At 39.4% G+C, this 111353-nt stretch overlaps 13 protein-coding genes and 1 non-coding gene across 18 annotated transcripts; 5 read left to right on the top strand and 9 right to left on the bottom strand.

The window, feature by feature from the left end:
- Window positions 1–7890: 7890 nt before the first annotated feature.
- On the top strand, window positions 7891–11779 carry LOC108174436 (ATP-dependent zinc metalloprotease FTSH 12, chloroplastic-like). The gene is made up of 3 exons (XM_017335342.3): window positions 7891–11176; window positions 11316–11396; window positions 11602–11779. The coding sequence occupies exons 1-3, from the start codon at window positions 11096–11098 to the stop codon at window positions 11677–11679; spliced, it is 240 nt and encodes a 79-aa protein (XP_017190831.1). The 5' UTR covers window positions 7891–11095; the 3' UTR covers window positions 11680–11779.
- On the bottom strand, window positions 11749–15174 carry LOC103445870 (peroxisomal 2,4-dienoyl-CoA reductase [(3E)-enoyl-CoA-producing]-like). Of its 2 annotated transcripts, XR_011571908.1 has the most exons (6): window positions 14875–15174; window positions 13796–13955; window positions 13064–13233; window positions 12766–12988; window positions 12088–12324; window positions 11749–11901 (listed from the first exon to the last, which is right to left on the bottom strand). XR_011571908.1 is itself a non-coding variant. In XM_008384923.4 (5 exons), exons 1-5 carry the CDS (start codon window positions 15058–15060, stop codon window positions 12170–12172), a joined length of 894 nt encoding a protein of 297 aa, XP_008383145.1. In that variant the 5' UTR covers window positions 15061–15174; the 3' UTR covers window positions 11855–12169. The 2 variants fall into 2 exon arrangements, 1 of the variants encoding a protein (XP_008383145.1); XM_008384923.4 differs by having other exon boundaries at window positions 11855–12324.
- Window positions 15175–19631: 4457 nt separating this feature from the next.
- On the top strand, window positions 19632–22307 carry LOC103445869 (DEAD-box ATP-dependent RNA helicase 36). Its single transcript, XM_008384921.4, has 6 exons — window positions 19632–20344; window positions 20674–20996; window positions 21123–21326; window positions 21407–21488; window positions 21748–21846; window positions 21990–22307. The coding sequence occupies exons 1-6, from the start codon at window positions 19739–19741 to the stop codon at window positions 22146–22148; spliced, it is 1473 nt and encodes a 490-aa protein (XP_008383143.1). The 5' UTR covers window positions 19632–19738; the 3' UTR covers window positions 22149–22307.
- Window positions 22308–23417: 1110 nt separating this feature from the next.
- Window positions 23418–24041, top strand: LOC103445868 (SKP1-like protein 11). Its single transcript, NM_001294364.1, has one exon. The coding sequence runs from the start codon at window positions 23418–23420 to the stop codon at window positions 24039–24041; it is 624 nt and encodes a 207-aa protein (NP_001281293.1).
- Window positions 24042–27661: 3620 nt separating this feature from the next.
- On the bottom strand, window positions 27662–30259 carry LOC103445867 (nuclear transcription factor Y subunit C-2). Its single transcript, XM_008384919.4, has 2 exons — window positions 30006–30259; window positions 27662–28804 (listed from the first exon to the last, which is right to left on the bottom strand). The coding sequence occupies exon 2, from the start codon at window positions 28749–28751 to the stop codon at window positions 27918–27920; it is 834 nt and encodes a 277-aa protein (XP_008383141.1). The 5' UTR covers window positions 28752–28804; window positions 30006–30259; the 3' UTR covers window positions 27662–27917.
- A 3931-nt stretch (window positions 30260–34190) lies between these two features.
- LOC103445865 (uncharacterized) lies at window positions 34191–41272 on the bottom strand. 3 transcript variants are annotated; one of them, XR_011572412.1, is made up of 9 exons: window positions 40926–41263; window positions 36729–39599; window positions 36545–36625; window positions 35848–36000; window positions 35532–35688; window positions 35253–35400; window positions 35031–35153; window positions 34752–34839; window positions 34191–34631 (listed from the first exon to the last, which is right to left on the bottom strand). XR_011572412.1 is itself a non-coding variant. In XM_008384918.4 (9 exons), exons 2-9 carry the CDS (start codon window positions 39459–39461, stop codon window positions 34441–34443), a joined length of 3681 nt encoding a protein of 1226 aa, XP_008383140.3. In that variant the 5' UTR covers window positions 39462–39599; window positions 40926–41272; the 3' UTR covers window positions 34191–34440. The 3 variants fall into 3 exon arrangements, 2 of the variants coding, with proteins under 2 accessions (XP_008383140.3, XP_070663239.1); XM_008384918.4 differs by having other exon boundaries at window positions 35532–35695; window positions 40926–41272; XM_070807138.1 differs by having other exon boundaries at window positions 35532–35695; window positions 40919–41157.
- Window positions 41273–44601: 3329 nt separating this feature from the next.
- On the bottom strand, window positions 44602–44674 carry TRNAR-CCG (transfer RNA arginine (anticodon CCG)). The gene has a single exon. It is a non-coding gene; the product is annotated as a tRNA-Arg (tRNA).
- Window positions 44675–45217: 543 nt separating this feature from the next.
- Window positions 45218–50674, bottom strand: LOC103445864 (thiosulfate/3-mercaptopyruvate sulfurtransferase 1, mitochondrial-like). 2 transcript variants are annotated; one of them, XM_008384917.4, is made up of 12 exons: window positions 50333–50674; window positions 49142–49330; window positions 48795–48854; window positions 48508–48570; window positions 48050–48174; window positions 47763–47925; window positions 47360–47419; window positions 47152–47210; window positions 46685–46766; window positions 46397–46460; window positions 45930–45997; window positions 45218–45563 (listed from the first exon to the last, which is right to left on the bottom strand). In XM_008384917.4, the coding sequence occupies exons 1-12, from the start codon at window positions 50435–50437 to the stop codon at window positions 45456–45458; spliced, it is 1146 nt and encodes a 381-aa protein (XP_008383139.1). In that variant the 5' UTR covers window positions 50438–50674; the 3' UTR covers window positions 45218–45455. The 2 variants fall into 2 exon arrangements, with proteins under 2 accessions (XP_008383139.1, XP_070663238.1); XM_070807137.1 differs by lacking the exon at window positions 45218–45563 and adding an exon at window positions 45645–45837 and having other exon boundaries at window positions 45908–45997; window positions 50333–50585.
- Window positions 50675–52803: 2129 nt separating this feature from the next.
- Window positions 52804–54674, bottom strand: LOC103445863 (transcription termination factor MTEF1, chloroplastic-like). Its single transcript, XM_008384916.4, has 2 exons — window positions 54571–54674; window positions 52804–54490 (listed from the first exon to the last, which is right to left on the bottom strand). Exon 2 carries the CDS (start codon window positions 54126–54128, stop codon window positions 52971–52973), a length of 1158 nt encoding a protein of 385 aa, XP_008383138.1. The 5' UTR covers window positions 54129–54490; window positions 54571–54674; the 3' UTR covers window positions 52804–52970.
- A 604-nt stretch (window positions 54675–55278) lies between these two features.
- LOC103445862 (transcription termination factor MTERF6, chloroplastic/mitochondrial-like) lies at window positions 55279–57438 on the bottom strand. Its single transcript, XM_008384915.4, has 2 exons — window positions 56022–57438; window positions 55279–55787 (listed from the first exon to the last, which is right to left on the bottom strand). Exon 1 carries the CDS (start codon window positions 57177–57179, stop codon window positions 56037–56039), a length of 1143 nt encoding a protein of 380 aa, XP_008383137.1. The 5' UTR covers window positions 57180–57438; the 3' UTR covers window positions 55279–55787; window positions 56022–56036.
- An 800-nt stretch (window positions 57439–58238) lies between these two features.
- On the bottom strand, window positions 58239–59330 carry LOC103445908 (pentatricopeptide repeat-containing protein At3g20730-like). The gene has a single exon (XM_008384963.1). The coding sequence runs from the start codon at window positions 59328–59330 to the stop codon at window positions 58239–58241; it is 1092 nt and encodes a 363-aa protein (XP_008383185.1).
- Window positions 59331–63166: 3836 nt separating this feature from the next.
- On the top strand, window positions 63167–64042 carry LOC108174284 (uncharacterized mitochondrial protein AtMg00810-like). The gene has a single exon (XM_017334977.1). The coding sequence runs from the start codon at window positions 63167–63169 to the stop codon at window positions 64040–64042; it is 876 nt and encodes a 291-aa protein (XP_017190466.1).
- Window positions 64043–75990: 11948 nt separating this feature from the next.
- Window positions 75991–76551, top strand: LOC103445906 (uncharacterized). The gene has a single exon (XM_008384961.1). The coding sequence runs from the start codon at window positions 75991–75993 to the stop codon at window positions 76549–76551; it is 561 nt and encodes a 186-aa protein (XP_008383183.1).
- Window positions 76552–80247: 3696 nt separating this feature from the next.
- LOC103445860 (G-type lectin S-receptor-like serine/threonine-protein kinase CES101) lies at window positions 80248–83577 on the bottom strand. Its single transcript, XM_008384913.4, has 7 exons — window positions 82280–83577; window positions 81999–82062; window positions 81719–81921; window positions 81418–81628; window positions 81064–81301; window positions 80799–80949; window positions 80248–80703 (listed from the first exon to the last, which is right to left on the bottom strand). Exons 1-7 carry the CDS (start codon window positions 83471–83473, stop codon window positions 80395–80397), a joined length of 2370 nt encoding a protein of 789 aa, XP_008383135.3. The 5' UTR covers window positions 83474–83577; the 3' UTR covers window positions 80248–80394.
- Window positions 83578–111353: the final 27776 nt, after the last annotated feature.

Here is a 111353-nt window from a genome sequence, read left to right as displayed (position 1 = left end):
TCAAATGCCTTCAACTCAGTAGGAATATAGCGCCCAGCTTGACCAATGACACCTGACGGATCTGAGTCTCCCTTAGGCCTAGTTGTCTTGTTACAACCACTTTTCTTCAAACGCCTTTGGTACTTCATGACATCTCAATACCAAAACCGAATCCATGAAGAAATCTTTACGCCTGGCTTACCCAGGGCCTCTTGGGATGGTACGCCCAAAACAAATAGCGGCAACTCACAAGCAATCCTCGACTGTTGCAATAAGAAAATTGCTCCGCACTAGGAACAACCTCGTCATAAAATTTTCCCTAGATCGGCAAGCCTCCTATCTTGTGAAGATCCCTAAGTGAAATCGACATCTCCTCTTGAGCCGTGTGAAGTGTTGGTTGTTGAACACCAATGCTTAAAGAATGCACGAAGGACGGAAGGATAGCAATCATAACTTAACAAAGATGCATATACAGCATGATAAAGGCCCATGTTGGTAAGCACATTTTTGGAACGACTCAAGACATCTTCAAGCCATTCCCAGTAAAACTCAACGAAGGCGGCTCCTCCAGTAGTTGACAGAATGCTACTCCAAGCTACAACTCTGCTGCGAATACGATCACCAAGAAGCTCAGACGAGGCCAGATGATTGTCACGAACATGGTGCGAAGAGTTCAAGAAAAGAATCCTTGAGGTGCACGCCTTCTTCTTCGTATCTGGTTGAAAAGAATCTACCACCTCCCAAGATACTTCAGAAGACCACGACTTAATATGCATGGAGTTGTCTTTTGCGAGAAGAGCAAGCGCCTTAGGACCAGTCAGTGGTGCGTAAAGCTTCAACGTCGTTCCCCTGTTTTGCGAATCGCCTTCCTTCGCAAGAATGGTGATAGTGCTGCTTTTAAAGCACTTGAAAAATACCATGACCTCAACGAAAAAAAAAATCAGCCACAAAACTTGAGCAGCACGGCAAAGAGGGTAGCTACAAGACGGTCATTCCGAGCGGCGGCAAGAGGCACGACGAAGTCACCATCGAGGAAAGTCGTGACCAAAAGGCACTACACAGCATAAACTTGTTGCAGTCTTTTGCACAACCCCACACGGTAAAAGTGCCGCACTGCAACAAGCTCCAAGTAGCGGCAAGAGGCATGACGAAGTCACCATCGAGGAAAGTCGTGACCAAAAGGCACTACACAGCATAAACTCGGTGCAGTCATTTGCACAACCCCACACGGTAAAGGTGATGCACTGCAACAAGCTCTAAGCGCGGGGAAAAGAACCTCCGTTGAAACAAGCAAGGAAATTCACCACCCTAAAAAAAAAAAAAAGTCACATGAAAGTCAAAACTCACCAGCCGTGTGTGCGTGTGTGTGTGTGTATACATACATGCTAGTCAAAATCAAAAGCACAATGAACCATGTGTGTGTGTTTTTATATATATATATATATATACATGATATCCTTTCGGTGCACAGCGGGAACAAAAAAAAAATAAAAAATCACAGCAAGGCAACAGAATGGGGATCAGATGTCTGTCTAAAGCCTTACAAGAGAACCTATTTATACACAACTGGAATTGAGGAACTTGATATCTGGCACGGCAACAGGCATCTGCTTTTCCCAAATGCTAAGACATCTGCTTTGCTCCCCAAAACAAGGAACATGGTCCCTTTATTTTTGTCTTGTTTATCAACCAAATGGAGCGGGAAGCCAAAAGTGGATTTGGAAATGTCAATTAAAAAATTGACGTCCTAAAATGAGCAAACAAAACGGGGCCTTACTTCCATACACTTGGAATAAGTGATGATGACATGTGGAAGGCAAATGACAAAAAAATAAAAAAGGAAGTGCCATATAGGGGAGATAAAGCTCATTTATTGATTTCTCTACAAAATTTACATAAACGTACATTTTACATGAGTCAAAAAATAATAATAATAATAAAAGGGGTAAGAAACATGAGGGAGCCTTCACAAAGGTTCATCAGGTGGCACCTCAGTACTTGGTAGAGCTCTGGAGGACGAAGGCAATAGGTGCCTTTGGAGTAAAGCCACACATCTGATGGTCATTCTGAATTCGACCTTCGGATTCCTGCAGTTGGTCGAGCTTTCTTTTCATGCTCGTTGAGTAACTATTTGCGAGCATGTGCAACTCTCTGTTTTCATGCTTAAGCCCTCTAATCTCTTGCTTAAGGCTTGCCACCTCAGCCATCAAGGATTTGACCTGGCGAGTATGAGCAAGAAGGCGTTGGCCCATATTCGATACAGAGCCCGCACACTGAACATTGAAAGCTAGAGAGTCCTGAACAGCCAGCTCATCAGACCGCTTGGAAAGGATCTTGTTGTCCTTGGGGGTGAGAAGATTTCTAGTTACCACCGTAGCGGTTATGTCATTCATCATCACAGAGTCCCCAGCTGTAAGAAAACCGGTGGGGGATAAGAAGGATGGGTGCCATATATTGTCCGGAGAAGATATATCGACATCTTCCCCAACATTCAAATCAAGACGATGATCAGATTGCCAGGCCATTTGCAAAAATGATGAAAGAAGAAGAGGTCATGTAAATCGAATTCTTAGAAATACAAAAGGAGGGAAATTCCTAACAAGTAGCAACTCTCTAAGTGTTTTTGAACACGATTAATGCCTCCATAAAAAGAAGAGGCAACGTGGCCGTTCAGAAACCAAAGAGGCACCTCTCTTCGAATTTCAAAAAGCCGAGCTGTTTGTTCAGAAATTGAAGAGGCAACAAAGCCACCGGTTCAAAGATCGAAGAGGCACTGCTCTCTGAATTTAAAAAGCTGGATTTGCCGGATCAAAGTTTGTCGCCACCCTTCACACGCAACCTCAACTTTGCAGAAAGCAAGGGCAAATTTGTCAAAGATTTCTGACAAAGTCGAAAACGCGTGAATCTTACTGTTTCAATTACCCAACGATTGCCAACAAGAGTAAAGGAATAGTGCCACTACTGGTTGTTGGGAAATTCCTATATATGTCGACCTTCGTCCTCCATAGTAAGGCAGACCTACAAAAATGCCCAACCCTTCGTCACCTCCGAGAGTACACTCCCAACAGAGCCTCTTGAAATACTCAGTTTTCTTCCTCTCCGGGAATACCCTTGTAAACAAATGACATCAAAGCAAAAGTATCTCATATCACCAGGGTCGAAAGCAAGAGTACCATATATCATGCTTTTTCCCTGTCTTTTCCTTTACACTTGCCCTTACCTGCAAGACAAGGAGAAAGAAAGCAATCAGTCAGAACCTGAAATCAAACTTTCGATCTGGAACTGATTGCCCGGAATCTTTGCCTAGTTGCTTACCTGGCAAAGCCTCGATGTGCAACGTTGTCAAATCGCCACCGCTTCTTCGAAAGCAAGAGTATCTCATATCATGCTTTCTCCTTGTCCTTTTCCTTGTCCTTGTTCTTACCTGCAAGACAAGAAAGAGAGCAATCAGTCGGAACTTGAAGTCAAACTCCCAGTCAGGAACCGACTGCCTGAAACCCGTCCTTAATTGCTTACCTAGCATTGCTATGCCAGGGAAATAGACAAGGCAGCAGAAGATACCACATCTGCCTGAAGAACATATAAGGCAAGTGAAAATGATACATTGAAGCATGTGGAAACAAGCACAACAAAACATGTGTCGATTCATCTGCTATTTCTTCAAAAGCAAAAGTATCTCATATCATCAGGGTTGCAATTACTCTAGATTTGGCGGACTTGTTTTGACCTTTAAATTCTTAAGTCGACTCGCTAGGCGTGAGCTGCACGTGCCGATTCACCACCCTTGAATCAAATCCTTAAAGATCAAGTCGCCAACTTGAAGAAATCACATCCGATTCAAGATCAAGTGTCCACCATCCTTGAACCAAATTCAGCTTCAGATAAAAGGAGTAAATCCAGACATTTTGGTGCAAGTCTAGCAGAAGAAACCCCTCAGCCTAGTTCAAAAATAAGCCTGTGGAAAGTCAACAATTGGAGGAAACCAGAAAATCTTCCAACCCAGTTCAAGATCAAAGCTGTGGAAAGTCAACAAACACAACAAAATACGTGCCGATTCATCCACTACCAAAGCCAAAGATCATCTACCACGTGAAGCTCCTTGTGGTCCAATTTAATTCAAGATCAAGCCTCGATGGCCTTTAAAGAAATTTCAAACAAAGTTCAAGAACAAGCCTCAACGGCCCTTGAAGAAACTTCCAACCCAATTCAAGATCAAGCCTCAACGGCCCTTAAAGAAATCTCCAGCCTAATTCAAGATCAAGCCTTGATGGCCCTTAGATCGACATTTACATTAAGGGACTTCAAAACGCATCTCCTACATGTGACAAACACATGTATACGACGCGCCTTGAAGTGGAGGCATTTGTAAACATCAAAATTTTGGTGAAATAAATGTTGACCAATAATTACAATTTCAACGCTCACGTCACATAAATTTTACACGTAGCATGTGACTAAACGAAAAATAAAAATAAATTGGAGAAGTCATCAAATAAGGACACGTGTCAATAACTGGCAGAAATAATTTATTTCATCTGAATATTATATTCAAAATTAGGCCTTGAAATTCTTTAAATACAAGGCCATTTCATTCATTTTAGGACTCCAATTCATCACCAATTCACATCACACCAAAACCTTGAAACTTTGAAACTCTAAAGCTCCCAAGCAAATCCCAAAGGATCAAGAAAGCTCCCTCCGTTCTTTGTCAAATCTTCCTTCAAGATTAAGCCCCAACGGCCCTTGAAGAACGTCCACCAATTCAAGATCAAGCCCCAACGGCCCTTTGGATCAACAACATCAACAAATCCACACATCCGTTCTTCAAGATCAAGCCCAAAAGCCCTTGAAGATCCGTTCATCCGTTCGTCAAGATCAAGCCCAACGGCCCTTAAAGAAACCATCCGTACATCACTGTTCATCCTAAAGATCAAGCACCGACGGCCCTTTGGATCAGCAGCCCATCCATAAATCTACACAACTATACATCCTAAAGATCAAGCCCCGACGGCCCTTTCGATCAACAACCCATCCACAAATCAACAACTTATGAAGATTGAATCAGAGGCTAAATTTGTAGAAGAGATTCTAACACAAAATCATTGATACAAATATTATTTTGTACACGTGTTTTTGTCTCATTCGTCACATGAATTTCCATGTTTACACTCTTGGCTTGGTTCTTTTTATTTTAGTAATTGGTGCTTACCTTTCTATAGTATGGATGACAATCTAATTTGTTTTGGCAACTATTTGCTTCATCTTCCACTTCAGCTTGTCTTCCGCACTGTTGGTTTTTCTGGGGCAGATATTCCGAATCTTGTCAATGAAGCAGCAATCATGTCAGTAAGTGAAACATACAAACACCCAAAGTGTAGCATAAGCGAACTTTTTGTTTGTATTACTGTTTCCTTGAAATAAGAATTGTGTGAGATATTGATGGTCAGAAAATTGAACTGGTAACTTTAGTGGCATAGGTTGCTCCAAGGTGTGAACCAGGTTTATTAATTGGTGTATATGTTGTATTTATAAGGTACCAGTGAGGTTTCTCTTTAGGTAGATGCATCTCCAGCTAGTAAATACGGTAATGCAACAAATCTAGGAAAAGTAAGATGCATGCTTATTCAAGTTTCAGTAGTAACTATGGTTTCATGACTGTTCTTTGTGAATAGTAATATTTGGTGAAGTGGTGTGAGTGTTTACTGGGATCTCAATAAAAATTGTTTAACTGATGTTTGACATGATATTTAACTTTTGAATAAAATGTGAATCTGTTATTTTGAAAAGAAAGCTTCTCATGCATATTTTTCTCTAGTTTATATTTGCATGTTGTTTTGTACCCTTCATTTTTCAAGTGAGGAAAGGTCGTTCCAAGATCTACCAGAAAGACATTGTTGATGTATTAGATAAACAATTGGTTGAGGGTATGGGTGTACTACTCACTGAAGAAGAGCAACGGAAATGCGAACAGAGTGTATGTCTGTGTTGATTATTCTTTAGTGGTTTCCTCAGCAGTAACAAGTGTTGTATGATTTTTATTTGATCACTGAGTTTTATGTAATTATATCATAGGTGTCGTCGGAAAAGAAGAAACTGCTAGCTGTTCATGGGGCTGTGAGGTGGGCAGTTGGCCAATGAGATACATGGGTCTCCCCCTCGGAGGCAAGCCAAAATCTATTAAGTTCTGGGACCCGGTGGTAGAGAAGGTGGAATTGAGACTTCTGGGTTGGAAGAAAGCTTTTTTATCTAGAGGCGGAAGATTAACATTGATCCAAGCTGTCCTGGGATCCTTGCCCATATACATGTCCCTGTTCAAAGCCCCACGCGGGGTCATTGGGAGATTGGAAAAGCTAATGAAAGGGTTTCTTAGGGAAGGGGTTGAGGAAGGAAAGAAGTTTCACTTGGTCAAGTGGGAGAAAGTGTGTAAAAGCAAGGAGGAAGGTGGCCTTGGTCTGGGAAATTTGAGAAATCGGAATGCCGCCTTATTAGCCAAGTGGCTGTGGAGATTCCGGCGCGAATCAAACTCTCTTTGGCATAGGGTGATAAAGAGCAAGTACGGTCTGGTGCCAAATGGTTGGGACGCTAATTGTCCGAGTCGAGGCTCGAGCAGGTGTCCCTGGTCAGACATCTCGGCTGGTTACCCTTCCTTTCTTCACTCATGCAACTTCGAGGTTGGTAACGGAGAGAGGCTGAGATTCTGGGAGGACGGTTGGTTGGAGGGCGGACCGTTGAAGGAGCAATTCCCTAGATTATTTTCTTTATCAAGGACAAAAAACCAAAGTATTTCCAATTTGGTAGTTTCTTCTTTACAGCCGGTCAGTTGGAATTTAGAGTTTAGGAGAAACCTAAGAAAGTCGGAGATTGAAGAGGTGGCTGGTTTACTGCAGAAGGTGGAGTCCGTACGGTTGTGCCATTCTAGAGAAGACAGGAGAAGACGGAATTTAGAAGGTTCTGGCCAGTTCACTTGCAAATCCTATAACTCTTTCCTTTGCAACAATGAAGATGTGCAACAATTTCCCCCTTTCTCTCAGATATGGAAAGCAAAAGTGCCTCCAAAAGTCAAAATCCTTGTGTGGCTAGTGGCGCTTGGGAAGGTTAATACTTGTGATCAAGTCCAAAGACGAATGCCTTTTGCATGCTTCTCCCCCCATTGGTGCGCTTTGTGCAAATCCGGGGAGGAAAGCGCCAACCATGTTTTCCTCCATTGTCCGTATAGCATTCAACTTTGGTGGAAATTGCTCAAGGAAGTTGGAGCAAGATGGGTCACCCCAAAGGGCTGTTTTGAGCTCCTAAGCACTAAGTTCGAAGGCCTAGGGAAAGGGAGCAAAGCCAAAACTTTGTGGGGATCTCTGTTGATGACCCTCTTCTGGAACATTTGGTTGGAGCGTAATAAAAGAGTCTTTGAGGATTACAAGGGAGTGGGGGTTGAGGAGCTTTGGGATAGAGTAAAACACTGGGCAGCCCTTTGGGCTTCGGTTTCAGTGGAGTTTAGAGATTACAATTTCTCTTCTATTTTTAGGGATTTGTTAGCAGCCGTTAATTAACTCCGCCTGTGTAAGTTTATCTTACATTGCCGGTCCCAAGCCCGGATAAAGGAGGAGGGGGAGGGCGTCAGGTAGTCGACAGCCGGCACTCCATGATTACGTCGAATCCTTATGAAAATGAATCCAGAACGAAATCGCGCTAAAGCTAGGGCGTCACCCGTAAGTGGCGCGCTGTGTGGCCCGAGCACAGTGATAAGTGAGCAAGGGTCGCTGTATCTCCATCGGCACCCGGATGCAGTGTTAAATGAGCAAGGGGGCCATAGAAACTTCTTTTCGAACGACTCCACTCAAAGTTTTTTGGGAGCATATGCTCCTATCAATTTTACACGGGACACACAAAAGTACTTTGATCCTATTAGACGGGGGAGGGTGAAGAAGCTAGGACAGAAGGGTAGAGTTCAAGAGAGCAAAATGCGTTTAGGAACGTGGAATATAGGAACCTTAACGGGAAAATCTATGGAAGTAGTGGAAGTTATGGTGAGGAGAAGGATAAATATTATGTGCCTACAAGAAACTAAGTGGGTTGGTCGTAAGGCAAAGGATCTAGAAAACTCAGGGTTTAAACTTTGGTATTCGGGCACAAATAGAACGAGAAACGGTGTTGGCATCATCGTGGACAAGACCTTGACACAAGATGTTCTAGATGTCAAGAGGGTAGGAGATAGAATCATGGCAATCAAGATTGTAATAGGACAAGAACTTATCAATGTGATTAGTGCGTACGCACCTCAAGTAGGGTTGGATACGAGTTCGAAGGAGAAATTTTGGGAAGACCTGGAGACTAGGTGCAAGGAATTGCTCAGACGGAGAAGTTATTTATAGGAGATTTAAATGGATACGTGGGCAGGGAGACAGGCAACTATGGAGGTTTTCATGGTGGCCATGGTTTTGGGGAGAGAAACGAGGATGGGGAAGCTATCTTGGATTTTGCAATGGCATATGATCTCTTCTTAGCCAACACCTTCTTTAAGAAGAGAGAAGAACATGTGATCACCTACAAGAGTGGGTCGTCAAAAACACAAATAGATTTTCTTCTAATGAGGAAAGAGGATCGTATAACTTGTAAGGATTGCAAAGTTATACCAGGAGAGAGCGTGGCTAATCAACATCGCTTGTTGGTGATGGATGTACATATCAAAAGAGAGAAAAAAGAACAAGACTTGGAAGTGCCTAAGGATTAGATGGTGGAATCTAAAAGAAGAAAAACAAGCCATTTTCAAAGAGAAAGTAATCACCCAGTGTGTGTGGGATAGAGAGGCTAGCCAAATGTGGGATTCCATGGCTAGTTGTATCCGAAAAGTAGCAAAAGAGGTATTAGGAGAGTCCAAGGGCTTTGCCCCACACCAAAAGGAATCTTGGTGGTGGAATGAGGAGGTACAAACAAAGGTGAAGGCTAAGAAGGAATGTTGTAAAGCCTTATACAAGGATAGGACCGATGAAAATGGTGAAAGGTATAGAAAAGCGAAGCAAGAGGCGAAGAAAGCTGTGAGAGAAGCTAAGTTAGCGGCTTATGACGATATGTATAAGTGACTAGATACCAAAGAAGGAGAGTTGGATATCTATAAACTAGCTAGAGCAAGGGAAATTAGACAAGGGACCTAAACCAAGTGAGGTGCATCAAGGATGAGGATGGAAAGGTTCTTGCTACAGAGAACGCGGTTAAAGATAGATGGAGAGGTTATTTTCATAATCTTTTCAATGAAGGACATGAAAGGAGTGCTTCTTTAGGGGAGTTGAGTAACTCAGAAGAGTGTAGAAACTACTCTTTTTATCGTCGAATCCGGAAGGAAGAAGTGGTTGTAGCTTTGAAGAAGATGAAGCATAGAAAAGCAGTAGGCCCAGACGATATACCAATCGAAGTGTGGAAAGTTTTGGGAGAGACAGGTATAACATGGCTCACTGACCTTTTCAATAGGATTTTGAAAACGAAGAAGATGCCAAATGAGTGGCGAACGAGCACTTTGGTGCCTATCTATAAGAATAAGGGCGACGTACAAAATTGCATGAACTATAGGAGTATTAAGCTAATGAGTCATACAATGAAGCTCTGGGAGAGAGTCATTGAGCATAGATTGAGGCAAGAGACACGGGTTTCGGACAACCAATTCGGGTTCATGCCAGGGCGCTCAACCATGGAGGCAATCTATCTCTTACGAAGATTGATGGAAAGATATAGAGATGGGAAAAAGGATTTACACATGGTCTTTATAGATTTGGAAAAAGCGTATGATAGGGTCCCAAGAGACATTCTTTGGAGGATTTTAGAGAAGAAAGGAGTACGAGTAGCATATATCCAAGCTATAAAGGATATGTATGAAGGAGCGAAGACTGCCGTAAGAACTCATGAAGGACAAACCGAAAGCTTTCCCATAACTGTAGGATTACATCAAGGCTCATCCTTAAGTCCTTACCTTTTTGCGTTGGTAATGGATGAGTTAACAGGACATATTCAAGATGATATTCCTTGGTGTATGCTTTTTGCAGACGATATAGTGTTGATAGATGAAACTCAGGAAGGGGTAAATGCAAAGCTTAACGTTTGGAGAGAAGTGTTGGAATCTAAAGGTCTTCGCCTAAGCCGATCAAAGACAGAATATATGGAGTGCAAGTTCAATGCAAATGGAGGCCAAAACGAGTTAGGGGTGAGGATCGGAGATCAAGAAATACCAAAGAGCGACCGTTTTCGTTACCTATGATCTATCTTGCAAAAGAACGGAGAATTAGACGTAGCCAATCTGGGTGAACCACGTACATCTTGTGTTTGCTTTCCTATCTCTATCCATTTATATACTTATCCATAGTAATGACCGGAGCAATCTAGCGAAGATCACAAAAAGCGACCGTTTTCGCTACCTAGGATCTATCTTGCAAGAGAATGGAGATCTCAACCATAGAATACAAGCTGGATGGATGAAGTGTAAGAGTGCATCCGGCGTGTTGTGTGACCGTCGTAGGCCACTGAAGCTCAAGGGAAAATTTTATATGACGGCAATAAGGCCAGCGATGTTGTATGGCACATAATGTTGGGTGGTGAAGCATCAACACGTACACAAAATGGGTGTAGCGGAGATGAGGATGCTTCGTGGGATGTGTGGGCACACGAGAAAGGAAAAGATTGGGAATGAGGATATCCGAGGTAAAGTAGGAGTAGCCGAAATTGAAGGAAAGATGAGAGAAAATCGGTTACGGTGGTTTGGACATGTGCAAAGAAGGCCTACTGACGCTCCGGTTCGAAGATGTGACTACGGGACAGAGGTTCAGGGCCGAAGGGGTAGAGGAAGACCTAGGAAAATTTGGAAGAGACCCTAAGAAAAGACTTAGAGTACTTGGATCTAACGGAGGACATGACACAAAACCGAGCGTAATGACGTTCTAGGATTCATATAGCCGACCCCACTTAGTGGGAAAAGGCTTTGTTGTTGTTGTATCATTTCTAATGCTATCCAAAAAGGATACTACTGAATGTTAGTGGTCCTGTCGAATGATAGTGGCCTCATATATTTCATCGAAAACTACATTTTGTGTGTATTTGGTATTGGTTGCAGTACATTGAAGAAACAGAAGAACTCGCAATGAATGGTTTGACAAACAATAGGCACATATTGGACATGATTACGAAGGAACTATTAGAGAAGTCAAGGATTACTGGTTTGGTACGTTATAGAACACACTTCTCTTAATTGTGAACACTGTAATGTTGATTAGATAACATTTAACTTTGCATGTTTTGAAATTCTTGCACCAAACTTGTTAGATGTGTGTATTCTCACAATCTCGTGTTCCAATTAATAGGAGGTTGAAGAGAAAATTAAGGACCTTTCTCCAGTGATGTTTGAGGATTTTGTAAAGCCATTTCAGATAGACTTGGAGCAGGTATTTATTTCGGTAGTTGCTAATGTCTTACTGTTTTATATCCGTTTCAACTTTTAAATTAATAGTTTCCTAATGGTTTTAGATAATTTCTTTTGTTATAATATCTGTTTCTTGGTATAGCTCTTCTTCCTCCCTTCAAAGTGCCTTTTGGAAGACTGGTTTCTTGAGATGATTCCAACTTACGTTTATTTGGTTAAATTTTTAGGATGGACCGTTGCCGCATAATGATAAGTTGCGGTATAAACCGCTGGACATATATCCTGCACCACTGCATAGATGTTAAACTATTACTGGAAATCATCTATCGATTCATTGCATAGATGTTACTTGGTTTCTTGGCGCACAATTATAGTTTACAATGCAATAATCTACACCTTTGATATTGTAATTTTCTCACACGTCAATGAATTTAACAAGAATTCAGGTTTGCGATCTGGTGGCGCCAAATTCCTCAGTAATCCAAGTACATGAAAATTATTAACAATTAATGGAAATGGATTCCTCTAGAGGTCGCACTTGGTGCGATGGCAAGTGCCTTAGTCCATGAGCGGTAGGTCTCAGGTTCGAGACTTGGGAGCAGCCTCTCCATAAATGGGGGTAAGGCTAGCCGACATTCACCTCTCCCAGACCCTGCGTAAAGCGGGAGCCTTGTGCACTGGGTACGACCTTTTTAATGGAAATGGATTCCTCTGTTGGAATTCTTATGAGCAGCGAACTAAGTTTTATAAGCGTTGGAGGTAACCGTACAAATGGTCATGTACTTATCCTATGCCTTACAACTTGCTGCTTGGAACCCCTACTGGTGCATTTCTAGATCTCTTCTCTACTGTTCGAGAAAGCTGTTTCACTGCTTCTTTTGGCAGATGGCGAGGCCGGCTCAGCCAAAGTCCCCCGTCTACTACAATGACAGTTCCATTGATGAATTTACCTGAAAATTTTACAATGACAAATAAGTTTCCAACGATACAAATGGAAAAGCGATGTTGATAAAAGAGAAGAGTAACAGAACCTGTAGACACGAGCATCAAGAACAACTCAATGTTTTGTTACTTGGTTTCATTTTCTATTATTTCCGACTGACTAAATCTAAGCACAGATATTTTATTCAACTGAACGCATGATGGGACTGGATGACGCTAAAACGCTGAAGCATCAAGAGATAATGTGAACAAAAAGTCCTGAAATCAGATACATATCAAACCAGGATGGACTCCTGCAGTTCGATAATTGCAGCATTTCATACTCTTTTTCTAAGGGGGTTGCAGCACAAAACTTTACGATTATGCAAGAGATACTGATATTGCTAATCACATGTTGCTACAAAGATGACGATGATGATATTAAAATGCATGAGCAAAGGCTACCCAACCTGCATCCGAAGTAAGGTAGAGAGCCGCCATAGCAATATCCCATTTGTCCCCTAGTTTATACAAAGGCATGTAATCTCTAGCTTTGCTATTTATCTCCTTAGGTGCAAGTTTACTCATGCCAGGTGTATCACCAATGGGACCCGGTGCTATTCCATTGACCCTAATGTCGTAGTCAGTTCCCCACTCGAGTGCCAAGTTTCTCATAGTGGCATCGACAGCTGCCTGTTGGAAAGGGATCATTTTGAATATACTTATCACAAAAACAAGATATAACAACTGAAAATATATCGAACAAACCTTGGCTGCTGATACATGGACTTGATACCAAGCTGCTGTATAATGTAAAGTAACACTGATGTTCAATATTGTTCCACCACCAGATGAGCCCCTTCCGGGCCCTCCTTTTTTAAGATACTTGAGTGCTTCGTGGCACATTGTGAATGTACCAACAGCATCAATATCCATAACTACAGGGAAGAAACGAAATATATGATTCATTGGGTAAAAAAAGCACCTATAAATGAAGACGTTTTAATAGGCCAATGATAATCTAGTGAAAACTCTCAATATGTACTACAACTTTGAGTTTACCTTAGTAAATCAACTATAGATCTAATAACGGATCTGATTTGTTTGCTTAATCTCTGTTCGCCCATTTCAATTGAGTTAAAAGGCTAAGATAGCTGGACCATATCCTTAAAAAGTAAACTGACAAACAAGTTTAAGGATGCATCCACGTATTCCTGCTTTCTTTTGATTTCAGCAAGCTTTAATAATTTTTTTTTTTTTTTGTGTTAACCTAATATCTTTGAAATTTCAAAAGATTCTTTTTACAATTGATATATTAAGATCCCAAACAAGAGAAAACCTTGCACTTATGCAGTTTTTCACCAAAAACAGTGCTCAACCATTGGCTGAAAAAGTTTTAGCCCATACATACACAAGGAGAATTTCATTTGATACCGAAATGAAGAAAATAAACAAATTCATATGTCCAAACATATGATAAAGATTGTTACAACATCCAACCTGTTCGAAATCCATTAGGTGATAGATCCTCTGCTGATACAAGAAAATTGCCAGCTGCAGCATTCACAAGTATGTCAAGCCTACCAAAATGCTGGAAAGTTGATTCCACCACTCTTTTTGCATCTTCCTGTTTACGAACATCTCCCTCAAAACCAACAGCCTGATACAAAAGGAAAAAATAAAAATAAAAAATCTTGAACTATACAACCAACTAATTCCGATATGAATTGAACTTATGGACTAATACTAAATCACTACTCCCACAATTGGACTTTGAGCCATTTCATGCCGGTGAATGAGACCATAGTGAAGATCTCAAGCCGCCAGGTAAAATCTAGAACCTACTCCTTGTGTTGCTGATGGCTTTCGACTTTTAAATTCATATCTAAGATCATAGTGCAACCCTAAACTGCTCGACCAACAGAATCACCATTCCTTTTTGTTGCCCAAAGTGCACACAAGTTCTGCTTTGGTTAATTTGCAGTTGTTCGATGGGTGACTAGGAGTTATTGGTTTTGATCAACAGACAAAACATTACCTGTAAACACATTTCGACCAAAAAACAACTGACACACGCCCTTTCAAATCCAAAGTTTACACCAATGCAATGATCATGAGAGCAAAGAATCCGCTAATGCATATTAACTTAAGTATTTAACACTTGTAATTCCTTGGCACCCAAAAATCAATTTTAGTTGAGATAGTGTACGGTAAACCCAGATGGGCATATAAAGTATAAATTAAACTCCGAAATAAAATTCCGAAATTCACCGGCTTTTTCAATCAACCAAGCAGAACAACAGAAAACATTTATTATCTTTTTCTGAAAAAGGAACTACATTTCATTTCCCTCATTTTCTCAGCAACCAAACAACCCCACGATTCAGCAAACCAGAAACACAAACAAAAACAAAAAAGACCCAGCTGGGAAATCAGAGCATACTGATAATGCATACAATTACCAAAATAGTTCACTGATCACAAAGAACAAACAGAATCGTATCTATTCCATTTTTCTCAATTTTCTGAGCAACCAAACAGACCCCTGAAAATAAAAAGCTTGACAAAAGAGAAGGTACCTGAATTCCAAGAGATCGAAGCTCGGAGACGGCTGAGTCAAGCACTTGCTTCCGGCGGCCCATGATGGCAATGGAGGCTCCATGTTTGCCGAATTGGGTCGACATTTCCAACCCGATTCCTGACCCACCTCCGGTTATCAGAGCCACCTTCCCTTTCACCGCATCAGCCTTGAACGGCGAGTCCATCTCGCTCTCTTCTATCTGTTCTTCTCTCTTGCTTGCTTCTACGAAGCTCTCGTTTGCCTGTACATTTGCCTGATGTGTTTCGTATGGCGACACTTGTCAATGCATACAGTTTGTGGTCCAAAATAAAATTGTTATATTTTATTGAGCTAATTACGAAATTTTGTCACTTTCAAAACCGCACTCCATTTATTAAAAAAATAAAAATATTCACATCACTACCTAAACTTATAAAATATTAACAATTTAAGCAACTATTATTTCTGAGTTTCTAACTATACGCACAAGAAAATATTCACTTACAACCAATTCATAGGATCAGTGGCATATTTCAACTAATTTAATGTTCATGCGTATTAAAAAATGATTACTTTGTCTGCTAGAAATTTGCGACGTGGTGAATTGATGACAAGAGAGTATCTCTTTTGAAGAATATTAGTTAGACCATAAGGTAGCCTAATTTTGATCTAACATGAGACTTATCCATTCTAAATCTTTAGCGTAATGTTACTTTGGATTGCAAAATTTTTGCTAGACAAAAAGTTAGGGAGGAAAGCAAAAATAAGCTGAATGATTAGTTTGATAGCCTCATAGAAGTGGTTGTCGCTCAAATCACATAAGTTGTTAATGAAGATTCGTATGCTCTAATGCAAAAGTGGTTTAAATTGGTTAAAATTTAATACTTTGTTGAGTAATGGATAATTTGCACCTTTTTTTTCCTTCCAACTTATTAATTTTTTATTTTTTAAACTTATTTTAAGGGCTAATTGCATTTGCATCACAAGATTTGGAGTCTTTTGCAATATATGCCGTGAGGTTTCAATTTTCATATTTCACCATGTAATTTTTGAATTTCACTAATTTTACCCTCTCATTGATTTTATCGTCTAATTAGATATTAAATGCTGATTTGACGGTTCAAATATGGACCTAGACTATGCCACATCACTAGACTCACTACTCAACGTTTAATTAAACGGTAAAATCAACGTAGGGGTAAAATTTATACAATTCAAAATTACGTGGTGTAATATTCAAAAATGAAAACTCATGACTGCAAATGAACACCTAATCTTAGAGCACCTCCAGCGAGGGAGGTTGCTCGGGGGCCAAGCCTCCAAACAGTAACAAATTGTTGGGGGGATGACCTCCAGCGTTGGGAAGCCCAAGCGACAGGCGAGGCCCGAGGAGTAGGCCCGTCAAGGATTGCCAGCCCGAGAGCTCGAGGGCGTCAGGCGCGTAAGTGTCACGCGCGCGTGGGCGCATGTCTTCAAACAAAAAAACAGGCCTGGGGCCCACAGCGCTCAGTTTAATTATTACCGTTGGGGAAGCCACATGGCTTCCCCATGTCCGTTCGATTGAAACAGTCCTATTTTATGGACCGTTGGATTTCCAACGGTAAAAAACATTTAAAAGTCTCATTTAATTTCATCCATTTGATCTAAGATCAACGGTCCACGTTATTAGGCTTTGTAAATTAAAAAAAACAGTTTAAAAATCTAAAATGTTACTGTTGTGACACGTGGCACAATCTGGAGTGTTGGAATTTAAATTTTTTAAATCCAAAGGTAGAGATTAATTAGGTGAATAAAAATTAAAAAAAATGTAAAAAATCCGAAAAAAATCCGAAAAAAAATTATGAAAAATTATAAAAAAAAATTGATTTTACTTTTCTATAAATACTTTCTCATTATCTTCTACCCTACACCACAATTTCATATTTTCTCAACTATTTTTAACCACATTCCTATCTTTCTCTCAAAGTTTCAATCCAATTTTTTTTTCCAACAAAATGACTACTCAAGCAGGTACGAATTGGACGCTTCTTGAAGATGTTGCGTTGTGTACTAGTTGGGTTCAAGTTACTCATGATTCGATTACGGGTAATGAGATGCAGTTGCGAGAAATGTGGAGTTTTATTCATACCAATTATCTTGAGAAAATGGGTGGGCAAAGAACTAAAGAATCGATGTCCAGTCGTTGGAAATTACTTAGTCAATCGTTTAGTACGTGGAGTGACGCCTTGGCACAAGCTAGTGGATCTTCGAAGTGGGAAAAATTTAGCAGATCAGGTAACATTATATTATTTATTTGTTTGTATTATTTGTTAGCTACTTTCATTATATTTATTTGTTTGTATTATTTATTTGTTACCTACTTTCATTATAATTATTTGTTAGCTACTTTCATTATATTTATTTGTTTGTATTATTTGTTACCTACTTTCATTATAATTATTTGTTTGTATTATTTATTTGTTACCTACTTTCATTATAATTATTTATTCTCCTGCATTGTGCAGGAACTTCAAGCACAAGCTTGGTATGGTGCCAAAACCAAAAGCAAAAAACAAAACATTCACCTCGTTTGAATGTTGGAATATTGTCAAAGATTGTCCTAAATTTAGAGTTGTGCATGTCGGTCCAAAAGTTTTCATGAACAGCATCCCTCTACACTTTACACCCGAGCATGCCTCGCATGATCATGATGAAGATGATTATGACCTCAATGTCCTTGCTCAATCCCCAGTGTTCATCGTGTCTAGCTCATATTCATCAACGGCTTCATAATCGTACTCATCTTCCATAATCATGTTGTGAAGAATGATGCACGTCATCATGATGGATCGAAGTGACTCTACATCAAACAATCTGGCAGCACCCCTAATGATTGCCCAGCGAGCTTGGAGGATACCGAAACAATGCTCCACATCCTTCATGCACCCCTCTTGACATCTTGCAAAGTGTTTTTCCTTTGCACTTCGCGGACGTGGCACTGTTTTGACAAATGTTGACCACCTTGGGTAATGCCATTAGCTAGGTAGTATGGCCCGTCGTACATACGTTCGTTGACCTCATACGTGACTTTTGGTGCCTTTCCTTGCAGGACATCGTTGAACACTGGGGATTGGGTAAGGACGTTGAGGTCATTTTGAGCTCCCGGAACTCCGAAAAAAGCGTGTCAAATCCATGTATCAAAAGATGTCATCGCCTCTAAAATGATTTTTTTTTATCCTTTTCTGTCCCTATAAGCGCCTTGACATGCACTTGGACAATTTTTCCAAGTCCAGTGCATACAATCAATGCTTCCAATCATCCCTGGAAAACCTCGCATCTTGCCTTTCTTCAGAAGCCTTTGCAAGTCCATATGAGTAGGTCTCCGGAGGTACTCTGCGGTGTAGATAGATTCGATTGCCGAACAAAACCTCATCAGGGACTCGAGAATGGTTGATTTTCCCATCCTCGTTATCTCGTCCACTTAGTCTGCAGCTACTCTATATGCAAGTATCCGCAAGGCAGCAGTAATTTTTTGCTCAGGCAGGAGACCCATAGCACCAAAAGTATCCGACTTTTGCACAAAGTAAGAATCATGGTTGCAAACAGCGCCCATGATTTTGTTGAACAAATGTCATTCCATTCTAAAACGACGTCGGAAGTATGTATCATGGAATGCATTGTTACGGACAAAATAATCGTCCAAGAGCTTCTGACCTCGTCGTTGCCTATTTCTATCAATGTTTACAGCACGGTTGGGCCTACAGATATGAGCCACAGCTTGGACGACTCGGCAGGATTGTGAGGCTCCTACAATTCTTGATTCATCATTTCTCCGTCTACGTTCGTCATCCTCTTCCATCTCATTTTGGGCCCAATCCCCAACATTGAACATTCATTCTAATTGGTTAAACAATTCTTCCTCTTCTTGATTGATTTCCCATATCATCTTTGAAGAAGAAGAAGAAGACATTGTAAGAAGGAAGCAGAAACTATGAATAATGATAGGGATTTTGGTGAAGAAGGAAACAAAAACTATGAATAATGAATGATAGGGATTTTGGCGAAGAAGGAAGCAGAAACTATGAATAATGATAGAGATCTTGAGAAAATTGGTATGAGATTTATGAGAATGGATGGTGGATTATATGGAGGATTCAGAAAGGATTAGGTTGTAGATAATGCCACGTGGTATGCCGTCATTCGTTAAAAATCTGGTGGAAATCCATCCTCAAAGATTGTAATCGGATTGTGACACGTGACACGATGTGATTGGTTAAAAATCTTATCAGAAATTCATTACCAATAATTGTCTTTTCAGATAATGACATGTGCCTTGACACAACGATTAAAAATCTTATCGGAAATCCATCACCAATAATTGTCTGTGCGGATGATGGCACGTGACGCAACTAGAACAATTAAAAATCTTATCTGAAATAACAAATAAAATTCTTTTGAATTATTTTATAAATACAAAAATACAAAAAATTTATTGCTATTGGCTTTTCGAATAATGACACGTGGTGCAATGAGAACGATTAAAAATCTTATCCGAAATTACAAATAAAATTATTATGTATTATTTTATAAATAAAAAAAATACTAATATTTTATTGCCAATTGCCAGGGCTATTCAGTGCAGGGGTGGAGATGCAAAAGGCAATTGCGAGGGGAATGCAATATTCATTAAGGGCATGTACTGTTCACTAGGTGGATTAAATAGTGAATAGCGTGGGGAGAGGGCTCCTACACTGGAGTTGCTCTTATATCTTATAGTGTAAAATGCAGTTAGCCCTTATTTTAATTTTGGCGCTAATAATTAGCAGCCAAGCGGTGTCGTTTCTGTCACACCCTACTCAAAGGTTAAAACTTTCAGCCGCCACCTTCCGCGAAACCAAAACACGATGGCCGAAGAAGAAAACACAGTCTCCGTCGGCTTCCCTCTCTTCAAACCCTCAGCAACCAAATCCCCAAAACTCTCCAAAAACCCTAACCCCGCCGCAACCGCTGCCCCCTCCGCCCCTGACCTCCAAATAGAAAAATCCACAAACCCTAACCCCGACTCCGCCGCCACATTCGCCGACCTCGGCCTCGCCGACTGGGTCCTCCGAACATGCGACGAGCTCGGTATGAAAAAGCCCACGGCGGTCCAATCCCACTGCATCCCCGAAATCTTAGCGGGCCGGGACGTGCTGGGCATCGCCCAGACCGGTAGCGGCAAGACGGCGGCGTTCGCTCTGCCGATTCTGCAGCGGCTCTCCGAGAACCCTTTCGGGGTTTTCGCACTGGTGGTCACGCCGACGAGGGAGCTGGCGTATCAGTTGGCCGAGCAGTTTAGGGCTCTGGGGGCGTCTTTACACTTGCGGTGCTCTGTGGTTGTCGGAGGCATGGATAGCTTGACTCAAACTCAGAGCTTGACGGCTAGACCGCATGTGGTGATCGCCACGCCGGGGAGGATTAAGGTTATGCTTGGCCAGAAGGATATTCGTCCTGTGTTCTCTAACACCAAGGTAACTGGTATCTGCCATTTTGTTTTCGTCAGTAATTTGGTCAATTATTTTGTATTGTTTGAGATTGCAATGTGGTTACATGGTGTAATGCGCGATTTAACTGAGTTTTCGGCTTCTTTTTGAAAACGGATATGGATGGGAAGCTAAGAATTTTTTTAAAGTAATGATGATCTGAATAGGACAATTGTAACAAATTCGAAAATTTGTTTATCTATGGCAACATTAGGATCTTTAATTAATTGGTGATTTGACGAAGATAACAACGACGGATTCAGCATGTCATCTTCACTATGAATTCTGTACTTATAGAATATTTAATTTCGTTTCAGTTTCTAGTTCTGGATGAAGCAGATAGATTATTGGATGTTGGCTTTGAAGAGGAGCTGAGAGCTGTGTTTGAGTGCTTGCCAAAGAGTCGGCAAACTCTGTTATTTTCTGCAACTATGACAAGTGAACTCCGAGCACTGAATAGACCTTCTGCAAATAAGGCATACAAGTACGAGGCATATGAAGGTTTCAGAACAGTTGACACTCTAAAGCAGCAATATGTTTACAAACCAAAAAGTGTGAAGGATGTTTATCTGGTACACATTTTGTCTAAACTTGAAGATATGGGTGTTCGCTCGGCCATCATATTTGTTGCAAAATGCAGGTATCTCTCTTTTCCGATATTTGTCATATGTTATAGTGCCATGATTGGCTCGTTTGTTGAACGGCTAACCAATTGACATACACTATTAAATAATTATCAAATTATGATTTTATGATGTGTGAGCAGGACTTGTCACCTTTTGAGTTTGTTACTAGAGGAGCTTGATCAAAGATTTTCAGCGTTGTATTCATTCAAGTCCCAGTCTCTAAGACTTGCTGCATTACATCGATTCAAATCTGGACAGGTTCCTGTGTTGCTTGCAACTGATGTTGCCAATCGTGGTTTGGACATTCCGACAGTCGACCTAGTAATCAATTACGACATTCCAAGGTTTTATTCCAGTTGACCTATTATTGCTACCTTCTGAGAAAATGTAGTTCAAGTAGAATCTAATTGCCATGTACTTAAAGGGATCCAACGGATTATGTTCACCGCGTGGGGCGTACTGCAAGAGCAGGCAGAGGAGGTTTAGCCATCAGCTTCATTACCCAAGTAAGTAGCAGTAGCAGAATTGGTCATAGCGAAATGGGTTATTGTTAGCAACTTGTAGCTCAGTAATCTCTCTCCTAGTTTCCTCCCTCCAATTAAAGAAATCTTGAGGTGGTCGTTCACTTGTAGTTCATAATTCCAACAATTGAGAATTGGGGGGATGATGTTTTTCTTTCTACTTTTGTTTGAAGAAGAAAAATATTATTTGTTTGAAAAAAAGTGATTATGTGTTTTGTTAACAAGGGAGATTGCTTTTTTGCAGAAAGAGGTAAACCTTGTTAAGAAAATAGAAGAAGTTGTAGGGAAACAAATGGAGGAATTTGAATGCAAGGAAAACGACGCTCTTGCTGATATTACCAAGGTATTGCATTTTTTCATTTGAAAGAAATGATTGAAATACATGGACGACCTATTGGTTAAGTAAAGCTTGTTGAAAAGCTAGTCATCAACACCCACTTTTAGTTTCGGAAATATTTGCTTATGTATTATAACTTGAACGCGCAGGTTTTCAAGGCCAGGCGTGTTGCAAAGATGAAGATGCTGGATGATGGGTTTGAAGAGAAAGAACAAGAACGGAAGAAACAAAAGCTAAAGATGCTAGAAGAGAAAGGTTTACTGAAGAAAAGGAGCAAGAAGAGGAAAAGGGAAAAATCTGACAAGTAATTGGCGCCTATCTCGAACCGAAAAACTTCAATCGTGTCATTTTTGTAGAGTAGGCCTTTAATACAAAGGATACAATGTCCATTTTTAAGCTTGCTTTGTTTCTTTGTTAATTAAATTTCAAACTTTGTATGTTGTGAAAAGTAACTACTAATTCGCTCATCTCTTCTTTCGTTATGTTGGTCTTTCAATATATATTCGCATACAGATTCAATTCATTCCTTTCCGGCTTTGTTTTGGTTTCGTACGAGCCTACGATGGGAAGTGTTGAGAAGGAGATCCGAGGTGAAAGTTTGGATGTTAGGGTTTTGGTTTTGGTTTTGGTTTCTTGATTGGGGTAAGAATTACTCAACTTGAGAGGTTTGTAAACCTTGTTCACTGAATTAATTATCATATCACTCTTATACAAGATACAATATATGATTACATTAGAAGTTTGATATATGTAACATATATTTAGGATAACACATTCATCCGCCCAACCGCGACGAATGTATTTGTGCAAACATCGTAATTAGAATCGCTCATTCTGTTTATCATTCAAATTGTATCGAACAAATAGATGATTTGGTAATATATAACATCCCCGTGAAGATTTGTCCATCTATTTGACACACATACTTTTTCATATATTATTGAAAATGTTCACTCTTTTAGTAAAGGTAAGTTCACAAAAAAGTTACACCTCTTATTTACCTTGGTTTATTTTTAGCTATGAGCCCTACACCCTACATCAAATTTCAATTTACCCGTACACTCTATATTATCTTGCTTAGTACGCTCCCCCACCGTATTATCATTTGTCAAAAAAAAAAAAAAGTATTAACCTTTTACTCTCATTTCACATAAAGTATAATTTGGTTGAGGTGGCAGCAAAAGATGGAAGTAAATTTTGTGGTTTATTCTTTTTGAAGGACTTATTAGGATATTTTAGCCACCGCCCGGCCTTTCTCCTACACTTACCCGGTCTTCCTCCTCACGCGGGCACTAAGTCTTCTCTATTTCCTTGCCCATATTTCATGCTTTCCCGTCCCAATGTGTGATTAGCAAACAATAATTACGATTAACGATTAAAAACCAATGTCAAAAACTCCCTAATTTTTCGCCGAATTTTCAACAAATGTCATGTTTTTAGGGTTCATTCACTAATCCTACTCCCAAATTCCTTTCGAAAATCATTAATGCGCCCCTATATAATCCCCTTCTTTGTCTTCCCAATTTCACCACTATTCATTTTCCAACCCCACCTTCGTGAATCCATCCGAAAACGACATGTCGACCGAGGAGAAGAAGATTGAAGACCCCGCCTCCTCCGCCTCTGCCACCGAGGAAAACAAGAGTGAAGCCTCCGCCTCCGCCTCCGCCTCCGCCTCCGAGGCGCCGTCTACGACGGAAAACGACGGCGCGGAAAAGAAGAAGATCTCCCTCAAGACCTCCGACGGCGAGGTCTTCGAGATCGACGGGGATATCGCGATGCAGTTCCAGACCGTCAAGTCGTTCTTCCAGGACGAGGGCGTCGGCGACATGGTGATGCCGTTGCCGAACGTGCACAGCGCGGAGCTCGTGAACATCATCGATTTCTGCACCAAAACCCAACATCTGCATCGGAAAGTGGAGCACGATGAGGCGTGGAGGAAGGAGCTGAGGAAAATCAGCACCGATTTCGTCAGGGAGTTAACAACCGACCGCGTGATGGAGCTGATCCTGGCCGCCGACTTCTTGCACGTCGATCTATTGCTGGAAGTGCTGAACCAGACCGTGGCGGATCGGATCAAGAACAAGAGCGTCGAGCACGTGAGGAAGTTGTTCGGCGTCGAGAGCGATTACACGCCCGAGGAAGAACAGAAGCTTCGCGAGGAGTATGCTTGGGCTTTTGAAGGAGTCGATGAAGACTGAATATATAATTTGAAGGAAAGTTACCGTTTTTAATTTTGGTTCTTGAATTTCGGGTTAGGGTTAATTTCGTGAAAATAAAAAGAGGTGTCTAGATATCACCGTCCAGAATAAAGACGAGAAGACTAGCAGTGGATGAATAGAAGAGTTTTAATTTTATTATTGATGATGGTGTGGATTAGTGCTAATTATTAATTGAGATCTTGTTGATTGGCTAATTGGTTTTGGAAATCTACCAGGGCAATTGCAATTTCCTCCTCCTCATCAATCTATTTTTCGGGTTTTCAATGTATTTTTTCGAATTGTAGAGTCGGAGTTACATCCTAAGTACATACCATGTCAGAAAGTGCAAATCTTGCTCTCCAGATAATGATTTTCCTTTTCGGAGAAGCGATATCGAGGATGTTGATTAGTTATTCCTGAATCAAACAAATTTTGATTTTAATGAATTGTAGCGTTAGAGTCACATTTCAAGTACATGTCGAAATGTAAATTTTGCTCTACAAGTAACAATTTTTTCTGTACTGAATTTTCTATTGTTCTTAGGCATGTTTCCTTATATAGTATGGTGATATGAACAAATGAAGGACTAGAAAGATGAGGACGTGAAGGATTAGGTATGTAGCATTAGACAACCCTCCATATGTTAATGGGATATCTTCTTTTTTCAGGTATCCCATACTTGAAATTGATGGAAATACATAACTTATGCATTCCCTAAAGTGCTAGTAAACGCATGATTTGAAATCATAGTCATTTTTTCTCATAAGTAAACCCAGGTCGACTGAGGACCTCCAATTTTTGTGTGCAGGAGATCACTAGGTGATACCATGGGCGAGCCATGAAGAGACCAGAATGGTCCCGGGCCTACCTTAACATATTTTTTTCACACAAAAAACTGGAGTTATTCTTGTGAGGTCCAAAGACATTTCAGGGGATTATGACCTAAATCAGAATCTTTTCCTTATTTCTTTCACTAGGTTCGATTTGAGGCTGGTGGCTCATATGCAATTAACTGGCGTCATTGTGAGTTTACAGGAACTTAGTTGATCAAAAGAGAGAGAGACAGAAAGTAGGCGGGAGTTTGGTTTTTATTTTTATTTTTGCTTTATTCACATCCTCCTTCCTTCTTCCCCTCACCACTTACAATGACTTTTATTTTGTATCTAAGTCATGATACTTGACATGGGTTAGAGTTGAGGAAAATGATGACAAGAACAACGTGACACCAAATTCAAATAATGGTTGTCGATACTTAGGGCATGACAGATCCTTATTCTTCTTATATCGTAAGAGCACTTTAAGATAAAAAATTTAGACCTCTTCTAAGCTGAAATTCTGACGCCGCCATTGGATGAAACCTCGATTTATCTCCATCAAATTTTGGTTTTTATCCATATGTGGGAGTGCTATTTCAAGTCTAGTTAATTCATTTACCTCGTTTACAATTAACCGCATTCTATTGTTACTTGCCATTGTACCTCGATTTATCTCAATCAAACTCGATTTCCTCTAATCATGCCTTAATTTCCTTTATTAGCCTCTTGTAAACGAGGCACAAGAAGATCATAAATAGAGCTGTAGCTCTTGGAACCCTCCAGCTCAGCTGACTGCACCCTCACGCCTTGCGTCGCTATGTCCCCCAACACTGCCTGAATCCTCCCTGCAATGCCTCGAAGGCGATCATATCTTTGTTTCTGAGCATCCACTGACGGAGCTAGCATGGGTCATTAGTTGTTCTTGACCTCTAACAACTTCAAAAATCTTATGTATATTTGCTTGTATATTGTTTAGACCCGTATAAGCAAACTAAATTACAACCTCGTCCTCCTACTTTTTTAATTTTGTTCTATCATAGCCTTGACAAAATTCAACATTACCCAAAGTATCTTGCATCCACTCTCGACAAGTCTCTACAAATTATAGCAGTTGTCGACATATGTTGGCATAAACTTTTGAGATATGTTGACAGGAATTGGCAGGTGCCTATTAGGTGTTCGACGAAATGACCCAATGAGATTTTTTTGGTTGATATTATGACGCATTATTTGAAAATCCTAGCTACGCCACTGAGAGCATCATTGGTCTTTTTGAACACTTCTTGAACACTTGCAGGCTTAAGTGTCTCAATGAAGCCAGAATTTATTATTTTCCCGATAAATAATTACAGAAAAAAACTATCGTGTGCTGTGTAACTAGTCCAGACGCGTGGTAAAATAAAAGTGAATTTGTACACAGATGGCGGTGCTGAAAAAATTGTCAAGAAAACCATGAACTACCCGTGGACATAAACAAAGCCCTTGAGAATATCAAAAATGAAAATACCACAATTACTAGTCATTGAGAAAAATGCATACAAAAATACCAAGTACAAAACCTTGATGAAATAAATTGCAAAACATAGTAGAAATGGGAAAATTACCGCAGAGGAGACGGTGGTTGTTGAAAGCTGAAAAACAGAGGAAAAGGTCATTTTGATGTTTGTGCAATGAAGTTTGGTGAATTAAACCCTAAATTTTCAAAGATAAAATGATTATGATTTAACGGTTGAAATTTCAAAATTGTAAAATTTTTACGTCAAATATACATTATCATGTTAGTTCATGTATTTTGCCTCTTTTTTTTTTCTTCCCATAATTTTGAAAGGTTGTTTTTATTTAAACTCCACAATTTGTTGAAAACACCCCACATTCAAAATTTCTTCTTACAATTCCAGCTTTACCCTTCGTTTTGTTGAATCCACCTCACCTCCCACCCACAAACAATAAAATCCCACAGCTACCCACCCCACAACCACAACTTTGCCGATGACCCCATTCAATCTTAATTTTCTTTCTTTCATAGTTATGCTTTTGTTTGGCATTTGACATAGGATTGAGGGGAATGATCACACATGCATTGGGCTACTGCGATTATGGATGAAAATACAGCCTATAAAACTGTTAAAAACCCCTTTCCATCATTTCCATGATAGACTGTTTGGATGTTGCGATAAATTTGTTATCTTTCCCTGATAAGCTAGTTTAGATTTATAAAGTGTATAGCTAACTGCATGAAATTTCAATTTTGTGTTTTGGCTAGGTTGAATGGAATCACGGGAGAAGGGTGGTGGTGGTGGGTGGGTGGCTGTGATAGATTTTTTGTATTTGGGAGGTGGGGTGGATTCAACAAAAGGAAGGGTAAAGTTGAAATTGTAGAGAAAAAAATTTAATTATGGGATGTTTTCGACAAATTATGGGGTGTGAATAAAAAAAACCCTTTTGAAAAGGTAAACCAGTGAAAATATGGATTTAGGTAGTCATCATGCATGCTTGATAAGTACGTGGTCAAAGAAGACATACTTGTGTCATCATAGAAATACTCTCGTATTTTAACGGCACTCATCATGTGATAAGTGCGTGATAAGTGCTCTAAAAATATGTCCTAATTCTATGCAAGAATCTCTCCAATCAAAGGGGAAGCTTTAACGAGTAGAAGGAAGAGGAGAGAGTTGGCCTTCCCAAGGAAAATCATGACAAAGGACAACACCAGGACAAGAAGTGGAATCCAGGCATATTTGGTTTCTGGTCAATTCACATACGTTGGCAAATAATGGACAGGAAACTTACAGCAGCCAAAGCAGGTAACAATCAAAAGCACTTAAAAAATTAAGTCAATTTTCAAACTTCTAAATCCGAGAAAATAACACGCGAAAAGCTAAAACTTCAAATCAGTAGCGATACAGAGCACATACACAATAAACCTAACTTTAGCTGCACTGCACAATCCACTAGGGTGTAGTGTCACACTCGCCAACTAATCCAACGGTACTAAAACTCATCACTAACGATAAGACACTATGCCCAGGAACAGCTTTGACAACAGCTTTGGCCAGAATCATTAAGTGTCCGTCTGCTGCTGTTGGGCCTGTTGTTGCTGTTGCTGCGGCTGTTGAGGTTGAGACTGAGCCCACGGCATGAAAGACACAGGTGGTCGAGGCTGTTGAGAAGCATACATTGCTGCTTGATCAACTGGCTTCCCCATGATCATCCCAGGAGCTCCCACAGGATGCTGCTGTGGAACATAATAGTATGGAACATCTGCCGGGGAACCCACCACTGGGAGGGTAGCCTTGGTCACGCCAAGTGCCTCTTCTTTCAACTCATCTCTTGGGATAATATCAACCAAAAAATCAAAGACGTCAGTCCTTGAAATAGCTGCTGCGATATCATTCTTTTGTAATGTCCTCCTTTTGTTCTCCTCTGTGTGAATCCACGAGCGCAAAGTCAGCTCCAATATGAATATTTCGCATGCCTTCGCAAATATAACTGGAGCCTCAGCAGATATCATTCGAACATCCTCATCAGCTTTCATTATTTTCTTAATTCTAGCAAGTGGAAGGCTGTGATTCTTGAAGTCGGATGCTTTCTCAATGTCTTGCATTTGGTCCGACCAGAACTCTTGAAGCTGCATCTGTTGTTGCACCTGTTGTTGGTGGTGAAAGTGCTGTATTTTCTGGTAGGCAAGCTGATGTGACGGATCAGGGAAAGTGGTGGGAGGGTGCGTTGGGGAAGGGACAGACACGGCAGGAGTTCCAGAAGCCACCATGGGAGCAGTTTGATAGGAAGGAGGAGGATAGGATGTCATTTGACCAGAACCTGCTACGACACCAACTGCAGGCTGCTGTTGATGGTGCTGTTGCTGTTGTTGTAGTGTTTGTTCTGAGTGATCCATGATTAATTACGGGGAAGTATCTTTCTTGTCCTTGCTTCTCCCTAATCACAATGCTGGATAAAGAATAACAAAATGAATAAAAGAACTTAAAAATATAGCGGTCCTTTATATGAGACAAGAACAAAAAAGTGACAGAAAAAAGAAAATCTCAAAAGAACTCTTCTTTCAGCCTCCTTTGAAGAACCGAAAACCTCATTCTACTCTACATTGGCATCTCGTGAGCTTTAGCATCCATTCTACGGTCCTAACAATACACATGTTTCCTCTCTTTGATGGAGGATATACAGCTTTCATAGAGCATAAAACAAAATTTGACTCAATGACTCAATGACACATATAAACCTTAAAGCTCAAGCATCGCCTTTACACCAAAACCGAATTGTTTCAACCACCTCCAACTCCCGTTTCTAAGGGATAGTCGGTGTTGCATATTTTGAAAAACTGATATGGAGGACCTATACCAAAAATCTGGGGGGACTTTGGATTTGATGAAGGAACACTGGGATATTCAATAAGCTTTGTTTAATTCAGCTACAGGTTTACGCCTCCCCAATAACCAACCACAAGTTCTGTTTCGATGCATCTATCCACTATATGCATGCTTAGTACCATGCCCCGGCGAAATATAGCTAATTTGAGAGTCTAAATTTTTCTAATTTCTCCCATCTTAACCAATCTGCTCCGTTGATTGAGGAAAAATGACCCCCACGGTTCCTTCACTAAACAACGCGTCCCGCTTCTGAAGAACGTCATGCCAAAATTGTTTTACGAAATTTTATGGCACATCATGCATTCTTTGTAATCACAAATGAACACAAAACCCTTAAAACAATAAGAACAAAAGAAAATCAACCGCATAAAAATCTAAAAAATCAGCTTTCATGGATCAAGATGCAAAATAATCACACTTGCCAACTGCATGCCTTCAAGTTTCTAACAAGTAAAGCTTGAATAATACATGATAATTAACTACAACCAGTTAACAGAGGATTAGGTGAGTTTTAATTTTTTGGTTGCTGAAAAACCAAAATTCTAGTCTTTTTTCCCATTGAGTGCTTAACTTAAGTGAACCCACTAATTACAACACAGTCCAGAACAACACTTACAGATAAAGATGGAAAATTTTCCATTTTTTCTTGCCCAAACTTTCCCAGCAACCAAACAGAGGATACAAACAAAATAACAAGCCAACAAACCATCTAACAACAAAATTTCCTCAGAAAACCCAAAGAAAAAAGTAAAATTAAGAATTACCCATTAGAGCTTAGCTGAATCTTTTCCTTGGCAGAAACCCTAAGAGAGAGAAAGAGAGAGGAATCTAGAGAGAGAGAGAGAGTGAGAGGGTCAAAAGGGAGGGACAGAGAAAGTTTGAAATGTTTGGGCTTTTCAGAGAGAGAAAAGGAGAGAGTTCGGGAGCATCGCTAGGTTGACACGTTTCGAACACTGAGAGTTCTGACTATTCGAGGAGTTATGTTCAGAGTTGCCACGCGGCGATACCTCACTGGGGCTACAGTGGACAGGGATGCCCGCTTATACGATTGTGACGTATGAGAAAAAGGACTGCACATATGTTGGTAAAGGGTATTTTCGGAAATATAATTTGGTCCAGGTAAGCATGCGGTTTGGAGTCGATGGATCGTGGAGCAATTTCAAGAGGTCACGTGACACAAGGGGTCCCATGACTTTATTTATTTTTTATTTTTTTAGTACATCGATATTCTTACACGAGTAAGAGATGGAGTTTAGCAAAACCACATAATGAGCAGCCTAATTTGATATCTAATTCGCCATCTACGAGATTCAAATATAAAACTCTCACTTCTAAATGAAGAGGAATACCACAAGACTTTAGTACTAAGTATTAAGGATTGAGATCCTCTTCGAATCTCTATGTCCGGAACCTAATGATCAGAAGATTCGAGCAGTTGAAGAGAGAGAGCTCGAGACCCTTGATTTGTGTGAAGTGAACCAGTAGAATGAACTAAGGAGAATTGCTGGATTTAAAATGAGTAATTTGGATATCTTGATCATTGGAGTACGAACATAAGGATCCAGAAAAGATCTCAATTGACAAAACTTCGATGCACAGGTGTCGGATCACGTGTCTGCATGTGCGGTCACACTTGTGTGGTCCCATCTTATAAGAAGGTTGGATGCTTTCGCAGTGGAGAAGAAAAAGGACATGTATTGGTTTTTTATTCAAATGTTTTGTGTTATTGGTGTCGCTTGTGTCATACAATTTATTCTTCTCATACTGACAAAGCTAAGTTTTATATCATGAGGAGCCACAAAGTAAAATCATAGGATTTTGCCCTAGGGACCAAGACATCCTCCCACACAAAACCTTGTTCATATGTTAGACTTGTGCACTACCAGGTGGCATTCAAGTCCTTATTTGAGCTCAAGTGGTGTTATTTTGCGCTTATATTTGAATTTTAGGTCAACTATACAAAACCTCTCAAACCTAGGGTCGTTGGGGTGGATGTGAAAGGTGACTCGACCGTAAATTGAAAAAGTATAAAAGATAAAAAAGAGTGTACAGATAACATCACTCTTGCTCTAAAACCAAATCGGTTGCAAGCAAAGCAGCAGAGGAGCCGAGGCCACATCCTCCGTCTCATTGCTTGTCGGCCGACCAAGGCGAGGAGGACTTGTGACAAACAACAAATGACACCCAAATAAAGCTGCGGGCCCCACACTAATTGTTGCGGTTACCGACTCAAAAATCAAAACTCCCAAACTGTTTGTTTTTAATGCTGTGGCTGCTCATAATAAACCCTTCTACATCTAATAACAATAAAACTTGCTGTTCCCCCCTTATCATGTTCCCTTTCAGGGAGGGTGGGACATCCCAATATGATGCATAACCATTAATGGCATGTTTACGTAAGGGTAATCGGAATAAAGAAAGGGAATTGAATTTCGATTACGGAGTATTCCGGTGTTTACTAAATATTAAGGAATCAAAAAAGTGGTGGAGCCCACACGAAACAAGGAATCCAATTCCTGAAATTGGAGGAACCGGATTCCCTAGTTTTGTGAGGTATTTGAATTCCCTAAGGGCAAGGGAATCAGGAATGCATATTTTATTCCAATTATGCCCTCACTTGTTTCTTATTATCCCAACATTGCCCTTCATTTGACACTCATTATGTCATTTTTAATAAATAAATAAAACCTATTTATATTTTTTTATATAGATAATTTTATTATATAAATTTAATTAAGAATTTAATTTAATTAATTAGTATGAAAATAATTTATTTATGTAAGGGCAATTTAGTCATCAACTTAGTTTTCATTCCGATTGAAGTGAATTAGTAAACAACTTATATAGACTCAATATCATTTTTGTCATCTTTTAATAAATAAATAAAACCTATTTATACATGCTTATATAGATGAATTTTATTATATAAATTTAATTAAGAATTTAATTAAATTATTAGTATGAAAATAATTTATTTATGTAAGGGCAATATAGTAATCAACCTAGTTTTCATTCCGATTGAAATGAATTAGTAAACAACTTATATGGACTCAACATCATTCCTACTCCGATTCCTGACAGTTTTAGTAAACAACTTCAACAGGAATCTGATTCTGATTCCACCTCATTTCAATTCCTCCTCAATCCAATTCCCCCTCAATCCAATTCCTCTCAATTTGATTACGGATTAGTAAACGCGCCATAAGTATGATGCCTATTTGTTTCATGTGAGATGTGAAACTTATTAGAGTTATGCTACGGTCAATCGTCGAAGCGTGCGTGACAATTTTGGATCACTGATTAAATGTGAATTTTATAGTAATTTACCATTAAAAAACACTTACGCGCACGATTGGTGCTTGATTTTTATCAGTTTCTAAATGTCCAAAGCTTATCCTACCTTCAAGAATTAGTTGTAACAACATATGAGTAGGGAATATTCTAAACATTTTACAGTATGTGAGTAGGGGAACCACTGAGTTCCTAAACCTCTAGGCGTGTATTCTCCTCTTGATGTTCTCTCCCTAGAAACTCCTCCAAAACCTAGCACTGGAAGGCTTCAATGCTTGGCTCTCCTTCCCCTTGCATGAGAGCCTAACCATGATCTCGCCATTCGGAGGGTTTGTCCGGCGCGACTTGAGCAAGAACAAGGAGGAGGTGGAGGTGGAGGTGCGGAGTGGGAGGAAATACTAAATGAGATTGAATTTTTCATCACCCTCTCACATCTCTAGCACTCCATGCTTGCCTCCTTCCGAGGTCGACGAATTTGTCGACAGCTTCATCAACATGGATCATTGCATTTGCATTGGTGATAATGACATTCAATCCATGGAGAAACAACAAAGTAGTGGTAGTAGTAGTAGCAGCATTGAGTATTGAGTACTTTGATCAAGATGGGATTGAGATATTTTCAATGGTGGATGATCTGTATGGAGATGTTTTGATTATGATGGAAGAAGAAGAAGATCATGTGGATATGAGTGGCCCAGTGGGTGATCTTCCGGTTTCAAAAACCAAGATGCTGCCCAGGGTTGAGGAGGTGAGTCATGGTGTGGACCAAGGGACTCGTTGAAGATCACAATCCGTTTGAGCTTGAAGATGGCATGAGAGCCTTGATGGAGGAGGCTACCTCACTAGGGATGCTAACAGAATTCAATTTGATATCGGAGCCGGTGACACCATCACTTCTAACTAGAGAGAACCTGGACTTGAGAGAAGGGGAAGCATTATTTATCAATAGCATCATGCACTTGCGTACGTAGGTCAAAGAGAGTAGAGGCTCTCTGAAGGCAAACTTCAAGCTTTGAGGAAATTAGGTCCATCTGTGCTTACATTGGTGGAACAAGATGCAAACCACAACGGGTCACTTTTCCTCGGGAGATTCCTCGAGTCTCTTCACTTTTACTCAGCAATTTTCGACTAACCCGACGCTAGCCTCGCGCGAAACAGCCCTCAGAGGATGAAGATCAAGAGGCAGCATTTTCGCGGACGAAGTCAGAAACATTGTCACTTTCGAGGGCTCAAACAGGATTGAGAGGCCTGAGAGGGCAGACCAGTGGAGAAGGCAATTAGGGCGAGCCGGGTTTCAAGAGACGGTGTTGAAGTGTACAAGTCAAGCAAGGATGATGCTATCTGTTTATGGCTGTGATGGCTACACTTTGGCTAGTGAGAAGGGTTGTTTCCTAAGGTGGAAAGGCAGGCCGAAAATACTTGCATCAGCATGGCAAGCGCGCAGCCTTTCTTCCTCCTAGACTCCTAGTAACCCGCCCCGTCATATAATCTGTCGTCGCAGGCTCGCAGCTCGTCGATTCGGTTAAGCCATTGGCATATAGTCTGTTGGGAAGTAATAACTTGTGATCAAGGAACACAATGATGCTAAAATTTGATTCCTAAACATATTCTTACTGATATGTTGGCAAACTGGCATAAAATAAATGCATGTATATAGGTGCACAGCAAAAACCAAACTCTGCATTCTCTTTCCAAAAGCTCAGACAACTCGCTACAATTTCGTGAGTTTCTTGGGAATAAAGTAAAACAAAAGGAACTGCTTGATCGGAGCCAATTCCATTCCGGAAATAGTGGAAACCATGGATCTGTGCTCCGATCAGATATCATACACACTATCTTATGAGTTAACGATTGAACGAATAAACATCGCGTCTAAATAGTGCAAAACCGACACAAGTGTTCATATTATTATTTAGGAGCTTTGTGACCGTGTGCTTTAGGTTGGCTAGCCGTAGTCATTGCTCGTAAGCATCTGGCGATTTCTGTGAACGATGGCCTGGCTGCAGGATTAGGGGCCCAACACTGCTCCATAAGCGTTTTCCATTCGGGATCACAATAACTTGGAATGGTGGGTCTCAATGTGTTATTTACAATGCCTCCTGCAGGTATTCAAAATTCGAAAAAATTAAATCCAGAGGCAAACATCAGTCTTTAAGCGGTGCAACAATATTGACATGCAAGCACAACCCCAACGAAAGGAAGAGAGTAAAAACAATTACCTATAATTGCTCCATAGTGCATGTTGGCGTACGGCTCCTCGCCAGTGAGAATCTCCCATAAGACAATGCCAAAGGAGAAAATATCAACCTGCAACATTTAATCAAGAGTCAGACGAGGGAAGCAATGAAGTGCGTCTACCAGGTCATTCGACATTAATCAGACCCTATAAAAGATATATACTTCTATCTACTTCTTATCTATCTACTTCTATCTCCATTGTAAAAGATACATAATAAACTAAATAATTTTAAACTCAAAAACTCAAAAATAAATCTTACCTTTTCGGAGACCTTCGTGCTGCTGCCATTCAGCAACTCTGGGGCCATCCATGGTAACGTTCCCCGTACACCACCAGAAACCAGGGTATTTCGCTTAATTTTTGAAAGCCCAAAATCACCGACCTGGGAAGCCATACGTATTATTAGAATGTTCAATGTAAGTTGCAAAGAGAGAAAAATAATCATTTTCCTAGTTCAATACAGTAATTTCATAATAATTACCTTGCAAATTGGACGCGCAGGATCTTTTAGGTTCACAAGTAAGTTGTCACACTTCAAGTCAAAATGCACAATATTCTTTGAGTGTAAATATTCCATTCCAAATGCTGCATCCATGGCAATTATTAGTCGCTTGCGGCGATCGAGATACCTGCGTTCAAAGATTCAAAGAAGGTGAAAAAGAAAGAAAAAAATTGCTTCCATTCAGAAACAGTGAACTTGATTATCTGAGAGCACAAAACAAACTAGTAACATATAGAACGGTATACAACCACCTGTTACCTGTCTTTTCGAAGTAAGACATGCCTAAGAGAACCATCAACCATGTACTCCGTAACAGTAGCAAGTGTTCCCCCTGGTCCATCTTGCACCACACCATAAAACGCCACAACATTTGGATGGTGAAGCTTTGAAAGAATGTCAGCTTCCCGCCAGAACTCTATAGTCTGACAATGGAGTTAGAATTACCAATAAGGCTTTGAAAAGTAAAATATTAACGTGTCATAGAAGCAACAAAAATATGAGATCATATTTCGTCCACTTGCATCAATGAATGCGAGTTTCATTACAAAATTCAGAGGTGGGGAGGAATGGCTACCAATCTCTCTTGCTCTGATGATCTCCCGGTGAAGCAGCCCTTATTTAGTCTCTTAATGGCAACATCACTGCCCCTCCATTTTCCATGGTACACAGTCCCAAAGGTACCAGAACCCAGTTCCTTCAGCTGTTCGAGATCTTCGTTCTTTATTAACTATCATGTCAATGAAGAAGAAAGAATCAAACAGATGTAAAATGGAAAGTCTTTACCATTGGACAAAGTAGTTTAACTAATGCCATAAATAACAGGTCCTGTGCATTTAGTAGCAAGCCTGTTTAGATGTATAAAAGAAAGAATAACCAAGTAACTGGGGAACTAACTTCTCTAACAACAATAAAACAACCAAAGACCATCCAGAATGTTCAAAATTTCCGTAATACAATTAATGAATGGAAAAACATTACACATTAAAAGTTAGGAATGATTCTCTGTGTGTGTGTGACCATGCACCAATACATGCATGGACTCACACACAAATATGATCCAGATTCAAATCCTAAGCCAAGCTCTAACAAGACTAAAAAACGCTTTTTCTACTATGAGCTACACTCGAATGAAGTCAAATTTTTTATTTTTTATTTTTATTTATTTCTGTATCTCTTTTGCTATAATCAATCATTAATAGGTATCAGTTTACCTAACCAAGTTATTAAGAGAAAACTTTCGTATCAAGTTATTGAACATGTAAGCATCACACCTGCAAGGTACTGATATCAAAATCTCCCAGAGAAGGATCTAAAGGAGGTAAACCAGCTCTTCTGCTTGCAGACTTCCCATCCTATATCAAAGTAAATGAAACATTTTTTGATAAAAGAGTAAATGAAACATTGTTAGCAAAGGAGCACTTTGTTAAGAAAAATGAGAACTGATCAAAAGACTACCTCATACTCCGACTCTTGCGCTCTTATGTTTTCCATCATTCCCTCAAATTGCATACTTTCAGTGTCCTTCACTTGGGAATGACCATAATTAGAGTGCAGAGCTGTTGCGTTAGCTTTAGCCATTCCAGGCAACTCTGTGTGCATGTCTTCTGCAAATTTAGGCTGAGAACCAGCTCCTTCTGCTGTTAACGGTGTAACATGATAAGATCTACTGTCCTCATTTCCAATCACAGGCGGAAAACCAAGATCCTGGTCCATAAGAGAAACATCTTTTTTATCAAACCCTTCTTGTGCCAACTTCTGGAAATATGACCAGTGTCTTGGTTCATGATTTTTCATATTTAAGCTCAAACCAGTTCCATCCTTTTGCAGCAAACCAATATCAGGGGAGTCTTCGGAAAGTATTGCCTTGGAGAATATATCTGACAGGAAATCACGGGGAAATCGTTCTTCAATATCAATAATGATGTCTCCCTGCACTGGGGTAGAAACACCAACTGAAGCTGCTGCTTGAGAAACATCTTTAGAAAACTTCCCTGTCAAAGAATTGGGCTCTGCATGTCCCATAGTGTCAACAGTCCTTGGATCCTTGCTGGTGTCCTCTTTCTGATTAACCTCCGAATGATTAGATGCAGATACCTCATGTTGCTTTCCAGAAGGTAGCTGACTTATATCTGGAAACTCAGATCCAGCTTCTGCAATGTTATCAACCATATGGTTTGGCAATGCCCGCTTTACTTCACCATCTACATCTTGCAAAAGCTTTGCATTCATCTGAGAAACTGAATCAGCAAATTCTTTGTACTTTTGAGGTTGGATGAATCCATCATCAACGGTTTGAGCATCGGTACCTGTTGTTGGGGTAGATTGTTCAGTCGGGGGAGCAAGGTTGCCATGTTCCTGTAATTTGTTAACTCCTTCCATGACTGAATCCTGCTGGGTGATATCAGAACGTGAATGAGTAACGAGAAACGGAGAACCATGAGAATCATCTGACTTTGTTGATCGATTCAGCAACTCTGCCTGCTCCCTGGGAATTCTTTCTGAGTAGTAGACTCTCTTAGGAAGCACAGGTAGCTCATGGTAACCCGAATCAACTCCATTGGACAAATGGTCAGTACAAGCAGGAGCAAATGCATTGCTAGCTGTGAAGCTATCCTCAACTTCACTAGATTTTTGCACCAGCATTGGGTTCCCTGAATCAATTGATGAAGCAACCTTTTCAGGTTCCTGGCACTTTCTTTCATCTTTTGATGCTTCTTCAACAGGAAGATAGTTCATCAAATTTCCATCATGTGGCTGTAAAGGAACAGAGTTCTCTACCCCTGAGGGGCGGAGTTTTTCAGGGTCACTCTCTGGCTGCAGTAAACCATCACGTTTGGGTTTCACCTCCTTTACTGGCATCTCGAAATTCTGTTCTCTTGAGCCACTGGATGGCTGCCCTTCAATTGAACCTCCTTGTGGATTCAGAATCCCATGATGAGACACTGAAACAGTTCCTCCAAATGGGGAGTGACTTGGAAGGGCATGGCCATTGTGCAATGGGTGCTGCATATTTTGTCCAATATGCATCACCTGGGTATGCTGAAAAGGAGGATAGGTTTCATAGGCATTTGAAGAGTTAGGCAGGATTGGCTCGGAAGATTGAACAGTTCTCGATGTAACAAAATTAGCAGTTGAATTCAAAGAGCCTACCCCTATCGAGTCTTTTGCAACCCTACTTGTCTCCTTCTCAATATGTTGTCCATTGAACTCATCTAAATTATTTGCTAGAGTGCTCGTCAAACCATGTAATGCCAAATTTTTTCTTGACCCCAGGTCCATTCCATTGATAGCAACTACATACTGAACCTCAGAATCACCATCCACACTGTGCAGACCAAACTGAGCATCCTCCAAATCACTCATGGAGAACAAAAACATCCTAAGCTTTTGTGGTCCTTCTTTATCTTCTACTTCATTCCATTCTTCCATCATATTCTGCAGATCCTCGTCACAAGATACAGAAACTAAAGCATCAAGTTCCTCTCCAGGAAGCTGGTATTTAATTACATGCACTTGGTTATAAATTGACAAAGCTTTATGTATAAGCTCCTGCCAGGAAATGTCCTTTCTTACACGGATAATGCGTGTTTCGCCTCCAACATACCTTAGCTTCCCATCGCTTGGTCGGGGTAAGATTTTACCACCAAAGCTACAGAGAACCTTCATTTTCATTGATGAGCTATCAGAGGCTGCATAAGAGGCATATCCATGCACATGACTATTTCCATAGCCAGATAAAGCTCGTGGTACTGATTGAACTGACGCATACTTATTTCTGTTGTCATATAAAGCTGAGCTCTTTCTTTCAAACTGTTTTGGACCCCTGTCAGCAATATGAAGCATCGAAGTATCTGACCCACTCTCAGATCCTGTATGACTGATGCCTAAAATTCCTTTCAGTTCAACATAATTTGTTGCATAATTTGGATCGCCAACAGCATTTGGATGCAAAGGAATCCTGTGGTTCACCCGATCAAGCATAAATTGAAGAGAAAACTCCTCTCCGGTCTGTATGGAGAAATTATGTGCAGGTTTAACTTCTGGTATAAAGTCATTAGATCTCATATCACTATGCATGCTGCTCAGAGAGTCTGGCATGTATGACTGGGATGCAGGTTCGTAATCATCCCTCCCAGGTTCCATGGAATTGTCTTGGAACTGCTTATGCGTTCTTAATTGTTCAGGCATACCATTGTTTGAATTTCTTCCTCACCTCAACACCAAAATACTGTCAAAAACTCAGGCAATGAAGCAATATTTTGAGTGCTCACAGTCACAGGCAGCTCCTATGAGATGCCAATACGCTGATCTTTGCAGGGAGAAAAACTGAAACAGAAAACAAGCTTCAATAAGTGTCCGGTCTCTATTGTCCATAAAAAATCCAAAAGCTTCGGTAGTATCGTAAAAGAAATGCTTCATTTGGTAAAACATGTATACCAGTAAATCTTCTTTCGCTTACTTTCAACAAGTAGTGAAAATATGAGAAAGTGCGTCTCCGCATTTTAAGCTAGCAGGAAAATAAAACTAAATAAAACAAAAACCCAGGAAACCTTTAATGTTCCACTACCATTTCCCCATAAAATATCAAAATAATATACAAATTAGTTTTCTAGCATGTGTGTATTGCAAAATATACTCACTGTCATGCAATGTATACATGTTGCATTACCATATGATCACGATCATGGAGTTCTGCACTACATGTAAATGATGTAATTATTTGAGTAATTAACACTATGCAGCCCACCCTTGGGTTATGTCAAGTGGCGAGGGAGGGTGGGAAAGTATTTCTGGGCTTCAACTGTAAGTACCTAAATCTTATTCACTGTAATCACTCCATAAAGATTGCAGGCCCCATTACAATCGATATGATTATGTAAACAACTTCAATTAGGTGACTAAATTGCTTGTATAACATTCTTTCTAATTCTGTTCAAACAAAGACAAATCATACCATAAGAAGTCCTTCCCACCCTATTGAAAAGGATTGTTAAATCCTTAAGGTCGAGCCTTAACACTTCCACACCTAAATTTCTAACTACCTTAGCCAACTAACTTCTTCAAACCCGATTGGCCACCCACCTTGTATGTGTGTAGGATTCAGCTACAACCAACTCTGATCAAACGGATAAAGTATTTTCTCTTTTTTTTTACTTGTTTCTTCAGTCAATGTGAGAAACCAAAACTACAGAATTACTGCGAGCTACAATTAACGAAAAACGTAGACGAAGAACAGAATTTGATCCTTGAGTTTTAAGCTTGATTATATATAGCCGCAGACGAATATACCTATCAATAATCATAAACCATCACAAACAAAACAAATCATTTATAAATAAAACAACTTCATGAAAATTTCCTTCTTTTTTTATGGATTAATAAAAAAAATTCCTTCACCAATTAACAATCACAAGCCAAACGAATCATGACCTTAATAGCTCACTTCACAATTCCATCAAGTATAATCCACAAATACATACATACATACATATATGTATGTATCTATCCATAAAAACAACTTGAACCACTCACAGATCAAAATCCGGAAAACCCCAGAAAACCAAACTACGATCAGAAAAAATCCAAAAACAAAAATCAAACAAGAACTAGGTCAAATTAACACAAAGAAATGAAATTAAACCCACCAAGTACCTGATTGATTGAAAGAACAACGCTTTTGCACCCAGAAAGCTCCAAAGTTTAAATCTTTTGGGTTCAGGAAGGCTGCAGTGAACCAGCCACCGGCCCACCGTTACTGAATCAGAGAAAAAGGAGGAGTCTTTGTGACCGCAGATCAAAAAGCCCGATTTCAAAAATATGAGAAATAAGAAACAAGAAATAAAAACCCTCACTTTGCTTCACTTTCTCGCTCTTCCTGTTCAAAATTTTAGATTTTATTAATTTTTGGCTACCTCCCAATAATTTAATAACTGCTCGTAACTCAGAAGGGGTTTGGAGGATTTGATATCTCTGTCTTTTGTAAAAATCATGTTTTTGTTACTAATTTATTGTTTTTATTCGCTTTGATGCTAAGTCAATTGGATGAAGACAATGTTCATGTTCCAGGATTGCCCTTATTGGGTTGAGATATTACTAGAATGTTACGAGTTGATCGAGAGATATTTTATCAGTATACTGGAACATCAAATATTATGATATAAGTGGTTGAAAGTTTTTTTGTTTTGTTTTTTTTTTTAAATATTCAATCACTTATATTATAATTTTAGTACATTAGACAAGGTTAGTTAAGAACAGAGTTAGGCTAGCCTAGGAGAATCCCCATGGATGTTGTGAACCCTCCTTTTTGTTTGTTTGCTTTAACTTTAAGTTTAGAGGGAGGGGAGGCTATATTTGAGGGCTTATAAAGGGGTCTTAGAACCATTTTTGGTTTTTACAGATCGCACACAAAAAACGATTGGTGGCAGCAATGTACACGAACTTAGGCCTTGGTCTAACGAAGAGAACAATATTACTAACTTAACTAACCCTTGTTGGCAAAGCTCTCCTTTTTGTGTGAAGGAATTAGGAAGTAGATTTTTTTTCTAAATTTGAGAACACTTTTATTTTTCTCTATTGTGGGAAGGATATTTCAAACTTTAGTGCAAAAGAAGTGGGTGTTTTTGTCTTGACAAAGTGACCTATTGCACATTGACATCAACTCACTTTTTTTTCCTTCTATATAGTGATATAGTGGGGAATGAGAAATTGAACTTAGGACATCAAAATTAAGAGCTTATGCTTTTAACCAATTGATTTACAAGCTTCTTGAACATGAATCCACCTTTATTTTAAATATTTGGTTAAATACAAGCGTTATAGTCTAGTAGTATTTCTCCTCACTTAATGTTTTATATTCATCTTCCATGAATGAAGAATTCGAAACCAATCACTTTGAACTTTTGTTCAAAAAAATGTGAATTTGTTTGCCTGTTTTTCATATAAATTTTTGCTAATTCACAAATAAATCACATAACACTACACGTGAATTATCTTGCAATTTATCATCAAGAAATTTGGTGAAGAATGGACGAGCAGATGGTTTCTGGATGTAATGATCCTCATCCCTTCAGAAGATAATAGGCGCCTCACACACTATCACTGCCGAAAGATAATCTCGTCTAATCTTTTTCCATTTAAAAAGAAAAAATTATTACAATTTTAGATCACACGCTCCTCTGCCAATTTATCATAATCTATAGTGTTGGAATACTATTTTGACTTTCATTAGATGTGGTCGGTCTACTTTTACGACTTTTTTTTAGTTTCGCATGCTTTTATAATTATCTTATTTTTGTATAATGAATTATATGATAAAAGAAGCTTGGAATTTGGCTATGGACAGTTGCCTCCTTTGCAATTTGATATTTTGAACTTCGAAGAACATGGTCGGTTTGGTCGTTTCCTTAGAATTATTTGTCATTTTCATGATCTAAAATTATGTCACAAATCCAAAAAAAAAAAGAGAATCCCATAAAAAAAATTGGAAGAAAACAACAGGCAGCTTCGCAATCATCTTTGTGAATGGTTATGGCGGTTTGATGGTGACAATTCGAATTATCTAGTAGTCCTCTTTTTCTATATTTATAATTTTGGTTGAGAATGAATCTCACATTAATAGGAGAAGGAACTTTGTATTGGCTTATAAGTAAGTTTGACTACTCTTTATATTATTAATTACTTTTATGATAGAACATTCACTTTCTTCATAGTATCAGAGTAGGTTATCCCGCTTGTAAAGTCTAATGGCCACACTTGCTCCACATCACCATGTTGTGTTGTCCACATTGATGTGAGGAATGACTTTGCATGAGCTTATAAGTAAGTTGAGCTACTCTCTATATTGTCAATTAATTTTATAATGGAACCTCAACTTTCTTCAATTTGATACTCTCATTCATAGAGAGAAAAAAAATAAAACAAATGCTAAGCCTTTGAATTAGCACTAGCAATGAAAAAGATTTTAAAATATTAGAATGTAAGCGTTCAACTTAAAACCATTTAAGCACTTCTGCAAGACTTCAATTTTCACAAAGAAAATGTTTGGTTCCCTCCAACGCACACGAGAAGATGAAAACGCGTTTGGGTTGACAAATCAGAGGTAACAAACTTTTGGTTAGGAACTTGCGGATGTTGTAGCCCCTACAATGGGTGGCTCCCATGAACGCAGATCTCACACGATAGTAGTCGTACTCAAGAATTTTCTCCACGAGCATAGGGCTAGGAATAATTTGTGCTCATTTTAGCCTTGATATATGAGGTCCTTGAGTCCCCTCCTATGGCTGTTGGACTTCTTTATATTAAGAACCTGGTGTTTCTCAACTGAGCTTGTAACGCAGTTTTTGTGCCTACTACTCCAGTTTGTATCCTTTTTCAGTGTTTCTTCTTTCTCCAAATATCTTTTTTTCTACATTGAGATTGGCTACCTGATCCGACAGTACACATAGCCATGTTTATAAAAATGCAATGAGGGATAGAAGTTTTGGTTTTGGTGGTGTAATCTGGCTTAGGAAATCTTAAAAGTTGGTGGTTTACTACTAATTGCACCAAGATCTTTTAAAATAAAATTTCATGTCTGAAATGCTCAGGGAGCCCTAAGACACGCATATTATTAGGTTTAGGCGATTAAGTTTAAGATAATATTGGTTTATGATTTACGCTTATTGATGAACAGTTGGAATGCGTGAGAAACAAACTTTGCATATATATATATAAAGAAGAAAATCTCTGTTAACTTTGTGTTGTTTGGTGCATAGACTGCATACATAATTAGTTTGTAAATTCAATGCTTCGATGATTGGTATTTTAGATCATGCATTATATTTCAATTATAAAATTTGGAAATATGACTTTAATCCCTAAAATTTAGTTTTTTTTTTCAATATAAATTCCGACATAATTTTTTTTTACTCGAATAAAACTCATTGACTAGACTTTACCTAAGCAAATTTATTAATTATGATTGACTTTAGACACTTTAATAATATAACATGCCTAATATACGTAGTGGGCGTGATTTTACCATGGTAGTCATAGTTGAATGTTGTAGCTTAAGTGGCAAATAGCATCTCTATCCCTCGTTCGTAAGTCTGTGTTCTAAACCTCTCTTCTCTACTATCGTTGTATGTATAATAAAAAAGGGTCTAATTGTGAAACTGAAAAATCATGAATCCATTATACTTGAAATTTATAATTACTACAATTTCTTAATATATTTTCCATGGTGGGGGAGAGGGACTCTAGTTTTCTCAAATCTGCCCCCATTAGGTCCATCATGAAGAACAAGAAATTGAACTCAGCCAAAAAAAAAAAAATGATTAAAATGAAAAAACGATCGCGATGGGACTCGAACCCACAATCTCCCGCTCCGGAGGCGAGCGCCTTATCCATTAGGCCACGCGATCAGGTGTTGACAATTTTACCATAATATTTTATTTAAATTGTTTTCTTTTTCTTCAGATTTGGTTTCATTTAGGAATGCAAATTGGATAGAAATATCCGATTCCGAGCTGAAAAGTTCGAAAATATTTCGTCCGATTCAAATCCGATCCCGACCACCTGCTTTGTTGCAAGCCGAAGCTCCTTAGAAGGGGACACCCACCAGGGTAACTAGGACGACACTCAAACGATTGGCATTGCTGGTTTGAATCCTTGTTATGCATATGTAGCATCGTTAATGTTTGAGCTACATGTTATGCGATAGATACTGATAATTTCGAGAACGAAATTTTTACATGGAGGAAGGACGACCCCATTTCAGTATTCAAATTCTCGTATTTCGTATTTACACGAATTTATTTTAGTTTTTCTTTTCCGTTAATTTTATAATTAAAGTTGACTAGTTACAAAGTTCGATTTTCCGTAATTAGTCATTAAAAATCCGTAGAACTTTCAAGGTCACTTTTAGTATTTTCAACACGGAAAGGAAGTGTGACAAGTTCAAGAAATATGGAAATAGAACTTTATTTACTTTGTCAAGCCAGGGATGATTACAAGGTTTTCGACTTGAAATAAACCCCTTCAATCTGCTGCTTTGATTCACGTGTCACACAAGAAACTCGTTACAGTTCAAAGGAGGACATAAGAGGTTGAGATTTTAAACGAAAAACACAGGTTTCAATTCAACAGCATGACTTGTAACCGGATGTTTTAATTGTGATACAAGTTTCCGGCAATACCGCTTCGTTACACACTTTCTGTAGAACTGTCGATGGGTGTGTCGGGCTGCGCACCCCATTCAGTCCAAGATCCGTCATAGACTGGTACCTCAGGCTTACCAAGTCGATGAAGACCCTAACGAGAGCACATGAATACGAGAAGTGTGAATAAAAGCGGCATGGTTCCTTACTAAAACATATATTGAAATAATGCATCTGGAAAACTAAAACCATTGTTTACGTTCATGAGCAATTATTGAAAAGAATATTCATCTCTGTAATGTGTTTCTATCTCTAAAAGGAAAGAGAAAGGAGATAAAAGATGGACTACTATCTCCTTTTCATCCTACTAAGATATAAACAAGTGTGCGCGCACACAAACACCTACGTTTGTCTCTGTGTGTGTGTTTGTAGAGAGAGAGAGAGAGAGAGAGAGAGAGAGAGAGAGAGAGAGAGAGAGAGAGAGAGAGAGAGAGAGAGAGAGAGAGAGAGAGAGTCTTACCAATGCGAGAATACAAGCTGTTACACCAGTACCACATGAAGTTACGGCAGGGCTTTCCAAGGAGATGCCTGCAGCATGAGGTTAGGATCGTTAATTAATTATCACATATACCTTCTGACCAATTAAAACATTCTACCAAGGAAATATAATCCACATGGCGTGGACAAATAGCATATATATACTTTCCATAAACTGGGGTGGGGAAATTGGGTCTTCGGTAAAATTATGCACTGCTAAATGAGGGGGTGACTATCTCAAAATAGTAAGACATTCAACATCTATGTACTAGTCTGAGCAAATGTACTAGGCAAAACATGCATTCTTCGTTTGCGGTTGAGCTTGTATGTTTAAAAAAGAGACAATGCTTGAAAACTGAATTCTTGTGTACGGAAACCTAGGGTACAACAAACAGAAGTGTCCAAGATCTAAGACAGCAAAAGGTAACCATAAAACAAAAAGGTTATTACCTTCTTTGTCAAATCGGGCTTTCAGCTTATCTGCTGGTAAGAGTGTCCCTGAAGAATCCAACAACTGTAAGGAAACAACACATTTGTTAATCAACAGCTTATGCAGCATACGGTTCTTTACACAATCCAACACATTTGTGTTGCAATTTCAAAAGGAATAAGAAATAGACTATTAGGAAAAGGGGAGTTGAAATTGCTAACAGTTCAGACACTGATAGAATCATCACAAACCCTAGGGATGCGTCATCAGGAAACCACTATAATAACACAAGCATTTGATCTTTTTACCTGAGGAAAAGGAATGCACTTGCTTCCAGGTACATGACCACTTCTTATCCCTTTCCGAGGCTCTAATGTAGTTCCATCGAACCTGCAACAGCAAATTTCTGTCAAATGATTCAAATCCAATATTTTTAATGCAATTACAAAATTCAGTTAAATCCAAGATTAATGCAAGAACAGCCATAAGAAATATGCCTTCAAAACCATGTCACAAATAGGAAAAATAAACTCTAATAAACCATCTCCATATAATCTGAAATAAATTCCTTTATGTGAGGCAGATAAAAAAACACAGAAAATTTAGGGTGCTCAACATAGTGTTATCTTATCTCAATCAAAATTACTAATTTCAAACCAATTCTTTGACGATGAATGAATGAACCGGTTCCAGCTGGTGATTCACAAAATTACGGGAAAAAATAACAGACCAAGAATTACTCAAGCTTCACATCACTTGGTAGCAAAAAGAGTACCTGGCCTTTGATCTGGCATCTATAAGCTGGTGAGTTCCTTGCTCAACATTTTTTCTAACCTGAAAAATACAGTAGGAAATATAAAACAAGGGTAAAAAGAAGTGGAATGGGTTTAATTTGTCAGTTGAAAACCATACTTGCCACCAATTTCAGGGGATGAATTCAAGACATACACCCTTACTAGTTAATTAAGATAGAGAGACCAAACCTGATCAAGAGTCCAGACAAGGTGTGGCTGAAACTTAGTCTGAAATGTGGTGGGCCCAACCTGCAGAACAAAATTTCATTCACTGAATCCATCACAACAAGCCTTGAAAACTATCACAGGTTCATATAAAAACTTAGGACAACAATAAAAGTTGTGTAAGAACAGCAATTTTCTAGATGTCAAGAAAAATCTACAATGTACAGACTAACATCATAAAAGAAAACAAAAAAGCATTATGATATCCGGTAGCGGTGGCAGTTCTGCTTTTATCCATGTTCCACAAAACATACTGTAATAACCATAACCATATGCTAATGGCTTTTGGATTCAGAGAATTCCAAAATCCTTGTCAGTGTCAAAACATAACAGATTTCAGAGACAAGTATATAAACTGTGAACTTACTGCTTGTCCCTTGTATATTTTCTCTATTGCCTCACTGGCAGCACTAGCTTTCAAAATTGCATCACCAGAGGCACTAGATTCAACATCATATCCAGATGCACGCCATCTTGGCAGGCCTCCATCTAAAACCCAGACTCTGTCATGGCCAAATACTCGGAACATCCTTTCATTTTATAAGGAAATGAAGCATTAGATTGTAACACAATGAAAAGCGCAGAGCACAATTATTTATTACATTTCAGATGAGTTAAAACCTTAAATCTTTCAGAATCAGCCCCACAACTTACCACCATACACGAGCTGCACTAAAGATCCCTTTTCCATCATACACAACTAGATCATCTTTGTTCTCAATGCCAAGAGCAGAAACAGCAGCAGCAAATGCTTCCTCTGATGGTAACATATGCGGTAACTGTTACAAGTCATCATTTCTAAATCTTCAATAAATAGAGAACAGGAGAGAGAAAGATAGTTAGAAAAGTGGTGTGTATGCCTAGTGATGATGGCGCACACACCCATAATGGCTAAATTATTCATCAGAATTTGTTGACTTGAACAATCATTCATCAGATTAATACTAACATCTTAATCATATACTTTGAATTATTTTCCAAAATGGCTAAATAAGGATGTATTTCTAAGTTAACTCAAACTAAGAGAATGAAATAAATCATTTACAGCAAGCGAGACTAGTGCGATCTGATATCATATTTTGACGAGAAACATAGAATAGAAAATATCTTACTTTTGTATTGCGATCTGAAATTCCATCTACGTCAAAGAAAAGTGCACCAGGAATGTGAGCAACCTGTCATGACGGAGATATTGAATTGACCAAAATGAGCCAGAGTGGTAAGTGAAACAATATGAAGCAATATGAAGTAATATGACGATATTAGAACAAGACTGGAGTTGATACATATATTATTAAGAATTATTACATGGCGGCAGCAGTCCAGAATTAAATTTTTGAGAAAAAAAAAAAGACAGTTTAAAGTTATGACTATCACAAATAGAAAGTTTGGTGAGCACCTGATACTCTTGAATTGGATTCCTTTGCTCATCGGGCATGTACCAAGACGCATCTAGCACCTGAAGTAGATAACTTAAAAAATTCACCAACATGCATAGGAACAAAGGAAGCATATAGGAAAGCAGAAAAAAAGTGTAGTCTCCAATTAGAAGAAGATGATTTGATATAATACATCATGATCCGACTGAAAAACAAATTACATACAATAGAAGGTGAAAGAGCACTGAGCATGAAGCATTTCTTGGTAAATGGTATTATATTCAACTTTTTCCAAACTTAAACTCCAGTGGAAGAAAAGGGAGGATGAATAAATTATGTTTAATACAAACAAGCCAAGACATGGTACCTTCAGATCAGGCTCTTTGAGGTTAGCATGGAGCCAATCAACAGAAACAACAGGCTCATTTGTAGACACAGATTGTGTTGAAAAATCAGCTCTTGTGCCAGCTACTGATGAAGCCATAACATGAGGAACCCAGGCAGATGTTCTATATTTCGTATAGGCAGGTTTAGCTCGTAAGAATTCTGTTCCCTTCTGCATGTACAGAAAAATCATCACATTGCATCTTGGCATAAGAAATAAGATTCGATTTAATAAATAGCTCAAACTTACTAGGCCACTAGCACACTTTTAAAATGAATACCGAACTCAAATACCAAGTAAACAAACTTCCAAATAGACACGCAAAACCAAAACAATATTATCACTGAGAAATGTGAGGATCATGGCGATTCAGAAATAGCCACTTAAACTTTGCACCAGAAGAAGACCATAAAACCTAACGTTTGAGTTAAGAAGAGTTTGCAGTAAACTTTGTACCCACCCTAGGAAGAATGCATGTTTTCAATGATTTCACTGCAAACACTTACACCAAACCAACATCTTTATATAACCCTTGTGCCTAAGAGAACATAGGATTTTCAACGATTTGATGAAAACTATCTTGTAAGTAAGAGACAGCTAAACAATCGGTATTCAAGCACTCTACAGTCTAAACGATATTTAATTAAACACGTAGCCAATAACCCACTGCGGGAACTATGCATTTATACAGTAAAGCTAAGGTACAACACCAAATACTTCATATTATAGCGACTATGAAAGACAGATTTTAGAAAACAAACAAGCAGACTCCAACAAATTCCCCATCTTTTTCAGTTCATGGCTATTGGAGTCAAGCAAGAGCTGCTAGGCTCAACGAATGCAATCAGGAACCGAGACCATGTTCATAAAAACTACACTCAAAGCCTACACAATGGTAAACTAAAATATCACCACATGCCACTTCGGATTAAACAAAGAAAACCCCATGTCAGCAAAAACCTGAAAAGCATTCCAGACAACTCAATTCACCGATAAAACTAAAACCCATGAACAAAATACAAAAAAACAGAAACATGGAAGCAAAAAAAGTGACAGGATAAAACCAAAAGATCGAAAATTTACACAAAGGGAATTAACATATCATCCAAAAGAACAAAACCCACAAATCAAAACCGAAAATTAAACACGAAAGAATGGAAGATTGATACTTACGTGGACGAGGGAAGTGAAAAACTGGGGCTTTTGGCAGAGAGAGTGAGAGGAAGAGTGGAAAAGGCGATGACCCAGGAGAGTCCTTGCGAAAAGAGATGAAGCCATTCACTCAAAAGACCATAGAATTTAAACAATGAAAGAAGAAGCCAAAGAGTCTCCCTCTGTCGATCTACAGCAGCAGCTGAGCTCAGTGGGACGGTGACAGGATTTTTACTTTATACCTTCATTTCCTCGGACCTTTTTAGGGGCCTGTTTGGAAGATTAAAATTCATATGCGAGCATATGAACTTGGAAAATTGCATTTACGTCACCTGAAATTTCCTCTTTTGTGTATTTGCCACTTAGAATAGAAGTTTTTATAATTCACCCGTAAACTTAGAATCGTTTGCCAATGTGGCACCTCTGTGCATTTTTCATTCACAATTTCATCACGAGAAAATACTATAAATAATGCAACTCAATTAATGGTGGTTGAATTATTAATAAAAAGAAAATACTATAAATAATGTAATATGCACGTTTATTCATTAGATTTAACCAGATGTGTTTTTGACCGAAATTATGAGTAATAATTATGAGAATTTTAATAAAAAACTTCCAGTACTGTTCATTTTAACAAAAAAATCACTTTTTTACACTAAAAAATCAATCCTAATACTATTTATTTTATCATTTATTTTGTCTTTATCGTTAAAACTCAAAATTTTCAAGTTATTTTCATTAGTTTTCCTGATAATTATATATTTCTTAGCCAAAATCTATTAGATGAAGTGACATTGTAGCAAAATCTTTTACAAAAGTTGAATATAGATCGTTACCCACGTCTCTGAAACTACTTGGACTTAGAAGTTGTTCCATGAAAGTGGTTTCACATTGCTTACACCATCAACTTTTATCTTGTGACAATATCTCTGTCACTGGCTTCAAATCATGTGTTTCATGTTCGAGAGATTGAATACCATTACATCAGAGAATTTGAGCTTGTTTGGAAGCACTTTTAAAATAACTGAAAATATTGTTGGTGAAAGTACTTTTTCTGCAAGTGGAGATCAAATTGCATACGTTCAAAAAATACGTTTTTCTTTCATAGGGACGATTTCAATTACTTGAATCCAAGTTTTATCTCAAGTTCCCTCCTCTCATCTCAACTTGAAGGAAAATCAGACAATTAGTGATAGAATAATATGACAACGACTAAGTACTTAACTTAAATGAGTAAGTGATAGAATCACAGAACTTTATGCTTATAATCAAAATAGTTCATATTATAAATCACTCTATAAAGATCGTCTCTGCAAAAAATGAATTAAACTACGACCTTTTAGTTAATCTATTGTAGCAAATATAGACAATTCGTGACTAACTCTGTTCATTTGTTTTTATAGTTTGATGACTAGACGACCTTAGTTTTAATTGATTTTTTGCAAAAGAGATCTTTATAGAATGATTTATAATATGAACAGTTATGATCATAAACATGAAGTTCTATGAATCGACAACGAACAGCTTTGAGTAGGAACTCCTACTCTTCCTTTGAGGAGCTAAGTATTTATTTGATCAATCCAGTGAGAATTCTTCTGGCCTAAACAAAAAAGGATAGTTGGAATTCTTAATTTTGTGTTATCAGTTGGAAAACGATCCCAACAAAACAAATGATAGTCGGAACTGCTGCTTCAAAACATGACACAAGAAACAAGCACCAGATTTTGTTTAGGTAAGAAATAAGAGAAGAAACCTTGCTAATAGTTATGCAGTTCATCTTAACCAGCACTGAGACTACAAGTACCCAACGAACTATGAATCCGACTTTTCTGTTATTTCGTGCAAATGTCAACGACACAATACGAATACCAACAACAACAACACAACCACAATATCGAAATAGATGCTGGGGATGAAATTCACGCGCACCGTTACAACATATGTAAACACAACCATATATAGTAAAAGAGAATTTGGTTTTAATCAAAACCCGCTTCTAATTAAGAAACGCGGGAATCTGAGACTCGTCTGATGAACTACTGAAATAAAAGGTCTATGAATGCCTGGAATCAATCTACAAGGATGCATTACAGATAAGGGTTCCAAAAACCCATGTACCTGCTGAACTTTAAAGCACAGCATAAGAGCTCTACATCAGACCAACAGGAAGCCAGGAGAGAAAAAACTAGAAAATTGCAAAGAGAACAAAACATATACAATAGAATTAGCAGCCAAACCAATCGATATTTCTGAAAACGTGATTGCTGCCCAAACTATATTGTGTAAGACACAGCTCGTCCATCTATCAGCAAAACTTATAAGGGTAATACTTCAAATTTACTTGATTGATTATGTGACTAGTACTTCCCAAGCCAAAAGAATAAAACCCGTACTTCTCAGCGTTTTGTTTTTACTATGAACATTTTCTACTATGCTCCCTATTGCCCAAAAAAGGGTGTTCTGTAACTATGTAGTGCCAACAAGAGAGATAGATAGAGAGAGACCATGAATCATAAAGAATAAATCGAGTCCCAAATATTATACAGAATGAAAGAAAGACAATGCTGCTATATGCAAAATGCTCCATAATGTAACATGGCAAGTATAACGAGATATCTTTCAGGACCAAAGATTAAAACCTGATAGCAAAAGAAATTTAGAAAGGAAATCCTTGATGGAAGTTCTTCTTGGAGTAGTTTTCTGCCAATCGCTTCACACTCTTTGCATTTGTATAGAATTCCATCAATTCATCAGCAACATCCTTTGGGTGACAATTAATAAACGCCTTCAGAAACCTCTTCTCTGTCATCCTCAATGCTGTCAGCATCCTAGGGCCTTTAATCTGCAAGTCAAGACCCAGTTCGTGAATCTTCCCTGCAAGAAATACCCGTGGCTTCAACACAGCTTCCAGATTTGAGTACAGCAAAAATGGATTCTCAAGAATCACTTTAGCGGGGAACTTCATTTTTCCTATAATGAAAGTCATGTTCCTCTGAACCTTGTCAACTGACAGTGTAAACACAAGGGGAGAGCTTCCCAAAAGACCAAAGATTTCATCTTCCGAGAAACCAAACTTCTCAAAGTTAGATATCTTCCGACGGAGAGTTTCAAGGCGTGAAACGCCAATAATCGTGACAACGTACTTATACATCCTGGAATCAGTTGAGAGCCTGGTTTTTCGAATATATTCCATCTTTTCATCATTAAATGAAGTTCTTGGAATCAATGTAGCGCGTTGTAGAAGCATTTGAATCAAGTCCTCCATGCTAAGACCAATTCCTTCATACAGCTTAATGACAGGCTTGATTTTATTGTGAAGGTCATAAATCAAGAGAGACGGGTTCCTTACAATGGCTTTGACAAGCACTTCCCTTGACTCAAACAATCTCATAAAGAACTCAAGCCGCTCATCAATACAATGATTAAATCGACAACTAAGAAACCGGGGACGACAATTTATGATCTTCACAAGCTGAGGTGCAGTAATGCCCAAGCCACTTAGAACGTTTAGTTTGGACCGAAGCTGGTTAAGGTCAGTACTCCGCAAAGCAGGCCGCCGCATGAACATCTTGGATATGTCTATATCACTACAACCCCAGCTCCTCAGAACTTCTGCAGAATTCTTGGGTTGGTCTCTGATATCTACTTCAACACTTTCTTCCTTGGCTTGGCAAACCGTCGAATAGGTGGTGGGTGGGAAAAGTAAACCACTTGTTGGGTACAGAACTTTCGGAAAAGTGACGAAATTTTGAGAGGGTGGCAATAAAAGTCGGGGCTTAAGTTGCTTAACCAAAGAACCAAATCTAGATTGCATGTCAGTAGTGCTACAATATTGGAATTTATGAACTCCAGGCAAAAACTAACAAATTGTATTTGCAGAAGGACCAATATGGAGAAATGGGCATTGATTAAATTCAAGTTATTAGCTGAGGAATGTTTGGAAATCGCAATGCAGTAAAAGAATCAGAAGGAAGAATGGTAAGCTTTATCCGAAAATTCGAAACTCAAATCTTCTTACATACCCACAACAGCAATAAACTTGATTCCTGATACTCTCTGAACTGATGTAATCGAAACGAAACGGCGAAAAGCGTTTTCTGCAGGATTTACCACCGCCACTGTTTCTGTATACTCATCATCTCTTCAGAGTGGCGCGCCAAGTTTTGAGCTTTCCATCTAATCCACAGAAAGAAGATATTTATTAGCAAATTAATAGATATTCAGAGGTGAATGTTCAGAGAGGGAAAGAGGAAGACCTGGGCAGCCATGGATAGCCTTCGAGAGGGTTTAAGGAACAAGGCACGAGGGCATTGAGGCCGGGTGGTAATGCACCCAAGATTTTGCTAATCCCACCAAAAATTATTTATTTCCTATTTTATATGGGAAACAATTTTGAGAAAGAAATCTTTTTCGGATCTCTTTCACAAAGTTCATTAATCAAAACCCTTGAAATTTGATCTAACAGCTACAAATAAAGAACTTTTTAAAAATTATAATAACTTTAACAGTTAGATTAAATTTCAAAAGTCCGGATTGGCGAGCTTGGTGGATTTGATGGAAATTTTTCCCCAACACTGTCCGACCACATAGGGGCCAGTGTAGACAATCGGCCCTACTAGACTTACTATTGTTACACACGATACTGTTTAATGCTTTTTTAACTACTATTGTTGTACAAGATGCTTGACAAAATATCTCATGACAATAATAATATATAATTTAATACCATATGACGCAACTAGCTGAAGTGGTGTGCGGGTTTCATTTTACCATATGATGCAAAATTCAATACCGTCCCTCCCTCCACGGACGGCGAAGGAATTTCCACGATCAAGAGATTGAGATAATTTATCTTCACATTCTATTAAGATTAGATGAAAGGAAACCTTTCTTGATGTTGTCCACAGTACTCAAATACCCTGAAATTGCCTCAAACTATATGTAGTGAATACGACCTTCGGTAATTCGTGGGAAGAAGTATGATATAACTACACCATCAAAAGCAATGCTAAGGATGAATTTCATGCATCCTAGCACAAAGTTGTACAACAGGTTCATCAATATTTACAGTACGATTCAAAATCTAAATGATCAAAGTCTCCTTCCCGTCTCGTCTTCTCGCCACGGAAAAGAAATGAAGATCGAAAAAGCAACGATGCTACAAGACTAGTCACGCTTATATGCAACAACGAAGAAAGCTGCATTATCTCCTTACCTGCCACGCTTTGGTGAGTAACATGGATAGCAAAACGCCTTGTGCTTTTTGCTTAGACCATCCCCTCTTGGAGCCTCTACTGTGTTTGTTAGTTTGAGCAACTAATGCTTCCTAAACACATTGGGTGCGTTGAACCAACCTTCTCGACCGTATAACCAAGAACTACCCTTCTTTGTTATCGAGTTCATTACTGTTACTCTTCACTGCGGCAGTCAAGTTCACTACCAGTCCCAAGAATGTAAACGGCAACAAATGACCCTATACAATCGGAACAAATCAGCAGCCTTCACAGCAGATGAAATGTCGAACATTATTGAGTAGCGCATTGTAGTGAAAGAAGACACATTGAACCCCAAATAATGGATTACTTGAACGGTTGAACCCCAAATAAAGAAAAAACAATGCAAATGTATGCAAACTGCTCCAAGTTCACGTAACAAAATGTATAGAGACCTGTACAGTAAGATGCGTTTTAGACACGAAGATGAAAACCTGAGCCAAAAACATTCAGAAAGGAAATCCTTGATGTAACGTCCTTGAGGCTTCAGCCAACCGCTTAACACCCTTCACATTTTTGTAGTACTCCATCAGTTCATCAGCAACATCCTTTGGGTGACAACGAACAAATGCCTTCAAAAACCGCTTCTCCGTCATTCTCATTGCCCTCATCATCATAGGACCTTCAATCTTTTTATCAAGACCCATCTCCCGCACCTTCCGCGCAAGAAGTACTCGTGGCTTCAACACATCCTCCAAATTCATGAACACCAAGCATGGGTGCTCAAGAACCGTCGTAGCAGGAAGCTTCATTTGTCCTAAAATGAAAGTCATGTTCCTCTGAACCTTATCGACCGATAGTGTCAGCACAAGGGGGAACTTTGCGAAAAGGGAAAAAATCTCATCTTCTGAGAAACCAAACTTCTCCAAATTTGCAACTTTCTTACGTATAGTTTCAAGTCGTGAAACGCCAATGATTGTGACAACATGCTTATACATCTTGGAACCATTTGAAAGCCCGGTTTTTCGTATATATTCCATCTTTTCTTCATCAAATGAAGTTCTTGGGATCAACGTAGGCCGCAACAGAACCATTTGGATCAAGTCCTGCATACTAAGACCGACTCCTTGGTACAGCGCAATGGCGGGCTTGATTTTCTTCTGAAAGTCATAGGTCAGGAGAGAAGGGTTCCTCACAATGGCTTTGACAAGCACTTCCCTGGATCCAAACAATGTCATAAAGAACTCGAGCCGCTCATCCAAGCAATGGTTAACCCGAGAAGTGAGCAACCGGGGACGGCCAATGATAATCTTCACGAGCTCAGGCGCCGTGATGCCCAAGCCAGTTAGAAGCTTGAGTTTGCACTCAAGCTGGTTCGCGTTGGCATTCAGTAGAGAAGGCCCCCGCGTGGAGATCATCGAAATTTCAGTGTCACTACAGCCCAATTGCTTCAGAACTTGTAGAGAGTTCTTTGGTTGGTCTCCAATGTCTTCTCCCGCACTTTCTTCCTCAGTCAGGCAAATTGTCGAATAGGTGGCGGGTGTGAAAATAAACCACGTTGCCGGTAACAAAGTTTTGGGGAAAGATTGGAAATTTGGCGATGTGGGTAGGAAGATGCGGAGCTTCAGTAACGATCCAACTCTGAATTTCATGTCAGATATGGATTGTGATTCAACGCAGGAAGAACGCCAAAGGGGTGTTATCAATTTTGTTATAAGTTCTACGTGCAAAACTTAATGGAGATTTTTCGTAGATTTACCTTTATATTGGGTTTGCAGCTGAATGGAAGGAAAATGGAATGGTAAAAGCAATATGGATATTCAACTATTCATATAATTGGGTTTTGGAAACTGTACCACGTTAGTCATCCGATCATCTCATAAAAAAAACGAAACATAATAAAATATGTATGTAATTGGAACACAATGACAATATCTCAAACCTATTGTCATCGTATGTTTTAACTTGCCTACGTAGTATTGATTGATTGGTTTGAGACATCGTTGCCTTGACGTTTTAGTTGCATGTATGTTATTCTCAAGTATTTAGTCCCACCCAAACCTACATTTGAGTCACATGCCTTATGCGGTTGTCCGCATGCAAGAATCTCTCATCTTTTACGGAATATATCTCTTGTGTTTACATCACTCATCACGTTAACAAAAGAGAATTATTTTGACTATATACTTTAATCAAAACAACAATCTAGTCATGTTCGGCCTGGTTGTATTTCTTTTGAATGAAATGATGAGTTTACTTTTTCATAAGAGAGACGCTAAGAACAATCGCTCATGTTTGCATGGATTTGTGGAAGACTCCCAACCGATGTTTGTCAATTCCACATGGATCCAGGACTAGGCTAGATATTCAAATCCAGATCCCCTTATTTTTCATAGCCAAACTCATCTTTCATACGATAAAGATTCAATTGCGAAAAATGTTAGCAAAAAAAAATTAAGAAAGCATCATATATTCGTACCGAGTGCCAAACTCTCTTGTGCACCTTCCTGCTCAGGTGCAGTTTCATATGATTAAACCTTATGAACGTACATTTAGGTTCTTTAACTCAGGGAAAAAAAAAAAAAACAACACAGACCTCTCAGATCTAGACCTGTAAATGGGTCGGGTTTATCGGGTTTGAGTTGGGTTCGATCCGACTCGTTAAGTTAATGGGTCATCCGAACCCGACCCGTTAAGCTAGTTTTACTGTCTTAAGTTGCATGCAAAAGCACAGTTTTACTTGATTTGGATACTAAAAGGCTCTGCGCTGGTTCTTTTTTCAGACTTCTATTCTCTATCAAATTTCGAGTTTCCAAAGCATTGTCCCATGCACCAAATGCAGCATATAGGCTTCCTAGAACAACATAGTTAACTGAATTCTTTGGATCCATATCGCAAAGATGCATTGATACCACTTCTCCAAGTAAGCTATTACCATGGATGCTACATGCCCCAAGAATGGCTCCCCAAACTGCTGAATTAGGCTTTATGTTCATATCACACATAAGTTTGTAAGCTTCGTCTAACAAACCTGCACGTGCATAAAGGTCTACCATGCAAGAAAAATGCTCAGATCGAGGCGAGATGTTGTATTTTCTAAGCATAATATTGAAGCATTCCCATCCTTCGACTGTCAGTCCAGCATGGCTACAAGCAAAGAGAAGAGACAAGAATGTGATATCATTAGGTTGCAATCCCTCATATTCCATCGTTTTATATAAAGCAATTGCCTTATGTCCCAAGCCATTCCTTCCATATCCAGAAATCATCGATGTCCATGAAATAACATTCTTTTCCTCCATCTCATCAGAAGCATGGTTAGCATCTTCAATTTCTCCGCATTTTGCATACATATCAACGAGAGCATTTCCCATGGCCACATCATGACAAGGTTGGTGTTTAAAAGTAAGGGCATGGATTTTTCTTCCCAAGATCAGTGAAGCAACTTTCGCACATACATTAAGCATGGAGCATAATATGACACTGTCAAGTGCCACGCACGTAAGAGTTATTTCTTTAAAGAGGTCTAGCACATCGCCGCTGTAGTTACCTTCTCTTGCATATCCATTTATCAGTGCCGTGCAAGATGTAATGTCCTTTTTTATCATGCTCCTGTATATCTTATGAGCTCTCTCTAGCCTTCCACACTTTGCATATGCATCGATTAGGGATCCACTTAAAGATTTGTGTGAACCAAAACCCAGTTGCATGATGAATCCATGTATTTGACTCACCTTCATAAGACCACTACCTCCGGCTAAAGCTCTCAACACACCACCCAAGCTGAAGCAATCAGGGATCATGCCTAAGTTAAATGGTCACAGACAATAACTAGAGTAATAACGGGAAAAGTAAAGGTATTCATACGAATGGTATAAAAATCTCAAGGCATGATGACAAGATTATTGAGACTTTACTGTAACCATGCTTCTCAAGTGATAACAGTATACAAAGCAAGCTTAACAGCTTGTGATCGTGTGGTTGTAATAGTGACAAGTGTAGTCATCATGTAATCTTTGTAATAGCTTAGAAAGTAAGCAATCTAGTTAGATATATACTCTACATAACCATCATTGTATGATATGAAAAAAATCAAGAAATAAAAAGTATCTTCTCCGTCTAAAATTCTCTTTCTCTCTCTTCGTATACATATTTCTTCTTCTGCAAGAATACATCTTCTCTGTATCTGTTGGTATCTTTACATGGTATCATTCGCCGGAAAAGCTTTGTGCTTGAAGGTTAATTGATCTTGGTTCTTCTGCTTCCGCTCTATCTCTTTCATTTCTCGATTTTGTTTAGGGTTCTCATTCCCCTATTCTTCTCTGGTTCTCGGTGGTTGTAATAGTGCACACCAGGTGTTTGATTTTTTGTCTCAGTGAAATTTTCTTCGAATTCTTGATTCATATTGGATCATGATGACTGCTACAAAATTGCAGATTCTTCAATCTCCTATTACCTCTCTCATCTCATCAGTTTCATCCTCTGTTTCTGTGAAACTTGATGATTCCAATTACCTCACATGGCATTTTCAGATGGAGCTTCTTCTCGAAGGCCATGGTATCATAGCGATTCAACTGAGTCTTCCAGTGATTTGCATAACAATGATGCTTTTAAGATTTGGAAAATGCATGATCGGGCTCTCATGCAACTCATCACGGCCACATTATCTCTTACTGCGATTTCGTGTGCTATCGGTAGCACTAATGCTCGAGACTTACAGGTGCGTTTTAAAGAACAATTTTCCATTGTTACTCAGGCCACAATCTTTCAGTTGAAATCTGAGTTGCAGAATATCAAGAAAGGTACAGATTCTATTTCCTTATTTCTTCAACGAATTAAAGAAGCTTGTGATTACTTGGCTGCGGCTGGAGTTCTATTTGCTGATGATGATATTGTGATTTTAACTCTTAATAGTCTGTCTTCTGAATACAATACATTGAGGTCTATTATTAGAGGTAGGGAGAATGTTATCTTTATGAAAGATCTTCGCTCACAATTGCTTGCTGAGGAAGCAATGCTTGCTAATGTTCCTGTTACTCCTTTCCTATCTGCAATGATAGCTAGCAATTTGTCTGCTGCATCTAAGCCTCCTCACTTTGAGTCCAATTCGACTTGTCCTCATTACTCCAGCAATGGTTCTTCCTCAAATGGCGGTTCATATAGTTCTCAGGGAAGCTTTTATTAGTCCAATGGGTCTAGTTCTAAATCTACTTACAACAACAACAAGGGTAAAGGCAAGTATCACTACAATTCCCGGTTTAGTAATGCAAAGCCTTATTCTTTTCATAACAATGCTCTTGGTATTCTTGGTACCTCTCCACCAAAGGCACAAGGATTTTTCCAAACTCCATGTCAAATTTGTGGAAAATTTGGACATCTAGCTGTTACTTGCTGGTTTTGAAATACTGAGAACTCTATTCCCGAAGGCTATCAAATATGTGGAAAAAGGAATCACAGTGCTCATTTCTGTCATTTTTGAAATGCCAACCTACACACTCAGTAAGTGTCAGCTATGCATGTTGCTGCTCCATCATTTGTTCCCAGTGCTCTTCCTCAACAAATTTGGCTCACAGATTCTGTGGCTACATCTCACATGACTGCTGACCTAAATCAGTTGTCATTGGCTTCTCCATTTCCTTCAAATGAGACAATTCAAACTGCGGGTGGTGGTGCAGGTTTATCAATCTCCCACATTGGTTCATCAACTCTACATACACCTTTCAAACCACTGCATCTTAATTCAGTTCTATATGTGCCTAAACTAACTCAGAATTTGTTATCCGTGCATAAATTGTGTCTGGATAATAACTGCTGGTTAATAGATGATGCTTTCTGTTTTTGGATCCAGGACAAAGCCACATGGAGGATTCTCTTCAAGGGACATTGTAGTAATGGATTATACCCTATTCCCCTACCAGTTTCATATCATTCTTCCTTACCCAGAGTACAAGCTGCTTTCCTTGGACAACATGTATCTTCGAGTTTATGGCATAATAGATTAGGCCACCCATCCAATTCTATAGTATCTGCAATTTTAAGAAAATGCAATGTATCTGATCTACCTGATCATAAGTCTGAGATGTGTCACTCTTGTCTAGAAGGGAAATTTTGTAAATTGCCATTTGGTGAATCTGTCTCTAAGTCTATACATCCTTTTGATATTGTTCATAGTGATGTATGAGGTCCTTCCTCTTGTAATTATGTGGAGGATTTTAGATACTATGTGACATTCATTGATGAATGCACTAGACATTGTTGGCTCTTTCCTCTCATCAATAAAAGTGATGTTTGTTCCACTTTCATTGCCTTTTACAATTTTGTGTTAAATCACTTTGCTCTTTCTGTCAAAACCTTACAAAGTGATGGGGGAGGTGAATATATTAGCAAGTCATTTCAACAGTTTCTTGTGACCAAGGGTATTAAACACCAACTTTCATGTCCATGCACCCCTGAACAAAATGGCCTAGCTGAAAGGAAGCATAGGCATATTGTTGAAACAACTATAACCCTTTTGCAAACTGCCTCATTGCCTCCAAAATTCTGGTCATTTGCATGCCAAGTTGCTGTCTACCTTATTAACAGAATGCCAACACTTGTTTTACACAACAAATCTCCATTTGAGTTGTTGTTTAAAGATGTACTAGCTATCAATCATCTTCGGGTATTTGGTTGTTCTTGTTTCCCACTGTTAAAACCTTACAATAACACCAAGTTGCAACCTAAAACAACAAAATGTGTCTTTTTAGGCTATGCTTCTAGATACAAAGGCTACCTATGCTATGAAGTGAGTCAACAAAAGATGTATATATTTAGGCATGTTATTTTTGATAAGAGTGAATTTCCTTATGTCATGTTGTCTCCCAAAATCTCAAATTCCTCATCTTTTCCTCCTTTTATTTTGTCATCTTCTATTTCAATGCCTTCTGTCACATATGATAATCAAGTTGTCTCCATCTCATATGCCTCTAACTTACCTACACTTGAGTCTATTCCTAACTCACCATACCCTGAATCCATTACTGCAACGCCAACACAATCTATTCTACCTTATTCCCCTGTGGCTGTAGAATTGTCCTCTGGATTTAATCATCATGATCACACTGAGTTTTCTTCCGAATTTCAACCTGAGAGGTTGCAAGTGGTTCATTCTCTCCAACCTATGAATACACATGCCATGCAGACAAAATCCAAAAGTGGCATCTTCAAGCCTAAAGTTTTTCTCTCAACAATTAGAGATGACAATCCTCCTGATTTCACTCAGGTGGAACCTTCAACATACAAGTCTGCTCTTAAATCCTCAGTATGGAATGCAGCTATGAAAGAAGAGCTCTCAGCTTTACATTCTCAAGGAACTTGGTCCTTAGGTCCTTTTCCTACAAACAAGAATTTGGTAGGGTGTAAGTGGGTCTTCAAGATTAAAAGAGATGCAGATGGGAACATTTCTATATATAAGGCAAAACTTGTTGCCAAAGGTTTCAATCAAGAAGAGGGTATTGACTATGGGGAGACTTTTAGTCTGGTTGTTAAACTTACAACTGTGAGATTAGTTTTGGCTGTAGCTGCATAGTTTGGTTGGTCTTAAAGGCAACTTGATGTGACGAATGCCTTTCTTCATGGCATTTTACAAGAAGAGGTTTATATGTCTCAACCTCCAGGTTTTGTCAACTCTTACCAACCATCTCATGTTTGTAAGTTACATAAATCCCTATATAGCTTGAAACAAGCACCAAGGGCTTGGAATGAGAGGTTTACCAATTTTTTGCCTTCTCTGGGTTTTCTTACAATATATTTAGACTTCTTCTTGTTTGTGAAACATGTTGGACATTTTGTGGTCATTCTTTTGCTATATGTGGATGATATAATCATCACAGGCAGTGCTACTGTAGCTATTACTGATGTTATACAGGCTTTAGCTCAAGAATTTGATATTAAATATTTGGGACCCCTCCATTACTTCTTAGGGATCCAAATTGCTCATCATTCTACTGGATTATTCCTTTCACAGTCTAAGTATGTTTCAGATTTGCTTCACAAGACTGATATAGGTCTTTCAAAACCGTGTAATACCCCTTGTCTGCCTTATACCAGGTTACTTAAAGATGATGGAAAACCCTTTCATGATCCAGCATTGTATCGAAATGTGGTGGGTGCTCTGCAATGTCTTACATTTACAAGACCCAACGTTGCTTTCTCTTTGCATCAAGTGTGTCAGTTTATGCATTGTCCCATGGAATCTCATTTTATAGCTGTGAAGAGAATCCTCAGATACTTGAAAGGCACAATGGATTATGGTGTTCAACTAAGCAAAAAGGATTTATGTTTAACTGCATTCAGTGATGCTGACTGGGCTGGGGATCCAAATGACAGACGGTCTACTATAGGTTTGGTGGTCTATTTAGGGTCTAGTCCCATCTCTTGGTCATACAAGAAACAAAATACCGTTTCTAAGTCCTCAACTGAAGCTGAGTACCGAGCACTTTCATCCACAGCTGCAGAGATTGACTGGATCACTTAACTTCTGAAGTTTATTCGGATTGATGTCTCATGTCCAGTCACTCTTTTCTGTGACAATCTTTCTGTTATAGCCTTGGCTTATAATCCAGTTATGCACCAACGGACAAAGCACATTGAAGTTGATATTCATTTTGTTCGAGAAAAGGTTGCAAAGAAGCTACTTCAACTTCAGTTTGTTTCTTCCAATGAACAATTTGCCAATATTCTTACCAAGGGATTGTCTACTCCATTGCTTAGGACACATTGTTACAATCTCAGGTTGAGCAAACCTCCTTTTGTGATTGAGGGGGGATGATAACAGTATACAAAGCAAGCTTAACAGCTTGTGATCCTGTGGTTGTAATAGTGACAAGTGTAGTCATCATGTAATCTTTGTAATAACTTAGAAAGTAAGCAATCTAGTTAGATATATACTCTACATAACCATCATTGTATGATATGAAAAAAATCAAGAAATAAAAAGTATCTTTTTTGTCTAAAATTTTCTCTCTCTCTCTTCGTATACATATTTCTTCTTCTGCAAGAATACATCTTCTCTGTATCTGTTGGTATCTTTACATCAAGCAGGAACCTCCAGCGGGAAACCAATTTTTGACTATTTTCTTATGAGTTAGCACATCAAAAAAGGAAAAACACACTCGTGCACACACACACACACACACACACACACACACACACACACAAAACTGGTGTAAATAATGTTAGACCATAATTTCCCTTATATTGAATGTATCAGTGGTCATGCTACAGAAAGAAAGGGCAATGCCATTGATATACAGAAGGTGAATGCGGCAATATGGCAAGTAAACACTACTCAAGGAATATGAAACACACGAAAAGAAAAGAACACGGGAATTTTTTTTTAAAACACTACAATTTTAGCCACAATTATAAACATTCACCTTCTTCATCATTGAATGGAACATATGCAATGAGTCATTAGCAAAACCCTGAACAGCATAGTCGCCAATCATAGCATTCCACAAAACCAAGTCTCTCACTGACATTTCCTCAAACAAACAACAGGCATCCTCTATTTTCCCACACTTAGAATGAAAATCAACCAACGCGTTCTGCACAAACAAAGTTCTCTGCAAACCTACCTTCCGCAATACACCCTTGTATCTGATTCCCTACTTCAAAACATCTCAATCCCGTACACGCCCTCAACGCACTCCCATTCCCAAACTGATTAGCCCTAAGACCCGCTTGACGCATACCCAGTAACATCATCAAACCATCATCATAACACCCACCTTTAACATACCCATAAATCATACCAGTCCAAGACACGACATTTTTGTCATGCATTTTATCAAACACGTTACGGGCACTGATGGGGGACCATTTGAAGAGTTGCTGAGAGAATTAAAGTCCGAGGTACGATATTCTATTTTCAATGAATGTCCTAGGGGGATGATCAACTCCGCATGTGTAAGTTTATCTTACATTGCCGGTCCCAAGCCTGGATAAAGGAAGAGGGGGAGGGCGTCAGGTAGTCGACATCTGGCACTCCTAGGTTACGTCGAATCCTTATGAAAATGAATCCAGAACGAATTCGCGCTAAAGCTAGGATGTCACCCGTACGTGGCGAGTCGTGTGGCCCGAGCACAGTGATAAGTGAGCAAGGGTCGTTGTATCTCCATCGGCACTTGGATGTAGTGTTAAATGAGCAAGGGGGGTCATAGAAACTTCTTTTTGAACGACTCCACTCAAAGTTGTTTGGGAGCATATGCTCCTATCAACTTTACACAGGACATACAAAAGAAGTACTTTGATCCTATTAGACGGGTGAAGGTGAAGAAGCTAGGACAGAAGGTTAGAGTTCAAGAGAGTAGAATGCGTTTAGGAACGTGGAATATATGAACCTTAACAGGAAAATTTATGGAAGTAGTGAAAGTTATGGTGAGGAGAAGGATAAATATTATGTGCCTACAAGAAACTAAATGGGTTGGTCTTAAGGCAAAGGATCTAGAAAACTCAGGTTTTAAACTTTGGTATTCGGGCACAAATAGAACGAGAAATGGTGTTGGCATCATCGTGGACAAGACCTTGACACAAGATGTCGTAGATGTCAAGAGGGTAGGAGATAGAATCATGATAATCAAGATTGTAATAAGACAAGAACTTATCAATGTGATTAGTGTGTACGCACCTCAAGTAGGGTTGCATACGAGTTTAAAGGAGAAATTTTAGAAAGACCTTGGAGACGTGGTGTAGGGAATTGCTCAGACGGAGAAGGTATTTATAGGAGGAGATTTAAATGGACACGTGGGCAAAGAGAAAGGCAACTATGGAGGTTTTCATGGTGGCCATGGTTTTGGGGAGAGAAATGAGGATGGGGAAGCTATCTTGGATTTTGCAATGGCATATGATATCTTCTTAGCCAACACATTCTTTAAGAAGAGAGAAGAACATGTGATCACCTACAAGAGTGGGTCGTCAAAAACACAAATAGATTTTCTTCTAATGAGGAAAGGGGATCGTATAACTTGTAAGGATTGCAAAATTATACCGAGAGAGAGCTTGGCTAATCAACATCGCTTGTAGGTGATGGATGTACATATCAAAAGAGAGAGAAAAAAGAATAAGACTTGGAAGTGCTCAAGGACTAGATGGTGGAATCTAAAAGGACAAAAACAAGCCATTTTCAAAGAGAAAGTAATCACCCAATGCGTGTGGGATAAAGAGGGGGAAGCTAGCCAAAGGTGGGATTCCAGGGCTAGTTGTATTCGAAAAGTAGCAAAAGAGGTATTAGGAGAGTCCAAGGGCTTTGCTCCACACCAAAAGGAATCTTGGTGGTGGAATGAGGAGGTATAAACAAAGGTGAAGGCTAAGAAGGAATGTTGTAAAGCCTTATACAATGATATGACCGATGAAAATGGTGAAAGGTATAGAAGAGCGAAGCAAAAGGCGAAGAAAGTTGTGAGAGAAGCTAAGCTAGCGGCTTATGACGATATGTATAAGCGACTAGATACCAAAAAATGAGAGTTGGATATCTATAAACTAGCTAAAGCAAGAGAAAAGAAGACAATGGACCTAAACCAAGTGAGGTGCATCAAAGATGAGGATGGAAATGTTCTTGCTACAGAGAACGCGGTCAAAGACAGATGGAGAGGTTATTTTCATAATTTTTTCAATGAAGGACATGAAAGGGGTATTTCTTTGGGGGAGTTAAGTAACTCAGAAGAGTGTAGAAACTACTCATTCTACCGTCGAATCAGGAAGGAAGAAGTGGTTGTAGCTTTGAAAATGATGAAGCATAGAAAAGCAATGGGCTCATATGATATACCGATCAAAGTGTGGAAGGTCTTGGGAGAGACGGGTATAGCATGGCTCACTAACCTTTTCAATAGGATTTTGAAAACGAAAAAGATGCCAAATGAGTGGCGAAAGAGCACTTTGGTGCCTATCTACAAGAATAAGGGCGACGTACAAAATTGCATGAACTATAGGGGTATTAAGCTAATGAGTCATATAATGAAGCTTTGAGAGAGAGTCATTGAGCATAGATTGAGGCAAGAGACATGGGTTTCGGACAACCAATTCGGGTTCATACCAGGGCGCTCAACCATAGAGGTAATCTATCTCTTACGAAGATTGATGGAAAGATATAGAGATAGGGAAAATGATTTACACATGGTCTTTATAGATTTGGAAAAAACGTATGATAGGGTCTCAAGAGACATTATTTGGAGGATTTTAGAGAAGAAAGAAGTACGAGTAGCATATATCCAAGCTATAAAGGATATGTATGATGGAGCAAAGACTGCCGTAAGAACTCATGAAAGACAAACCGAAAGCTTCCCTATTACTGTAGGGTTACATCAAGGCTCATCTTTAAGTCCTTACATTTTTTGCATTGGTAATGGATAAGTTAACAGGACATATTCAAGATGATATTCCTTGGTGTATACTTTTTGCAGACGATATAATGTTGATAGATGAAACTCAGGAAGGGGTAAATACGAAGCTTAACCTTTGGAGAGAAGTGTTGGAATCTAAAGGTCTTCGCCTAAGCTGATCAAAGACAGAATATATGGAGTGCAAGTTCAGTGCAAATGGAGGCCAAAATGAGTTAGGGGTGAGGATCGGACATCAGGAAATACCAAAGAGCGACCGCTTTCGCTACCTATAATCTATCTTGCAAAAGAACGGAGAATTAGATAGAGACCTCAACCATAGAATACAAGCTGGATGGATGAAGTGGAAGAGTGCATCCGGCATGTTGTGTGACCGCTGTATGCCACTAAAGCTTAAGGGAAAATTTTATAGGACGATAATAAGGTCGGCGATGCTGTATGACATAGAATGTTGGGCAGTGAAGCACCAACACGTACATAAAATGGGTGTAGCAGAAATGAGGATGCTTCGTTGAATGTGTGGGCACACGAGAAAGGACAATATTAGGAATGAGGATATCCGAGGTAAAGTAGGAGTAGCCGAAATTGAAGGAAAAATGAGGGAAAATTGGTTACGGTGGTTGGACATGTGCAAAGAAGGCCTACTGACGCTCTGGTTCGAAGATGTGACTACGGGACAGAGGTTCAGAGCCGAAGCAATAGAGGAAGACCTAGGAAAACTTTGGAAGAAACCCTAAGAAAAAACTTAGAGTACTTGGATCTAACAGAGGAAATGACACATAACCGAGTGAAATGGCGTTCTAGGATTCATATAGCCGACCCCACTTAGTGGGAAAATGCTTTGTTGTCGTTGTTGTTGTTGTTGTTGTTTTTCTCCTAGAGGGATGATCATTAAACCCATGAGATTCCATGACCAAGGAGATTAATAACGTTGGGAAGGGCAGTACCTATTGAGCTTCCTTATTTATTTCATGTACTAGTCTAATTAACTTCCTTTTATTATATAAATAGGTTGTGATTTGGATACGGGGAGACCAAATTGGAATATAATTTTATCTCTATTGAGTTAGCTTCCTATAACTTCTCTTTTATTTAGCTTGCATATTGTTGTTCCCTTCTTATTCTCTGCAGCTTCTGTTTGGGTTAAAACTGGAACTTTGGGCTCAAAAGGAAGTTAGCCCAGAAGAAGGTATAGAAGGAAGGAAGCCCAAGGTTCAGCCGAAGCCCAGAAGGTGGAAGAAGCCCTTTTCCCAACTAAGTGCAGATCACTTGAGCCACTTGCTCACCTACCTAGAAGTTAAGTGGTGTAGACTAGCCAGCTAATCAGCCCAAAAGTACTTTACAATGGCAGTACAAGTAAAAAGCTGATGAGTCACTACCCTTCAGCTGCATTCGGGTAAGATCGATGCTGCAGGTAGCCAAGCCAAATCATCTATAAAAAGGGAAAGAGAAATCAGAGATAAGGACACTCAATCAAACAAACAAATACACAAACTCTGCTCAAGCCAGATTTGCATACGAAGTTGTAATCAGCACCAAGCCTTCATCCTTTTCAAGATTAACCCTCACCAAAAGCCTTTGTAAAAGCTCTGCTACCTTGTCTGAATCTTGCTGTAGTATCGATTCCCTCCTGTAAACCCATCTCCCAATCTCCCCTTCTAGCACTCAAACCTTTTGTAAATCACAAAGAGAGGAAGCTGCAAGACGATCAGCCTTGCTTGAAAAGGTGAAACCTTGTCCGACCCTCTTTGTTATGTCCTTTCATTCATAAATCTAGTAATATGATGTATACTTTCATCGGTATCCAAGTTATTTCTAGCAAGTTTATGATTAAAAGGCTTCTTGGTTTTTGAATCTGGTCGGTTTAATGGTGCCCAACCATGCAAAAAATAAAGTTGGAATCCGCACTTATAGCGTGACCAGATCTAAGTTCTAACCTTTCGGGCATACAAGATTTATCAAGGCATAAAAAAGAACTTTATGTGGACTTAACCCATTCACGAAAATCCTTGATAACAAGAAGTCCGGAGTTACTTGGGGCGCAAGTAATCAACCTATTTCTTAGTTTTACTTCTGTTATATTATGATTGCCACAGAACGCTTGAGTATAGAATTAATTATGATGGGAAGCCTCAAGGCCTATACCTAAGGCCCTACAAAGACACCTATCTGGGTTCGTTCTGCTCTTCGGGCTTAGGTGATTAAAGTATAACAGTTGTAATACTTTTGCAACAATGAACCAACCACTATATGTTCGAGTACTTTGTTAGTTTTGATTGCGAGACTCAAGGCCTACACTTAAGGACCTACAAAGGCACATTTCATAGCTAACTTGGTCTCTCGGACATATACAATAAAACTAAACATTTGTTTTACATCTGTCATGCTAAAGATGGCAGTGACACGCCCGAACACCTAAAGTTAATTTTGATTGTGAGCCTCAAGGCCTACACTTAAGGCCCCACAAAGGCACCTTTCAGAATTAACTCTGTCATTCTCTTATAGCCCGCCAATAAGCAGAAGCCCGACAGACAATATCAACCGGCGCCAACCTCTTGGGGAGCTGTGTGCTCGTCGGCCAGGAAACGTCCCCATCGGAAATTCCTCCAGACGAACATAGTTTTGGCACGCCCGGTGGGATTCCTTGATCAAATCTTACTTGTCAAAGAAATATGTCAAAAATACCTGAAGATTTAAAAAGGTCGGCTGTTCTAGAAAAAATAATTAATGAAGACTTGCAAACTACCTTGTTGCAAATGTTACAAAGATTGGAAAACGCCTCCGCAAGCTTCAGAAGGAAAACAGATCTGGTTATGATACCAACTATTCCCATATATTTATCTCTACTTGAGGAAAAATATGATGGGGAAGAAGAAAGAAAAAAGCTTGAAGCCAGCCAGCCAGATGAAGAAATAACCTTGGTAAAAAATCCACCTAGCCCATTAATATTCTTACAGAAAGATCAGGGGCAAGTTGAAGTAATGGTGAACAAGCATCCAGATCCTTTTTCAGATGCCCCAGTAAATATGTTTAATTTAGCATGGGCCGAGAAGGGGAAATGAAAGGTTGTAAGGGAGACAGAAGAAGAAACACCGGCTGACAAATCCACAAAATGGGTGATTAAATTGCTCGAACATCCGAAAGCAGCCATAATCAAAGGGATGGTTCTGTGCAGTAGATGCCAATGCGAGTGTGAGCTCGAAATACCGCTAACAGTGAGTCCTCATTGATCATGAGCTGATCAGAAGGAAAAAAGAAGAAGAAATAAAAGAAGCCTGCGAGAAAGCTAGGCGGACATCAAGAAGAGATACTTCCCAAAGTGTTTTTCAGCGGTTGGGAGAGGATTCCCAACCCAGAGCTTTATCAGAAGTGTTTCGAAATCATGAAGCTTCTGAGGAGGCAGAAGACAAAGAGGCCAAAGGTCCAAAAGAGATGGAGATAGGGCATCCTCAATATGGCCAAAGGATAATCCTGCCCGTCTCAGGCGAAAATGGTACGTGGTTGGAAAAAATGGGCAACCCGTCAAACAAATGGGAGCCTCCATGATTAGAAGGGTCCAGAGGTAGCACAAAGCCTACATGAACTCTTTAAAGACTCCCGCGATGTCTGAAGCCTCAAAGAATCAAAAGTTTGAAAAAACATCATCTGGGGGAAGTAGTCAGTTCCACTGGAGGAGTACAAAAGAGGAGGAGTAAAAAAGAGGTGGAGAGGTCTAATAGAAAAACAGAATGCGAAAGAAACCATGTACCACAAAGCCTACACCCTGGGAAGTACAGGATCTTAAAGAGAGCTCAAGAATATATGATAATGATGCCAACTCCTGGATGGAGGGCATAACCTATTTGTTTTGGAACTGTTTCGCCTGAAATGAGACTCCCTTCTATATCATTGGTGGATCATTTTGGCGAAGTGCCAAAGTAGATACCAGATTCGGCATAAATCAACAGAAGGAGGCACCAGAACCACTACTCCCAGAAAATGCGATAGCTTGGTTAGATGAGTTTATGGGCCAAATCGGGAGCAAGAAAGAAGACTTTCCAGAGCCTAGCAATTTTCATGTCAACATGACGTATGTGTTATCCGCCATGTTTGGTGCCGAGCTTGATCAGTCCGCCACTATGAAAGGTGACTATTTGACAGCAGAGCCAATGATGGCTCATGTTAGTGTTGAAGTAGCTGGAGAGGGAGAGTTGGGAAAAAACTGAATCATCTGAGACATCCAAAGATAGTCCATTAGGGTGCGTTTGGTACGTGGGATGGGACGGAACAGAGTGGGACGGAACCGTTCCGTCCCACGTTTGGTGCCTTAAAATTGTGTGGAACGCGCGTTCCACGGAACAAAAAAGGGTCAGATTTTGGTTCCCCCTCCCCCCCTGGAACAGGTTTTTCCATCCCGTGGGACACAAAATTTTTTTTTTTGGACAACAATACCCCTTTTATTTTTCATTAATTACATTGTCTACCTCCCTTCTCTCCCGTAACCTCCCTCTGTTCTACCACAAACCCAGTAACCCAATCCCTTCTTTCCCGTAACCTCCCTCTTCATCCACCACAAACCCAGTAACCCAATCCCAGCAAACCCATCCGACGACGACGACGTCACCACCGTCACCAGCAAACCCCTCTTCTTCTCCGGCGTCGTCACCACCGTCACCAGCACACCCTCTTCTTCTCCGGCGCCGTCACCATGGAGCCGTCACCAGCAACCCCTCTTCTTCTCCGGCGCCGTCATCATAGCCAGGCCGACGACGACGACGCTGCACGGAGGATGATGATGACGCTGCAGGGAAGACGATGACGACGCTGCAGGCCGACGACGACGATGACGCTGCACGGAGGATGATGACGACGCTGCAGGGAAGACGATGACGACGCTGCAAGGAGGACGATGACGAAGCTGCAGAAATTGATTGAAATGAATTTTGGGATTTTTCTGTGTTTGATTTTGGGATTTTTCTGTTTTTTTTCTTCTTGTAATTGTTTGCTGGTGACGAGATCTGAAATTGATTGGAGGGTTTGCTGGTGACGAGATCTGAAACTGGATTAGTTGCCGAGAAAACGAAGGAAAACGAAAACTGGGGTCTGATTGTTTGAGTTCATACTCGCACTCAGCAATTGTACAAACAAGGCTAAGTTAGTCATTTAACACGAAATCCAAACCGTTCCGTCCTACGCGTACCAAACATAACACGAACCTCCATTCCGTCCCGTCCCGTCCCGTCCCGTCCCGTCCCGTTCCGTCTGCGTACCAAACGCACCCTTAATGACCTTTACAGATAAAATAGTGTTTAGCCGCCCAAACACGTTGCTAGCCAACCATCTTAAGCCAATATATGTTGCAGCTCATTTGGAGGGGGTGTTCTTCAAAAGGGTTTTGATTGATGGTGGAACGGCTGTTAACATACTACCAGCCAAGTAAATGAAGAAGATGGGGAGAGGTGTAAAAGATCTCATTCCCACGGACCTCACGGTTTCGAGCTTCTCGGGCGCTATCACCAAAACTCATGGGATATTGCCCTTAGAAGTGGACTTGGGGTCCAAACAAATCATGTTGGCGTTCTTTGTGGTGGATTGCACTTCCACCTATGGAGCATTACTCGGAAGGGACTGGATCCATCAAAGTCTCGCCATACCCTTCACTCTACATCAGCAAGTTGCTGTTTACCATGAGGCAGAGATGGAGGGACCAGGCTTTTGGGAGATGGTGGAGGCCGAATCACGGCCATTTCTCCTTACCGCCAATGTTGCGAAGGCAAGTTTATACAATCCCAATGTAGGAATTCTGCAGTGTTCAGGAGCAGATAAGAACGGCCGCCTTACCAAGGTGACGGCCCAAAAACTCTTAGAACAAAGAATGCTCATCACTAGAGAGGAATGTGATAGACCCTGCATCGTCCCAACATCTCAACACCATCAATGACAAAACAAAAGAGAAAGGATCAGGTAATGGCAGTTAGGTCCCTGATCAAAAGACTGTTGGTGTATGGGAGAAGAAGAAAGCAAGAAAGGGAGCTCTTAGAAAAAGAATAGTAGAAATGGCAGCTAGGAACTCCGACTAGCCAGGATAAAAGCAAAGAAGAGCTTTGCGGAGAAGAATTAGATGCGGTCATAGGAATGTCCGAGTGCATATATGACTTGGATGAGCCAGACAACTTGCCCGAAAGCCTGGAGTTAGTTGAATTTTTGTGCGCAGAACCTGACAAGCCACCACCAGAAGTTCAGGATCATTTGGAAGTCATTGATTTGGGGACAGAAGGAGATCCAAGACCTATACAAATTAGTGGCTTGTTAAAGACTAATGATCGGGCAAAGATTGTCCGTCTTCTACAAGAATTTAAAGATTGTTTTGCTTGGCATTATATAGAGATGCCAGGTTTAGATTCAACCTTGGTGGAACACAGAATGCCCATCAAGGAGGGATATAAACCTATTAAGCAAGCGCCACGAAAGATGTCAAAAGAAATAGAAGAAAAGGTCAAAGAAGAGATTGAAAGACTAGTAAAAGCTGGATTTATTAGACCTGCCAAATATGTGGACTGGTTGGCCAACATTGGACCCGTTTTAAAAGCCATAACAAAAGCAGTACGATGTTGTGATGATTACAGAAATATTAATGGCACTACACCAAAAGATGAATATCTCATGCCCATGGCTAATCTTTCCATAGATGCAGTGGCAAAACATAAAGTCTTATCTTTTATGGATGGAAATGTCGGGTATAACTAGATAAATATGGCCCAGGAAGATATACACAAAACAGCTTTTAGGTGTCCCGGGCACGTGGGGGCATATGAATACCTAGTCATGCCATTTGGGATCAAGAATGCTGGTGCAACCTATCAAAGGGCAATGCCATATTTCATGATTTGATTGGTCAGAACATGAAGGTGTACATCGATGACATCGTGGTGAAATCCAAAACAGAAGAGCAACATCTGACAGACCTCAGACAAGCTTTGACAAGGATGACGATCTATAAACTAAAAATGAATCCAAAGAAGTGCGCGTTTGGAGTAAGAGCGGGCAACTTCTTGGGATTCATGGTTCATCAAAGAGGTGTAGAAGTGGACAAGAACAAGTGTCGAGCAATAATGGAGTCACCTTCGCCCACCAATAAGGTGCAACTTCAGAGGCGCTAGGCAAAATTAATTTCTTAAGGAGATTCATTGCCAATTTAGCGGGCAAGATCCTGCCGTTGACTCCTCTACTGAGACTGAAGGATAAAGAAAATTTTGAGTGGGGACCACCACACCAAAAGGCTTTTGACAACATCAAAGCCTATTTAACTTCTCCACCAGTGTTGTTACCACCTCAAAGGGGAAAACCCTTAAAACTATATATCTCTGCTTTAGAGAAATCAATCGGGAGTTTACTAGCCCAAAACAATGAAGGTGGGAAAGAACAGGCGTTGCACTACCTCAGTAGAATTCTGAATAAGGTAGAAACAAGATACTCCCTAGTAAAAAGATTATGCCTAAGCAACTAAACCCTTCACCCACAAGCAAGAAGAATAGATAGCAAGCAACTAAGTATGTCTTATGGGAGAAGAACCTGCTAAGGAAAACTCCAGATGGGCTACTATTGAAATGCCTAGGCCAAGAGGAATCTATGAGAGTAATGGTCGAAGTACATGAAGGAATATGCGGGGCACATCAAGCTGGAACGAAGATAAGGTGGTTGCTTATGAGGTATGAGTATTTCTAGCTCGACGTAGAAAAAGATTGCACGTCCTATGCCCGAGGCTGTGAAGAATGTCAAAGGCATGAACCCCTCCAACATATGCCTTCAGTACCTTTAAATCTAATGGTCAAGCCTTGGCCTTTCAGAGGGTGGGCGATGGACTTCATCGGGCAGATTTATCCAGCTTCTAGCAAGGGGCATACTTTCATAATTGTGGCAATGGATTACTTCACCAAATGGGTAGAAGCTTCAGCCGTAAAGACCATAACCTCAGCTTGCAGTCAAGAAATTTATTGAGACCAAGATTCTGCACAGGTTTGGGGTGCCCGAAACTATAGTCACGGATTGCGGGCCATCTTTTATTTCAAAAGAAGTTGAAGAATTTGCAAACAAATACAAAATAAAGATGGTCCAGTCCAATCCTTACTACCCTCAGTCAAATGGCCAGGCAGAGGCCAGCAACAAGATTTTGATAAACATTATCAAAAGAGTGGTGACAGATAGTCTAGAAAGGTGGCATGAAAAGCTAGGGAATACTTTGTGGGCATACCGAACCTCTAAGAGGGCAGGAACGGGGACAACTCCTTATGCTTTGACTTTCAGGCAAGATGCGGTTCTTCCTATGGAAATCAATGTAAGTTCTGTCAGAATTCAAAATCAATTTGGGTTACACAGTGAAGAGTACATAGAAGCCATGTGTCAAGAGATTGAAGACTTAGATGTAGCCCGAATTGAGGCATTGAACCAGATTCAGGAAGGGAAAAGAGCTGTTGCCCGAGCTTATAACAAAAAGATAAAGCTGAAGTCTTTCAAGGAAGGAAATTTAATATGGAAGGCAGTCCTCCCTCTAGGAGCTCAGCTTAGAGGCTTTGGGAAATGGAGCCCAGCATGGGAAGGTCATTTCATTGTTAGTCAAGTATTAGACAAGGGAGGATACTACTTGGCGGACATCGAAGGAAATTGGTAGAAACATCCCATCAATGTCAAATTCTTAAAAAAGTATTGTGCTATATTACGGGATGTTAGGGATTGTTATATTGAAGAAGGTGTAAGATAAAGCAGGCTTCGGGGTGCCGGAGTGCAGTGTTTGTTCATCAACCATTCAAGAAAACAGAAAGATAAAAGTTGTTAAAATGATGTTTTATTCATTTCGACAAATTAGTGAAATTTACATCAGATTCCGCTCCAATGTGCCATGCTCGATTCCTTCTAGTTGCAGTGGTGTCTCGACCAGTTTTCTGGTGTCTTCATGGATAAAACCCGATCATGTGATCGGGTTGTGCGACCAAGATAAGCCTGGTAGATGACCCTTAATGCGAACCTTCACCAGGTATGATGGTGAACTCAGACTTATCGGGGAAACTACCAGGATGGTGATCCCTCAACCAAACTTGTAAAAGTCCAAACAAGCTCAGAACGAGGGAACAGCCTGACCAAAGGTGTTGGGGATAACAGGGTGTTTGACCAAAGGTGTTAGAGATAGTAGTTATTTGATGAAAATCCTTTTTCTCACGTTTTAGGAAACTCCACGTGAGTCTTGAGGAACCAATTTCCCTAGTTTTAGAAGAAAACTTAGAAGGCAGAAACGCCCGAATGAGATAAAGGGGAAGGTTGAAGATGATCTGTTGGCTCGGCATAAAAAGCTTTTGGCTTAAGTTATTTGTTCAAAAATGAAGATTTGAGCCAGAATTTAGGAACATCAGAGGATAGCTCAAAGGTCGTGGGAAGAGCAAGAAACGCGAGATTGCATTAATCTCGTCCAGAAGACACAAGTTCCGAGAGCAGGCGTACATGCGCATGCAGCTATTCAATCAATATTGACACATGGAATTCCAGCCTGAATATTAATTGAATGGGTGGGTTAAAACTGGAACTTTGGGCTCAAAAGGAAGTTAGCCTAGAAGAAGGTATAGAATGAAGGAAGCACAAGGCTCAGCCGAAGCCCAGAAGGCGGAATAAGCCATTTTCCCAACTAAGTGCAGATCACTCGAACCACTTGCTCACTTACCTAGAAGTCAAGTGGTGTCGACTAGTCAGCTAATCAGCCCAAAAGTACTTTACAATGGCAGTACAAGTAAAAAGCTGATGAGTCACTACCCTTCAGCCGCATTCGGGCAAGATCGATACTGCAAGCAGCCAAGCCAAATCATCTATAAAAAGGGAAAGAGAAATCAGAGATAAGGACACTCAATCAAACAAACAAATACACAAACTCTGCTGAAGTCAGATTTGCATACGAAGCTGTAGTCAGCACCAAGCCTTCATCCTTTCCAGGATTAACCCTCACCAAGTTGCAAGACGATCAGCCTTGCCTGACAAGGTGAAACCTTGCCCAACCCTCCTTGTTTTGTCTTTTCATTCATAAATCTAGTAATATGATGTATACTTCCATCTGTATCCAAGTTATTTCTAGCAAGTTTATGATTAAAAGGCTTCTTGGTTTTTGAATCTGGTCTGTTTAATGGTGCCCAACCATGAAAAAAATAAAGTTGGAATCCGCACTCATAGCGTGACTAGATCTAAGTTCTAACCTTTCGAGCATACAAGATTTATCAATCAAAAGTCCTTAGTCTCAAGGCATAAAAAAGAACTTTATGTGGACTTAACCCATCCACGACAATCCTTGATAACAAGAAGTCTGAAGTTACTTAGGGTGCAAGTAATCAACCTATTTCTTAGTTTTACTTCTGATGGAAAGCCTCAAGGCCTATACCTAAGGCCCTACAAAGGCATCTATCTGGGTTCGTTCTGCTCTTCGGGCTTAGGTGATTAAAGTATAACCGTTGTAATACTTCTGCAACAATGAACCAACCACTATATGTTCGAGTACTTGGTTAGTTTTGATTACGAGCCTCAAGACCTACACCTAAGGCCCTACAAAGGCACATTTCATAACTAACTTGGTCTCTCGGACATATACAATAAAACTAAACATCTGTTTTACATCTGTCATGCTAAAGATGGCAGTGGCACGCCTGAACATCTAAAGTTAATTTTAATTGTGAGCCTCAAGGCCTACACCTAAGGCCCTACAAAGGCATCTTTCAGAATTAACTGTCCTTCTCTTACAGCCTGCCAATAAGCAGAAGCCCGACAGACAATATCAACCGGCGCCAACCTCTTGGGGAGCTGTGTGCTCGTCGGCCAGGAAACGTCCCCATCGGAAATTCCTCCAGACGAACAGCTTCTACGTGAACTGCATCAACTAACCATGCGGCCGAATTTCGAATAAAAGATCACCAGCTTCGTATCTAAATTCAAATTTGAACCAAACCCATTTGTAATTACATGGCTGTGAACCAAAAGACCGGGCCTTTCTGCTCGTTCATCGATGTAGATCTGCAGGATATTCTTGTACAGAGGGTACTAAGAGTTCAATTGGGTTGGTCTGGAGAGAAGGAGTCTCAGAGCTTCTTGAAGCTGGCCCCTTTTGCACAAGGCCTGCATAATGTGTGAGTTTGTGGAGTACTATGGAATGGGGTGCGTCACTATTTGAAAGTTCGTTTATCGTTTCTGTACAGAAATATGAACAAAATTTTTGCCGCTACTTTTAACGGAATCATATTTGACAAATGACAATATTCATGGCAATATCTACGTCATCTCAATACAAAATTTACACTATCTCAATTTCTCAATATTATTGATATTGTAGGAATGTTACCTGTAGACAATATTGTGATGTTATATGTACCATATAGAGAAGTTAGTTTAGATATTTTATTCTATCAAGATATTTTCGATACAGTAGTGAGTCCTCATATTCATTTTGGCTGAACATTTTCGAAATCAGTTCATATTGACAAGTTTTTCTTTAGTAGAGATTGTTAGTGTAGAATATTATTTATAAAAAAAAAAGTCGGACGATAATCCAGTCAGAAGATACAATTAAAGAATCCCACAATAAATGGCTTTATAATTAGAGCCACAGCAGAAGAATTTTCAGCCAAACATCATTTTTGTTTGGAAACCTTTGTGGTGATCACTCATGCATATTCATGGCTACTTGGCTAGCAGTAGCAGTATGCTGATCAATGTAATTTGCTTGCTCATTTTTTCAAGCTTTTTTCAAGCAGTAGCAGTAGAACTCAGACTAGGTGACACTCTAAAACTCTTCAACTTCTTAGTTTCTGCAAATGGGAAATTCAACATTGGGTTCCTTGTCTTTGATCATAATTCAAACTATAGCTACCTTGTTGTAAAGTTGCCTGCAAGTCATAACTATGCATGGATTGCAAATCGAAACAAACCGGTTTTCCACCCTTTGGGATTTCACACCTGACCAAAACCAAACGCTGAAAATTACATATAGAGATGGTGAGCCTGTTGTACTGTATTCTGCTTCAGGAACTAGCATCGTCAATTTCGCTGCTACCCCTTTAGATTCTGTGAATTTCATTGTGCAAGAACTGAGGTCTGATGGATCAACCAAAAGGATTTTGGGGCACAGTTTTAATTTCCCAGAAAGGTTTAGTTGAGCTTGTCTGATTAACAGGTTTGATTTGTGTGGACATGAAATCTTTTTATAAGAACGTAAGAGGATCATATGCATTGGCACTGCTACCGCTGCTGCGTAACTTGATCAGGTAAATTATACACATAAAAGTATTGCTCGTCTTACTTAATCTATGTGTAATAACTGAACGTTTTACAGCAGAGAACGGACAGCACACAATGCCAACAGCTATTATATTTGATCTTTCCATAGGTACATCAGTTTGTCTGGAATAAGTAATTTTCCAACTAAATTAGTTCCACCATATAAAAGAAAGTCAAAATTCAGGCAACCGTAAACATAATAGTATGTAATTCATCGCGGTACATCAGTTGAATTGGATATCTCATTTGCGGAAAAAATTTCTGGTTTTTTTCCACTTAGACCAGCTTCAACAACATTTCTTTCTGTAAAAAATGCTGGCTTTGCAGGTAATGGCATCGGTGTGCTTTGATTTGTCAACATAGATACAACATCTGGCATGGTAGGCCGATCAGCTGCATTTTCTTCCACGCATAGCAGACCAACATGAACACATCTTAACAATTGATCTTTGACGCATGAATCGCCTAATGTTGGATCCATGAATTCTAGAACTGTGCCTTCCTTCCATAATTCCCATGCCTGAAACATGCATGATTGTATTTAATTAGAATCACACACCTAAAACTACAAAAAAAAAAAATTTGTCGTCACAATTAAGAATTGGAATGACATACATATCCTACTATATTAAGCAGACGATCAGCATTGTAGAAGCTATTGTTTCTCCTGCCGCTTACAATTTCAAGCATTAACACTCCAAAACTATAAACATCAGATTTTATGGAAAAGATGCCCTGCATGGCGTACTCAGGAGACATGTAACCACTGTTATCAAATAGAAAAAGATACTTGTTTTAGTACTTCTGCATATATAAATAATCCATGTTATATTATATAGCAAACTGAAAGAGATGAAAGATCAATTTATTGTTTACTTACTATGTTCCGACAACCCTATTAGTATTTGCTTCAAGTTCATTATGCTTGAAAATCCTTGCCATACCAAAATCAGATATTTTGGGGTTCATATTTTTGTCAAGTAGTATGTTACTTGCTTTTAAATCTCTATGTATTACTGTTACTCTTGAGTACTTGTGCAAGTAAAGCAATCCTTGAGCAATTCCTTCAATTATAATAAAACGCTTCTTCCAATCAAGTGGCGTGACTCTTGTTGAATCTGCTCAGTATATAGGAAAATTATAAGATTGACAATTTTCTGTGTATTTTTGTCTTATCACACAAATCAGAAACAAAAATAAAGCAACCAGTAGGATTAAAGTGATTGTTACCAACCGAATAAAAAGTAGTCCAAACTTTTGTTTGGCATGTACTCGTATATCAGCATCCTCTCTTCACCATGAATGCAAAATCCAAAAAGTTTGACAAGGTTTTTATGTTGGAGTTCATATATGAGTACCAATTCATTCTTAAACTCCAGTGTTCCTTGCCCCGAACATTTTGAAAGCCTCTTAACAGCTACTTCTTGTCCCGTCACCAATTTTCCCTGAATTAATGATGCACAATATCTCACCTGATCAACTATTTGTTTTTAGCATCAATAGACGAAGTACCGTTCTATGATTAAAAACCTTACCTTATAAACAGGACCAAATCCCCCTTGTCCGAGCTTGTTTTCTGGAGAGAAATTACATGTGGCAGCCATTACAGATGCATAACTAAAGACACTTAAATCCGGTCTCATATATCCATGATTTTGATGTGCATTGGCATCAGTAGGTCGATCAGATTTCATTAAGTCAAGCAATTCATCTTCAATGATCTTTGTCTCTTTCTCGCCTATTTATTATAAGGTATAATATGAATTTTATGTTCATGACAAAAAAAATTTCATTGACATGAATTACATTGTGTACCTGAAAGTGCACATTTTCTTAGCAGCTGTGATACTAGTGCCAATAAATATCCGCGTTTTTGTATCTGCATTGATTAGTAAATATATTTGGCATTTAATTGCGTATATACTAGTGTGTGTGTGTGTGTGTGTGTGTGTGTGTGTGTGTGTGTGTGTGTGAGAGAGAGAGAGAGAGAGAGAGCGGCCCAAAGTTTCCTTTGTTCCTTTTACGCATCCTGCTGAGGAAGGAGTGCACTTGTATGATATAGAGACTAGTGGACAAGTTCTTACTTGAAAACATTAAGTAGATTTACCATTATGGCGAGGTGACTTTGTTTTCAAAATATTGAAAGTAGTATCACCAGTGGAGCCTTCAAGGAACTCTGAGATATTTCTGGTATAATATTGACATCCAGATTGATCATCTTCATCTAGAACATTAAATCCAAGGCACTCGCAATTTTTCCAACAAGAATCTTTACAATCGCTAAGACTTAGACTTGTATTAGGATCAATCGGGTAGGTTTTATTTGAGATGGTTGGAGTAAAGTAACCACGTCTTAGCTCGAATATGTCACCAACATGTCTGCAAGTTGGCTTCTCCGCCCATCTCTGGCATCCTCCATCTGTGTTATAGCCATAACAGTTTTCTGTTCTTGCAATCACAAATTCTCCAGCGTTGTCTAGTTGTCCAGCTAAGGATAGCACCCATTCAGTTGAAGTCTGGTTTAGAGGGTGGTAAGTGAAGGAGGCTTCAGTTTCATTGGAAACAATACTAATATTATACCTACTCATCAGCTGCTTAAATCTCTTACTTGTAGAGGCTCCACTAGTCCAGTAAACCACTCCGCGTCGCTTAATCTGCAATTCTTGCGTTTTGTGGTCCCATTCAAGGGTGAAAGGCCCCGGCTCTGGATTGGACTGACTTGACCATGAAGTAAGTGACAAAATGTGCCCGTTTCTGTGGTTAACCCCTAATTTCATGCCTGGATAAAGGGTATCTATTGGATGATCAAAACTTTGCCACAAGACCCGATTTTTCGATCCATGGATAGAGTTCACTTCTTGTACGACAAAATTGCCAGAATCCAGTAGAGTAGCCACCACAGTACTAGTGTTTGAATTTGCTATTTCTATACTGGCAGAGTAAAGCTCCAACCGCGTCCCGCCTCGGTCCACAATTTTCAACGTTTTGTTCTTGTCGAAGGTAAGAACTCCTGAAGGGTATAAAATAGGTGTGTCTCGGCTGGCAATCCATCCCTGGTTACCACTGCCTTCGCGCTGTATGCACAACTGACTGGAATTTGATTTGTCATATACAAAGAAACCCAAGCAGAAGGTCCCCATTGCAGAACATAAATAAGTTGTAGAGTTGAGTGTGTCACCTGGTTTGAGAGTGTCACCTGGTTTGAGTGTGTCCTGTGCACTTGCAGCTGTATAATAACAAATCCACACTAAGCTTGAAAATATGAGCAAGCAAGTTCTGCAGCTAGCCATGAATGACTATAGAAAAGTATTATCCGCCTAACCTTTGTTCTTTGTTGGTTGTAACTGAGTGATAAGCCCTAAATCTAAAGCAAATTATTAGGTCTCAAGTGATTTAAACTTTAAAGTTCAAGTGGCCGACAAAACTTTTAAGAAGATAACCAATCAACTAAATAGATGTCGAAAAAAGACAGAAGGACCCCTTGTACCACTGAAACATACACGTATACAACTTTGGGTAAGGTTTCTTAAGATTGGAGGTACGCATGTTTCACGCACGTACATATGTTGTTTGACAAACTAGCTAATTTTAGCTATATGTTTTGTCTTGCTTATGTGAATTAAATTGGTTAGTAAACAAGGCTGCATCAACTTTAAAGGAAATAAACTGTTGCGCTTGTACTGTGCAGAAACTCGATTCTTTTGCAGAGGCACTGTTGTGCAAGAGAAACTGGTGGTCTTGGAGATGAATATTAGTGAGTGGCGTTTATTATCATTATTAATAGTCACATGTTTACCTTTCTTTGCTCTCCGATTTGCTAGGTCTTTCTAACTGGATGATCGAGCTAGATTCGAATAACATATTTTCAGAGGTATGTAATCACCAAAACTTGATTCTTGTTCTAAATTCATACATATGTTGGCATATCTATTTTCAATCTCTGGTTACAAGTCTTAATGTATTAGGATTTTACGTAGTTGGTATGTTTTTGTTGAGTGACCTTAGTGGCATGTCTATTTCCAATCTCTGCTTCTTGTTGTAAATAACTCTTGGAGTTTTGCTCTGGTTGTTTCCCTTTTAATTCAACTTTCGTTGATCAGCGGAACATGTCTGTTTATGTTGATTATGTGTGGTCCAGTTGAGGTATTTTCATCATTGAATTACTTTTGATTTATATTATTACGCGAGATGAAAATGGAGCTGTTGCAATGGTTAAAAGGGCTCAAATGAATATTTGAGTATATGGATATATTCGTTTAGTTCAATTCTTCTTGTATAAAAATTTGAGATATCGCATGGTTGTAATTGTTTGAATGATGGTATCATGGTATGATATTGGTGATTTGTAATAAAACAAAAAGTTCTTGATTTAATTAGTGTTTTCGAAGTGATATTTGATCGTATAACAATGTATGTCATAAATGTAATAGACGTTTCCTATATATATCGCCAAATGCTATGAATTGTATGAAAATGCTATAGTAGCATTTGAAAAATGCTATGAAAAACATTTCATAGCAATTCCTTTATGCACGCATGTTTCACGCACGTACATATGTTGTTTGACAAACTGCTCTAGTCAGCCTACATATATAGTTACTCTTTCAAATGCATTGATATTCTTGATTCTGTAATCAGTCATATAATTTGGTACATTTTTTTTTACTCAGGCGGAGTTGCATTTTTAAAAAGAAACAAAAAGGATAGAACAAAAGGCAGAGGGTACGAGAGCACCAATGCGAAAGAATTAATATTAGATGATACTCGAAGAAACCCCTCATAAATCAATTAAAGCAGTTAAATTTACATAATAAAATCGGTCTCTATAAAATTTACATTAAGAATAGAAAAAATAATATTTAATAAATAATTGATTAAATCACATTATTGCTAGCCCATTGTAAGGCCTTAATGTAGATAATATCGTTTGATAAAAAAAAAAAAATCATTTGACAACTAATTTAATCACATTATTATCCGCGTGCGAAATACCTTTTTTATAACCAGCATTACACGCCTCTTAAGATGTTTTGAACGTGTTTAAAAATAGAGAAAATAATATTGACTGAACAGCTGATTGAATCACATTATTGCTAGCCTATTGTGAGGCTAAGCCCACCCCCTCCTCCTTAGCTTAGATAATATCGTTTGTTAAAAAAAAAATCATTTGACAACTAATTTAATCATATTATTATCTATATGCGAAAGACTTTTTTTTTAACAGACATTACACGCATCTTAAGATGTTTTGAACGTGTTTAAAATAGAGAAATTTAATCACATTATTATCCGTATGCAAAATACTTTTTTTCATAACTAGCATTACACACCTCTTAAGATGTTTTGAATGTGTTTAAAAATAGAGAAATTGAATCACATTCTTGCTAGCCTATTGTGAGGTACTAATTTAAAATATATAATAAAAAAACAGCACAAAAAAATTAATTATTACAAAAACACTGTTAAAATGACGAAAATGCCCCAGCCTTATTTGATGCATTATTTTGGGATGTCTTTGAAGTGTTTTGTCTTGGGGGCATTTTGGTCCAAATATTTTTGTTGAAACTTGGTGACACCAAAAACACTATTCATCTTTTGTGTTCTCTTTATATACAGACTAGCCTTCATGCACTAGTGTGAGACATTTTTTGAATCACGGCGTGCTATACGCGGCTTACACATTTTAAATGTATTTATATGCATAAATTGATAAAAGGAAAGTCAAATATTTGAAGTAAATGAATAATCTTAGATCATGCTAGAAGAAACCCCTCATAAACTAATTAAAGCAGTTGAATTCACATAATAAAGTCGGTATCTATAGAATTCACATTAAGAATAGAGAAAATAATATTTAATAAACAATTGATTGAGTCACATTATTACTAGCCTATTATGAGGGTAAGCCCACCCCTTCCCGCTTAGTGTAGAGAATATTGTTTGTTAAAAAAACAAACAATAATTTGACAATTAATTTAATCACATTATTATCCACGTGCGAAAGATCTTTTTTATAACCGGCATTACACGTCTCTTAAGATGTTTTGAACGTGTTTAAAAATAGAGAAAATAATTGAATGAACAACTAATTGAATCATATTATTGCTAGCCCATTGTGAGGGTAAGCTCACCCTCCTCTCCCTTAGTGTAGATAATATCGTTTGTAAAAAAAATGCAATTATTTGACAACTAATTTAATCACATTATTATCAGCATGCGAATGCCTTTTTTTATAATCGGCATGTCACACCCCGATCCCGACATACATCCAGGATTGATACGTGACGTTACCAAATACTCGTATCTTAACATACCCCGTCTCTAGAATAGGGCAAATCACAACTCAAGAATCGAATCACATAGTCATTTTTCCGTATACTTTATGGCTGCATCTAACCTCCTCGTTAGACTGCTAACGTACCCTTATTAAGGATTAAGCCATTCGTAGTTCATCATTTCGCTACACTCGAACATTCATCACATAAACCACTATATCTCAACATAATACTACAATTAAATTATGTAGCACCTCAAGGAGCATTTAACAAGGCACAATATTAATTTCTATTATATCACTCATCCACATATATGCATTCCAACACCATCCAATTGTCACATCAATCAATAATGCCAATCATCATATCATCAATAACACATACAATTCATCAAACTGCAGGGCTAGAGCGACACAGTTCGGCCGAAGCCTACATCTCTGAAGTTGTCTCAAATGATACGATTTCGAACCACTCAACAAAATCCATCATCATCGGGTTCCGAACCTCTCATCGGAACCAGGACACCAAAGGGGATTCCGGACCATCACTCAATGAAATCCATCATCATCGGGTTTCGGACCTCTCAACGAAACCAGGACACCAAAGGGGATTCTGGACCATCACTTAATGAAATCCAAATTGGGATACCATTCCGAACCATCACTCAACGGAATCGCAGAGTAGGAAGGATTCCAGACCATCACTCAACAAAATCCAAACCAATATATGATTCCGGACCATCACTCACCGGAATCGCGAAGTAGAAAGGAATTCCGGACCATCACTCAACGGAATCCAACCAAGCATATGATTCCGGACCATCACTCAACGGAATCACATAATAGAAAGGATTTCAGACCATCACTCAACGAAATCCAAGCAAGCATATGATTCCTACCAAATGTACCAGGTGTATCTAAACCTCATCATCTACATAATTACAACGTAGTCACTTACACATTCACTTCTCGTGACCACCAACTAATATGTCACACAAGCATATAAGTTTTACAGAATACTTCTAATAGGAATATACGATCACATTATCACCACATTTATTGGACTTACCTTTCACATTACTAAAAGATAATTAAACGCACATATATAACAATCATCACCCGTACACAAGCCAATTCATGTTTAATAAACATAAGTCTATGGCTATATATATATATAAATCATATGTCAATAGAAATCCTATTTATAAGACCAATTCATATTCACAATTAATACCAATATAAGAAATTAAGATAATAAACAATATCACAAGTATTCAAGTCACTCTCCAACCAATGTAGTCCCACTAGACTTCACTCAAGTCTCCCATAGTACTAATTTTAGTAATTAGGACGCTTCATGACATGTTGACCAAAAGTCAATTCTTGATCAACAATATGGTCCACAAACTTACGTAATTTGATTTAGAAGATATCTAACTTGGATTTCCAATCCGTAACTTTCCAAAGTCCACATTATGCTCAAATAACAACATACTAAAATCTCAACACGATCCGACGGTCGGATCTCCGCCAATTTCAAAATTCAAGTGACGGTCGACATTTAAGTTTACAAACTTAGAAATCCAATTAGGGAAGATCCGTACGTCGGATTCTCGATCCGTAAGTTTCTATGATCCAAAAATATTATGTTCTATCACACATTAAGGTTTGGTGATGATCCAACGGTCAGATCGTCGAATCATATTTTTGACCTAACCACGTATCGTAATGAAATTAGGTTCAAACAATCAAACCATATCACAAGGATATCAATTATGAAACCAGGGCATATAATTGAACTTAAAAGGACATCGTCGGCCCACCGGCTAGGCCGCGCCGCACGCGCTGCCGTGGGTGGCAGTTGGCCGCTCCGACTTGTCAGAAAATTCAACTATTTTTAAAAATTACCAAAAATTAAAGAAACGAAGATTATACTAAAACGCTTCTTCCAACCAAGTAGCGTGACTCTTGTTGAATCTGCTCAGTATATAAAAGAATTATTAGATTGACAATGATCTGTGTATTTTTGACATATCACACAAATCCGAAACAAAAATAAATCAAGCAGTAGGATTAAAGGGAGTGTTACCAACCGAATAAAAAGTAGTCCAAACTTTTGTTTGGCATACACTCTTATATGAGCATCCTTTCTTCACCATGAATGCAAAATCCAAAAAGTTTGACAAGGTTTTTATGTTGGAGTTCATATATGAGTATCAATTCATTCTTAAACTCCAATGATCCTTGCCCTGAACATTTTGAAAGCCTCTTAACAGCTACTTCTTGTCCCGTCACCAATTTTCCCTGAATTAGTGATGCACAATATCTCACCTGATCAGCTATAAGTTTTTAGCATCAATAGACGAAATATAACATTATATGATCTAAAACCTTACCTTATAAACCGGACCAAATCCCCCTTGTCCGAGCTTGTTTTCTGGTGAGAAATTACATGTGGCAGCCATTACAGATGCATAACTAAAGATACTTAAATCAGGTCTCATATTTCCATCATTTTGAAGTGCAGTAGCATCAGTAGGTCGATCAGATTTCATTAAGTCACGCAATTCATCCTCAATGATCCTTGTCTCATTCTCGCCTATGTAAATTAAGGTACAAAATATATTTTACATTCATGACAAAAACTTTCATTGACTCGAATAACTTTGTGTACCTGAAAGTGCAAATTTTCGTCTTCATAGTACATAGCAAGCGATGCATGGGACAACTAGTAGTAGAGTAGCAGCTGTTATACCAGTGCCAATAAATATCCGCTTTTTTCTATATGCATTCATTAGTAAATGTACTTGTCATTCAATTGCATATATACTAGTGTGTGTGTGAGCGCGGCCAAATTTCCTTCGTTGTTTTATGCGTCTCCTGTTGCGGGACGATCTGAACCGGTACGATATAGTAACTAGTGGGTAAGTTCTTAGTTGAAAAGGTTAATGATCGGTAGATCTACCATTATTGCGAGGTGACTTTGTTTTCAACATATAAAAACAAAGTGTAGTATCACTAGAGAAGCCTGTAATGAACTCCCAGTTTATTCCTGTATAATATTCAAATAGAAAGTTGAATCCAAAACAGTCGCAATTTTTCCAACAACAATCTTTACAATCACTAAGACTTAGACTTCTATTAGAATCAGTCGGGAAGGTTGAATTTGAGTTGAAACCATTTTTTATCTCGAATGTGTCACCAACATGTCTGCAAGTTGGCTTCTCCGCCCATCTCTTGCACCCTCCATCTCTGTTATAGCCATAACAGTTATCTGGTCTTGCAATAACATCTCCTTCCAAGTCATCCAGTACTCCAGCTGTTGTTAAGAACCATTGTGATGTAGAAGTCTGGTTTAGAGAGAAGTAGTCTTCATTTTTGTTTGAAACAATGTTAAAATTATACCACCCCATCAGCAGCTTAAATCTCTTACTTGTAGAGGCTCCACTAGTCCAGTGAACCACTCCGCGTCGCTTAATCTGCAATTCTTGCGTTTTGTAGTCCCATTCAAGGGTGAAAGGCCCCGGCTTTGGATCGTACTCACTTGACCATGAAGTAAGTGACAAAATGTGCCCGTTTCTATGGTTCACGCCTAATTTCATGCCTGGATAAAGGGTGTCTATTGGATGATCAAAACTTTGCCACAAAATCTGGTTCCTCGATCCATCCATAGAGTTCACTTGTTGTAGGATAAAATTGCCAGAATCCAGTAGAGTAGCCACCACAGTACTAGTGTTAGTATATGCAGTTTCTCTACTGGCAGAGTAAAAGTATTAGCTGCATAACCTTTCTTCTTTGTTGGTTGCAACTGATTTGAACTTTAAAGTTCAATTGGCCGACAAAACTTTTAAAATGATAACAAATGAGCCCAAAGTGATCTCACGGTGGAACGGGGTCTCCTTTCTTCATTTCCTTCCTCCTTTTTATCCCTCGTGTGCCTCGCTGGCGTCTCACTCTCTCAACTCTCTGCTCTACATCGCACCCTCTCAACTGGAAATCTAAAGCAAATTTTTATGTGTGAAGTGATTTAAACTTCACAGTCCATGTGGCCGACAAAACTTTGAAAAAGATAACCAATCAACAAATAGATGTAGAACAAGACGGAAGGCCCATTTGTAGCATTGAAACATAAATGCACACAACTTTGGAAAGGGTTTCATAAGATTGGAGCTACACATGTTTCATGCACGTATATGATATAGTTGTCCGCCCAATCATTTCCTTTTTTCAACTACCATGGCTTTTATCTTTCGAATGTGCAACTGTTTTGTTTGTTTTTCAACAGCAGCTGTACTTGAGTTTTTACATTAATCGCGTTCAATGCTATGCTATAGTGTGTCTTGTACGTTTTTAATCATCCCATTCCAAGCTGAGCTGGTTCACCAATAACTCTTCAATGTGTCAGAGTGTTTGTTTGGAAAAAGATGCACAAAATCTGATAATTGGGAATATTCACCAGTAGCACCCAAATTCAAACATGGTGTTCAAATTTCTCGGATTTTCTCGGAGTCCAAACGGAGGCTATTAATGATAAATTTACTGTCCGAGCTATAATTGCAGCCATGGCCGGTGATGGCGGAGTCCATGGGTCTTCTTTGACGCGACTCGGGTTTGGTTTGGGGATGTTGGGAAGGAGCAATCTAAGACTATTTATCATTAATAGCCAAAACTTAACACTCAATTTCATAAATATCACTTTTTATAAATAAAAAAAAAATTCAAATATAGTAGGAAACTGATGTGAATGGACACTCTCAAATTCCAAAACTCATTTACACAGAAAAGCGAAAAAACTTGAATAGATCTCCACTACATTATTGTTCAAAGTGTGAGGCCGCTAGGGGAGTTTGTGGAGCCAAAAATATTCACTAGGCGACACGTGGACTTTTGGACAAAAGAGGACAAAAATACCCTCGAGGCATACCGGGTTTCCTACACACGAGCAGTAGAGAATCATTTTTTCAACCAAGTCAAAAGTGCCCAAAATAGGTATCAACTTAAAACCTAATTTATTCATATATTTCCCATTTCATTATTTAGCTAATCAATTAGCTAAATAATATACTTATTCCTTTCATATTTCATAAAATCATAATAATTGACTAATTAAGGGATTAATTACCTAATCAATCCCTTAATTGTCAATTTGAAACATCCACTCAAACCTAAAAACACAAGAGGGCCGGCTATCCCATTGAAAAACCTAATCCATTACCTTTTTTCTACCTTTTCCCACCATTTCTTCCTTTTTTAGCCAATTATACAAAAAACCACCAAAACATTCATTTTATGTTTAATAGCCAAATAAATTGGCTAATTAAACCTAAAAACCCTAGCCACCTCCTATCCCTATAAATATACTCCCATTCTCACCAAAAAGCGAATTCCAACACTTTGGCAAAAATCCCAAAATTCTCTAAACACTCTTTCTCTCTAAATTCTAACTTTGGCATCGGAGGTTCTTCGGCCAAAGCCCCCCCCCATTCATCGTGGGCGCGTGAGGCTCTTGGCCTTAACCTAAGGTGTTAATTGTTTTGTAGGTGCAAAATCGTCCAAGATCGAGGAGGAAGAAATTTGCATCCACAAATTGGTGCTTTCATTGAGAGTTGAAATCCATACTCGTAGAAGACTCTCGCACAAAAAAGGTTTTTTCTTTATTTTCTAGTCCATTTGAATATTTTTCATACGTTCTTATTATTAGAATTTTTTACTTGCAAAGGTTCTTTGATAAAACGTATAAGCAAAATATAATGGCTAGAAATTTAGAAAATTCCACAAGTGAAAATTCTAATGTTCAAGAAATGGGATTGCGGAGATCCGTGAGGCTAAATGCGACAATAAGGGGAGCGGCATCATCATCACGAGCTTCCACCATGGGAACCACCGTGGTGGCTACTTCGGTAGCTACCCGCGGCGAGGTCCATGGTGCCTTCACCACGGCCACCATGGGAACCACCGCGGTGGCTACTTCGGTAGCCACTCGTGGCGAGGTCCATGGAGCCTTCACCACGACCCAGAGATCCGTAAGGCAAAATGCGACAATAAGGGGAGCGGCATCATCACCACGAGCTTCCACCATGGGAACCACCGTGGTGGCTACCTCGGTAGCCACCCACGGCGAGGTCCATGATGCCTTCACCACGGCCACCATGGGAACCACCACGATGGCTACTTCGGTAGCCACTCGTGGCGAGGTCCATGGAGCCTTCACCACGGCCCGAGCCGTGCCATCCAAGGCTCACGGTACCAAGACCACGATCCAAGCCGTGCCATCCAAGTTCACGTGGACCCAAGCCCAAGCCTCGCATTCACATGCACCGCGCATTGAGCAGCCTGCTCCCGTGATCCAGCCTGCTCCCGTCGAGCAACCCACTCCCGTGGCCCAGCCTGCTCCTGCCAAGCAGCCTACTTCCGTGGCCCAGCCTGCTCCCGCCAAGCAACCTGCTCCTGCCAAGCAGCCTGCTTCCGTGGCCCAGCCTGCTCCCGCCAAGCAACATGCTCCTGCCAAGCAGCCTGCTCTCGTGACCCAGCCTGCTCCCAACGAGCAGCCCACTCCTGACGAGCAGCCCACTCTCAAGGCCCACACTGCTCCCGTGGCTTTCCAAGCAGCCCAAGTCGGCCCAAAACTATCTCAACCATCTGGACCTACCATCGAGCCGGGGGCATTCTCACCACATTTTTTCGCGGATTTGACATTTCCCAACTCAAATCTCGCGCCCGGAGTCTACCACCCTTCCACTGCTCAAGGAGGCGCATTCCTTCCAAGCTCTTCCAATCCAAATGGCGAACAACACTTGTCTCGACAAGTCATAGAGTTGACGAGCACCCTTGCACAACAGACAACTTTGGTGAATCAACTTTTGCAACGCATCGGGATCCAACGTGCCCCGGATGAGGTATCCCGAAGTAGGACAAGGGCAGACAAACTTTTCCAGCAGCATCCCAGCAAGCAGCCATTCGACCAGCCACGAGCTGAACGTTCAGGCAGTGTACATTCCCGATTGGGCCCCCGAGATAGCGTATACTCCCGTCTTAGCGCGCGGAGGAGCGTGTACTCTCGACTAGGCCCACGGATGAGCATACATTCACGGTTGGGGTCACACTCCGATAGTCAACATGAGCAACCTTCCAGACAAAGTGTTCATTCGCGGCTAAGCCCACAAGGAGCATCATCCACCTCACATCAGAGTAGGCAGCACGACAGACGGAGAGAAGCAGTTACTCAATCCAGCTCAAGTTCAACCAGCAGCCTGCGAAGAACTCGCTCGCCTGCTAGGAATGCACCATATGCACTGCATCTGCGGCATAGACGAGCCAAACACATGGAAGAGCAGCCTAGACCAGCAAGTCATGGCTGGGGGCAGCCGAGAGCTGCACTACCCCAACAAAGGCAAATTCAGGAAGAAGTAGAGAGACTCTTGACCAAGCGATTGCATGATTTCCAACGCAACGAGGTCACCAACGAGGCACTACGACGGAACATGACCAACATAAGCAGGTCACCCTTCACGGACGAGATCGAGCAGGCAGAGCCTCCACGAGAGTTCAGCATGCCACATTTCACATCTTTCAAAGGGGATGAAGACCCGGAGAGACACTTAAAGCGCTACCGAAGCACAATGATCCTTTATCGAAACAACGATGAGCTCATGTGCAAGATATTCGCCACCACTCTACAAGGCGAGGCGCAAGATTGGTTCTACACCCTGCCGCCACAATCCATCCGGGATTTCTACGAACTTTCTTTGGTTTGCACCAAAGAATATTCATCCTATCGCTCAATCAAAAAGAAGTCTGATCATTTGTTCAACGTCAAGAAGAACCCAAAGGAGTCACTTCGCGACTATGTGAGGAGGTTCAAAGTAGAGAAGGCAAAAATAGTCGGATGCAACGACTCGATAGCTAGAGCAGCCTTCCAAAAAGGACTTCCAGCAGACCACCCGCTATTCGGAAAATTGATCATGAAAGAAGATCTAACTCTGGCAGACTCTTTTGCTTTGGCAGAGAAGTATGCACTTTGGGATGAGGCTCGCCAATGCACATTCAAGGACTTGAAGAAGTACCCGACATCACCTCCCTAGAAGCAGCGGAGGACTTATTCACATGTTTGACGTTATCTAAAGTAGCAATAAGCTCTACCATCATGCGAGAAGAGATGGGGGCCCGACTACCTGTATTCCACAGTTACCTGTATTCTACAGTTCAAAAGCTCTCATCGATGTTATTAAAAATTCAAAAGTTAACTTTGGCGATAGTTGTTGCAACCTAGAAACACAAATTTTACTTTCAAACGCATGCAATCATCTTAATGACGTACTATTCTGCCCAATCCAGACGCGCGACGATAAAGGCGTAGACCCTGGCGGATGTAAAGTTTTCTGACGAACGTAACACTGGAAAGACACACTTGAAAGCAAGTTTTGTCCTCGTCATCCTGAAAGATTCTACATAGGAGCAACATGTAACGGCAGTTGAGTACCATTTCTTGCTGCGCATCACACGGCCCTAGCCGACCCTTGCTCAATGATTCAACTCTAGAGTGGCCCAATACCGGCAGTTGAGCATCTCCTGTTGCGTATGACATGGCCCCATCTCCACAGCTCCCTACTGCGCCTTCACGCCGAGCCTAGGTGACGCAACAGAGTGGCCCAACGATGCCTCAGAAGTAGCCGAGCACACTCTAGCTGTGCCTACTCCACCCGATGGAGACTTCTGGCATTTGCATGTCGACGGCGCAGAAAAGCCTTCATCACTGCCGGCAGAGAAGGCTCCAAAAAGATGGATCCCATCTGGGAAGGTCCGTACAAGATCAGCAGAGTAGGGGGCAAGAGTAATTACACCCTCACCACCATGAAGCGGCAAAAAGATTGAAAAAAAAATGGATGGCCTACAATCTGAAGAAGTACCATGTGTGACCTCCCGCTACATCAAAACCCGAAGACTCAATAAGCTCGACGGGCACCACCTCACAAGCTGAGGACTATCCAGTTGTTATGTAGTTCCTACCTTACAGCTAAAGTTCTCGTTCGTTTCACTCATTTTTCAATGAGGAATTTAGAAGTAATCACAACTTGGCTTGGCTGCATGCTTACAACAACTAATCACTCTTGCACTTTAAAAGAAGACTGCACCCTTCTTAGGGACTTATCGCAGGAATTGCGCCCCCCGAGGGACCAACCATGCTCTCCAGTGCGAGAGGGTAAACCAATTCTCCGACACCCATATGGGTCAGCTCTCCAAGACGGGAGGATAAACTTTACACTCCGAATATCCAGACGTGGATGAGCCTGGCTGCCCTAGTATAACTAGATGCACGATGGCTTGCGCCGGGATTCCTAGAAGTAGCCGCAATGGTCTTTTTCAAGGTTTAGCTAACTGAAGGATTTTGGGTCTCTTGGCCTAATCCGTGGGGAACCGGGCCCTAGAGACGGAGAAGGCACATTACGCAGTACATCCGATGGACGGCTGTCCTGGAATCCTAAAGCTGCTACTGAGTGCACTAAGGTAGCCTACGGATTCCGGAAGACTGCCTACGGCTTGCCCTTCGAGCAGTGAAGCCGCACTAGACTTATACAACCGCACATTCTTGTGAAAGGTTAGACAAGCTAGCGCGCATATACGAAGTTTTATCCACTGCCGACATGCTACGTAGTCGATAAGCTTCACCTCTGCCAAGCGCGGAACAACCTACACAAAGTCCTAAAGTGTTGTGATACTTACTACGCAACCTACGGAATTGAAGAAAGTCAAAGTTAACAGCCTAGTGGTTACGCGGACTTGTCTGCTTCTGTAAGTAAGGCATCCGGCTGCCAACCCTATGGCTAACAACTTTGCAAAGTTCTACACCAACACCTACGGCTGCATAGGCTACGCGAGTTTGTCTGCTTATAAAAAAGTAGCATGCCTGCCACTGGTCTATCAAGTCTAAAGGTTAGGGCATGAACAAAAGAAGTGAAGATGAAGAAAAACGAAGGAAAACATGTTTATAAACAACTAGCAAAGGTTGAAGGAGTTCAAGCAAAACAAAAGCTACAAGGAAAAACAAAGAAAATCCTAAAGGCTACCTAAAATACTACACTACAGCAGCTTGGACATTCCACGACTACTCGGTCGCCACACCTTCAACAGCCGTAACGCTCTTAGCAGCGGCATCAGCCGACGCTTCACCCCCGGCTGCCCCAGTCTGGGCACTAACTTCTCCAACTACTTCACCAATGGAAGCCTTAAAAGTAAAAGCAAGCAAGTCTTCCGGAGAAATAGAGAAGCTCATCCACTCTCTTCTTAGCATAAGTAGCGAAACGAAGCTCAGAAATTGCAAGCTTAAGATCTTGAATCTGAGGCGAATCAATCTCAGCAGCAAAGGGAGCAGGCTTTGGCGCCACTTTAGCAGCAGAGTCCACCTTACCACTCTTCATAATAGCAAGTCTCTACAAAGGTGAACCGGACTTGGCTCCCAAAGAACGTCCTGGTACAGACTTCGGCACTGGGGGCATGATAAAACCTTTACGCTGAGTAATCTTATCCACAATTGTACTAGCCATTCTCAACATGGAAGACGCCACATGCTCAGATCTAGCAGCCTTACATTTCTTCCCATTGGAAAATCATGTCAATCACATACCTCTCGGTAGCAAGCGGACCCTCATGAGCAGCAGAAGAAGTCTTCAGTTTTTTCTTAACTGGCATCTCATGAGCAGGCGGGGAAGATCTCTTCTTTCCATCTTCATTCATAGTAAGCTCCACGATAGCGATCAGACGAGCCAATGCATCCGCCTTGATCCTCTTTACCTCCTCTTTCTGGAGCAGCCCACCTTTCTTTCGGCAAAGAGGACTAAGCAGCCAACGACATTCATGGTACTCAGCAGGGGAGCTCAACCCAGCATTCCAACAGGCAGGAGGCCTGCATGCCCAACATTCCAGCAGCCCATGAGACCCGCAATCTCCTTATTTCTCTCAATCACCAGCCTAGCCCGAGTCAGGTCCAAGAGCCCAAATGACATGAGCCATGCGGCTCGCCTAGCACTGCGCCCCAGCGCCACAATCCGCGACCCTAGTTGCACAAGCTGCCTTTTGGCTCAAGCTAAGCCAAGCTGCCCAAGCAGTGGTCCCTGCCACAACATCTCCTCGGCCCATGCTGAGCCAACTCCTGGCCCCTGCCAGCCGATGTGCCGCACCACCCCGACGGCTGCCCCGCAATAGCACTATCCAAGAATAAGGCAAGAAAAATTAAATTTTTCTTACATCGGTGCGGCACGAAGAAGACGAAGAAAGCAACGAAAGACGGTCCTTTGCACGGGCAAGATGTAGAAGATTGCTAGAGGAGGGGGAACAAATATCCTCTAAGCTATCTCTCTCTTGTAGGGTAGAATAAATCGCTCTCCAAAGTTGATTTAATAACCCACTTAAGGTGGACTTAAATAGGCTTTGAGAGAAATTTATTTCCCTTTCCTAGAAGGATCTAATTTCCTATTAAAGAGAGAATCAACATCAAAATAGGAAGCAGTCTTAAGTTTCCTAAAGCAAGAAGATCTCTACACCTGCTGCCCTTTTTTTGCGAGCAGCCCAACAGGTGTGGGGGCATTTGTGGAGCCAAAAATATTCACTAGGCGACATGTGGACTTTTGGACAAAAGAGAACAAAAATACCCTCGAGGCATACCGGGTTTCCTACACGCGAGCAGTAGAGAATCATTTTTTCAACCAAGTCAAAAGTGCCCAAAATAGGTATCAACTTAAAACCTAATTTATTCATATATTTCCCATTTCATTATTTAGCTAATCAATTAGCTAAATAATATACTTATTCCTTTCATATTTCATAAAATCATAATAATTGACTAATTAAGGGATTAATTACCTAATCAATCCCTTAATTGTCAATTTGAAACATCCACTCAAACCTAAAAACACAAGAGGGCCGGCTATCCCATTGAAAAACCTAATCCATTACCTTTTTTCTACCTTTTCCCACCATTTCTTCCTTTTTTAGCCAATTATACAAAAAACCACCAAAACATTCATTTTATGTTTAATAGCCAAATAAATTGGCTAATTAAACCTAAAAACCCTAGCCACCTCCTATCCCTATAAATATACTCCCATTCTCACCAAAAAGCTAATTCCAACACTTTGACAAAAATCCCAAAATTCTCTAAACACTCTTTCTCTCTAAATTCTAACTTTGGCATCGGAGGTTCTTCGGCCAAAGCCCCCCCATTCATCGTGGGCGCGTGAGGCTCTTGGCCTTAACCTAAGGTGTTAATTGTTTTGTAGGTGCAAAATCGTCCAAGATCGAGGAGGAAGAAATTTGCATCCACAGAGTTGGTTATATCGAACTTGTGCATGTCAGTTTTGATGCGACTCTAAACTATTGGACTTCTGTTGTGACTAATTAGGCTCATTACACTTCAAACCCTACTACTTTTATATGTATTTAAACTCTTTTACGATGTAAAGAAGGTATGAATGAAGAATATTGTTATTTACCTTTCTTAATTTCTTTGCATTTTCCCTTGCTTTCTCTTTCTCCGAAATGGGTTAATGGAATTCTGGTGGGAGTTGTAAGGGAGCAACTCAGCCGCTCCAAACTTTGTGCTCTTCTTACTCCAAGAAGAATAGAATTGCAGAAGAGGTCATAAAGCATATGAAAAATCCTGTGAAATTCTTGAACATAATCGACTTTTCCGAATATCGGCGGTCATCTATCCATATATAGGAAGAAATTCAAGAAAGTCGGAGATTCAAGATTGCGGTCATTCGTATCTTTCTCCATTTGCTGCAGTAACTGAGACTAGGAGGAACCAAAGTAAATAATAGATGGATAATATTGTCTCACAATCGACAATATTATTCCCAATCAGCAACTCACATGTCAAAGCCTACCAGATAATTTTTTTTTTCTTTCTGATTTATTTGTGTTTTTATAAAGCTGGGCATTGATCAATCTCTGACAAACACTTGCGAAATCTCACTGACCTCCTTTCAATTGAATTTTTTTTTTCCTCGTTGAAAAACTACATAGTTATAAAGAGGCCGCAATGAGAATGTTTTCCATTACATTACCAACTACATCCTTATGTTTATTAGGTTTAATTTTGAAGGTATTTAAATTTATTTTAGTGATTTTTCTGTTATTTTTGAAAGATTTTATAAAAAGTGACATTTATGAAATTGAGTGTTAATTTTTTACCATTATCGATCAAAACTCATAGGCCTACGCCAATCCTAGTTTTTTCTAGGGGCAATGCTAAGGATACTATATATTTAAACTAAAATTTGTAAACCAAATTATGTGAATTTTGATGATTAGATTATTAATTGAAGTATTGATTAACGTACTCATTTCCTATTGATTCACATTTTTTAGTTTACTAATTTAGTTTAAAATTTTATTTTCTGTAACCTTATCATTTTTCTCTTCTTTCTGTTGATAAGGGGCTCTGTGTAAGTGACCCGTCTCTCTCCCCCCTTTTTCTCTTCTAGCTGTTCACCCCTCTACTCTCTCCCCCTTTTTTTTCTTTTTTATTTTGTCCTCGAGTTTTTCCTCCTTTTTATAGAGGAATTTGGATCCTCTCCTGAGCCCAAGGAAAGGATCCTCCTGACTAAAAAGGGATATTGTTGATGAGAATTTTCATTCTTTTCTCGATAAAGTAAATAGGTGGAAAGGAAAAAGAAATGAAAAAAGGGAAAACGACTACTGAGAGGAATAGAAAAATATTTTTGACAAAATTAAATTATTAGGGAAAAGTAAAAACAGACTCAATTATTCTAATAATATGGATGCCCACATATTGAGAGGTGAACGAAGAAACAAGTGGTGGATTATAAAGACCACCAATAATTCACTTCTATCAAATTATTAACAAAGTGGTTGAGGATGTTGTGCTGAAGTGTTAAATATGAAACCAATAAACTAATACAAAAATATATGACAAGACAAACAACCTAAAGTGACATAAGGGTTTGTACTGGCTCGGTGTAAGCCTACGTCTAATTTGAACCATAATATTTCACTAATAATCAAAATAAAGATTACAAATAGAATTTTAAACTCTCCCACATACAATCTGAAGCTCTCACTCAAACCAAAAACAAATGGAGATGATGAAAATACATACTAAACTCCTTCTGTCCCAAAAACCACAAAAGTAACATCTGTACCGAATGAGTGATTACCAACATACGGGGATCGCTCTCATTCTTTTCTTCCAATAGAGCTGTTGGCTGCTCTCCATTTAAAACAAAAGGCATCAAGCCTTATATAAGGCTGCTGCCAATTAAACCATCAGGCATCAGCAACCCTACCCACTCTTTCACATGGACAATTGAGGCCGAAACAATTTGGGCTGTTGGGCTCACAAAATACAAAGGCCGATTACATGAGTCACAAATCCAACAGTAAATAACAAAGCCACCACCAATTCTCTTAAAACAAATCACTAACAAAGTGGTGAACAACAAAGATGTTCGGTGGAAGGAACGTTGGAGTTTAAGAATGAATCGATACTCATATCTGAACTTCAACATACGAACCTTGTTCGATTTTTGGGGTTTGGACCTGTTTATAAGGTAAGGTTTCAAAACTAGTAACATACTACTTGATGAAAATAAAACCCCCAAAATTTCTGACTTTGGTATGGCAAGGATTTTCACGCATCACAAATAGGATTGTTGGGACATAATAAGTTATAAATAAGAAGTGCATTCTTATCACATCATTCACTTTTGGTTACTAATCATGCATTTATGTATGTATAAGCTAAATCGTGCCTTCAGTGGTTACTTGTCTCTTGAGTATGCCATGGGGGAAACTTTTCTACAAAATCTGACATATAGCTTTGGAGTATTAACGCTTGAGATTATCTGGAAGGAAAAATAATAGCTTCTACAATGATTGCGTGCTCAATATAGTAAGATAGCTATGTCAAATACAATCTTTCTATGATTAAAATGTTTCCACTTTGAGGTGAGACTTAGAGAGTCTGATATCCTAAATGAATATAAGATTATTTCAGGCTTGGGGTTATGGAAAGAAGGTGCACGGCTAAAATTAATGGATCCAATGCTAGGCGATTCATGTACGAAGATCAGTTGATAAGATGCATCAATGTTGGTCTGCTATGCGTGGAAGAAGATGCACCTGATCAGCTCACCATGTCCGATGTCATATGTATGTTGACAAATGAAAGCATGTCGTTACCTGTACCAACAAGGCCAGCATTTTTTACAGGAAGAAAAGAGGTTGAATCGAATACAATATGTGGAAACAAATCAAAAGTTTTATCAGGAAATGGCTTGTCCTATTCTGACATAGTAGGAAGATGAAGGTATAGTAGGAAGATGAAAGTTTTATCAAGTTACTGTGGTAAAAGAATCTAGTAAAATCTAGCTTTAGTAAAGGTTGGTTAGTTGTTAGAATAGTTACCACTATAACTATTTTCTTTACCTGTGTAAATCTAGGTTATATATATATATACCTCAGTGTAACTAATTATTATTCAATCAATGAAATGAAATCATTCTCAATATGGTATCTCTCGCCTAAGTCCACCGACTCCGATCCTCTTTGGCTATTTTCTTGCTTATTTTCTTACCTACCAAACACCATAGCTTTCGTCTGCAAACCTTTAATCTTGTTTATCAATGGCAGCAAATTCTTCTCATTCTTCCTCTCCAGTGGCTGCACATGCTGCTTCTTCTCTGATGATTGCGAATCCTTCTTCTTCGCTGCCTCCTAATCTCAATTCTTCTCCGATGAACACAAACCCTAACTCCTCATTTCAAGCTTCAATCAACTCCATCACAATCCAAAATATCGGGAGTATGATTCAAACAAAACTCAAGCGTCATAATTACCTTGTTTGGCGTTCTCTGTTCGAGCCGATCTTCCGCTGCTACAAGCTCATTGGCATTGTTAATGGATCTAAACCGCCACCGTCTTAATTTCTTGTTGATATTTCTAGAAATTTGTCCTCGATTCCAAATCCAGCCTTTGAGATTTGGTACGAAAAAGATCAAAACATCATCATTTGGATCAATTCCATTCTCTCTAAGGATTTGATTCCCTTTACTATTGGTGTTCAATCAGTGCGTGAACTTTGGCAAAATCTTGAAAAGCGATTTGGTGGAGTCTCTTGTTCTCACATTCATCAGTTGATATCGAATTTGCAATCGATGTCAAAAGGAACTTCCACAATCTTTGAATATTTGCAATGCATCAAAGAAATTACAAATGCTCTCGCTGTTGCCGGTGCACCAGTTGATGATTCAGATCTCCTTTACCTCATTCTTAATGGATTGCCTGATGAATATGATTCCTTCATGGATTCAATTCAATTTCGTCTCGCTGATACTACTATTGATGATTTACATGGATTTCTTCTCAGCAAAGAAATGGCTCTTGCTCACCGAAAGCAAACTCAAGGTTCCTCTGAACTGTATCAGGCCTTTACCTCTATTCCAACAGCTTCAAATGCTCCTCCTTTGCTTCCTACACCTTAACAGCCTTAAGCATACAATGCTCAGTCTAATGCTTCTTAGAATTCTGCCAATAGCAATAATCGAGGTAATTTTTAGAGGAACAACTCTCAGAAGAGCTACAACAACTGTAATCGATACAATCGATACAATAATACCTCAACCAACCATGGTGAAAATCGAGGTGGAAATCGTGGCTTCAGATCTTTCAACTCTGCAATAACTCCATGTCAAATTTGTGAGGACACTGGGCATCTTGCTATTGATTGTTCCAACATCATGAATCCAAATTTTCAAGGCCATATTCCGCTAGCTAAACTTGCGATTTATGCATCTTCCAACACTTCTTCTCCTCCACCATGGCTACTTGATTCCGGAGCAAGCTCTCATATGACCAACAATATTCAAAATCTTCAGAACCTGCAGGCTTATACTGGTCCAGATAAAGTCTATATTGGAGATGGCCAAGGTTTGCCAATTCTCCATACCGGTTCTACTTTACTTAAAACACCCTATGCAAATTTTCAATTAAAGAATGTGTTACATGTTCCACAATTGAAGCATGATCTTCTTTGTGCCAATATGTTTTTGCGTGATAATTGGCGTTCATTAACACTCAATCCCTTTAACTTCAATGTCAAGGATCTTACTACGGGGATGATGCTTTTTAGAGCTCCTGTTAGCTGTGGTCTCTATCCATTTTATGCTTCTTCTTCTACTACAACGAAGGTTCATGCTCATTCTGCAAATGTGCCAAGTTACCATTTCACGAATCTCTCTGTATTACTTCTAGGTCTCTAGAATTAATTCATGCAGATGTTTGGGGGTCAGCTCCAATATGCTCTATTAGTGGTTATCGATTTTATGTCATATTTGTAGATGATTTTACCAAATATACTTGGTTGTATCCTCTCAAACATAAATCAGATGTGTTTCACATTTTTGTGCAATTTCAAGCTCTTGTTGAGAATCTTTATGGACACAAGATTGGCACTTTAAGATCAGACTCAGAGGGTGAGTTTATTAGTTCTGAGTTCAAGCATCATTTGTCTTTACATGGCATTCAGCAACAATTAATTTGTCCTTACACTCCTCAGCAAAACGGTTGTGCTGAAAGAAAGCACAGACATATTGTTGAGACTGCTCGAACTATTCCCATTGCCTCACAGGTTCCTCATAAATTCTAGGTTGAAGCTATTCTTATTGCAGTGTATCTTATTAATCGCCTACCTCCAGTCAACAAGTCTTCTCCTTGGGAACAATTTTTCAGAAAAGTTCCAGATTACAATTCCTTTTGGGTCTTTAGATGTCAATGTTTTCCCTGGCTGAAACCATACACCAAATCTAAGCTAGAACCTAAGAGTAAGATGTGTGTTTTCATTGGCTACAATTTAGCTTACAAGGGTTATAGATGTCTAGATCCCTTCACTAATCGGGTTTATCTCTTTAGACATGTCCATTTTGATGAACAAACTTTTCCCTTTCATGATCCACATCTTCTTAAATCCTCCACTCCAAATACCACAAAAATTTACTCACCCTTTTCACTCACATTCCCCAATCTTTATTCTCCTAATCCTACCCATTCCCCTGTTACAACACCCATACATTCCTTACCTACTTAACTTGAGCCAGTTTCTTAACCTTCCTCACCTCACTCTTCTCCTATACAAGTCCATCATTCTCTAAACCCTGAACCACATCATGTACCTTTTGTTTCATTTGTTCACCCAATCCAAACACGATCCAAGTCAAGGATATACAAACCTAAGGCATTTACTACCACAAAACATCATGTGCCATCTTATTTAGACAATGAGTTTATTCCCACTACATATATCCAAGCTTCAAAACATCCTCAGTGGAGGGCAACAATGCAAGATGAATTCAATGCTTTACAAAATACAGGAACTTGGCAGCTTGTTCCCTCTACCTCCATTTATAATTTGGTTGGATGTAAATGGGTTTTTCGGATTAAGAGGAAACCAGATAGTTCTGTGGATCGATACAAGGCTTGGCTAGTTGCTAAAGGTTACAATCAACAAGAAGGCATTGATTATAGTGATACTTTTAGCCCAGTTGCTAAACTTGTGACTATAAGAATTATTCTCACTCTAGCAGTACAATCAAACTGGTTTCTACATCAGTTGGATGTAAGTAATGCATTTATGCATGGTTATTTGAAAGAGAATGTATATATGGCTCAGCCACCCGGGTTCATTGATTAAGATAATCCCACTCATGTCTGTCACTTGAAGAAATCCTTATATTGCTTAAAGCAAGCACCTCGTGCTTGATATGAAAAACTTCAATTTGCACTTTTCTCCATGGGATTTAAAGCTTTACGCTCTGATCATAGTCTTTTTGTGTTGCACAAACGTACTTTGGTTTTGGTTCTTGTTTATGTGGATGATATCATAGTGACAGGACCATTTTCTATTGTTTGCAACAACATCATTTCTCAGTTGAGCTCTCAATTTCCAGTCAAGGATCTCGGAGATCTTCATTATTTTCTTGGTCTGGAAGTTCAGAAATCAACCTCAGGAGCTTTCATTCATCAATCCAAACACATACTAGACCTTCTCAAGAGAACCAAAATGGATGGGGCAAAGTCATGTAACACTCTACTTAGTTCAGCCAAACTTGATCACACAAGTTCTTTATTATCAAATCCAGAGGGATATAGATCCATTGTTGGAGCCCTCCAATACCTTACATGGACTCAGCTTGATTTGTCTTTTGCTGTTAACTTGGTGTGCCATGTCATGCACTCTCCTAGAGAACCTCACATTCAAGTAGTGAAACGAATACTCAGGTATCTAAAAGGGACACTTGGTTATGGATTATGGTTTCCCAAAACTACATCTCCCCTACTTCTTAAAGCCTTTTCAGATGCCGATTGGGTAGACTACTCTTGGGATAGAAGATCCACTAGTGGGTTTTACATTTTTCTTGGTCTTTGCATTGTTAGTTGGAGTGCAAAGAAACAACACACAGTTGCAAGATCCTCCACTGAAGTTGAGTACTGAACACTCGCATATACCACTATTGAAATTACTTGGATCTGTCAACTTTTTACTAATATTAGATTCAAATTGTCATCTTTGCCACAAATATGGTGTGACAATGTTTTTGCTATTATCTTAGCCTCAAATCCAGTTTTTCATGCTCGAACAAAGCATGTTGAAATCGATTATCATTACATTCGAGAGCTCGTTTTGGCTAAGCTTCTTACTGTTCAATTTGTATGTAGTGCGGATCAACTAGCAGATATTCACACTAAATCTCTGCCAAGACCAAGATTTCTCGCTTCGATCCAAGCTTTCACTTCAACCTTCTCCTTTTAGCTTGAGGGGGTGTGAAGAGCAAGTTACTATTGTAAAAGAATATAGTAAAAGCTAGCTTTAGTAAAAGTTGGTTAGTTGTTAGAATAGTTACCATGTAACTATTTTCTTTACCTGTGTAAATCTAGGTTATATATATACCTCAGCGTAACTAATTATTATTCAATCAATGAAATGAAATCATTTCTCAATAAAATAGTATATCACGTGTTTTAATAGAAGTGGTAGAGAATTTTATTTTTTAAGTTTTTAACTTTTTAGCATACATATCTCACAATTTGTATAATGACATATGATGTACCGATCACACTGAAAAATCTCTCCTCACTCTCTCGCCTTTCTCTCTCAACTTTCTGCTCTACATCTCACCCTCTCAACTGGAAATCTAAAGCAAATTTTTATGTGTGAAGTGATTTAAACTTCATAGTTCATGTGGCCGACAAAACTTTTAAAAAGATAACCAATCAACAAATAGATGTAGAACAAGACGGAAGGCCCATTTGTACCATTGAAACATGAATGCACACAACTTTGGAAAAGGTTTCATAAGATTGGAGCTACACATGTTTCATGCACGTATATGAAATAGTTGTCTGCCCAATCATTTCCTTTTTTCAACTACCATGGTTTTATCTTTCGAATGTGCAACTGTTTTGTTTGATTTTCAACAGCAGCTGTAATTGAGTTTTTACATTAATAGCGTTCAATGCTATGCTATAGTGTGTCTTGTACAAGAGATTTTTTAGTATGACTGATACACTGGATGGTACACCACGTGTCATTATATAAATGGTGAGATATGTGTGCTAAAAAGTTTATAACTTAAAAAATAAAATTTCTCACCACTTCAATTAAAACACGTGGTGTACTACTTGTATTCCTATTACAATGAAAAATTTCTTGTCTTGTACGTTTTTAATCATCCCATTCCAAGCAGAGCTGGTTCAGCAATAACTCTTCAATGTATCAGAATGTTTGTTTGGAAAAAGATGCACAAAGTGTGAGGTCGCTAGGGGAGTTGGTTATATCAAACTTGTGCATACCAGTTTTGATGCGACTCTAAGTTATTGGATTTCTGTTATGACTAATTAGGCCCATTACATGTATTTCCGTTAGGCCTATTACACTTCAAACCCTATTATCTTTATATGTATTTAAATCCTTTTCTGATGTAAAGAAGGTATGAATGAAGAATATTGTTATTTACTTTTCTTAATTTCTCTGCATTTTCCCTTTCTTTCTCTTTCTCCGAAATGGGTTAATGGAATTCTGGTGGGAGTTGTAAGGGAGCAACTCAACCGCTCCAAACTTTGAGCTCTTCTTACTCCAAGAAGAATAGAATTGCAGAAGAGGTCGTAAAGCATATGAAAAATCCTGTGAAATTCTTGAACATAATCGACTTGTCCGAATATTAGCGGCCATCCATCCATATATAGGAAGAAATTCAAGAAAGTCGGAGATTCAAGATTGCAGTCATTCGTATCTTTCTCCATTTGCTGCAGTAACTGAGCCTAAACCGGTTTCTGTTTCATTTAACTTGTGTATAGTTCCTTCGATTATTCAGCAGTTTGTCCACTGTGCTGACTGACTAGCTAGCTTGTAATTTTGGACTCTATCTCGTGCCCAAATGTGTCCATACATTTGCTCTTTTGGTTGATTGAATGAGGAGGAACCAAAGTAAATAGTAGATGGATAATATTGTCTCACAATCGACAATATTATTCCCAATCAGCAACTCACATATCAAATCCTAGCAGATAATTTTTTTTTTTCTGATTTATTTGTGTTTTTATAAAGCTGGGCATTGATCAATCTCAAGACAAACACTTGCGAAATCTCACAGACCTCCTTCCAACTGATTTTTTTTCCTTATTGAAAAACTACATAGTTATAAAGAGGCCGCAATGAGGATGTTTTCCATTACATTATCAACTACATCCTTATGTTTATTAGGTTTAATTTTGAAGGTATTTAAGTCTATTTTAGTGAATTTTCTATTATTTTTGAAAGATTTTATAAAAAATGACATTTATGAAATTGAGTGTTAATTTTTTACTATTATCGATCAAAACTTGCGGGCGAACTCCAATCCTAGTTTTTTCTCAGGGTAATACTAGGGAGACTAAATATTTAAACTAAAATTTGTAAATCAAATGATGTGAATATTAATACTTAGATTATTAATTTAAATGTTGATTAACGTGCTTATTTCCTATTAGTTCACAGTTTTCAATTTACAAATTTAATTTAAAATTTTGTTCTCTGTTACCTTATCATTTTTCTCCCCTTTCTTTGATAAGGGGCTCTGTGCAAGTGATCCGTCTCTCTCCCACCTTTTTTTTTTTTGGAAAACCCCTTTTTCTCTTTTAGTTGTCCTCCCCTCTATTCTCTCTCCCCCTTTTTTTTCTTTTTTCTTTCTTCTGTCGTCCTCCAGTTTTTCCCCTTTTACAGAGGGAATTAACTTGGATGCTAAACAATTCAGCAACCACTCCTGCTTACCCAATCCCGTGTCGACACGCAGGAGGGATTGCTGAATTGTTCAGCAGCCAAGTCTTGTTCTTTATAGAGGGTCATAAGGTCCTGTCTCTCTCTTTAATGTAGATTTTGCTCAAAAAAGGATATTATTACGATCGAGGGTTCTAAGGCCATCTCTCTCTCTCTCTCTCTCTCTCTCTCTCTCTCTCTTTTTAATGTAGACTTTGCTAAAAAAAGGATATTATTTGATGAGAATTTTCATTCTTTTCTTGATGAAGTAAATAAGTGGAAATGAAAAAGAAATGTGTTTGTACCATACTTGACCAATCCCGAAACTACTGAGCACCGATCAACGTTATACCGTCAAGGACCCAGAAGAGTTTCCCTCCAACCAGGAGGCAAATCACAGCGCGACACGTGTCGACATCAGAAGCCAATCATAGCGCGACACGTGTCAACATCAGAAGCCAATCACAACACGACACGCGTCAATGTCAGAATGGAACTAGAAACTCTCTTCTATAAATAGAGATCATTCTCTCACAATATTTCCTAATGTCATTTGTACTAAATCATTCACTAATACTCACTAAAGGAGAGCTTGAACCTATGTACTTGTGTAAACCCTTCACAATTAATGAGAACTCTTCTACTCCGTGAACATAGCCAATCTAGGTGAACCACGTACATCTTGTGTTTGCTTTCCTGTCTCTATCCATTTACATACTTATCCACACTAGTGACCGAAGCAATCTAACGAAGGTCACAAACTTAACACTTTCTGTTGTACCAAAATCCCCACTGATTTTGTGCACCAACAAAATGAAAATAAGGGAAAACGACTACTGATAGGAATAGAAAAATATTTTTGACAAAATTAAATTATTAGGGAAAAGTAAAAACAGACTCAATTATTCTAATAATATGGATGGCCACATATTGAAAGGTGAAGAAGAAACAAGTGGTGGATGACAAAACCACCAAATAATCCACTGATATCAAATCATTAACAAAGTGGTGGAGGATGTTGTGGTGAAGCATCAAATATGAAACCAATAACTAATACAGAAATATATGACAAGACAAACAACCTAAAGTGACATAAGGGTTTGTACTGACTCGACGTAAGCCTACGTCTAATTTGGAGACGACCATAATATTTCACTAATAATCAAAATGAAGATTACAAATAGAGTTTTAAACTCTCCCGCATACACTCCGAAGCTCTCACTCAAACAAAAAACAAATGGAGATGATGAAAATACGTACTAAACTCCTTCTGTCCCAAAAACCACAAAAGCAACATCAGTACCTTTGAATGAGTGATTACCAACATAGGGGGATCGCTCTCATTCTTTTCTTCCAATAGAGCTGTTGGCTGCTCTTAAAACAAAAGGCATCAAGCCTTATATAAGGCTGCTGCCAATTAAACCATCAGGCATCAGGAACCCTACCCACTCTTTCACATGGATAATTGAGGCCAAAACAATTTGGGCTGTTGGGCTCACAAAATACAAAGGCCTACTACATGAGCCACAAATCCAACAGTAGATGACAAAACCACTACTAATTCGCTTAAAGCAAATCACTAACAAAGTGGTGGATAACAAAGATGTTTGGTGCAAGGAACGTTGGAGTTTAAGAATGAATACTCATATATGAACTTCAACATACGAACCTTGTTCGACTTTTGGGGTTTGGACCTGTTTATAAGGTAAGGTTTCAAAGCTAGTAACATACTAGATGAAAATAAAATCCCCAAAATTTCTCACTTTGGTATGGCAAGGATTTTCACGCATAACGAATATGTTGTTGGGACATAATAAGTTATAAATAAGAAGTCCATTCTAATCACATCATTCAATTTTGGTTACTAATCATGCATTTATGTATGTATGGTGACCTATCTCCTGAGTATGCCATGGGGGAAAACTTTTCTACAAAATCTGACGTTATAGCTTTGGAGTATTAACACTTGAGATTATCTGGAACGAAAAATAATAGCATCTACAATGATCGCGTGCTCAATATAGTTAGATAGGTATGTCAAATAAAATCCTTCTATGATTAAAATGTTTCCTCTTTGAGGTGAGACTTAGAGAGTCTGATATCCTAAATGAATATAAGGTTATTTCAGGCTTGGGGCTATGGAAAGAAGGTGCACGGCTAAAATTAATGGATCCAATGCTAGGCGATTCATGTACGAAGATCAGTTGATAAGATGCATCAATGTTGGTCTGGTATGCGTGGAAGAAGATGCACCTGATCAGCTCACCATGTCCGATGTCATATGTATGTAGATAAATGAAAGCACGTCGTTACCTGTACCAACAAGGCCAGCATTTTTTACAGGAAGAAAAGAGCTTGAATTGAATACAATATGTGGAAACAAATCAAAAGTTTTATCAGGAAATGGCTTGTCCTATTCTGACATAGTAGGAAGATGAAGGTATAGTACTAACATGTCTGGTGTTCCTCAATATACTCGCTTCCATAGGTGTAAAGATACTTGATCTGGAAAATAAATTTTGATTTGAGACCTTGGGCCTGAGGAAGAAGGTGGCTAACTCACTAAGCTGTTTCCTCAGAGGCACATCAACCG

This window comes from Malus domestica, chromosome 10 (genome assembly GCF_042453785.1).
Source record: "Malus domestica chromosome 10, GDT2T_hap1".
Taxonomy (NCBI): domain Eukaryota; kingdom Viridiplantae; phylum Streptophyta; class Magnoliopsida; order Rosales; family Rosaceae; genus Malus; species Malus domestica.
This window is presented reverse-complemented; position numbering and strand designations above follow the sequence as displayed.

What these genes read in the sequence shown, in the direction of transcription:
- LOC103445867 (XM_008384919.4), bottom strand. Translation starts at nt 28,751, where the DNA reads ATGGATCACTCAGAACAAACACTACAACAACAGCAACAGCACCATCAA.
- LOC103445863 (XM_008384916.4), bottom strand. Translation starts at nt 54,128, where the DNA reads ATGCAATCTAGATTTGGTTCTTTGGTTAAGCAACTTAAGCCCCGACTT.
- LOC108174284 (XM_017334977.1), top strand. Translation starts at nt 63,167, where the DNA reads ATGTCTCAACCTCCAGGTTTTGTCAACTCTTACCAACCATCTCATGTT.
- LOC103445862 (XM_008384915.4), bottom strand. Translation starts at nt 57,179, where the DNA reads ATGAAATTCAGAGTTGGATCGTTACTGAAGCTCCGCATCTTCCTACCC.
- LOC108174436 (XM_017335342.3), top strand. Translation starts at nt 11,096, where the DNA reads ATGAATGGTTTGACAAACAATAGGCACATATTGGACATGATTACGAAG. An exon ending in AGTCAAGGATTACTGGTTTG is followed by an intron (nt 11,177 to 11,315) that starts GTACGTTATAGA and finishes TCCAATTAATAG; the next exon opens with GAGGTTGAAGAGAAAATTAA. An exon ending in TTCAGATAGACTTGGAGCAG is followed by an intron (nt 11,397 to 11,601) that starts GTATTTATTTCG and finishes TTAAATTTTTAG; the next exon opens with GATGGACCGTTGCCGCATAA.
- LOC103445865 (XM_008384918.4), bottom strand. Translation starts at nt 39,461, where the DNA reads ATGCCTGAACAATTAAGAACGCATAAGCAGTTCCAAGACAATTCCATG. An exon ending in CGCAAGAGTCGGAGTATGAG is followed by an intron (nt 36,626 to 36,728) that starts GTAGTCTTTTGA and finishes ACTTTGATATAG; the next exon opens with GATGGGAAGTCTGCAAGCAG. An exon ending in TTGATATCAGTACCTTGCAG is followed by an intron (nt 36,001 to 36,544) that starts GTGTGATGCTTA and finishes TTGACATGATAG; the next exon opens with TTAATAAAGAACGAAGATCT.
- LOC103445908 (XM_008384963.1), bottom strand. Translation starts at nt 59,330, where the DNA reads ATGATCCCTGATTGCTTCAGCTTGGGTGGTGTGTTGAGAGCTTTAGCC.
- LOC103445869 (XM_008384921.4), top strand. Translation starts at nt 19,739, where the DNA reads ATGGCCGAAGAAGAAAACACAGTCTCCGTCGGCTTCCCTCTCTTCAAA. An exon ending in ATATTTGTTGCAAAATGCAG is followed by an intron (nt 20,997 to 21,122) that starts GTATCTCTCTTT and finishes ATGTGTGAGCAG; the next exon opens with GACTTGTCACCTTTTGAGTT. An exon ending in CCATCAGCTTCATTACCCAA is followed by an intron (nt 21,489 to 21,747) that starts GTAAGTAGCAGT and finishes GCTTTTTTGCAG; the next exon opens with AAAGAGGTAAACCTTGTTAA.
- LOC103445860 (XM_008384913.4), bottom strand. Translation starts at nt 83,473, where the DNA reads ATGGCTAGCTGCAGAACTTGCTTGCTCATATTTTCAAGCTTAGTGTGG. An exon ending in AAGAAAATGTGCACTTTCAG is followed by an intron (nt 81,922 to 81,998) that starts GTACACAATGTA and finishes TATAATAAATAG; the next exon opens with GCGAGAAAGAGACAAAGATC. An exon ending in TGCTTAATATAGTAGGATAT is followed by an intron (nt 80,704 to 80,798) that starts GTATGTCATTCC and finishes TGCATGTTTCAG; the next exon opens with GCATGGGAATTATGGAAGGA.
- LOC103445864 (XM_008384917.4), bottom strand. Translation starts at nt 50,437, where the DNA reads ATGGCTTCATCTCTTTTCGCAAGGACTCTCCTGGGTCATCGCCTTTTC. An exon ending in AAATATACAAGGGACAAGCA is followed by an intron (nt 47,420 to 47,762) that starts GTAAGTTCACAG and finishes TTTGTTCTGCAG; the next exon opens with GTTGGGCCCACCACATTTCA. An exon ending in AGCCCGATTTGACAAAGAAG is followed by an intron (nt 45,998 to 46,396) that starts GTAATAACCTTT and finishes CTCATGCTGCAG; the next exon opens with GCATCTCCTTGGAAAGCCCT.
- LOC103445906 (XM_008384961.1), top strand. Translation starts at nt 75,991, where the DNA reads ATGGTCCAGTCCAATCCTTACTACCCTCAGTCAAATGGCCAGGCAGAG.
- LOC103445870 (XM_008384923.4), bottom strand. Translation starts at nt 15,060, where the DNA reads ATGGACTCGCCGTTCAAGGCTGATGCGGTGAAAGGGAAGGTGGCTCTG. An exon ending in ACCTAATGGATTTCGAACAG is followed by an intron (nt 13,234 to 13,795) that starts GTTGGATGTTGT and finishes TCTTCCCTGTAG; the next exon opens with TTATGGATATTGATGCTGTT. An exon ending in CTACCTTACTTCGGATGCAG is followed by an intron (nt 12,325 to 12,765) that starts GTTGGGTAGCCT and finishes TAAAATTTTCAG; the next exon opens with GTAAATTCATCAATGGAACT.
- LOC103445868 (NM_001294364.1), top strand. Translation starts at nt 23,418, where the DNA reads ATGTCGACCGAGGAGAAGAAGATTGAAGACCCCGCCTCCTCCGCCTCT.